The 121896-nt window shown below is 41.2% G+C and overlaps 1 protein-coding gene and 1 pseudogene across 1 annotated transcript; one reads left to right on the top strand and one right to left on the bottom strand.

Annotated features, from left to right (window-relative positions):
* Window positions 1-6425: 6425 nt before the first annotated feature.
* SLC15A5 (solute carrier family 15 member 5) lies at window positions 6426-72399 on the bottom strand. Its single transcript, XM_073329880.2, has 10 exons — window positions 72360-72399; window positions 70346-70708; window positions 67222-67444; window positions 55035-55204; window positions 48096-48316; window positions 44996-45182; window positions 29993-30181; window positions 24436-24567; window positions 11102-11210; window positions 6426-6573 (listed from the first exon to the last, which is right to left on the bottom strand). Exons 1-10 carry the CDS (start codon window positions 72397-72399, stop codon window positions 6426-6428), a joined length of 1782 nt encoding a protein of 593 aa, XP_073185981.2.
* Window positions 56269-56666, top strand: LOC140906255 (large ribosomal subunit protein eL33 pseudogene; annotated as a pseudogene).
* Window positions 72400-121896: the final 49497 nt, after the last annotated feature.

Below are 121896 nucleotides of genomic sequence, written 5' to 3'. Positions count from 1 at the left end.
AGCTGGAAAGAGCTTTTGGGCTAAGTGCTGCTTGGCTGGAAAGAGGCTTGGAGTTGTGAACTTCTGTGAGCAAAGAACTTGTCTCCTGTTTGATCCCTGCTGCATTCGGGGAAACAGGACTTGAGGTATATTCATGATAAGTAACAGGACTGAATCATAGAAACATCTGATTCCATCCTCCTAATGTAAAGAATCCACTAGAACACAAATTTTTATCACCACTTGGGCTAAGAAGGGGTAAAAAATACCTTACACCTATCCTACCTCTCCATCAGGTGCATGGCCACTGCCTTAAAGTCCTTCCTCTGGAGGGAGGGAACCTCTATTTTTTGGTAGTTTACTTCTTTAGCCCTCTAGCCAAAAGCAAATCTACTACTGCTGCCTACCCAATCCTAGAAACAGGGTCCTCTTCAGCCCAGGTTCAGGATGCAAGTGAGATTCTGCTGCGTGGAAAGGCATCTCCCAAAGCCCACACTCCTCCTTTCACATCCCCCCCTCAATGAGGTCGAGCTGCTTGCTCCTCCCTTCATGACTGAAAGCCTTCAATCTGTGGCAGCATTTCTTTCCTTTGCAGGGGATTAGTTAACTCTTTCTTCCCCTTCTGAGGGGAAGGGGATAAGGTACATCCACCATCACAGCAGATAGTTTGATATTTGTAGTTGGAACGCATTCTATACTGCCACCAGGTGTCAGACTTTTCCTTCTGATATGAACTGTTCTCATAAAGTTTGAAGCCCATCAGTATGGGTATATAAGAGACTGTAGATATATACGTACACAGCCATCGTGTTCATCAGAGGGAACTGAACCCAGGTCTCCACCCCTTGACCAAAAGGGAGATCACCTTAACCTATGGTAATAGAAAGCTGAATAGTTGCTGGGACCAGTCAATAGTGGGAAACAAAAAGAAAAGGAGGACTTGTGGCACCTTAGAGACTAACAAATTTATTTGAGCATAAGCTTTTGTGAGCTACAGCTCACTTCATCGGATGCATTCAGTGGAAAATACAGTGGGGAGATTTATATACATAGAGAACATGAAACAATGGGTGTTACCATACACACTGTAACCAGAGTGATCACTTAAGGTGAGCTACTACCAGCAGGAGAGCGGAGGAAAAAAACCCTTTTGTAGTGATAATTAAGGTAGGCCATTTCCAGCAGTTGACAAGAACTTCTGAGGAACAGTGGGGGGTAGGGGGAGGAAATAAACATGGGGAAATAGTTTTACTTTGTGTAATGACCCATCCACTCCCAGTCTTTATTCAAGCCTAAGTTAATTGTATCCAGTTTGCAAATTAATTCCAATTCAGCAGTCTCTCGTTGGAGTCTGTTTTTGAAGTTTTTTTGTTGAAGAATTGCCATTTTAGGTCTGTAATCGAGTGACCAGAGAGATTGAAGTGTTCTCCGACTGGTTTTTGAATGTTATAATTCTTGACGTCTGATTTGTGTCCATTTATTCTTTTACGTAGAGACTGTCCAGTTTGACCAGTGTACATGGCAGAGGGGCATTGCTGGCACATGATGGCATATATCACATTGGTAGAGGAACAGGTGAACGAGCCTCTGATAGTGTGGCTGATGTGATCAGGCCCTATGATGGTGTCCCCTGCATAGATATGTGGGCACAGTTGGCAACGGTAGGTTATCACTTTACAAGTAGAGCTAGGTGAACGTTTGTTCACTGAAAAATGCAGTTTTGGTTGACCTGAAACTATCTGCAAATTTGACCCAATAGTTTTGACTAGGAAAATTTTTTTCAGGAGTAACAAAGCATGCACAGTTGTTGGTGTGTAGGACTTTATAATCTTCAGCTCAGGAGTTAGGGCACTTACATAGAACGGGGAGATCCAAGGTTTAATGACTGTTCTGGCACAGGGACTTGAACTCAGATCTCTCCTGCATCCAGTGCCCCAACCACTAAGCTATAGGCTACTCTGAATAGAACTCAAGCTCATCTATTAAACTGTTACACTTTGTATAAATATCTAAATATTCATAGGTCAACAGAGAGAGAATGGCTCTGTAGCTGATGATTAAGGCACTTAGTTACGAGGTAGGAGAAGTGGATTCAAATTTTCTCTCTGCCTCATCCAGTGAATATTTAAGTATTTATACAAAACAGAACAGCTTCAACAGGAGAGACTGAGAGCAACCCACTCCAGCATAGACTGCAGGCTGGTGGTTGGGGGTGCATCGGGGGGAAGGGAGGAAAGGCGAGGGCTCAAGAGGGATATGAGGTCAAGTGCCCACTCCAGAGCTGGAATTCAAACCCAGCTCTCTCACATCCCAGGCAAATGCCCTAGCCACTGGACTAAGGATTATAAAGGGAGGGACGCACACAGTTTGCTGGCACAAAATAGATTTTTCCAATTGCTGACAAATGCTGAATATTTTTGGAAACAAACCAAATATTTCCTCTGATTTTTCAGTTTGCAGGCCAAACCAAGAAGATCAGTTAGTCACTCCATTCTAAATACAAGGCCAGGTTAATTTATTTTTCTTCCATTACATCATCAGAAGAGTCCATTTAGTACAGTAATCAGTCAATAAAAGTATTTGCATGTTATATCTTTCTAGGTAGAGCTGAGCAGATTTAAAAAATTGGAAAAAATTAGTTTTGGGTCAAATTAAATATTTCACTTATCTCAAAATTACCCATTTAATTTAGTTGCTGAGTGTTTTTAACCTTTAAAAATAAATCTAATGAAATGTATCAAAAGGAAAAGTCAGAAAGATTGTCCAAAAAAGTATTTTTTTTTTCACCAAAACTATTAGCTGAATTTGACCCAGGCTGGCAAATAGTTTTGGTTGATCTAAAACTGCATTTTCCAAAGAATAAACTATTCAGCTGAAAAATTTCATCCATCTTTATTTCTTTGAGTGACTCAAAAACTGTAGTACACAGGAAATAAATTGCATTGAATTAAAGGAAGTCTTGTGTTTTTGAAAGTTGTTTTCCAAGGCAATGGTTTCATTTTCCACAGAGAAATGTGGTGTCAAATGCCAGAGACTTTCAAGATTCATTTTCCCTTGAGATGTACAAAGACTATACTTTGCAATCTACATTCATTTTTCTATTTCCCTACCATCCATATTATGCTGATTTGGTATTACCAACCTCAACCTTTAAAAATTATGAGTCAGGCCACAAACATCATGAGATTTATGTAAATGCCATGAGATTAAAAAAAATACATTTTGGGGTCTCTGCTGCATGTTTTAATTTTTCAAGCTTCTCTCCGCAACCCTGAAGACTAGAAACTTACTTTTTAAAGAATGAAATTCTCTGAAAATTTCAGATAACAATTCCAGCAGCTGGTACCTTTGTAAAAACACCATGTGATGCTGTATGGAATATGGGAGATACTTTATGATATTGTTGAAACCAACATTGTAAAAGTGCAGTGAATCTTACCAAATATACCTTGTAAGGTATCAGTGGAGAAGTTCTAATTCACTCAATACGATAATCTTGTTTGTTTGTTTGTATCACCTTTGTATTGTGGGTAATAGATATGTAGGGAATATATATATTTACAAACGTGTGCTGCGTTTCTGGATAACACTCCAGATAGATCGGCATCAGCATTGCCTAGCCTGTTCGATGACCCATCAACTGTACAATAAACCCATTGAAAGACCAGGGACTACACCTTACGAGTCAGCAAGATATGTAGGGGTACGTCTATGGACAGAACTCTAAGGCATTTTCGTGCCAGGATTGCCATGTGCTGTGAAGCTTGTGTCTGGGACACAGGAAGTACCAATCACATGGCAAAAGAATGTAAAAGGCAGCTGCATCTTCTCCATTTTGTCTTCATTTCTGCTTCTGACCTCTGGAATAACTTTTCTACAACCTGAAGCTCTGAACAAAGGACTGAATGACCCAGTCAAGTTGTGGATATGTTGCAGAGGGACTTTCAAGCCAGCAAACTTACCAGTACTGCTAAGAACCTGATATATGGACTTTGTAGTCTCTGTATGTATCTGATTGCTTGACTATTTAACAGCTCTCTTCTTATTCTTTTTTCTTCACAATAAACCTTTAGTTTTAGACACTAAATGATTGGCTGGCAGAATGGTATTTTGGGTAAGATCCAACCTAATATTGACCTGGCAATATGACTGGCTCTTTGGGGTTCAGAAGAACATTTTGCAAATGTGAGCAGAGTTTTAAAATAACTTCTCACTGTACTGGGTCTAGGTACTGATTGGGACCCAGGGAACTGGAATGCAATAAGGGGGCTGTGTGATTTCTTTTTTCAACTTCTTGTAATTAGTGTGAGAAATCAGAAGTACAGTCTGTGGCAGGTTGGTGAGTTTCACAGATATTAAGGTCAGAAGGTACCATTATGATCATCTAGTCCGACCTCCTGCACTACGCAGGCCACAGAATCTCACACACCCACTCCTGCGTAAAACCTCTCACCTATGTCTGAGCTATTGAAGTCCTCAAATCGTGGTTTAAAGACTTCAAGGTGCAGAGAATCCTCCAGAAAGTTACCCATGCCCCATGCTACAGAGGAAGACGAAAAACCTCCAGGGCCTCTTCCAATCTGCCCTGGAGGAAAATTCCTTCCTGATCCCAAATATGGTGATCAGCTAAACCCTGAGCATATGGGCAAGATTCACCAGCCAGATATCCAGGAAAGAATTTTTTGTAGTAACTCAGATCCCACCCCATCTAGCATCCCATCACAGGCCATTGGGCCTATTTACCATGAATATTTAAAGATCAATTAATTGCCAAAATCATTTTATCCCATCATACTTCAGTGTTAGCCACCAGTTTTGGGAGTATCTGCTCTCCCTTTTGCAGCCTACCCTGACTTTGGCATTTTCACTGAGGGCTGCCCCAGGCACACCGGGTCACACACCAAATATGGTGACACTGCAATAAGCTCTTTGGGGCAGGGACTGTCTTTTTGTTCTTTTTCCCGAGCACAGTGGGGTCCTGGTGTGACTCCTAGGCTCTACTGCAATAGAAATACTACATAATAAGTCTTGAGAGTTGACAACACTGTAGATTTTCTGAGGGATTTAATCAGATCCCACAAGCTTAACAGTGACAGATCTAGTCAGTATTTGGATGGAAGCCCTATTGCAAAAGAACCTGTCACTTTTATAGACAGCAGTTCTCTTCCCTCCAAACCACTATGGGTACATACATCTACACAGCAAAAAATACTGCAACAGTGAGTCTCAGAGCTCGGGTCAACTGACTCAGGTTTGCGCCACGCAGCAAAACATAGCAGTGTAGATTTTCAGGAGTGGGCTGAAGCCTGGGCTCCAAGTCCTTCCCCCTCATGGGATTTCAGACTCCATCCCAAGCCTGAATGACTACATGGCTAATTTTATCTCTTATCACAGGCCTGAATTAGTTGACCGGGGCATCTCGGCCTCACTGCTGTGGTTTTTGTTTTGCTTTTTGCGTGTAGATGTACCCTGTACAGCAAATCCCCCAGCACACTGTTTAAGGGAAGAGAACTGTGAAGCTAACTGTTCCATGTTCCCAGTGAGACTTTAAAAGGACCTCACCTACTTGTACTCATTAAAATCCCATGACACTGCTGACAAGGGAAATAACTCCCTATTTTGGAATTTGACATGTTGACACTGGAGTTATGTCAACATGTCAAATGCCAAAATAGGAAGTTATTTCCCTATCTGTTGGGTATGTTTTGGATATTGTATTTTTGCCAGGTGAAGTTGTTAAAGAGCTGCTGTATTCCAGAGGTGATGAGTGAAGTGATTTCTGTAAATGCATTTGATGAGCAAAATAACTGGGTTATTTAAATAATTATAATAGTACTACCTAACTCTCTCACAGAGTGCTTTTCATTAGTAGCTCTTAAAGTGCTTTACAAAAGAGGTCAGTATTATCCCCATTTTACAGAGGGGGAAATCAAGGTCCAGAGAGGTGAAACGATGGCCCCAGGTCATCCAGCAGATGACCAGGAATAGAACACAAATCTCCTGAGTTCCAGTCCACTGTTCTGTCTACTAGGCAACTCTGTCTCCAAACAAGATATTTTAAAATTGTTTATATGTAAATGTGTGATGCAATGATTTGCTAAACAAATTTCTAAGCGACTTTATTAAGTTTAAGCCATAATTAAATACACGTTAACACCTTATACATTTCCCCTCACCATTTAAAAGGCTCTGCTCTGTAGCCATTTTGCTTGTGGAGCTCTCATTGACAGCAACTGGAATTATGCTGCTTGAGCAGCTACAGGGACAGACCCTAAGCTTGCAATTGTTTGTGGTACTTGGTAAAAAAAATATAACAACTCATTGGTATTATTGCTAAGGCCATTCATAAATACATATGAATTTCATTAAAATATGCCAGATGACTGACTGCAACAAAGCCTGTAGACTGTTCTCTGATGCCAGGTCTGTCAATTAAGGGTAAAATTTTATAGGGCTGTCTCCATAGGAGAGAAAGTGGAAGAATATTCTAGGACACTGTCATAAAACTTGGGAGACTTTTCATGCTGCAGAAGTTTCTTGTCAAGGATGCTTCCTCTGAACCCTTGGTCATATTCTTGATTCAGATTGCTGTATCTGCAAATGAAAACAAACAAACAAACAAAGCAATATGACCCTCCTTTTAAGGATTTGCTCTTCTGGGGTTTTGCTGTGTGACCTTGGGCTAGTCACTTCCCTCCCCGTGCCTCAGTTCTCCCCATCTGTAAAATGTGGATAATAGCATTTTGAGATCTACTGATGAAAGTGCTGTAGAAAAATTAGGTAGTAGTCTATAGTCGTGATAATTTAAAGGAACAGGCATGAAATAAATTAAAAATTAGGGAAATACAGTACTTTATGAATAATTCATACTTGCATTTTTCAGCAATGGGCCTCAAAGCACTTTACTGAACTTGTGGATAATGATATTCCACTTTATATGGGGGAAACTGAGATACACAGAGAAGAAATTGATCTATCCATTGAAAGAATCGGAGTCAAAAATATAGTCCAGAGCTAACCCTCTAGATTAGCAACTAGACATTGCTGCCTCCTGGTATAAATTCAGATTTGGATTAGGCATGGCATTTATGTGGTTGGCAAGATGCCTGCGTGGTCCTTGGTGTTGCCAAGTTAGGGAAATCTGTAATAAAACAAGTCAGATTTTTAATCAGGCCCTGTTACTAGAAGCACATTTCCCTCAGAGGTATTCACTTCAAGAACAACAAGGAGTCCAGTGGCACCTTATAAGACTAACAGATTTATTTGGGCATAAGCTTTCGTGGGGAAAAAACCACTTCTTCAGATGCATGGAGTGAAAATTACAGATGCAGGTACTATATATAATGACACACGAAGAGATGGGAGTTACCTCACAAGAGGAGAACCAGTGTTGATAGGGCCAGTTCGATCAAGGTGGACGTAGTACACTCCCAATAATAGATGCAGAGGTGTCAATTCCAGGAGAGGCAAAGCTGCTTTTGTAATGAGCCAGCCACTACCAGTCCCTATTCAAGAGCAAATTAATGATGTTAAATTTGCAAATGAATTTTAGTTCTGCTGTTTCTCTTTGAAGTCTGTTTCTGAAGTTTTTTTGTTCAAGTATAGCTACTTTTGAAAAGGACAGTAAACTGTCTAAACTCCTACACGCCATAGGGGGCTGCAGCAGGGGTACCCTCAACTCACCTAACAATATTGTTAATCTATCCAACCACATACTTAGCTCAGTGGAAGAATCTGTCCTATTTTGCGGACACTCTTTCTGCCCCACCACCCCCATGAACATGATACAGTTCTGTGGTGATCTGGAAGTCTACTCTCATCATCTCCCACTCAAGGAATATTTTCAACATACCACTGAACACTGCACTGATCCACAGGAACCCTCCTACCAACACTACAAGAAGAATGATTGTGTGTGGACTTCTCCTGATGGTCGAAATGACAGACTGGACTTCTACATAGAGTGCTTCCGCAGATGTGCACAGGCTGAAATTGTGAACAAACAGCATCAGTTGCCCCATAACCTCAGCCGTACAGAATGCAACGCCATCCACAGCTTCAGAAACAACTCTGACATTATAATCAAAGGGGCTGACAAAGGAGATGCTGTAGTCATAATGAACAGGTCAGATTATGAACAGGAGGCTGCCAGGCAACTCTCCAACACCACATTCTACAGGCCAATATCCTCTGATCCCACTGAGGAGTGCCAAAAGAAACAACACAAGCTACTCAAGAAACTTCCTGCTACAGCACAGGAACAAATCTACATGGACACACCCCCAGAGCCCCAAACAGGGGTATTCTATCTGCTACCCAAGATCCATAAACCTGGAAACCCTGGATGCCCCATCATCTCAGGCATCGGCACTCTTACAGCAGGATTATCTGGCTATTTGGACTCTCTCCTCAGACCCTATGCTACCAGCACTCCCAGCTATCTTCGAGACACCACCGACTTCCTGAGGAAACTACAATGCATTGGTGATCTTCCTGAAAACACCATCCTAGCCACTATGGATGTAGAAGCTCTTTACACCAGTATTCCACATGAGGATGGACTACAAGTGGTCAAGAACAGTACCCCTGACGAGGCCATGGCACACCTGGTGGCTGAGCTTTGTGACTTTGTCCTCACCCACAACCATTTCAGATTTGGGGACAACTTACACCTTCAAGTCAGTGGCACTGCTATGGGTACCCGCATGGCCCCACGGTATGCCAACATTTTTATGGCTGACTTAGAACAACGTTTCCTCAGCTCTCCTCCCCTAGCACCTCTCCTCTACTTGCGCTACATTGAGGACATCTTCATCATATGGACCCATGGAAAGGAGGCCCTTGAAGAATTCCACCTGGATTTCAACAATTTCCACCCCACCATCAACCTCAGCCTGGACCAGTCCACACAAGAGATCCACTTCCTGGACACTACAGTGCTAATAAGTGATGGTCACATAAACACCACCCTATACCGGAAACCTACTGACCGCTATACTTACTTACATGCCTCCAGCTTCCATCCAGGACACATCACACGATCCATTGTCTACAGCCAAGCCCTAAGATACAACTGAATTTGCTCCAATCCCTCAGACAGAGACAAACACCTACAAGATCTTTATCAAGCTTTCGTAAAACTACAATACCCACCTGGTGAAGTGAGGAAACAGACTGACAGAGAAAGACGGGTACCCAGGAATCACCTACTACAGGACAGGCCCAACAAGGAAAATAACAGAACACCACTGGCCATCATGTACAGCCCCCAGCTAAAACCTCTCCAGCACATTATCAATGATCTACAACCTATACTGGAAATTGATCCCTCTCTCTCACAGATCTTGGGAGGCAGGCCAATCCTTGCTTACAGACAGCCCCCCAACCTGAAGCAAATACTCACCAGTAACTACACACCACACCACAGAAACACTAACCGAGGAACCAATCCCCGTAGCAAACCTCGTTCCCTACTCTGTCCCCATGTCTACTCTAGCGGCACCATCAGAGGACCCAGCCACATCAGCCACACCATCAAAGGCTCATTCACCTGCACATCTACTAATGTTATATATGGCATCAGGTGCCAGCAATGCCCCTCTGCCATGTACATTGGCCAAACCGGACAGTCCCTCATAAAAGAATAAAAATGGACACAAATCAGACAACATACAAAAGCCGGTAGGAGAACACTTCAATCTTCCTGGACATTCTATAACAGATTTAAAAGTAGCTATACTTGAACAAAAAATCTTCAGAAACAGACTTCAAAGAGAAACAGCAGAACTAAAATTCATTGCAAACTTAACATCATTAATTTGGGCTTGAATAGGGACTGGGAGTGGCTGGCTCATTACAAAAGCAACTTTACCTCTCCTGGAATTGACACCTCTTTATCTATTATTGGGAGTGGACTACATCCACCCTGATCGAATTGGCCCTGTCAACACTGGTTCTCCACTTGTGACGTAACTCCCTTCTCTTTATGTGTCATTATATAATGCTTGCATCTGTAATTTTCACTTCATGCATCTGAAGAAGTGGTTTTTTACCTATGAAAGCTTATGCCCAAATAAATCTGTTAGTCTTTAAAGGTGCCACCGGACTCCTTGTTGTTTTTGGGGATACATACTGACACGGCTACCCCCAATACTTGACTTCAAGAATATTTAGTGCCCACATCAAGCTACCAGCCTTCCAGCAGAAGAATCATGATTTAGTTGCGGATTGGTCCTGCTCTGAGCAGGGGGTTGGACTAGATGACCTCCTGAGGTCCCTTCCAACCCTGATATTCTATGCTTCTATGAATCATAGAAATTAGAATTAGCAAAGTTCAATTAGCTTATCTCAAGGGTTCTCCATGTTTTTCATAGTGTGAATCACATTTTGATAGAGAGTTTATCTGTTGGACCCCTCCCTTCCCATTTGCAATGGTGTGGGCTGCTTGTCCTTGTGTCGGTGACTGAATAGCATCCCTATGGCAACTTGATTACAGGGGAAATATTAGTTATGTATTTAGTGTATTTTTGGATTTTAACGTGGTTCAGCAGCTGGAAACAAGGAGGTAGAGACAGCACTATGTCCCCAGACAGCTTTGCAGACATTATTGGTGGTCCTATTGGCCAGAGTTTGGGAACTCCCAGATTATACAATCTATGGCCTACTGGCAATATAGAATTTATGCATTTGAGTGCCTTGAGTCATTTCACCATCTCCAGCAGGGAGTCTAGCTAACATTAGTATATAGCTGAGAAGCAGGAAACATTCCCTATGCATTCCTTTGCTCTATTCCATCCTATTATACTTACATTCCCCGAAACAGTTCCCTTCCATCTTTAGTGTTTGCATTCTTCACAGAATTTTAGATTTTTAAGGTCACTTTAACAGCTGGGACAAAGGATGTATATTTTGTTTTTAATCTTATCCCAGTCAAAGTACTTTCAAGCCCCTTCTGTCCAAGGGGGAGAGAGACAATCCTGAACTCTGACCCTCTGCATGGTAATCCAATGAACTAGTGCTCATGAACAGTCAGCACTGTTTTGTTATAAGGTTTATTTGTAATTTTAATAACAAATCCTACACACACTAGTGAAGTGTCAGATTATCATTTTCTGGTACTTACCTATGTGAAATGGTCCAGAACCCCAAGGTGTTCACCACCATTAATGAAGCCAAGAAGAAGTAGAATCTCTCCAAGTTACCCTCATTTAGGAAGTTTGGGAACCAATTGCCTAGTGAAGCAAATATTTGAAGCAGTGTTAGTTTAGTCAGCTGGCTAAGAGGTAGGTCACATATAAGTTATTGAAATATAAGCTTTTGTAAGAGCACCCAGATCCTACAGTGATGAGTGATTTGAATTCTATCATAGATATTTATATAGTCCCATTACCTCAGTATCTGAGCACTTCACAATCTTTAACACATCTATTATACCCTTTTACGGATGGGTAATTTAGGCATAGGGAAACTAAATTACATATCCAAAGTCACAAAGGAATCTATGGTGGATCAAGGAATTGAACCTGGGTCTCTAGTTAGCACCCTAAACATTGGCCTATCCTTCCTCTCTGATCATCTTCTATATGCTTGTATTACACACACACAAATATACATTAAGAGAACATTATTAAAGTTGCAAAGTCAAGTATTCTAAAGTTGGGAAATGCAGAATTAAGGTTGCCCATACAACCTTAATTAAACCTCTTGTGCATATGCCTTATGATGCAGTCTTTAATTACATGCTCACATACTATTTTTTCCACAGGACACTCACTGAGTGCACAGAATGAATGGTGTTCACTTTGTGAGAAATTATTCAACATTTTGTTTTTTCCTCATTGAGCAATAGGTGCCCCCAGGCCTTATTTATGGCACCCTATTAAACCCTACTCTTGAGACATTAATAGTTTCTTCCACTTTCCACTCCTCAGATGTCTCATCCCAGTCCCACTTTCCTTGCCTAGCAAATCCTAGTCTCACCCCAGTCTCCTCCTAACTCCACTCCAGTCTCCTTGTCCAGCCAGTCTCAGATCCACACCTCCCACTTCCAGCTCCTCATCCAATCTGTCTCTTCCCTCACCCTGGCACCAAGCCACTCCCCCTTGCTCACATTCCTGTCGTAACTGGCTCCCAGTCCCAGTCTCTGTCCCTGAACTCTTCATTCAATCTCAGTGTGTTTCCTCCCCACCTGCTGCTCATTATCTCAGGCTCATTGTCCAGCAAGTCCCAGTTCTCCCCCCAACACCAATTCCTTGTCAGATGCGCCTCGGCTCCTTCCTCCCTTCTTTTCCCTCCACACGGGTTCCTAGTCCCCATCTCCTTGCCCAGCCAGTCCAAGTCTCCCTGTAGCTCCTCATGCAATCTCAGTCTCCCTCCCACCTACTGGCTCCCAGTCCCAGTCTGTTCACCCAGACATTTGCAGTCCCCCCAACACAGCACCCAGATCCAGTCTTCTTGTCCAGCAAGTCCCAGTCTCTTTCTCTCTGCACCCCCCACCATTTGGAACAAAACCACATTTTTCAAAATTTGCTGTGAATGGGAAATGTGCTAATGTATATCTGAGAAGGTAAAGTCAAAGTGCTTCAGGCCTTCCAGCAGCACCATCCACCAGTCACTGAAAAAACAGGAAGCTTTGCCTTTTTGTTGCTTAACATACTGGCCATGGATCTGCAACAGCTAGGACTTTCTGGTCCTCTTTATGCTGCACATCATAGCTATTTGTAAATGCGCTAAAAGCACAGACCCTTACCACTTGGCCTTTTGGTAGTATAGAGCCTATGACACATTTCAGCACTTCAAATTCCAGCAAGTAGGGGTCAATGGCACATATGCACATACCCCAAATTCTTGAGGTGTTTTGGACAGTAACTGTAATACTTTAAAAATTCCCCCCTGCCGGTCAGATATGCTGTGCACATCACAATTGCAGGAGCAGATTTGCTCTTGGTAACTGTAGAGATTGGGTTTCACAGAAGGAAGCCAGTCATTAGTTAGCCTGGATTTCCAGAAGTTGAGTTCATAGAATATCAGGGTTGGAAGGGACCTCAAGAGATCATCATATATTTCATCATCTTGAAGGATGATGAAATATAGTTAACACACAAAACCAAACTGAAACCACAGAGTGACAGAGGAGCTAAAATATCAGAACAAAACTCTACAAGGCAGTATCAAGCCCTTATTCTAACTGGGAACTCAGCCTGCTTATCACCAAGAAAAACAACAGCTTTCTTCACTCCCCCGTTTCCAGTGTGAAGTCCTCTAGCATTAGAAAGCAGCTTTTCCCCAGAAGGTTTTGCTAAAAGGGGAATAAGAAAAACATAGCTTTTCCTTTTGCAGTTGTGCCATTGGAAACTAATAGCCTTAATTGACGTAAGCTGTCTGATGGCATTCTTAGCTCAGTTTGCAAGAGCTACTTAACCTAATTAGAATGAGGAGAAGGAAACTACTTCAGTTTGAGAGAGTGACCAGTCAACGGACTGAAAAAAGGATCTCTGCTTTCCTCTTTTATCCTCATACACTTTCATCCGTACCTCAAAGTTGTAAACATCTCTTGGTCCACTAAGCAGTCCCCTTTAGATCTCCATGGATTAATAAGGATCAACTGTAATCAGTACAGTAGTTTTCCCTCCTCCTCCTCCAAACTTTGTTCTGCACAGTGATGCCTCTCCGCCTGTCAGAGAACAGCACCACCTCACCTCTGCATATGTGGTTCCCTTTGTGGTATTACCTCAGAACTAGTTTTAAAATGTATCATTTAACATTGTCAGTTGACTGAGCTCCCAGGTACCATAACTTCATTTTAGTATCATATAAACTTTTACTGTCATAATTCACAATCAGGCAGTTTTTCATTTTACATCCCCCAGTGGCCGATAGAAAAAGGAGGGAGAGTGAGTGTATCTGATGAAAGGAAAAGCAAGCATGGGGTTCTGTACTACAGCTTTTCAAAGCAGAGTTCACACTGTCTGTTGGATTATTTACATCTGTTGGTCTAACTACGTGAGCAGCAGGAGCTTCGTAATGGAACTGGGTTTACAAGGGAATCCAAATAGAAAATATGTCATTAAAATACCACTGAATTATAAGAAAAATGAATTTAGTTCCACGCCTGTGCTCTGTAGAGTTTGTGGCTTCCAAGAAAACGGACCCAAAACAGAGTCCCTGAGACTGAGTTTTCAATGCTGGTGAAGGACTCCAAATTAATAATGTTGGAAATGGAAGCCCTCTTTTCATCTGCAGAACAAGAAAAGTGATAAGCAGCATGATCTAGTCGATAGGACAGTGGACTAGGAATCAGGAGACCTGGATTCTACTTCATGCTGTGCCACTGACCTCCTGTGTGACCTTCAACAAATCACTTCTCTCTGGGTTTATTTTCACTCATGCTCTTTCTCTGCCTTGTGTTTGAACAGCGCCTAACCCAGTGGGGCCCAGATCTGAAGTGGGGTCTTTAGACAATAGTGTAATAGAAAATTGACAAGGAAAGCAACAATGCAAGCTCTCCCTCCTCTGAATCAGAAGGGATAGTTTTGGAGTGAGAAAGTTGTTCTGTCTTCAGGGCAGAGGTAAGACAATAGGCACACCGTGACAAGGCTCCACTTCCCACAGCCCTGTCCCTGTGTCATGCCCCCCACTGCACTCAAAGTGGGAGGCAGCACTGGGGCTTCCTTACCCCTCTCCCCCCCACTAGTTCTGGCAGCAGGGGCCATTCTCTCCCCAGTAATAGCAAAGATCCTCCTCCAGAGAGGCAGGGGTGGCAGCAGTACTGGGAGTCTTCTAAACACATACCTAGTACCCAGCATGTATTTGTATGGGAGGCCCAGGCCTGCTGCACAAGGAATGGTCCAAAATTTTCAGTCAAAACTGGTTTTCAACTGAACATTGGCCTTGTGTTTAAAAAAAAAGTTCCACAGAAAGTTGAGACTTTCTGGGGCCGGACGAGTTGCATCCGAGAGTGCTAAAGGAATTGGTGGCTGTGATTGCAGAGCCATTGGCCATTATCTTTGAAAACTTGTGGCGAACTGGGGAAGTCCCAGATGACTGGAAAAAGGCTAATGTAGTGCCAATCTTTAAAAAAGGGAAGAAGGAGGATCCTGGGAACTACAGGCCAGTCAGCCTCACCTCAGTCCCCGGAAAAATCATGGAGCAGGTCCTCAAAGAATCAATCCTGAAGCACTTACATGAGAGGAAAGTGATCAGGAACAGTCAGCATAGATTCACCAAGGGAAGGTCATGCCTGACTAATCTAATCGCCTTCTATGATGAGATTACCGGTTCTGTGGATGAAGGGAAAGCAGTGGATGTATTGTTTCTTGACTTTAGCAAAGCTTTTGACACGGTCTCCCACAGTATTCTTGTCAGCAAGTTAAAGACGTATGGACTGGATGAATGCACTATAAGGTGGTTAGAAAGTTGGCATGGGTAGTGATCAATGGCTCCATGTCTAGTTGGCAGCCAGTGTCAAGTGGAGTGCCCAGGGGTAGGTTCTGGGGCCAGTTTTGTTCAATATCTTCATAAATGATCTGGAGGATGGTGTGGATTGCACTCTCAGCAAATTTGCGGATGATACTAAACTAGGAGGAGTGGTAGATACACTGGAGGGCAGGGATAGGATATAGAGGGACCTAGACAAATTGGAGGATTGGGCCAAAAGAAATCTGATGAGGTTCAATAAGGATAAGTGCAGGGTCCTGCACTTAGGACAGAAGAAACCAATGCACCGCTACAGACTAGGGACCGAATGGCTAGGCAGCAGTTCTGCGGAAAAGGACCTAGGGGTGACAGTGGACAAGAAGCTGGATAGGAGTCAGCAGTGTGCCCTTGTTGCCAAGAAGGCCAATGGCATTTTGGGTTGTATGAGTAGGGGCATAGTGAGCAGATCAAGGGACGTGATCGTCCCCCTCTATTCGGCATTGGTGAGGCCTCATCTGGAGTACTGTGTCCAGTTTTGGGCCCCAAACTACGAGAAGGATGTGGATAAATTGGAGAGAGTCCAGCGAAGGGCAACAAAAATGATTAGGGGTCTGGAACACATGACTTATGAGGAGAGGCTGACGGAACTGGGATTGTTTAGTCTGCAGAAGAGAAGGAGGGGGGATTTGATAGCTGCTTTCAACTACCTGAGAGGTGGTTCCAGAAAGGATGGTTCTAGACTATTCTCAGGGGTAGAAGAGGACAGGACAAGGAGTAGTGGTCTCAAGTTGCAGTGGGGGAGGTTTAGGTTGGATATTAGGAAAAACTTTTTCACCAGGAGGGTAGTGAAACACTGGAACGCGTTTCCTAGGGAGGTGGTAGAATCTCCTTCCTTAGAAGTTTTTAAGGTCAGGCTTGACAAAGCCTTGGCTGGGATGATTTAGTTGGGGATTGGTCCTGCTTTGAGCAGGGGGTTGGACTAGATGACCTCCTGAGGTCCCTTCCAACCCTGATATTCTATGATTTTCTTTTAAACAAAAAGTTGAAATTTTCCTTGGCGGGGGTTGGGGTGTGAAATCTGCCCAGCTCTATCCTGCACTCACACAGCGTCATCTACTGGGGTGGCCTCCACAAAGCTGTAGGGCTTGAAGTTAAAATTCCATTGAGACACATGGGGGAGCTCATCTCTGCTAGGTGAGACACATGGGGGAGCTCATCTCTGCTAGGAGCTATTGCTTCGGGATGTCTGAAGACTCAAAGCCTCCCTGCATGGATTAAAGTCTGTTCATGTTTTCAAGTTTTTCTTCTACACAATGAGACACAGAACTTTACTTGGTCTGTTTTGATTGTTCATTGTCTTAAATGGAAGCTGAGACTCTATTGTAATCACAGAAATCCAGGAGCTGGTGTCTCAGACACTGACTTGTAGTGTCTATGCTTTTAATTGGCAGCATCTCTACACCCCGGGTCAAGTCCTTGGCTTTTCTACTGAGATTGCCAACAAAAGTCCCAGTTGTGGGGATGGTTTGTCATGTGGATACTGGCTCACTGGGAATTAGACTTGCACAACAGTTCCCCTATTTCCAAGTTTATTCCAACATGAAAATTCTCATTGTTGATTCATGCTGTTAAATGTTATCAGCTACTTCTAAGCACGGATAGATTGAGATCCTTTTCCTTTTGGGTGTCAATGAATTGTGTGTGTTCCATGAGTGATTGGAAGAGCTACTTAACCTAATTAGAGCCATTGCAATCAATTTTACACAGAAGATTCTCATATACTACAGTGATGGGTGGCAATATAAAATGCCTCACAGCCTTAGTGGGGCTCAAGCTAGCATGCTAAAAATGGCGATACGGGCATTCTGGCTCAGGCTGGAGCTTGGGCGGGTTTCAGAGCCAGAGCCTGAGCCACTATGTCCACATGTCTATTTTTATCACTCTTTCTTGAGCCGTGTTAGCAAATCTCTGTCTACCTAGGCTGGGAGGCTTGCTCCCAGCTGCAATGTAGACCTAGCCTAAGACAGATGGTGTCTGGCTTGCACATGTATACAAAGAAAGAGGTAGTGGGTTGGGTTTTGCTCCATGCAAAGCCTGGCCTAATATGGGGAATGCAAGGACCACACTATGCCAGGTTTGGATGGAGCGCAAAGCATATGCATGAGGCTAGTGCTGTTGCAGGCACTAGCCTCTCCAAAGCTGGAAGGGAAAGGCAAGGCTGTAAAATCACCATTTGTCCAAACAAGTTAGCAGGTCCACCTGGATACAGAGAAAAATGGATGCTGCATCTTCAGGGCTGTGCCTGGAGCTCTAGCTACACCACCTCCCTTGCAGGGCTGTATCTTGAAGGCACAGCAGAGCCCCAGGCTGGATGAGTAGTGTAGTTTGTTTACTGTCATATAGATAATGCCATAAACTCATAGTTAAAGGGTACAGATAGAACACAGTGAATACATCCCACCGACCAGTCTATCCTGAATAAATCCCAGATACTTACCTTTAACCCACTACTGAGACTTGGAGTAAAAAAAAACAAACCCCACTTAAATTCAAATCTTTCAAGAGCCTCATATATCCCTCAATCAATCAATCAAGTGATGGGATATAGTTAATGCTTATCACTCCCAAGTCTAAGTCCATGCTGTCTCTCATCCTTATCGGTTAAACAGGTATCAGTGGACACTGCCATCTGGACGGTAAAACATCTTTTGGCAGTATCATATTTTGGTGATAATCACACAGGTAAATTAAGAATATTGGTACCAGAGATCTTAACAGAAAGAGGCAATCTGGACTAATTTCCTCCCCTTTGACCCCCCCCCCCTTTACATACTTGCATTACTACTTTTAGATACATTTTTTCTGAAATGATTAGCAAAGGAGGACAGGTTTAGTTTTGCATCTCTTCCATTAAAACGTCAGGAGAGGTAAAAGATGCGAAAGAGATCAGTTTCCCAGCTTGTACTGAAAATATCACTGTCACCCGTCATCTGTTTGCACTCATCAGATTTCAAGAAGTCTTATTTTATCATATTCACACCATCCTCCTTAGAGGAGTTAAAATGTGATTAATGCAGCCTAGACTCTGTGTGACTGATAGCTGATCAACTGTGCCAATAAAAAATACCCTAAGCTAGCGATATGGAGCATGATCCAAAAAAGGTTTAAGTTGTTTAATCAACACCTTTCATGCTCAGCGGTGTAATTCACAAATTTTATCCTTTCACTGACTAATTCAGTATGTTCTGAACAGCTTCCCCAAGAGCATGGGTACCACTGAACTAGGGGTGGGAGAATGCAAAATAGTTTAAGCTCTTGTTCCAGTAAACCTGAATCATGGGACAATGCACAACACACCTTGTTGCATTTAGCTCCACAACAGCACAATTCATGTGTCATCCTGCTTCACTGTCACAGAAGGAGGCCTGGACTTCAGAACCTAATCCAGGTTCAGCTGGCTTAAAAGCAACCGATTGAAGTTGGTTTGCCTTCCTCCTGCACCATGAGTTGTTCAGATATTGATTATTTTTTTCAGAGTAGCAGCCGTGTTAGTCTGTATCAGCAAAAAGAATAGAATAGGAGGACTTGTGGCACCTTAGAGACTAACAAAGTTATTTGAGTATAAGCTTTCGTGAGCTACAGCTCACTTCATCGGATGAAGTGCATCTGATGAAGTGGGCTGTAGCTCACGAAAGCTTATGCTCAAATAAATTTGTTAGTCTCTAAGGTGCCACAAGTCCTCCTGTTCTTTTTGATTATTTTTAGCACTCTTTATCATGGAACTTAGCTTTCTGAGGGATTGGGGTGTAGCTGATGTCAGTATTGGCTAATTGGTACTGGCCCTTAGTGTCATTCTCAGAAGTGTTGCCTTTGAGGAGAATAAGTACAGTAAAGTGGTTCCCTGCATTGTTCATACCTTCAATCTTACATCATGGAGACCAGTGACGGGGTCCACTCACCTCCCGTGAATGCCCTCTATCAGCTATGTGTGTGCCTGTTCTCTTTCATCTCTGCACTGCTCATTGTGCCTTCCACTGGCATAGTACCTTCCACTTGCCTGAAGCCCCAGCACCTTCACTCCAAGGCTGAAGTTCTGCTTGTGTCTCTTCAGCCAGCCAGGAGCGCCTTCCTTGCTCCCCTAGTTCCTGCCAGCAACTGAATCAACTTTGACCAGCAGCTCCTTGGCAGCTTGGAGGACTTATCCCTACTGCTTTTTCCTGGGGTGGGGTGTGGTCAGACCATGAGAACTCCAACAGGCGTCCCCCAAGTCTACTATACCTCATCACAAGACTATTAAAAACAAAGATGGAAGGAAAAGTGAGTGAAGAGTTGGTCCTGATTCAGTTTACAAAGTCTCAGGGACCCAACAAACCCTGAAATTAGGGAACTAGACTGGATCTTTTATACCCCTTCTTTATGTAACTATTTGAATCCACAACCATATTTGATCATATTCCATGACCATAACAAGATTAATACCTATCCATTATCCATATGTGGCATTGCGGACTTCATTAATTAATCTTCTACTCTTTAATATTAATATATTGTGTCAATCATTTCTTAGTTCCTGTAAATCACTGGGGTCAAACTGCCTAGTTAACATATTGCAGAAGGCCCCCAAGTCCCCTCTAATTTGCGTAACTTGCAGTCACCTGTTTACCTGCACAGCAAGAGAAGGCATAAGTGGTTACCTGGGTATGTCCTCAGGCCTATATAATTTTAACAAAAAACCCCTGCCTTTGCCTGATTAGAACCTAGACTCTCATGCTCAGCCTCATACCAATAAAACGGGCCACTAACGATAATAAAAGCACACTAACACAATTATTTATATTCACCTACTTCCTATTACAGCTTCAATAACTTCCATTATTATTTCTGTAAGCATGCTTACCAGATATATGATATTTTACCCCAAAACTATAGACCCTCCATGATCAGGTCAGAGGTCAACAGTCAACAATAAGGTTTTTAAAGCAACAAGAACTACTTTACTCATACCACTTGTAGCAATACAACACAAGCACCAAGAAAGGTAATCAAGAATGACATGAGAGTAACAGCCTAATACAGACACTTTAATCATGCAAAAATAATGGAATAATTTGGAAAAGGGCATCATGTCTGACACTATTTCCAGAAAGGGCATCAAAACATAGATGGAGCAGCAGTGAATTCTTGCATTCCTTTGGAAATGAGGCAAGAAAACCTCTGCTGGTTTCATTATAATTTAAACTCAGCTCAAAAGGTCTGAATTTTTACAAACAAGCCTAGCTTAATTCATGGTTCAGAATCAAAAGTTGACAGAAGTAAGTACCAAGTATTACAATATTCATAAAGTCTCCCATTTAAGAGGTTATACAATAGAGATACAGAAATATTTACATTATATTTAAAGGTTGTGTGTCTGTCAGAGATGCTAGTGAGTGGCCACCCATGAGGACTATTGTGAGGGGCAGTCCAAGTCTCTGGATCCCCTGAGGAATGTTAAGCCCCTGCAGCCTGAACAGAGTTCACCCACTACTCCAAATTCAGGGTCCCCTAGGCAAACTCTCAGACCTTCTAGCTGGCACCCCCTTCTGAGAGTTGGAACTCCTGTCCATCCACCTGGGCACACTGCTGACCCTTGAGACTCCCCAGTACTTAAACACAGTCCTTTACCAAAAGTTCACCCTAAAGGTGTGAAGCTTCTGCTTTATTACTTGTCATGCAGTAGTTGCCAAACAGTCAACACACACACTTCACATAGTCTAACACCTTTATGCTCTTTTGCACTTAGTCATGTACAGCACAGGAGAGTACAGAACAAATAACACAAACATATTAAACCTCAATGTCCCTTACTCTCAAGCTCACCATCCCCTTGTGAGTCTGTGGGGAATTAACTGGGTTCCAGCAGGCATTGTGTCCCTACCTCATGAGGTGTTACATGCTAGGTTGCTTCTTCTTCATGGACAGGAGAAAAAGGACCCCTGAGCAGTACAGCTTCTGTCCTTTTAAAATCTCCAGTCCCACTGTGTCAGGTGATACCCTTGCCAGCCTCCCCACATGAGCACAGACCCTTGCCAAGTGACTTCATTGCAACCTTCTCACTGCTTAACTAGTTTTTCTTGACCGGGACTAGTCTTGTCTACAGTGAAATGAGCTCCAAGGATAGGGTACTTAAGAGTCAGCTACCCTCTTCTGTTATTCTTTTGCCACCATCCTTTGGAATTTCAATCCAACAGAGGTAAAGAGACCATGCAGAAGGCAAAAAGCTGCACATTCAAAATGGTGTTTGCAGCCTGACACAGACACATAAGGTTCATAATCTCACACAGAATTCATAAATTGTACAGTCATATTCCCAAATCACAGTATAATTCCAGGAATGGTTGCTAGGAATAGGTGAACTGGTTCTGGTGAGGGTCGAGGCAAAAGAACCTCAGAGGAATCTCCACCCATTTTTAGAATGGAACTTCTGAGGCCCTAAAAATATATCAATCACATGAGAATGAAAAAGAGTAATATAAGTGTTCTCACTGGAAGAACAGTAGGACACCATTTAAGAACAATATTCCACTTGATTCTCATTATAGGTTTGCAGACTCACAAGGTGTGAATAAGAATCAGTCTTTTGAGGGGCTTATCCAGGCCAAACCCCAAACCTTATGAGTTCAGACAACCACTGAACCACCTCAGAAATAATCCCCCTCAGTGGAAAGTTGCTTTCAGTAGCTGTCTTCAGTTCTGTGTTCACTCACAGGAAGGCAGTAATGCAGATAAAGATGTGGGTTGAGATTTTGCAAAGATGACTATGGGATTTAGTCACACAACTCCCATAAAAATGTAAGAGGTGAATGGCTAAATCAGCCAGTTGCCTTTGAAAATCTCAGCGACAGCTGGTTGAAACTCAAAATTTCCTTTCCATGGGAAATTCTGACAATTTTAAATATTTTTGTTCTGAATTGGAACAAAAAGTTGATACTGCAAAATTGCTTGCGAATCAAAAATTGCTAAAAAAAAAGTTCTTTTGGATCAAAGTGTTTTGTTCTCCTGCCAAAAGAATTGTTTCAGTTTTGACTTTTGTTTGATTTTATATTTTTTTAAATCAGTAATTTCCTATTATAATTGGTATAACAAAAAATATAAAATGACATCATGTTGTGACATGACATGAGTCTAAACATTTTGACTTTTATAACATCATATACATTGTTATATTTAATTATAACAAACATCAAAATGATAGTTAAAATAAAACTTTTTTCCTCAACAAAACAAAATATTTCAACTTTTTAAAAAAAATCATTTTTATAATTTTATCACTGAAAATTTTGACAAAGTTGATACATTCTGGGAAAATGCTGATTTAATGAAATCAACATTTTAAAAGGAAATGTGCTTTATTGGAAAATTTTTGACCAGCTGTAACCTCAACTATTAGGCCTGTTGGCCCTTCTGCTTGAAGACTTGTAGGTGACTTGTTGAGCTAGGCATTTTAATATCCATTTTCATTTCTAGACGGAACTCATGGCTTGAAATAAAATTCTATCTAGTTGAAGTGTTAACTTAAGCAAATATAAGAGAAACTTCATTACAGAAGTGAAACAGATTAAGATACCAACTACTTGTACATCCAGATCTTGGAAGCATGGATTAATATTTTCTGACACATACTTTTTCAATGCTTCACAATCTTTTTAACTGCACTGTTCCCCAGGATAATGTCTCTTGGAGACATAGGTTCAACCCGAGTCGCTCTGAAAATTGGCAGCTGTTTGTACTACAGCCAGCAACAGTAGCATGTTAAAAGGGTGCTTCTTGAAATGTGGTAATGATCAAATTTATGGATGTCAAGCAATCAGCAAAACTGGTACCAAAATATGATACCTATTTTGGGCATATAAACAAAGACCCTATCCTTTTGTTCTAAGTACTTCCTTGCGTTTTAAAGGTAATTATAAAATAGATAACTCCAACATCCTAACTGCATCTAACAAAGGTTCATCAACAAAAATGGTATTTTTAAGAACGGTGTGCCAGATTCCTACCATGACCAATTCAGAAGAGTAACCAGGTCAGATTTATAATAAATGCTGTCAGTTGGTTGAATGTATGGAATTGGCTTAGAAATGCCATGAGAATGAGTTTTCTGGGAATGCTAGCTCTTTTCTAAGTGGGACAGAAATACTGTGAAAATATCTTGTCACAACATTTTCTTATTTTTGGGTTCTGGCAGCACCTGGGCATGTGTGAAAAATGAAAGAACAAGGAAATATTTAACTTCAAAAGAAAGGTTCAGTTAGAGCTTGGTTTCAGCTCTGGGATGAGGTTCAACTTCACCCTTATTTTGCTGGCTGTATGAAATTTGAGGTTGAGCTTTTCATAGCTGACTAAGCATCAGACTGTGCCACCTTTACTCACACCGAGTAGTACCTTATGCCATTGATGCTCCCATTAAGGTCAATGACTATTTGCAGAGTAAGATACTACCCTGTGGGAGATAGGGTGGCAAAATATGGCCCTGGAGGGAGTTAGCCACATATTTCTTGTTATTTCAATAGGAGCTGTCTCTCTAAATCTCCCTGTCAGTTTTGCAAATCTCCACCCATTTTTCTTGTCCTTACACTCAGGACCCTGGTACAATGTACCTACAATATATTCTACTATTCCACCTTTTGTAAAGCACTGAACACACATTCTGGTGGCTCAGATGATCCCCAAGTAAATGTGGCTGGGGATGCACATGTGCTGAGGGTGCTGGAGGATGAAGGGTGCTTGATAGCCAATTTATTGCCCATGATTTCAGAATAGAAAGCACGGGGCTCCTCACAGATGCCATTCTCTAATTACACCACCTATCAAAAGTAAGAGGACTCATTAAAATTTGATGAATATAGCTGCAAGTCTATTTCCTATCTTAATTCTATCTTAATTGTGAAAGTAAATCAATAAACTTTGGCAGCCACTCTTATGCTGTTACATGCTTCTCCAAATCAATAGCCAATAGGATTAGAAAACTCATCTCTCAAACATACAGCATGAGCACATTCTTACCTTGAGAGCCTACGTATGTTGTCTGAACAATAAAGGCTCCCATAAAACAAGCAGCTCCATTGAAGATGGTCAAAAAGTGCATGGCGATCCCTCGAATTCTGCCCGGCACAAGCCTGAATGTTAGTAAGGAACCTTTGCAAGGAAGCAGAAGATAGTTACAAGTTACACAAGGAAATAACCTTTCAGGGATGGTGAGGTGAATGATACAATTATTAGAAATCCAATGAATTTAAAAAAGAAAAGAGCACAGAGTCTACTGCAACAGGATACACCATGAAGCTTATATTCCACTGCTTTTTAAATATACAGTGAAACCGGCTCATTTTGTAAAGGCAACCACAACTGATAGAATGTGACACTTCAATAGGTTAAGTTAAGCCTGCTTAAAATGATCATACAGTTGACCATCCCAAATCAGTCATCTAGTAATACTGCTACTTTGCATGTGTGTATTCCTTTCCATCCAATGATCACAGTGCCTTTTACAATTCCTTAATTTAGCCTCAAGTGGGAAAGTTCTCGTTTCTCCATTTTATACAAGAGGAAGCAGGTTGTGAGATGCTGTATCTGACCTCAGGCAAGTCACTATAAGTGGTGGAGCTAGGAATAGAACCCAGATTTTCAAGAATGACTAGTGATTTTGGGGGCCCAACTTGAGAAACCTTGAAGAGGCTTGGATTTTCAGAGCATGGAAGATCAGTACCTCTGAAATTCATACTGCCAATTTAAGGTATTTGATGCCAGGTACCAAAAAACATAAGGACCTCTCCTCCACAAAGTGACTAGTCAGTTTTGAGAAATCTTGCCTCTCCATCCCAACTTTCAGCCCATGTCGTAACCAAAAGTCTGACCATCTCTAGTTGAGGGATCTTACTAACAAAACAAAAACAGCAGACGCTACATGTGGTAGCTTGGGGAGGCTTTAGAGAGATTAGAGGTGTTTCTTAATGCACTACATTGCTTTATCTACACAAAAGTTTTCCACCGTTACTAACAGCAATTGCACTAGTGCTTCCAACAATTGGGGGTGCTAGTGGAGACAAGGCTGCCATGGTTATCAGTGTTTTTAGATGGTGTCATTTAGATTTGTTTTGAGCAGCATTTAATGACATATTAACAATGCTAGTGGCTTCAGCAGCTTTGCTACATTCATGCTCCCCACCTGATGGGTGGAGATGCATCAGTAGGCGATTTTTGCACCTTTCCCAAAAAAAGTTTAGTGTACAGCCTAATGCTACAGTGATGTTCAAGCATTTCAGAAATGGTGCAGGGGAATTTAATCATCACCCTGTTCCTTTGCAATGGCTTTGCTCAGTGGCCAGAAGAGTCAGTAGAAAATAAAAATAATCAATAAAAGACCATTTTTTTTCATTTAAGTAGAACAATATTTTTGTGCAATGCTATTAAAGCAAACTATGTGGCTCTAGAGATCAAAACTAGAATGTGGAATAGAGCCTTTAACCTTTAGGTGACCTATGTAAATGCAGTCCTGGATGGCAGTGACCTACACTCCTTACTATCCAAAGACTCTTTGCTTATACGAAGAGAGACCAGCCTGGAGACCACTGTTGGCAGGGAACCTTGTGACAGCCTTGGAGAGACCCCAAACCAAGTATTGAAACAATCTTGTATCTCTAAGGAGGAGCCTCCTCTCTCATGGAGTAGGCTTGATTCACCTCTCTGTGCTATACCTCTTCTGTGGAACAAATAGAGAACTCAGTCTCTGTGGTTGTCAATGCCGCACCTTAAACAAGCAGTAAATTCCCACTGGTAACTCGTCATTTGCCACGTATTCACTCCTTCACAGTGATATTTAGGTAGTTGCACCTTTAGTACAAAACTAGCAATTACTTAAAAAAGAGTGAAGCAAACTAGTTGGTTGCCTTTAGCCTAATTACAAATGAGTTATTAAACTAGATTATTAGGGAGGTACAGAAGGAGTCTCTATGTGAACAAGCCAAATTGAACAAGGAACTTGCCTCCTCCTGGGTTTCAATTTTTAAGCATATCAGAGAAAAAACAGTTGATAATGAGCAGAACTGCTTCTTTCATCATGAAAAGTGACCCATCAAGACTATTTGCCAATTATTAACTATGGACTTCTGCCTCAGTAGAATTTCTGCTGTGATTCACAAATGTTTTCTGCCCAGTTTTTTGCACAGTTGTTTGTTCTCTTTGGTATCAGCTTCAGCCATTGCCAAAGTCTCTAGTCTTCATAATCTCACTTTTGGAGCTCCTGCTACATCTACTCCCATCAACTCCAATCCTCCATCTCCTCTCCCTTTCCCCCTCCTTAGTGGATATTGCAGCAACGTTCATGGAAAGAATTCACAATGCGAAGACTGTCGATAGGAGATCCCAGTTCCACATTTGGATGCTTGAATCATCACGGAGTATAACTGACACAATACAATCACTGTCCCCATCCTTGATTTTCAAGTCCAAATGAAGGATTTGGAAATCTTATTAAGAATTTAGGTTTTGAACCAGATTTCAGTAAGTGGTGCTCTTAGCTCACTCAGTAGTGCAACCAGAATTTGTGGGGAAGGGGAAGGTGACCATATGGCGTGCTGTGTGTATGACAGTACAGTCTATGGCCTTGTCTTCACTGCTGAAAAAAAGGTGTAGTTTTTTTAAATGAGGGGTAACTAATGGAAGGGCTATTGGATTGTTTAATTGTATCATGAGATAAACCATGAGATAAATGTCCCTATACCCACTCCAGGGGTTGGACATTGGTGAGTTTACCTCATGGTAAAACTGAAGTTCCTGGTCTTCACTGTGTGTTTTTTAACCTCAGGATAGCTTGCACACATTAGTTACCCCAAGATAAAAAAAAAGACACTTATTTTAGCAGGGAAGACAAAGCCTAAGAAGTTGTAAAACCAATATCCAGACCACTTGTAATCATTAAGTGCAGATGGAGCTTTCTTTTTGCAAGACTAGGGGTGTAAAGCACACGTCCTGGCCAAATTCAGCTCTGATAATTGCATTCTGCTTACCTAAATTACTCCTGATGTTTCAATTGCACTCTGTATTCTTCACTTCTCCCACAGTGTTTCTGTGAGCTATTAAACAGCTGCTGCATTCTACCCTAGAGAGACTATTCCGTTTCAGTGGTGGGCGAAGTGATCCCCTATATATTCCTTAACTAAGAGACTGTTTGTTATGAGACTCAGCATTCACAAAGTACTTTGAGACACTTGGACTAGAAATGCAGATATTTTTGCAATGCATCAGACATAGCAGATGTGGTAACCCTTTGTTTGACAAAACAATCACAGTATATAAATTCTCTATTGGCAGATTAACATAGCTAGTGTGAACTAGTTCAGGTTGTTCATTTAGCTCTATTGTATCCTTGCTCTCTCTTTTGTTGACTTTTTGCTCCCAGACTGTGTGTGTCTTTAGCCATAACTACCAATCAACATATTTGAAACATGCTTTAAATTTAGCACATTGTAAAAGATGAAAGTACTGTAAGTACTGTAAGAAGAACTAAATACTCCTTAATAAAGAACAGGTATACTTTTTGGGCTTGAAACCACCCCACAAAACCCCTTGGAGATACTGAGTGCTCCTACAAGAAATTATGATAGGAGTCCTATCTTTCAACTCTCTGTAGATTTTTTTAAAGGAACAGCATTAAGAGTTTTTGAGGAATAAAGCCATAGGCAGCCATGGATTTGTTGCAGAAATTTAGTTCCTCCTGAACAGGTTCAGGATTTGCTTTGGCCTGGTAACAGGAGGGTAGCTGCTTCAACTAGCAGCCTACATCCAGGTCACATATGAGCAAAGTTCCTCTGTTTAGTTGTAGGGGTGAGCCAAATACTTGGAACCACAGGGATAAATTTAAAATTTTCAACTGGATCTTAAGTTTAATGCAACCATAATAATATGTTTGTAACTTTAACAGAACAGAAATTACCTGAGGAATTCACCAGTTTTGTCTGTACTCTGCAGTGGTGCGGTGAGAGTGGCAAACAGCAGAACTCCATGGGCTGCACTTTATTCATGCTTGGCTTAGAAATATCCAGAGAAGTAGAAGAATCTCTTAGAAAACTGATGGAAGAAGTGGATAACAGCCTAACACTACCAGTTATTCCATTAGCTTAAGTGGCATATGTCTGTGCAGTGGATCTAAAGATCCTTAACCCAGCTGATGACTCATGGCAGGGTGTGTCGTGCATATGTGCGTGTTGTTCCACACGATGGAATTTGTTTATTCAGGTTACTTTTTTAAAAAGCTTAGGAAATTACACTGTAAAAGAACAGCTATAAAGAATATGACGGTTGCAAAATCAAGCTTTCAAGAGCCTTGGCAACCCTACGAACAGGATGCACCAGCAATCTTAATTCCACCATTTCCTATCTTTTCAGAATTTGACCTCCCGAATATCACAAGCCATAAAATGCTACCAGGCAGTTCCTGCATCAAATCCATCACTCCTAGTTGAGCTAGAGCATATTTTATAGAAAGCCATCCACTCTTGATTTAAAGACTGAGTATTGGAGAACCCACTACATCCCTAGGTAAGTTGCTCCAATGGTTAATTACCTTTATTTTTAGGAACTTGTGCCTTATTTCTAGTTGGAATTTATCTAGTTTAATCTTCTAGCCATTGGACCTTGTTATGCCTTTGTCTGCTAGATTAAAGAGCCCTCTACTATCAAAAATCTTCTCCTCATACAGATACTTATAGACCATGATCAAGTCACCTCTTAACCCTTTCTTTTTTAAGCTAAATAATGAAGGTCACAATTTTCTGATAGCCTTAGCCTGTAACTTAGAGACCACATACACCTGCCTCAGTGAAGTGCTTGAGATATAGGGATGAAGAGGCATTATGTATGTGCTAAGCATTAAATCCAGGAAAAATTATCCTTTGGGTGAGACCATGACCCTCAGTTCCGAGAAATCTAAGAGTATAAGAATGAAAATTCAAATGCTCAAAATATTCAAGCTATTTCCTACCCCTATGTAAAATCTGAACACTTCTGAAATTGTTTTAGAACAACAACAAGAAGAAGAGAAATATACACAATATATTATTCTTTCTGTGGAATTCACCACTTGAGAAGGTCATTTAGTCAACTACTGTAAGTGTAAAACAACTGTTTTAAAAGAGCTCTGAATACCTTTTGAAGGCTAACAACATTTGTAGTTATGCAAGCTAAAATAAGGGTAATCAAATCTCTTGCTTCTCACTATAAATTAACAACTTGCAGAGGGTAGAAAGTCAACATACAAGTGGGAAAGGATGGAGTTTGCCTACTGTAGTTATTGGCTCCACTGCTCATGGGTGGATTACAAGATTTAATGGTCCAATGGTCTGACCAGGACTGACAAATTCTAAAATCCTCCTAATCTCAGAGAACATTATTGTTCACTGTGCAGTACAGCAAAGAACAGAAATTAAGCTCCTTCAGTGCAGGTGATGAATAAGCCTATTCAGAAAGCCCGTGGAAGAGAGCCAGGGGTGAGAAATCAGATGACAGTCATTTTAATTCTTGTGAAGTTAATTTAATTCCCTGTTAGTTGATAAAATGTACTTACAGGTGGGAGTTACCAAAGCTTCAGCCACTCCAAGTAAAATGTACTGAGGAGCCAGATGAAAACAAGGCATGGAGGAAACTGGAAGCACCTTGCCTGACAGAGTCTGTTCCACCTGAGGGAAGCGTTTCCTGTGTATTTCAGAAAAGCCAGCGACCATCACAGACAGAGCCGCAGAGAGATGACCTACAACTGGGTAAATGGAGCAAATAGGGAGAGAGGCTTTTTGACAAGAATGAAGTTATAGGATTCCAGTATATTCAAGTGACGTATGATTTTAATGTATTCTTTTAAAAAACATGGTAACAAAATATAGTTCAGTGGGTTCTTAATTATCCATGCATACAGCATAACACATTTGCACAGCACTTCAGAACATAGATAAGAAGTGTTCTCTGCCCACAGGAGCTTACAGTCTAAACAAGATATGGCAAAGGGTGACAGCTGAGCACAGGGAGTTCAGCTTTGGAGGTCCCCAACTGTGAGAAAAGAGGAGGCATTTTTTAAAGAAGCATTTTAAAGGAGAGAGAAGGTGGTAAGTGGAGGAGGAAAAGGAGACTTTTGAAGGTATAAGGGATCACATGAGTGAAGGCATAAGGCAGGAGGAGAAGAGGGTGGGAGTAAGGTGAGAAGGCTACAAAGAGCATGGATACACTTTACACTGCCAGTGTACAAGGGATGTACCCATATGACCTGTGTCTTGTCAGCCCATTCATCAGATGTGGAAGAGCACAAGACCCACTTAGGACCACTCAGAGCTTTTTGAGGCTCTTATTAGACAGGTATAATTAGCGGCTCCATAGTTAAGGTTGCATTTAATTTAATTTGTAAAGGTGGTTTTAACCTCCTTTTACCCTGATTCTGAACTGCAATATACACTGTCAGACCCCTGGCATCCTCATGGAGCCCCCTCAACTTCAGTAAGGCTCCACATGGGTGCAGAAAATCTATTTAGTAGCTTATGAAGGAGGATATTATTTGGTCACACGGGTCACACAGGTTCTGTGACTTTAACAGGTCTCTGTGACTTCTTCAGCTTCAGTTTTAGCCCCAGGCAGCTGAGCTCTGGCTGTCAGCCCTGGGTGGCCAGGCTCTGGCTTCAGCTTGAGCCCCACCATGACCACACTCTGATTTTGTACCTTTTCCCCCATAACAGTTCCATGAATTTTGCTTAGTTTTACCCCAACAAAATTGTATTCATACTTATGAGTTAAGAGTTAAAATATCTTATTTAACATTACAGGACATAACTTTTTTGGGGGGGGGAGGGGGCGGCTTTAACTAGTTCACCCTTTTCACACTGTCCAAATACATATTAATGGAGCTTGGCTTGATCTGGGTGAATTCTACTGACCTAATCTTTTGAAAATACATTTATTAGAGATACACCTTTTTGCTATATTGTTTAACATTTTAAGATAAGGTGAGGCTGCAGTACTGGAAAAGAAAAGTAATCTCATTCTTAAATAACTGTATTTATTTTTGTTATAGTGAAGCAGAAGTTTTCATCTGAACCCAGATCCAGGCAATCCCCTTAAGTTTGGTTCTGAACAGAGAGGAAATGGCATAAAAACTATAATATGGATTTGAAAGTTCACAGCTCTCTAGTTTCCACTCATATCTCAAAGATCTTGATCACAAGAGATCACATGACTACAGCTGCCTCTGAGCATCCAATAGTGTCACTGGATGACTCATGAACCACTGTTAAATGCTGTCGTACTAGTGATTAAAAGTGGGGTCTGCTTCTCTACTCACCTTCCCCACCAGTGCAAGATAAGTGCAAAGTAGCTATAAAACACTATCCTTCTGACCTGGTGGTATTTGAAATGCTATGGACTACAACATAAGTGTGAGGGATGGTACTAGCAACAGTACTTATGCCACCCATTTATACTATTGGGTATCTATTGTGTAGACAGAAAGAAACTGTTGTAACTCCATAAATCTATATTGAGGCCCAAATTTTCAGAAGTGACCTCTAATTTTAGGTGCCCAATTTGGGACACCTGCATTTCACAGGTCCTGGGCACCTGCAACTCCAACTGACTTCATCTAGAATTGTGAAATTTCAATATCCCTGAGAATCAAGCCCTAAAATACCGGAGCTGGCTGCAAAAAATTTTATCGGCTTAGAATCATAACTTTTGACAGTTCAGGCCGAAATACCTGAGCTGTGTGCTAAGTTTTGCCTTGGTTTATGAAGCTTCATGCTGTTCTCTGTCCCAAAATTGTTCACCTTCTGCAGTACAATATTCAAAGGATGGTTGTTTCTGAGACTGTTTAAATTATACCAAAGTCAAGATTATACCGAAGTTGAGACAAAAAGAGATAGAACATTGAAGGTTTTGGTATCCACATGACCCAAAAAGTCAAGTCCTTGTGTGGTCTCCTTTCCCCCAGCAAAACTCCTTTCTAACCCCTGCCATCAGTCTGAAATTTTCCTGCATTTCTAGAACTCATAATACACATTTTTAAAAACAAAAACTGCATTCTGGGAAGATTTTATCATTGATTAAGGCCCCTTTAGTGTTTATTAGGAACCTGGATGAATTATTGCTTGAAAATCAATGACAGGAGAGCATTTTATAGCAGATGCATCATGTCAAGGATAGGTATAAAGCCCTCAAGGAGCTTCTTGCAATCTATTATGTCAAAAGTTCCCCAAATAAAAAGCTATGTTAGTGTTGGGCAAGCCACAGAGGATTCAGACAGACAAATATTACTACTTGGTATTTTATATATAGTGTTTTTCACCCTAGGTCTCAAACTACTTCATAAATACTTATTTAATACCTGAATACCCTACTATGTTAGGTATTCCAGGAAGACTGAAGTTAAGAGACTTGCCCAGGATCACAAATCTGATAGAGCCAGGAACAGAGAAACCAAGAGAGACCCAGCTTCCACTCATCTCTTCTAGCCACTGGACCTCATTCCCATATCTAACTCCCCCCCCACCACACACACACAAAGAAGAGGTTTTGGATACTTATCCAAAACTTGGATTTAATACTTATGACAGCAGGTTGTCTTGAACCCTTCAATCATTCTTATGATTTTTGTCTGAACCCTCTCCAATTTTTCAAAGTACTTCTTGAATTGTTGACACCAAAAATGGGCACTATATTCCAGTGCCTAATAAAGAGAGAATATAACCACCTTACTCCTACGCCATATTCCCCTGTTTATACATCCACAGAACTCATTAATCTTTTTGGCTACAGTGTAGCACAGAGAGCTAATGTTCAGCTGATTGTCCACCATGACCCCAACTCCTTTTTAAAGTTACTGCTTTCCAGGATACAGTTTCCATCCAGTAAGTATGGGTAATGTTCTTTGTTCTTAGATGTACAATAGTACATTCGTTAGTATTAAAACACATAGTATTTGCTTGCACTCAAATTACCAAGTGATTGATACAGCTCTATATCAGTAACCCATCCTCTTCACTATTTACCACTCCCCCAATCTTTCTGTCATCTGCAAATGTTCAGTGATGACGTTTTGTTTCCTTCTAGGTCATTGATAAAAATATTAAATAGCATAGTGCCAAGAACCAATCCCTGAGGGACACCACTACAAACACATCTAGTTCCTGAAGATTCTGCATTTATGATTATATTTTGACCTTTGAATTAGCCAGTTTTTAATCCATTTGCTGTGTGCCATCATTCTAATTTCTGAATCAAAATATCATGCGGTTCAGGTCAAATGTCTTACAAAGCCTAAGTACAACACATCAACACCATAACCTTTATCAACCAAACTTGTAATCATATTTTTAAAAAAATATATCAAGTTAGTTTGACAGGATCTGTTTTCCATAAACCCATCTTGACTAGCATTAATGTTACCTTCCTTTAATTATTTATTAATGAACTCCTGTATCAACTGTTCCATTAATTTGCCTGGGTTCGATGCCATGCTGACAGGCCTACTGTTATCTGGGTCATTCCATTTACCCTTTTTAATTATTAGAACATTAGCTTTCTTTCAATCCTCTGGAACTTTTATAGTGTTCCAAAAGTTATAGAAAATTATCGCTAATAGTTCAGAGAGCTCCTCAGCCAGCTCTTTTAAAATTCCTGGAAGCAAGTTATCTTGATCTGCTGATATAAAAATGTTTAGCATTAGCAGCAGCTGTTTTACATCCTCCTTAGTTACTGATGGAATGGAAAGTAATAAACCATCTGGCTTTTCCCCAAATATAAAACAAATATTTATTGAACACTTCTGCTTTTCTGCATTATTATTGACAATTCTACCTTTTTCATCTAGAAATGGACCTGTACCATGGTTAGAATTTCTCTTATTCCTAATATACTTAAAAATAAAATAATGTCCTTACTCTGCTAGCCAGAGAGTTTGCCTTGTGTCCTTTTGCTTCCCTTGGCAATTTTCTATAATTCCTAACTTCTGGTTTATAGTCATTACTATCAATGCTTCTTCCATTTGTTATATGTTGTTCTTATTATAACTGCTTTCCCTTTCCCTTTAAGCCATTTTTTAAAAGTATGGCCTTTTTGCTTGATTGTGACTTTTTGGATATCTAGTAAAATGTTCTTAAACAATCCCCAATTATCATTTACATTTTTCTGTTTAAATTATTTCTCCCAATTGATTTAACTCATAGTTCGTTTTAGATTTATGAAATTTGACCTTTTAAAGCACCAAGTATATTTATTAATTGTTTGGACTTGATTAAATTTATGTGCAAGCAGAATAAAGTCATGATCACTAGTACCCTAAGCTACCACTAATATTTAGTTCTGTGATCAATTCCTCTTTATTTATCAAGACAAAGTCTAATATAAAATTCCCTCTGTGCTGGATGCAACACTTCTTGAGTTAGGAAATTGTCATCTATAATTACTTAGAAATTCCAAAGGTGTTTTCATAGTGGCAGGCTGAGACCTCCTTCAAACATCACTCAAGGACTGGCTACATGGTAGGGTAGTGCACACAAGCTTGCTAAGCAGAAACAACCTGCATAGACACTGCTACAGTGCAGTGAAAGCCACGGAGATAAACTGGCCACCAGGAAATTTAGACTAGAAATTAGACGAAGGTTTCTAATCATCAGAGGATTGAAGTTTTGGAACAGCCTTCCAAGGGAAGCAGTGGGGGCAAAAGATCTATCTGGCTTTAAGATTAAACTCGATAAGTTTATGGAGGAGATGGTATGATGGGATAACATGGTTTTGGTAATTAAATATTCATGGTAAATAGGCCCGATGGTATATTAGATGGGGTGGGATCTAAGTTACCCAGGAAAGAATTTTCTGTGTATCTGGCTGATGAATCCTGCCCATATGCTCAGGGTTTAGCTGATTGCCATATTTGGGGTCGGGAAGGAATTTTCCTCCTGGGCAGATTGGAAGAGGCCCTGGAGGTTTCTTGCCTTCCTCTGTAGCATGGGGCACGGGTCACTTGCTGGAGCATTCTCTGCTCCTTGAAGTCTTTAAACCACGATTTGAGGACTTCAATAGCACAGACATAGGTGAGAGGTTTTTTGCAGGAGTGGTGGGTAAAATTCTGTGGCCTGTTGTGCAGGAGGTCAGACTAGATGATCATAATGGTCCCTTCTGACCTAAATATCTATGAATCTATGAGCGTGGCTTAGCATACTGCTCTTTCATGGACAGCTGGAGAGGATGCTTCTGAAAAATGACCCAACTGGTCAGGGAAATGTTGTGCTCCTACTATGAGGCCAGGGGTTAGCTGTGGGTAATAAATGCATTGTTACCAAGAAGACTACTAAAATATGTTTGTGTATTGAGTTTTATGAGGAATTTACATGGGGAGCTGTTCCTCAATGAAAATTTTTAGTCAGTTTTACCAAAAAAATTTATTGAGGTAACAAATAACATAGGTAACAAATTATATTAATTGAACAACAACAATTAAACATGAACACAGTACAAATTTAAGACCAACGGAACTATAACATTGCCAAACTATGGAGTGCTCACAATCTCCTGTAAGCGATGATGTGTTTGAAAGTGTTCTTCTCCATCTCCAGGAAGTTGGTGGGGTGGTATTAGTAGCCAACATTTAGTGTGACCACTAGGGGGCATAGAACAAGGAGGTAAGACTGTGTAGGAAATAAAGTCAGTCTTCTTTTGCATTCACTCCAACTACGGGTGAGTCTCTAATCTCTACCTCGTGTCAGAGTGGGATTAAATAAACATCCATAAGATCACAGAACACCCCTACGAAAAGCGGGGGAAAGGAAACAGAGAAACATGCCCTCCAGACAAGCCAGAACAGGCAAAAAACTGCACAGAGCTGGGAGAAAAGGCAAAGAAGCCTGAAAACACAAAACCTAGAGAAACCTGTTACAGTGAGTCCAGGCTGCAACAGTAAGTGAGGGTCAGAACATGAAGCTAAAGCTAGGGACACAGCAACAACTCCCTTAAAGGGCCACATCACCTCAATCCACAGAGGCAAGAATAAAGGGGGCGGGGGTGGAAACACACGATAGTCTGGTAAAGTAATAGAAGTGGCTACATTTTACCCAGCATTTTTTAAAATCCCACCCCCAGCAGAATTTGATTTTCATTACCCTGAAGGATGGCCACTTTGGATAAGCAGATTCCAGACGTTTGGTCAGAATTCCAGTTTACATCAGCAATTAGAGGAGAAACAAGTTAATACCCTGCTGTATACAATGGGATCTGTAGACGAGAATATTATCTTTCCCAGGAGCCTCACAGCAGCTCAGTTGAAGTAGTTCAATACAGTTGAACAACTGGAGAAGTATTTCTTGCCACACCACAATGTAATTTTGAGCAGGCACCATTTCACTTATACAAGCAAGAGAAGGGGGAGTCAGTGAATGATTTCATAAACAGCCCTGCACAACTTAATCCAGTGCTGTGGCTATGGGGAGATGAGTGAAGAATTTATCAGAGACAGGCTTATTCAAGGGCTGAGGGACAGCCAACTATCAGAAACACTTCAAAATGATCCTAACCTCATACTAGAAAAAGTCAAGAACATAGTCCTGCAAAGTCAATACATAAAGAAGCAAGAGATTCTTCTCAGGAGTAACTTTGAGGAAGAATGCACCGTAGATACCACAGACATTGGGAGGAAAATATCTCAGGATGCCCAGAAACCTAACTTACCCAGACCAGTACAAATACAAAGGGACCCAGAGAGAGCGATTGCTAACATGGAGTAAAGAAAAGGAATACAGCAAGAGCATGAAAGAATGCCCATGGTGTGGCAAACCACCGCACAGCAAACAGCTTTGACCAGCAAGAACACCACATGCAGGAAAGGTCTTTTAAAAAGGGACATTTATGCAGCAGTCTGCCAGTCTAAACATATGGTTACACCTGTCTTTCAAGAACATGACTCAGAAGACACTCCTACTTTGGAGCCATAGGAGATGACCAAAAAGAACCACAATTGATCATCAGGAATTGCCTTGGGAAAATATAAAGCAAACTCCAAAATAGACAGGAGTTGATGTAAGTGATTCCAGAATCGTTTTTTCAGTAGGATGAAACCATGAACATGTCAAGAACTAACAAAAAGATATTGAAAGTCCTAGGTCAGTCCCCATTAAATGTGAAAGGAAAATTTTTGACCACTGAAACTCAGAAAGAAAGAAGACTATATCCAAAGAGGTCTACATTGTAGATGGCCTATGCACTGTGCTACTAGCCACCTACCAATCATAGCCCTAGAACCTGAGATCAGGAAGAGGTTCCCAAAATTATTCCAAGAACTGGGGGAAATGGAGGGAGAAACCACATTAAACTTATACCATTTGCTCTGTCAACATCTAGTAGAGTCCCCCTCCCATTACTGCCCAGGGTGAAAGAAGAGTTCAGCTGCATAGATCAGATGGGTGTAATTTCCAGAATAGACACTCCACCTGAATGGTGTGCTGGCATGGTAGTGGTCCCAAAGCCAAATGACAAAGAGTGGGATCTGTGTAAACCTTACCAAGATCAATAAGAATATCTGCAGAGAGCAACATGTACTCCTATATGTTGAACACAGTCTTGGATAACTTACTGAAACAGATGTCTTAAAATTGGATACTCCATCTGGGTTTTGGCAGATACCACTTGCTGCAGAATCTGCAATGCTAATGATCTTCATGATACCTTTTGGAAAGTTTTGTTTCAATAGGCTACCATTTGGAATACCATCTGCTCCTGAACACTTCCAGAGGACAATGTCAACTCCTGGAAGGGGCTTTCTGCCAAATGGATCCTTATCTTGTTATTTACTGATCGACCCTACATGACCAACATCTGTTTGCAGTCCTGGAAAAACTGGAGAAAGCAGGACTAACACTTAATGACAAATGCAAATTGTAAAAAGACAGAATCTCATTTCTAGGCCACATCATTGATGGGCAAGGATCAGATCAGATCCAGAGAAAGTGCTTTACACAGGTAAAGGAGCCTCAAAGTGTCAGTGAAGTTTGTTGATTCCTGGGTATGGTGACACTCCTCGGAAAATTTCTACTTCACCTGGTGGTGAGTTTGAAGCCATTATAAGATCTCATGAATTCACAAAATGCTTGGTATTGGGGAACTAAACAGAGTCAGACATTCAGAGAAACAAAGCAAGACCTGAACAATACATGAGTTTGGGTCCTATGTTGTCAAGGTTCCTCCCCCACTCTGAACTGTAGGGTACAGATGTGGGGACCTGCACGAAAAACCTCCTAAGCTTATCTTTACCAGCTTAGGTCAAAACTTCCCCAAGGTACAAAATATTCCACCCATTGTCCTTGGACTGGCCGCTACCACCACCAAACTAATACTGGTTACTGGGGAAGAGCTGTTTGGACGCATCTTTCCCCCCAAAATACTTCCCAAAACCTTGCACCCCACTTCCTGGACAAGGTTTGGTAAAAAAGCCTCACCAATTTGCCTAGGTGACTACAGACCCAGACCCTTGGATCTTAAGAACAATGAACAATCCTCCCAACACTTGCACCCCCCCTTTCCTGGGAAATGTTGGATAAAAAGCCTCACCAATTTGCATAGGTGACCACAGACCCAAACCCTTGGATCTGAGAACAATGAAAAAGCATTCAGTTTTCTTACAAGAAGACTTTTAATAAAAATAGAAGTAAATAGAAATAAAGAAATCCCCCCTGTAAAATCAGGATGGTAGATACCTTACAGGGTAATTAGATTCAAAAACATAGAGAACCCCTCTAGGCAAAACCTTAAGTTACAAAAAAGATACACAGACAGAAATAGTTATTCTATTCAGCACAGTTCTTTTCTCAGCCATTTAAAGAATTTCATAATCTAACATGTACCTAGCTAGATTACTTACTAAAAGTTCTAAGACTCCATTCCTGGTCTATCCCCGACAAAGACAGAATATAGACAGACTCACAGACCCTTTGTTTCTCTCCCTCCTCCCAGCTTTTGAAAGTATCTTGTCTCCTCATTGGTCATTTTGGTCAGGTGCCAGCAAGGTTACCTTTAGCTTCTTAACCCTTTACAGGTGAGAGGAGCTTTCCCCTGGCCAGGAGAGATTTCAAAGGGGTTTACCCTTCCCTTTATATTTATGACATATGTAAGCCAAATAAAACCACCACAGTTTCAGCTGATGCCTCATCTTATGGGATGGGGCAGTCCTCCTTCAGGAACAATCACCACTGTGGGGTGCCCAGAAGCATGTGTCTCATGAGCACTAACCAATACAGAGCAGCACTGCACAAACAGAAAAAGCAGCCCTAGCCACTGCATAAGCTTGTGAACATCTCTGACCATAATCCTCAGTTTTCCTCTCGGATCCTTGAGGGTCTACATAGCTCACAGAAGCGAGCTTCCCAGCCTGGGTCAATAGACTTGGGTTTGCAGGGCTTGTGCTCTAAAAACAGCTGTGTAGACAGCGCTTTGAAGTTGTGGCTCAGGCTGGAGCTTGGCTCTGAAGCGTGGGGGTCAGGACGTGGTCTTGACCTTTGTAACAAAAGGTGCTCCATCACAGCTGTTTGCCTCTGCATTGTGTCCTTTTCTAGGGTCAACTACTCCATTTTGAGCCTTTATAATTGCTCCAGGAAACCTTTTCTCCACACTTCCCCCTTTGCAGTCCCTCATTTCTTGAGCATATCCTTGTGTCCTTTCCCCCCCTCCCCTCAGAGGTTTGTCAGCCTCTCAGCAGGTGAGAAGTCCCCTGTATGCATGGAGCAGCGTGTTACGGGTGCTAAGGGAAGTCAGAAAAAGCACAAGTACGTACTGTAGCACCCCTAGTCTCCAGGCTGACAATGATAAAATGTTGTTTTGCCTCGCAATTTTGGAATGTGGAATTCTCTTCCCACTCTGGCTCATTTTGAGATGGTAAGACATTTTCCAAATTACTTCCCTCTTGTATAGGACCCCTTTAAAAATGCTGGGTGGGTGAAGGGGTCAGCAAGGGCTGGATTGTTAATTACAAGTGCACCTCTGCTGGCTGTCCTTCTGTTGGTGGATGTTACCCTCAGGCAGGTCCCCAGGAGACATAGAAGAGACTTGTTCAGAAAGGCAATGGGCAAACCCAGAAGATATGCAGTGCTGCTCTTGACCAGGAAGATATCCCTCCCAGCTGGTGCAAGAGTAGAAGGGAAACACTAGTTGTATAAGCAGTCTTGAGAGAACTACTTTGCCTTGCAATGTGCATGCCAAAATAGGGCTTTGGCTTTGACTTAAATTCTCTTTTATGACACTCACCAGTCAGCATAAAGTATACTGCAAAATAAATAGAAACCAGCAATAATTGCTCTAATTCCAAGGAGTTCTGATAACCATGAATGCCTTAAAACTCCCCATGCATTTACCTCAAAATTTCAAGTTCGCTAAAAGCTGAGGGCATTAATGACAGTGTGAGCCAAGCACAAGGGATGCTGCTGTGGATGATGGGGGAGGAAAGGAGAACATCTCAGGAAGGGGGAAAATGAAGCAGCAAGTGTTGCTGATGGTTGTGGGATTTAATACTCCAAGGAAATAAAAAACTCTCTCTTTAAATCTGTGGCACAAATGCCATTGAGCAAGCTGCAGCTTGAAGGGGTTAAAAATCCAGCAGAAAGAGAAAGGCTACTGTTGTTACCTGACATGGCAATGGATAGCTGGTACCCAGAAAAAAAGTTGTTTGAATTCCTCTGTATTGTTGTGCTATAATACAGCACACAATAATTAGTGGTACAACTCTCATCCACTGCATTTTCAGGTTGGCTGCTGGTAGAGCTCTCTCTTCAACAGCAGTTTCAGTATGGCTAGCCACATGGAGTTCTTGTATAATCTCTGAATCTGCTGTGTCGTACTGTTCTTGGGTGCCCAGAAAAATCTCTTCCTGATCAGACCTCCTCCTACACATGGGGTCAAGGGCCCTTTCCATATAGTCTTCGACACTTTGTGGAAAACTATCTGCCATATCATTCTTGGGAGTGCTGGTAGCATTGCTTGTAAAAATGCCAGCCAGGTCATTGTAGTATGGGCGGGTAGTGGGAGCATTACCGGAGGCCCCACTCTTGTTTCTTGCTTTCGGGTACCTCTGCTGGAGCTGCTTTGCTTTGACTTGGCACTGAAACCAGCCTTGGGAGCATGCTGGTCTTCATTTGGTCTGACTGTGTCCTGAAGAGGTTTGCATTCCGGTAACTTTGTCGAATGGGACTAGCTCTCTGAAAAGGTCAATCAAGTCCAGGAGCTCTGCAGCGGTCTGTAGGGAAGCATGGGTGCTTTAATGGGTTTGTGACCTTACCACTACCTGGTATTGGGACAGGACACTTCTGACTGCATGCCATCATTTAAAGGCAGAGAGGACATCTGGCCAAGATGACCCCGAAGCAGTGGCTGGTATAGAAAGAGGCCAATCCAGGTGTGGGATAGCAGTTGGAGTACTGCCAGAAATGGAGTAGTTAGACAAATTCAGACTGGAACAGTGAGGGTAACAAGGTATTGGGACAACTTACCAAGGGTTGTGGGGGATTGTTCATGACTGGCAATTTTAAAATCAAAATTAGTAGGTTTTTTCCCTAAAAGATCTGTTCTAGTTCAAAGAGAAATTCATTCAGGGCAGTCCTATGTTATGTAGGAGGTCAGACTAGATGATCACTGTGGTCCCTTCTGGCCTTAGAATTGATGAATGTGTAGCATGAACCATGATGCTAACAAACACACTCTGAAGTGGAGTTACTCCTGTTCCAAAGGGGATTAATTACTGTGAACTAAAATGCTGAATAATTCACTTTAAAAAAAATGCTGTGTGTGGACACAAGGCACTTGAAGGTGAATAAACTGAAATTAATGTGATGTGTGATCCCTGTGTAGCCACGCCCTTAGGGACAGAAGAGCAGGGCTTTAGCTGAGGTTTTTCCAAGAGAAAGACACCTGAGTGCAGTTTGTGATCTTTGTTCAAAGGAAAAGAACTTGTGCACATCCTGTAAACAAATTGCACTAATATCTTGATTCTGCCTTACCTATTTTCCGGTGGGAAAACTTTTGCCTGCAAAATTAAAGAATCCTCTAACAAAAATCTCTAAGAGCCCTAAAGTATGTTATTACCTGGCAAAGAGACAACATTTCCTACCTCTAGTTGAGTCTGTAATGCATTAAATATCAACCTAATCTAAGAATTACTATGTAGTCCATCTAATCCAGTCTTATCTGCAACATCAGCCAATTCCAGTTGCTTCAGAGGAAGATGCATGAAATCCTACAGTAAGCAATTATGGAATAGAGAAAGTTTATTCCTAACTCCCCTTTAAATCCTGCAGCAGAAGGATTAATATCACTTTTTTTAAAAAAATCCTTATTGTACATCTGGATATTATCATTATCCACATATATGGCCAATTCTTTTTTGAATCCTTGTCACTTTATTGAATCAAGAAATATAAGAATTCCACATATATGAGAAATAATCTTAAAGAAATTGGCTGAATACGTACACGTCTCAGAGAGAGGTTCAGGTTCACAATAAGTTTGGGGCTAAGATTTAGGGCCACTAATTTTTCATATCAGTTCATTCATCCCTAATTTATAAAAAAAAACAATGTTTTTGGAAGATCTAATATAGTCTGTTGAGTAAATAGAATTTTTAAACATTCTGCATATAAGGATTTACATGACAAACCACAATAGTTCCAAAGGTAATGTTACTGTCGGATTAATAATGCATAGTTTATATTATTTATGCAGTTACATCTTTAAAGATTTTTAGTCTTTAGCCAGGTTCTTTGATATTAACCTGATCACGAATAAGTAATATATAATGTACTAGGTTAATGTTTTATTGTAACTTTGTCAATTTTTTTTTAAAGTTTCTTTAATATCGCTGTTATTGGGTTTCTTTTCTGTTATGAAATTTGCATTTGAATGCATTAGGACCTGGCTTAAAACCAAAAGCCTATTTACACTTTCAATTTTGCTCCTGCAAATAATTGTGAACCTAATTAACTTTTGGCACAAAATGCTGGCACTTACAGCTCTAGCAGATTTGCAGGTGCAATCATGAGTTAGATATCTAACAGACATTGCTTGCACCCACAGTTAATTGCACCTCAAGTTATTTGTGGGCACAAAACGGGAGGCTATTTTTAAAAATGGAACCATTAAGAATAAGCTACCTCATGTATTCTGCAGCAGGAAAGCACAATAGGATAGTACCCTAGCACACATTTGGAATTTCCATGGTTTTAAGGAAACCATTATTATCTGAATGTACTTTTTGTGGTTTAATGTAGATTTTTTTTAAAACCAGGGTTAATTGCGACCTGCTGGGTTATACGCTTCTAGTTTGTGTAAGACTTAATAACAGCCTTAATTGGTCTAACTTTAGTCAGATTAATACTTCTGCGTTTCAGCACTGACTGTGTTCCATGCCACAGGGCACTGCATTAATACAGAAGAGGAAATACTGGTTTATGAACAGTTTTGTCTGAAAAGTTTATATTGCAGGGTGGATGATAAACCAAACAGGAATAGAGTTCGCTTTGTCTGGAAATCCTTCTGACTGAAGACAGATTTAAATAATGGGTGAACACTGTTCTTCTCAGATATGAACTGACAAGGGATGAGTCCCAAAATTGCAAAATTTGTCTCTAGTTGTGAAATGCCCCAACATTTAGGGAGAGATTTAGAATCATAGTTATTGCTTGACCTCTTACAGAAATAGAGCCTATTGGGAAATTCATATTTTGATCCAGATTTAGACTGGAGAAGGTAGCCGAGACACTAGGCCTGACGAGCTCTGACTCTCAATTGGACTGCCCCATCGACCCAAACAAGAATGGCTTTTGCTCACTTTGAACTGTAACTGTTATAGCCTCTGTACCTAGACCAGCTGCAAACTTTTCCTTTCCTATCAGCCCCATTAAAATACCCTTTCACTTAGGCATTTGTCTGAGTGGTTATTGGTCCCCACCAGGGCTATTGCCTACAAGGGCTAGCGGCTGAAGCACCTACATTGGTTGCCTCTGAGTTATGTACCCCAAGCACACAACTGGCACCCGAGGACTTTGTTGTATTCTAGCACTCAGCAGCCACAACCATTACAAATTTGTAAATGTTTCATGGTTATATTTACAGAGGGTAAGACAAGACAACTTTTCATACTTGGAAAACCAGGCAATATAGAAATCAAACTGGAACTAGCAGAAACCTTTTAGGTGGTAAGCAAATTCTCACCCAGGGACTCAGGAGTGTCCCTCTAGTACATCTTTGAGTGCTTTGTCTCAAAACTTTGTCAGTTTTTAGTGGCTCAAGGCAAAATGATTTTCCCCAACCTATCTCTAAATGGAGGTGGAGATGTTTTCTTAATTACCAGCATGTTTTCTTGGCTCAGTTACAGCCAATCACTTCAAGCGGTATCCACCTTGGGGACAACCTCAGAACAGTTGGCTTTCCATCTCTGTGTTCATAATTCCAAATACACTGATCACGTCATCCAGCAAGTGCACACTTCTTATCCATCAGCTAGTTTACTATTTCAATCAGGAATGAAATGCAGATGAAGACCATATACATATGTATTCATACTCACTAATGTAAACTGTTGGAAAGCGTCTGCCTCTCTTGGAACTCAATAGATGAGTATTGATGCATTCCAAAACAGGAGCAAGAATTAATAAGGGTATGATGCTTATCACATTCATTGCTGCAATTGGCAAGAGAAATCCATTCAAATTCAAGTTGGAATTCATGGTCTGGAGATAATATCCTGAAGGAATCTGCATTGGGGAAAAACCCTGTTTATTAGTATACTACTTTTAGGCTTTTTTGCAGGGACAAAATTCTAATATATTTGAAAACCTCTTCCAGATGGATCTTTTTCCATCTTCTCTTCTCCAAGTTGAAATGACAGTAAACCAAATATTTGCAGACCTGTTACTAGACTCTCAAAGGGAAGGCCCAACCATAACAAAATTAATCAATTATCTGCCTGTTGTTGTGATGCCATCATTGTGATCCTCTGCTGAGAGCAAAATTTTTACCTCTGTTTCAATTGCCCCTCAGAATAACAGGATCAGCAAATATGACCATTGCATATCAGCTTCTTTGTCTATGCCTCGTTAAAGCGATTGATTGAACTCGTAGCAGTAACTCTGTGAAAGAAGTTTTAATTGTTCCTTATACTGAAGCAAAACAATTTTTTAATAGAATTGATCAGCCACAAACCTCTCATAGGAACATGAGATATGAAATTATTTTACAGAAAAACACAAACAGGAATAGATCATTATAAAAACAGCAGTAATTTTTTAGATATCCTTGTTAGTAAGTTGTATCTAACAGATGCACCAATACGATGTACAGGATGAATACTTGGCCATGCTCTTTAGAACCAGACTAAAACTTGATCGATAAGTATAACAGAATAAACAACATTTCTCTGTATTTCTAGTTCAGTAAATGAAGAGAGAAACTGATAATTGGAGGGGGAGAGAGGGCCACTAGTGCCATTCCCCTAAGGCCAGTGAAATCAAAGTAGGTTTATAGGACGCGATAGGTGTATCCCACAGCAACAGGGGACAGTTTGTATTTCTTTTGTATCTTACAATGAAGGTCTATCTAGATTTTTACAAAGTCACTCATCATCATGGTATCAGAGCAGTTCCCACCAAAATTAAGAAACAAGTCTCTTTCTTTTCTAGACTCAGACTTTACAAACAATGATGAATTAAGCCTCACAATCCCTATGTGCAGAAGGGAAGTATGATTATACAGACTGATAGGGAGAGAGAGAGAGATAGGGGACTTACCCAGGTCACACAGAACAGTTGGATATAGAACCCAGATCTCTTGACGCCTACCCCTGCATCTTTACCACAAGTCTATGCCTTCTAATCCTGCTAATTCTCCAGAAGATGAATCTCTCAGTAAACCCAGTTATCTGCTGATAAACCCAATGTAAATCAATTCAATTAAATGCATTTGAGCAATAATCTCTGATTTGACAAATGTATGAAACTAATGTTATTTACATTAGCTTTGTTTTCCATAATTCGTTCAGAAGAGACATACAACTGAGGTCTGGAGCACTTACACAGAGGACCCCATGGTGTTTCCCATAAGATCATCATGTTAATCTTAGTTTCCTGGGGAGATTCCAGCTCTGATAATTACTTTCCAATTACTTAAGACTCTTGCTGCTTCAGTTAGAGCTAGTATTCAATTGCTGTCCTACATTGTTGCTCAGTGTTGTTAGGCATTCCTAAAACAATTGCCATGTTTTCACCTTTGGGGTGTCTGCAAGTCAGTGGCGGACAAAATGATTCCAGTGTGTTCAGTACTTTTAGGGTTATTCAGAACGTTAAATCTTTAAAAAAAAAAAAAAAAAAAAAGATTTTCCATTGCTCACCTCCACAGGAGGATATAAACTATGCAAAAACTTAAGGTGAACAAAGAAACGGTGGCTGAACTCTGAAGGGCTGCCGCACAACTTATAGACCTCTGATTTCTGTTACCAATTGCCCATGAAAATCGATGTTATTAATAGGAATAACATTACCAGCAGGAATCATGGGCACTCAAATCTGTTCGTAATATAGAGAGTGTGCTATTCATCTTTACAGAAGCAATATTAATCTATCGCCTAATCAAAGAAAAGGCTCAAGCCTTGAAATCCTTGCTTCCTCTGCCTCAAGTACAAAAATCCCCTTCAAAATTTGACTCCCTTTTCAAATACATGCCTGAATATTCTGACTATAATCAGTGTCAATAGAGGTTCATCGTTGACATTACTAGCCACTACAAGGTAAGTGTCAACATCAACTTTTTTATTTTTAGGAAAAGGCTGTCTCAGGAATGACTGTCAATAATAGCAGTATAATTAAGATATGGTATTTTAAGATTTTTTTCCTCCAGCAGCCTGGCACTATGCACTAATTTTAGCACCAATCAGTGGAAGTGAAACTCAAAGCCTGCTCAGTAACATACGGCTCAGCAGGTTGCCACAGGGTAAACTACCTTGAAAACTTCTGCTTAACCTGGAACATCCAGTCAAAAAATCATGTCTACCTAAGTAGATCTGCATGACACTTTCACATTTATTCAGCACCTCTTCCCTAGAAGCAGAGAAACCCATACACAGGCCGTGAAAGGACCACATTGTCCACCACTGAAATACACCCACCTCTGGGGTGGGCCATACCAGAAACACATCCCCTCCAGCGCAGTATAAAGAACATACCATTAGGACTACAGAGAAAGTCTGTGGTGGAAAAATCAAATGAGTTACCATTTGTTGAGGAAATTGGAGATAATGGTATTTCTAACAAGCACGGGTACTCTGTCTTTCATAACCACAAGTGTGTAGGTCCTCACCTGAAACACAGCAACTCCAGCAGCAGAGCTCCCTAGCACTGGGCTCTAGAACAATAATGATGCAAAGAAAAAAGTAGCACATACTGGTCTTCCTGCATCACCCGAGGCTCTCTCCCAAGTGCTGATCGAGCCAATCATCCTTAGTTTATGAGAGTCAATGGGACCACAGCCTGGTTAGTTTTAGTAAATCCAGACTACTGTACTGGTAAAACAGCTGTTGAGGACCACACCAAGAAACTAGATATACAATTGTATTAAATATATTTCATCAGATTTTAATAATCATGGGAATTTAGGATTAAAAGCTTTTTACTCACCTGCATGATGCACATTCTATATAGAATTTGAAAGGCAAAGAGTGGAAAGAGCCTGACAAGCAACTTCGTGCTTTCCACATGAGTCTCACTGTACCAGCCACCATAGCTTTCCTTGGCATGATCTAACCAGCTTGTCACATCTCCACTAAGGTGGCGGTATCTTACACAGCACATTTTCAGTGCATTAGCAACTACCCCAAAGGTGGTCAGCTGGGAACTACCTGTGAATGATCAGAGACATCATGCATCAGTACGTTTTACTTGCTGCCAAACTGAAGACAAGCCAAGTCACTTTCGTAGCAAAATACAACTTGATATGATTTACCTTGGTCATTTCCAAAGGGTAGAGAAGACCAGATTTGTTCCAATGCATTCATCTTTACAAGACAAGACAACTTAAACATATAGGGCCAAGTTTGGTGGCAGCATCCACCCTAAACTGCCCTACTGAAGGTACGCAGGTAAAGGCCTTTGTCTTCAGTAGGAAGAATGATATTATTATACTTGTTAACACTTTGGAATGATTTATTGTTATGGCTGAGCAGATACTGTATTAATATTTTCCTTTGAATGTGTTTTTTATTGATTTGATCTGGGTCATTTTCCATGCAAGCCAGTAGTGAGCTATTGTATGCCAGCCAACAATACTGTCAATAAAAGAGAGGGAGGCACTGGTGAATTGAGGTAAGGCCCGGGGGAATGCTAATGGGATAGAGAACTTGTCATGGTCATGTTTCATGGTCAGGTTGGTCATTATTAAAAATATTACCTTCTGATGGCCATGTGATAGGCTGTCTGAAATAAATTTGGGGTTCTCAATCTAGTTCCTAGCAAAACAACAAAAACCTCAACTGCAACTACCATTCTTGTTGTCAGTCTCAGAGAAACCAGCAATGGTACAAGTATAGAAACTTAGACAGGAAGGATGGTTCAGTCATTCGGACCTAGCATAGGGCTTGGGAGTCTTGGGGTCACATTCCTACTCTGCCTGTGAGACCTCAGGCAAGTCACTTACTCTCTGTCCCTCAGTTCCCAAACGTCAAATGGGGTAATAGCACTTCTCTACCTCACAGGGGTGTTTGAGTCACTTGGATACTACAGAAAAGGAGGGATAATATGAGTATGATAGATAGATAGATGATTAGATAAAATAGATAGATTAGATCGATATATCGATCTTAAATGCCTTTATCCCACAAAGGTCGTCCCAGGGTTGAGACATACTGACAGGGAGGTCTGAGGTAAATTTGCACTGCTGCTGCCTGGGGACTATTTCTTTTATTGATGGTAGAGTTCATCTCCTGATTTGGCACCTATCACAAACACTGTATTTATTCACTTAATGTCAGGAAAGAACTAAGAAAGCAATGGCTATTGGCTAATCAAGATTAAATCCACTCTCTGGCTGCTTAGTATCCACAGCTGGACTGTTGGCATTGATAAATAAGATCTCCCTAACAGAGAGGAAAATATAGAATATGGATCCAAGTTAGCAAATATCAAATCTTCTGGCCTATGTACTCTTTTTTTAAAAAAAGTTTTGAGGTCCAAAAACATAACCAAGAAGAAAAAGCAACCTTTATAGTAGTGTTCAAATTAAGATAAACTGATCAGAAAAAAAGGAAGAGGGTATAGATTCTGGATCCTCTGGTCAGCATGAAGAGGGTTTTTAGAAGTGAAAGTGGACACTAGAGAACTAGTGTAAGGGCATAGTTTGTACCAGCCTTTGTGGTTCGGGGCTGTAGCTAGCTATTTGATGTTAACACACCAGGGCTGATCTCTAACTTTTTGCCCCCCAGTTGACATTGTGTCATTACAAAGAATGCACTCATCTACAGCAGGTGCAGTTACAGCCTAGTCCTGTGAGAAGTCAGGAACCCTAGACTCCTCTTGAAATCCATCCTTTTGGGAGATTAAGGTATTAGACAGCTTTACCCACTTATTAAATAGGTGGACAGGATGAATAAAGAAAAATGTTACACCTTAAGAAATGTTTGTGCTGCAGCATATCCAATTTATTGCAGATTACACCCAAGATCATTTTTATTCCTTGGAAACCACAACCATTAAAGAAATTAGACTTATGTTCCATTATTCACATTGGAAGGAAGATTTAACATGGATGGCAGGTTATTGTCAAGCCCTGACATGTCAATACATTTCTTATTAGACCAATTTCCCTCCTCTCATAATACAATCTAGAATCAACAGCCTATGAAAATCTAGAAAATATTTTGTTCTGCACAAGAGTAAGAATGCAATGATATATTTACTTGCAATATACTAGTTAGCTACTAGATATTTCTGAACAACGTGTAGAGTTCCAGACAGGTTTTGGTTCCTCCCAGGTAAACAAGACAGACAAATCGGGAACTCAACCTGTGTATGAAGCTTGTTTATCTGTAGTTGCACTTTTGTTTAAATGAACAAGTTGCATGAAATTCTGACCTCAGTGATGTCAATAAAAGCTTTGCCACAGATATTAGTAGTGCCAAGAATTCACCCCTCCTTTTTAAGGAGGAGTGTAATTTCAGAGAAATACACTGTTCGAATTTTGACATTAATTGAAGCAGTAATTCAGGAAAGTATGGGGTAAGAAGGGCAAAGGGAGACGGTACAGAAATCGTATGATGTGCAGCACTATCGTTGCAACAGATATATCGGTTCTACAGACATAACCGTGTACCTCAGCATATATCAACATTATCCATTTCATGTTTATACATGTTGAGATTTTTAATGTTTCCTTGGAAATATTAATCTGTTTAGACACTAAAATAAAAACTTTTATAAAGCAATCTTTCCCCTTCTTTATACTTAACAGCCTTTGGCTCTGATGTTCTGCTACTCTGACCTTGATCTAATCATGAATATCTATGCTACTTAATTATAATAAAAAGCCTACATTGTACTCTAGATGGTAGACACACATTTTTTCCCATCTTTGGTCACCTGCCAGTTCTTAAAATTATAGCAGTGGGAAGCAATGCAAATGAAGTCAGTGCCTGACCGCTAAACATAATGGAATGCATGGTCCACATTGGAAAAGTTACCTTAAAATAAAAGGGAGCATATATAAAAATCATTTATTTGAGGTCACCTCTGGATTTGAATTATGGCTCTAAAGAATTTCGAATGTAATCATTTTATTGGACGGAGCCAAAATAAGGATTCAAAGCCATCAGAATATTACTCAAAAAATGATCAGTTCTGTTGAGACTTGCAAAATATTAATTAAACCAAACAGCATTTGTTCAGAAAAACATTGAGCAATGATATTCAAACTAGTGCTGCCTGTGCTGACTTTGTAGGGCAATTAACATTTTTGTAAGGCCACTTTTGTTACCAAAAAGTTCTTGGTATCACTTGTTTTCTTTGCTGTGACCATAAGTAAACCTTGCCAGTGACCTTGGTGCTATAATTTTTCCATAACAGACAGGCTGGCTCAAGCTGCAAAGTTCAGATACAAATTTCCTAATGCTAAGTACATTCAGATCCACGGCTTTCATTCAGATATGTCCTTGGTGTCAACGTGTGATAAGCCAGAATCTCCACTGTCTTCAGTTTCTTGCAGGAATTTTAAAAAGAGTCCATTGAAAAAAATCAATGGGATTTGGGTGCCTAACTTCCTGAGGCTCCTCTGAAAATCCCATCCTCTCTTCTTTGCACCTGTACACATTATGTGCAACACTACCAATGTAATTTGATAGGGCTTATACTTGTGCAAAATGGGAGTAAAATACTATCCACAGTGCAAAATAGTAGAGACTCAGAAGAGGTGTGTGATTTGCTGACTCGTTTCAGGTGACATTATCCCACCTAGAATTTAGGGCAAGGGAATGTTTCTCAGAGGAATTCAGCATGGGGGCTGAGCAGCCCTGGCAGTAGCCAGACTTGTGGGGAAGACTAGTTTTATTCACAAATGGAACTCAAAAGGAAATAGCACAAAGCCCAGGGAAGCAGTAAGCTTTATCTTGTTTCAGCTTAGGTAAATTGTATTTGAAGCAGGTAGGAGAAGCCACCTGATCACAGCATTATGGGGTTGAATCTTAATCTCACCTTGGAACTCAAAGATGCTTCATATATGTGAGTAATTAATGTGTCTGAAAATTCCAGAAACAATAGCCATCATTCAAAAGTAAGAGACACAAGGTGAGTGAGGTAATAGCTTTTATTGGACCAACTTCTGTTGGGGGATGGGACAAAGTTTTGAGCTTCACCAAGGTCTTTCTCAGCTCTGTAAAACCTGAAAGCTTGTCCCTTCCACTAACAGAAGTTGGTCCAATAAAAGATATCACCTCACCCACTCTCTCTCTTATCCTGGGACCAACATGGCTACAACATGTTGTACAACATGTGGCGAATGGGGGAAGTCCCGGATGACTGGAAAAAGGCTAATGTAGTGCCCATCTTTAAAAAAGGGAAGAAGGAGGATCCTGGGAACTACAGGCCAGTCAGCCTCACCTCAGTCCCTGGAAAAATCATGGAGCAGGTCCTCAAAGAATCAATCCTGAAGCACTTACATGAGAGGAAAGTGATCAGGAACAGCCAGCATGGATTCACCAAGGGAAGGTCATGCCTGACTAATCTAATCGCCTTTTATGATGAGATTACGGGTTCTGTGGATGAAGGGAAAGCAGTGGATGTATTGTTTCTTGACTTTAGCAAAGCTTTTGACACGGTCTCCCACAGTATTCTTGTCAGCAAGTTAAGGAAGTATGGGCTGGATGAATGCACTATAAGGTGGGTAGAAAGCTGGCTAGATTGTCGGGCTCAACGGGTAGTGATCAATGGCTCCATGTCTAGTTGGCAGCCGGTATCAAGTGGAGTGCCCCAAGGGTCGGTCCTGGGGCCGGTTTTTTTCAATATCTTCAAAAATGATCTGGAGGATGGTGTGGATTGCACTCTCAGCAAATTTGCGGATGATACTAAACTGGGAGGAGTGGTAGATACGCTGGAGGGGAGGGATAGGATACAGAAGGACCTAGACAAATTGGAGGATTGGGCCAAAAGAAATCTGATGAGGTTCAATAAGGATAAGTGCAGGGTCCTGCACTTAGGATGGAAGAATCCAATGCACCGCTACAGACTAGGGACCGAATGGCTAGGCAGCAGTTCTGCGGAAAAGGACCTAGGGGTGACAGTGGACAAGAAGCTGGATATGAGTCAGCAGTGTGCCCTTGTTGCCAAGAAGGCCAATGGCATTTTGGGATGTATAAGTAGGGGCATAGCGAGCAGATCGAGGGACGTGATCGTTCCCCTCTATTCGACATTGGTGAGGCCTCATCTGGAGTACTGTGTCCAGTTTTGGGCCCCACACTACAAGAAGGATGTGGAAAAATTGGAGAGAGTCCAGCGAAGGGCAACAAAAATGATTAGGGGTCTAGAACACATGACTTATGAGGAGAGGCTGAGGGAGCTGGGATTGTTTAGCCTGCAGAAGAGAAGAATGAGGGGGGATTTGATAGGTGCTTTCAACTACTTGAAAGGGGGTTCCAAAGAGGATGGCTCTAGACTGTTCTCAATGGTAGCAGATGACAGAACGAGGAGTAATGGTCTCAAGTTGCAGTGGGGGAGGTTTAGATTGGATATTAGGAAAAACTTTTTCACTAAGAGGGTGGTGAAACACTGGAATGCGTTACCTAGGGAGGTGGTAGAATCTCCTTCCTTAAAGGTTTTTAAGGTCAGGCTTGACAAAGCCCTGGCTGGGATGATTTAACTGGGAATTGGTCCTGCTTCAAGCAGGGGGTTGGACTAGATGACCTTCTGGGGTCCCTTCCAACCCTGATATTCTATGATTCTATGAACAAAACTGCCAACATCCATCTAACATGTGTTTCTGTTAACTATATTTTTCCACGGATTAAACTATCAGGGTTTATTTTAACTTTAAGCTTCTATTCTCTCTTTTGGTAGGGTCCCCCTCCTCCTACTGCATACAAATTGCATTTTACAAGTTATAAAGCAGAATCAAAATACTTTAAAGTGAGTTGCTATATGTTAAAATGTTGCAACAAGCTGGGAGATGCAGTAAAAACCTCTGTGTACAAGTACATCTGTCGTAAAGTACTCAAAGCTAAAACTCCACCTACCTAAACACTGCACGTTAGAAACGGTTGAACATGTCTAATATTTAGTTTTACGGATACAGTAGACCTTCAGAGTTATGAACACCAGAGTTATGAACTGATCAGTCAACCACACACCTTATTTGGAACCAGAAGTGCACAATCAGGCAGCAGCAGAGGCAAAAAACCAAAAACCGTAAACTACTAGAAAAATAAAGGGAAAGTTAAAAAAAATTGACAAGGTAAGGAAACTGTTTCTGTGCTTGTTTCATTTAAATGAAGATGGTTAAAAGCAGAATTTTTCTTCTGCATCGTAAAGTTTCAAAGCTGTGTTAAGTCAATGTTCAGTTGTAAACTTTTGAAAGAACCATACCGTTTTCTTCAGAGTTACGAACATTTCAGAAAAAAGAAAAGGAGTACTTGTGGCACCTTAGAGACTAACCAATTTATTTGAGCATGAGCTTTCGTGAGCTACAGCTCACTTCATCGGATGCATACCATGGAAACTGCAGCAGACATTATACATTTCAGAGTTACAAACAACCTCCATTCCCACAGTGTTTGGAGCTCTGAAGTTCTATTGTAGTAGCTTACATTGCAGTAATGATAGCTTTAAAATAGAAAATCAGCATCAGATCTCCCATGATGCAGCCACCTCCCGGTAAGGCCCACTTTAACTGGTTGTGTGTGGACCTGATTCTGCAAAGTACTGAAGTTAATGGCAGTAGAAGATGCTCAGCCCTTCACAGGAGGCACTCAGCAGGATTAAGTCCAAAATGAGTGCAAACAGAACAGATGTAGCTTTGGGGAAAGAACAATTTTTTTAAGTCACCTTTAAAACATTTCTAAGAGACAGATATTTACATCTTACCTTTTTTGGGCTGGTAAATCATTTCACTGCGCACCATGTGAATTGTGATCAGGGCCATAAGCACAGACACAAATGGGATAAGAAAACCAAGGTTCTTGGCCACAGATTGCTGGATATAAGAAATGCTAACAAAGACAACTGCTGAATTTAAGTTAATCAGCCAATAAAACCTATGGTAAACAGACAAAAGTTATTCTAAGAGGGATACCAGTGAAGAGATGCAAGTAATTAAGAATGCAATTATGTTGCAAAAAGTACAGTTTTAAGCATTCTGAAGTTAAAAGGTTTACTTACTTTGCCAACAGTGAGTGGGGTATACTTACACCCATGTGGTATGCCCCAGGATCCTTCATAGCCTGACAGTCTACAACATGAACTTTCACTTGATTATGGGAGAGTCTCAGCATTCACTTATAAAAAAAGAGACCAAGTTTCTAGCCCTCATGGTTGTAGAAAAAATACTGAAGTCTAAAGGCTCAAAAGCAAGAAGACAAAAAGTACCCCATTTTTTTAAACTCATGATTTTTAAGTCAATCTCTTGGTTTATGGATGCCTGACTAAGGTTTGTGAATGTGTGGGGTTGGCGACACAATTTCAAAGGAAGATGAAAAAACCCATAATCCCCTATGCCAGATGTATAATTCTATACACAAGGAGAAAGTGTTTCCTTTCTGACTCTAGCACAGTGGTGGGCAACCTGTGGGCCGCATATGGCTGGCTGTGAGACATTTTGCAGACATTGGCGGTTCACGTGCATGGTCCCCCGCAGCTCCCAATGGCTGCAGTTCTCTGTTCCTGGCCAATGGGAACTGTGGGAAGTGGCGGGATGCAGGGACGTCAGACATCGCAAAATGTCTCGCAGCTTGCAATCAGCTTACCCTGATGGGCTTCATGGGCCGCAGGTTGCCCCCCACTGATCTGATCTGACTTCCTGCATAACACAGGACAAACAAATCTCACCCAGTAATCTCTGTATCAAACTTGAGACACATTATTTTCAGAGAGTGGATGCTCAGCATGAAAATGATAAAAATCAGGCCCCTTTAAAATGGGTCTCAAACTTCTGAAAGGGTTTAAAAAGCTAATGCTTATATTCTTTAAAATAGCAAGAGCTCAACAATCTACAGAGCACATTGCTTAGATTTCTTTTGTAAGTAGTTTTAGTATTAAAACCACAGTTGTCACCCTTGCTGAGAGCCACAGTACTGAGAGCAAGGACTGACTGAGCACTTGGGTCGGAGGCGCAGGGGCCTGCTGGGAGCAGGACTTCAGGACGACACCATGTCTGGGAGACTGTGGTCCAAAGCCATTTTTGCTGGCTATAAGCATGGCCTCCGAAACCAGAGGGAGCACACTGCCCTTCTGAAAATTGATGGAGTTTATGCCCGTGATGAGACTGAATTGTACTTGGGCAAGAGATGTACCTATGTATACAAAGCTAAAAACAACACCGTGACTTCTGGTGGGAAGCCCAACAGAACACAAGTGATCTGGGGGACAGTAACACGTGCCCATGGAAACAGTGGCATGGTTCGTGCCAAGTTCCAGTCCACCCTTCCTGCCAAGGCCATTGGGCACTGCATCAGAGTGATGCTGTATCCATCTCGGATCTAAATTTTTACTAAAAATAAAATTCATAAACTGTTAAAAGAAAAAAAAATAGAAATAACTGATTTCCCACACCCCCTCCCCACACACAAAGATGGACTCTGTGTACTGAGATGGAGGCACACTGAGGAAGCCTGGAGGAGCTCGTATTGCTATTGCCTTGGGTTCTACCTGTCCTGCGGACAATGAGCAAAGAACTTGAGTCTTTTGCGCTGTCAATCTAGCATGAATCATTAGTCTTGAATTCACTTAAAATAAACAAGCAGGAGAGATGACCTTAGCTATTCTTGCTCACCTCACCCTTATTGGCTCTACAACTTTTTATCTTAAGCACGAGTGGGCAGGGCATACTATCAGCTAAGCTGGAGCTGCAAATCTGTCTAGTATCACTGGCCTCTACATAAGAGAACATGTATTAAAGATCAGCTCAATGTTTTGGCTGTGAACCTTGGGGGGGGGGGCAGTTGCTATTAAACACCAAAGGTCCATCTGCATTGACTCGGCTTCTTCCCTTTAAAAGGCTCCTTGCTAGTCTGTTGTAATGGCCCAGAAAAAACTGCAGTGGCATCACTGTAAGTTACAGTGTTGGGTTCATTACCGTCGTGCTTCTGACCACTCTGTCATTGACCTAGGTAGCTGGAACCAAGAAGAAAAGCCTTGATAATGTTGAAGACGTGGAGGAGTGACAATACCCAAGTTTGTTCAGCTCAAAACAAAATACTCTCTCTTGCCTTGTTAGAGAAGAAGAGAATCTGGCAGTGGCTTAGAGCAGCAGCGGGCAGGAGAGCAGCAAGCCTAGTGGAATACAGGCAGCGGGGCCAAAGAAAGAATAATGACAAATCCAATTTGGATGAACTCAGTGCTGCTGAGAAGCATTTGGCAGCTGTCAGGAGTACAAGGAATACTATGTATGCTGGGAAACAGGGACTTCCAGGCTTAAACCATCCTCCAAAGCATCTGAAAAAGTCCCTGAGAATTTCAACTTTAATTCTTTTTAGCTAGTGCCGTGTCTTTTAAACCATTTCTGTCATGAGCTACGATACCACTAGAGGGATTTTTTATTTAAATGTAAAGCAGTTGTCTGGGGTTTGGTCTTAACCACTTTGGAGAAAAGATATTAAAAGTTATGGAAGCGTTTTGCATACAGATGCTTTGGCCCTCCTTTGGCAATTTTGTTTTTAAGTTGAAAATTGCATGATAGGGACAAACAGCTCCAAAAGCTGTCCAGGTTCAAGATTTCAATCCTTGTCTCCAGAGCCCGCTATGAGATCAGTCCAGGCTGTCTCACTCTAGATGACTATAATGTCAATTGTGTTTCACTGGAAATGGCAGCGTAAAGAATGAAACCCATATGTGCAGGAGATGGACTTTTTTTCAGCAACTGGAACTCATTCTCAGAAGAAATTAGGATCTCCATAAATCTTGGTGCCCTGAGATCAAAATTTAAAACACACTTCCTTGATCTAGCTTTCTCACAGTACTGCCACCAAAATAAGTAAAGAAAAAATATCCAGTCTTTGATGACTAGAGGGAAGAGAGAAAGAGAAATGTATCTTGATGTGCACATTTCAAAATTCTGAGACGTGCTCATGTCATAGACCAGAAGGGACCAACATGATCATCATGTCACAGTGATGGGTTACATACAAGAACCTTGACAGACAGACATGACCCTATGGCTTGTTTCTGATTTTGATGCCCCACCTCCTTTCCTGACATTCCACTGCATTCTTCAGAGCACCTGGGAGACCACTTCGGGATAGAGACAGGCAGGATCCTTGAGATTCAAGCCCTGGATCCAGCAGCCCTGGATTACAGGCACCAGTGCAGCAAACTGACTGTTGGAGACCATACATCTGCCGGGGTTGGCTGGGGCTGTGTTTGAAAGGCTCAAAACTCTAATAATTTAGTGCTCCCTCACATTTCAAACATTGTTATTGTGTTGGTGGAATAGCTCCCCCGCTGAGGATGATTATAATGGAGCTGTAGGGCAAGTGGTCAGGATAGTAGTGACAGAAACAAGCAAACAAAAAGTCACCGTGCAAGACCTTGAACAGTTGACATAAATTCTATGACAAGGCCCCAGATTGTGTGGCACTCTGATGCAGCAGACTGGAAGTTCTATGGTAGCGTCATGAACTAGCTATGAACAACCCACCAACTATGGATTATGCTGCCTTGGCAATGAGTGATGAGGAATCACCCCCAAAAGGTGGATGAGGAGAAGCTCAGTACCCCAAGGCTGGGAGTATCATAGCTACTACTCCCAAAAGGAAAGATAGGGTAGTGGTTTCGGTGACTCCCTTCTGAACTGCTGTTGGCCTGACACGGTATCTCATGAGGTATGCTGCCAGGGGCCGGTATCCGAGATGTTACTGAGTGATTGTCGAGGATCATCCAGACCTCTGACTACTATCCCATGCTACTCATCTGTGTGGGCACTAATGATACTGCAAGGTATGACCCTGAGCAGATCAGAAGTGACTACAGGGATGAAGGGCCTGGAGGTGCAGGTAGTGTTCTCTTTAATCCTTCTGATTAAAGATAGAGGTCCAGGCAGAGACAGATGCAGCCTAGATGTGAATGCCTGGCTATGCAGATGGAGTCGCCAAGAGGACTTCAGCTTTTTTGACCATGGGATGCTATTCTGGGAAGGTCTGCTGAGCAGAAAAAGGGTCCATATATTAAGGAAGGGGAAGAGTATCTCTGGATGCAGACTGGCTAACCTAGTGAGGAGGGCTCTAAACTAGGTTGGATGGGGGCAGGTGACAAAAGCCCATGGGTAAGTCAAAAACATGGAGACCTGGGAGAACGGTCAGAATCTGTCTGGAGCATGGGCCATTATAGCAGGGGCAATGGAGAGACAAGAGGGAAAATAGAGGGGAAATCAAATCAGTATCTTAGATGCCTGTGTACTAATGCAAGAAGGATGGGGAAAAACAGGAAGTACTAAAAATGCTAGTGAATAAACACAACTATGACATAGTTGGTGTCACAGAGACTTGGTGGGATAATCATAGAACTAGAAGAGACCTTGAGAGGTCATCTAGTCCAGTCCTCTGCACTTGTGGCAGGATTAATTATCTAGACCATTCCTGACAGGTGTTTGTCTAACCTGCTCTTAAAAATCGCGAGTGATGGAGATTCCACACCCTTCTTAGGCAATTTATTCCAGAGCTTAACCACCCTGACAGTTAGGAAATTTTTCCTAATGTACAACCTAAGCCTTGTTTGCTGCAGTTTAAGCCCATTGCTTCTTGTCCTATCTTCAGAGATTAAGAAAAACAATTTTTATTTCTTCCCTCTTGTGACAACCTTTTACGTACTTGAAAACAGTTATGTTCCCTCTTAGTCTTCTCTTTTCCAGACTAAAGAGACCCAATTTTTTCAATTTTCTCTCAGAGGTCATGTTTTCTAGATCTTTAATCATTTTTGTTACTCATCTCTGGACTCTCTCCAATTTGTCCACATCCTTCCTGAAATGGGACGCCCAGAACTGGACACAAGTCCAGTTGAGGCCTAATAAGAGCAGAGTAGAGTGGAAGAATTACTTCTTGCTTACAACACTCCTAATACATCCCTGAATGGTGGTCACTTATTTTGCAACAGCATGACACTATTGACTCATAGTTAGCTTGTGGTCCACTATGACCTCCAGATCCCTTTCTGCAGTACCCCTTCCTAGGCAGTCATTTCCCATTTTGTACGTGTGCAACTGATTGTTTCTTCCTAAATGGAGTGCTTTGCATTTGTCCTTATTGAATTTCATCCTATTTACTTCAGAGCATTTCTCCAGTTTGTCCAAATTATTTTGAATTTTAATCCTATCCTCCAAAACACTTGCAACTCCTCCCAGCTTGGTATCATCCACAAACTTTATAAGTGTACTCTCTCTGCCAGGGGTGGGCAAACTTTTGGGTCCACTGCCACATCTGGGTATGAAACTTGTATGGCGGGCCATGAATGCTCATGGTTCCCGGCGAATGGGAGTTGTGAGGGCAGCACTTTGGGCAGGGGCAGCTTGGGGAGCCCTTTGGCTGCCCCTGTGCATAGGAGCCAGAGGGGGGACATGCCGCTGCTTCCGGGAGCTGCACAGAGCCCTGGCACGTGCAGAGCAGGGCAAGCCCCAAACCCCGCTCCCCGTTGGGAGCTCGAGGGTCAGATTAAAACCTCTGAAGGGCTGGATGTAGCCCCCAGGCCGTAGTTTGTCCACCCCTGCTCTATGCCGTTATCTAAATCATCGATGAAGACCTTGAAAAGAACTGACCCAGAACTGATCCCTGCGGGACCCCACTCGTTCTGGCCTTCCAGCATGACTATGAACCACTGATAACTCTCTGGGAAACGGTTTTCAAACCAGTTTTGCACCCACCTTATAGTAGCTTCATCTAGGTTGCATTTCCCTAGTTTGTTTATGAGAAGGCTATGAGAGACAGTATCAAAAGCCTTACTAAAGTGAAGATATACCATGTCTACCACTCCCCCCGCATCCACAAGGCTTGTTACCCTGTCAAAGAAAGCTATCAGGTTGGTTTGACACAATTTGTTTTTGACAAATCCATGCTGACTGTTACTTATTATCATATTATCTTCTAGATATTTGCAAACTGATTGCTTAATTATTTGCTCCATTATCTTGCTGGGTACAGAAGTTAAGCTGCCTGTGTTTATAATTTCCTGGATTGTCCTTATTTCCATTTTTATAGAGCAAATAAATCAATTTTCAAACACCTAGAAAATAATAAGGTGATAAATAACTGTCAGCATGGATTTGTCAAGAACAAATCATGTCAAATCAAACTAATAGCTTTCTTTGACAAGGTAACAAGCCCTGTGGATGTGGGGGAAGCAGTAGATATAGTAGATCTAGATTTTAGTAAGTCTTTTGATATTGTCTCACATAACCTTCTCATAAACAAACTAGAAAATTACAGCCTAGATGGAACTACTATAAGGTGGGTGCATAACAGGTGGGAAAATTGTTCCCTGAGAGTAGTTATCAGTGGTTCATAGTCAAGCTGCAAGGGCATATCAAATGGGGTCCCACAGGGATCAGTCCTGATTCTGGTCCTGTCCTATATCTTCATTGGTGATTTAGATAATGGTATAGAGAGTACATTTATAAAGTTTGAAGAAGTGGGTTTTTTACCCATGAAAGCTAATGCTCAAATAAATCTGTTAGTCTTTAAGGTTCCACTGGACTTCTTGTTGTTTTTGTGGATACAGACTAACACGGCTACCCCGGGATACTTATAAAGTTTGTGCATGATACCAAGCTGAGAGGGGTTGCAAATGCTTTGAAAGATAGGATTAAAATTCAAAATAAACTAGAGAAATGGTCTGAAGTAATCAGATAAAATTCAACAAGGACAAATGCAAAGTAATCCATTTAGGAAGGAACAATCGGTTGCACACATATAAAATGGGAAATGACTGCCTAGGAAGGAGTAGTGCAGAAAGGGATCTAGGAGTTACAGTGGATTGCAAGCTAAATATGAGTCAATGGTATAACGCTGTTGCAAAAAAAAAGCAAACACCATTCTTAATGTATTAGCAGGAGTGTTGTAAACCAGACACAAATAATTCTTCTGGTCTACTCTGCACTGAGAAGGCCTCAGCTGGAGTATTGTGTCCTGTTTTTGGAGCCACATTTCAGGAAACATGTGAACAAATTGGAGAGCAACAAAAATGATTAAATGTCTAGAAAAGATGGCTATAAGAAATGATTGAAAAAATTGAGTTTGTTTATTCTGGAGAAGAGAAGACAGGGGGGGATGGACATGATAACAGCATTCAAGTACATAAAAGGTTATTACAAGGTGGAGGATGAAAAATTGTTCTTGATAACCTCTGAGAATATGACAAGAAGCAATGGGCTTAAATTGCAGGAAGGAAGGTTTAGGCTGGATATTAGGAAAAACTTCCTAACTGTCAGGGTAGTTAAGCACTGGAACAAATTGCCTAGGGAGGTTGTGGAATCTCCGTTATTGGGGGGGGGGGGGGGGGTTTAAGAACAGGTTAGACAAACACCTGTCAGGAATGGTCTAATTATTATGTACTCCTTCCTTGAGTGAGGGGATTAGATGACCTCTCGAGGTCCCTTCCAGTTCTACACTGCTATGATTATTACATTGTATAAAGGAGATTTTAAATGAAGTGGATCTGAATATTAATATAATTAGCTGCTTATTTTACTGATTCTCATTTGATCCGAAACAGTTGACATTTAAATCATATTTAGTTTTCAGAGTTAATCACTGAAAAGAATGGATTCATTCAACTCTTCAAGTATTGTTTCAGACTACCTGCAGATTCAGGAAGACATCTTTGCATTGATTTGTACTATCTTCACAACCCTGAAAACTAGAAATATATAGGTATATAGAAGAGAAAGCATTCCTGCTAGAGTATTATTCTATAGCAAAGCATGGGTTCAAGAGCCACCTAATCCAAAGGCCCCTGGCTCTACAAAAATGACCATCAATACAATCAACCTATAACCCAAGAGATCCTGCTAAGCCTTTAGGGAGAATTATGAAATTCTTCAAGGCCAAGTGGGGAGGTGAGACATCTCCACTAGCATCTTCCAAACAACCTAAATTTGCTTCCTTTATTAGTAGTTCTTCCCATACAATATGCTGGGTAAAAAGGGCTATCTGGCAGGTGGGGCTAGTCTGACGCAGCATGATTCATGTGATTGGTGATGGAAGGTGGGGAGGGGAAAAAACTGGTTGGAATGTTACACTGGCACTTTGCTGCTGGCCCCACCAGTTTGTGTTTTCAGTTTTAAGCGAGGCTGTAGGTCTATTGTGAAGAGCACCATCCAAATTTGAATAGCTACCACAATGTCCAATAAAGTCCACAGACATCAAGAAAGACAACCTCTTTCTGATGAGAACTACCCTATTAATCTCAGTTGGGTGTTAGCTTAGAAGCTTTATAATTACAGTTTAAATGTCAGCATCTTAAGTATTTCACTTCAAATAATTATACCGGGAATAGCCAGATATTTTATGCTGGCATTTGAGTGGAGTAAGAAAATGTTAACCCCATTCTGCTCAGCCTTTGATCACAATACTTGCTTCTGCAACTTCTTACTCTGAAGCAGTTTGGCCATTTACTAGTTGCTTTAGCATTTCTCATGCACCAAGTATTACAGGATTTCCAGTGATATTTTGGTGGTACACATTCAGGTCAGATAAATCAGTCCTGGCGTGTTAAGCTTTAATCCTTTAACAAAGATATTCCAGTAGTCTCAGGAGTCTGAACCTCAGGTTTGCTTATACTCCCTGAGATCACAGGTTCACATTCCAGCAGTGACGACTCCAGCCTTCATACTTGCCAGGTAACAGCTTGATTTCCATTCCGAGATATACAAAGTTTTATTGGAGAAAAGGGGTTGGTGGCCACTTTTTAAAAAATGAAGTAGCACAGATTCTGCCCCAAGGTTCTGTCTAGAAGTGATGGGAAATTTGACAAAAATCAAAAAGTTTCACAGGACCATACCACTTAGGCCAACATTTTCAATAAATTAGCCAAATGTTTTGTTTTGACTTTTATGTATATATTATATTCTATAGGGTCAAAGTGATGTGCTTTGGAATGTTTCAGTTCTTGAAAAATTCTGAGTTTGACTTTTGATCCTGAAACAGGTTGAAACAAAATTTCAGTCTCAATTTTCTGTAGAATAGAAATTCTGTTTTTCGACCAGCTCTGTTTCTGACAAAGTTAGATTAGGAGAGACAGTGTTGCCTAATGGATACAGCACTGAACTGGGACTTAGGAGACCGGCATTCTATTCCTGACTCTGCCATGATCTGCTGGGTGACCTTGGCCCACCCCATGCATCAGTTACCCCGTCTGTAAAATGGAGATAATGATACTGACCTCCTTTGTAAAGTGTTTTGATATCTACCGATGAAGAATGTTATACAAAAGCTAGGCTAGCTATAGGCAATGGAGTTTGGACTAATATCCACCCAAGTACCAGATAATGGTTCATTTCCAAACCTATGCAGAAACATTTGTTTACCATACTTCTCTTCATTTGACAATGAGGCTTTGCAGAAAGGGAAGCCATTCTGACATCTTGCAGGGTATAACTATTCAAGGGCCATGGTAGCGAACGTGGGGAGAAAGGAACAAAGAGATAAATATAAAATAGGAGTGATGAAAATAATTGAGAGATTGAGTTGAGGCAAACAAAAAAGGAAAGAAAATATTAGTAGAAGGAAAAGAGAAACACCAAGCAAGATGGAGAAGGAATAGAAGACAAGGACAGATATAGAAGTGGTCCTATACAATCCACAATTTTCCAACATCTCAATGCAATTTCGTTTTACTAGCTCAGTTGTTGGTGAGGATTTAAGGACCATATTCTGTCCCCAGCCCTTTTGCTCAGCTCCCATTCATAGCAATGGGAGTTCTCATGCATCAAGAAGTAGTACCAGTCTATGGTCTTAACTTATTGCCCCAGGCTTCAGACTCTCAGGGCCCAGTTCTCCTCTTTTTAGTTTAACATTGGTGAAATTTCATTTATTTCAATGATTTTACACCTAGTTTGTTCCAGAGAATGGATTCAGGCCCTAGAAGGGTGATGCAGCCCTCACCACACACTAGGGTTAAGATGATAGTTATTCACTCCTTTGCAAGAAGTCTGATTTTTTTAAAAGCTGTTAGGCCTGATTTCTGAAGTAAAGCAGGTTGGATAAGAATCTAGATTTTGCTAAAAAGCAACAGTGTGCAACTGTCTCATTAAATATATATATGTATTTTAAACATTTATTCTCGTGATAAAGAATCTACCAAGAAGAGAAAATAGCGTATGATTATATACTTATGAGGTTGTAATGAGACTAGGCAACGTGAAGAAGTAAACCCCATTTTGTTAGTTTTAAGATTGCAAATCATATGGTTCCTGCTTCAGATGCCAGACAACTGTAGAAATTAGTTTCTAATCACACACACCTTTCCTGATACTTCCAAAGCCCCAAAAACTGACCCGTTTGGATTCCCCCAAGGAAATACTTTATTCATTCTGTCGTTATGTCTCCTTTGTAATCAACACTGAGAAATGTCACTTTGATTAAACACAACTCTGTATGACTAAAACCACAGTACAATAAATTCTCCAGAGCTATCTTTCAGAACAACTGATTGCTCTCCAGTCTTAATCCTCCAGAGTCTTATTTAATCAAAATGATGTTGCTAATTAAGGATTAAAACTCAGAATAGAATCGAAAAGGAGGATTTTTTCTCTCTCCTTTGGGCAGGTCAAGGAGGCAGAATCTGTTTTAAGGAACCAAACAGTCTTTTCCACCTTTGTAAAGCTACACTATTCACTAAAGTTTGGATTTAGTCCAAAGATCTGCATTATTAACATAACTGGGGGGAAGGGAATAGCCCTGAAAGCCACCCCCATATGAACAGAAATATGACCTAATAAATTCATTGATTCATCAGTGATGCATTATCAATCTTCAGATTTCATCAGTTTCAGTTCATAATAGATACACTTTGATTTATTGTTGGTACTACCAACAATGCTTTGCACATATATAGCACCTCTCAATCAAGAATTTCTGGATAATTGGCAAACATTAAGTATCACAAAACTCCCTCTGAGGTAGGTAAATATTTGTGTGTATCTAATAAAGGAATTTCTGTCCCAAGGGAAATTCCAGTAGATCATAATTTTGTCCCAAATCAGAAGAAAAATGTTGAACTGTTGAAACTTTGTGGAATAAAGTGTCCAGAAAAAAATCTGTAAATGTCAAAGTGTTCCATTTCAGTTTTTTAACCAAAAGAAAACAGTTCACTTTGGGATGACAAAATGTTACATGTCAATTTTTCCAAGGAAAATTCTTTTCCTGTACAAAATTGTGATTTTGGTGAAGCCCCATTTTCCAGCCAGCCCTGGTAACTATATAGATCTTTAAATTGAAGAACAGAAGTCAAGTGACTTACCTGATGTCCTAACCTGTCAGTCACAGCTGGAAAGAGAATCTATGAGGCCTATCTTTCTATCACCACTACTCACATGAGGAAGACTACCACCTCTTGAAGTAAATGACAGTTCCAAATGTGATGTTTTGATTTTTTTATTTTAGTGCTGGTACTTATATGTGTTCAAGGAACTTTGCCATCTCTACAGAGTCTACTCAACTTAGAGCAAAGGATTGAGACCCAGCAAGCAACTTCACCACATCCCTGCCAGGCCTTTCGGTACCATAGTGTAAGAACCTAAATAGAATAGCTTGGTTCTACACAGCAACTAGCTCATTAATTCTGTGTCAAGTTGAGCAAATCACTTGACCTTGATTCACCCTGGGTGAAAGTCCCTGGCTTGTGTTATGCAGGAAGTCAGACTAGATGATCAGAGTGGTTCCTTCTGGCCTTAAGATTTATGAATCTATGTGCCTGGAAGGAAATTTAGGTAGTCCATTTGAAAACTAATTTTTACAGCTAAAAATGAGATTTCCTATATAAATTTGTTTTTAAAAAATTGAGATGCACTTGAGTTTTTAATTAAGCTCCATCATCTCACACAGTTGTGCTATTGCAATATTAAGAAACTCACCAATTGAAAAAAGAAAGAAGTTCCTTTGGTTCATAATCCTCAAGGTTGTATGCACTCAGTGGACAAACTACAGCTCTTATGCCTCCTGATCCAAAGCAGGCTGTTAATAGCCCAAAGTAGAAGAGTATTTTCTGCTCCTTTTTGGCTAGTGGGTGAAGGATATAGCGTCTGTCTATATAAAAATCTTCAAAGGGGAAGGCAACAAGAGGTAGCAGGGCCGTACCTGGAATGGGGAAGAAAATGGACATATATAACTGGTTAAAATGATGAAGCACTGAATCCAGTATTTATTTTCTAGATTAACAGCTATATTGGAATGATAGTCTCTGAATTAGTAAAAAAATCCACATGCACAATGAGAAAGAAAATTATTCATTCCTTTAGAGCGAGATGTGGGTACAACTACAAGTCCAGAACTTTTCTGAATACTACTATTAGGCAAGAATATTGACTACATATGGCAGAAGTACTTGAACTTCGCTGCTTTCAGGGCTGGCCTGGGGCTAGAGGGCTGCAGTTAAGTGGCACAGAAGTTCTCTTACAAATAAAGAAAGATTACCATAATTTCTGCTACTCTTTTAACTATCAAGATGGATTAATAGAAATTGCTTGCTTGAACTCAAAAGCTGTAGTTTATCACTATATCAGATAATTTGGCAAATGTTATGATGTATTCTCAGATATGCTAATTGGTTATTTTTACTTATTGTATCAGTTTTACTCTTCCCTTTGCAGCTTCAGAAAAAGTTAGCCCCAGAACACATTTTAGGACTCTGCAGTCAAGATTTGGCACCTCCAATCTACGGCATTGTTCCTATAAGCAAAGTGAGGCTCCCATATTTGATGAGTTACATAGCCTTCTAAGTGCATTTTGAGAGAGATTGAAAAATACATCATATACATAATATTTGCACACACATCTGCTTCGAGCATGGCAACAGGGACCAGGATTGTGATACTAAACATCAAAATCTGAAACCCCAGCCCCAGGATGATGGATGAAGCAAAATTTGTAATAAGCTCCCACGATAAAGAGTCACATCCCATGCATCGTACATACACTAACAAGTCTAGTACCAAATCATCATCCCTGACTAATATTTTATATTTATTTACAAGAAACTTTCCCTTGCTATAGTGACATTTGTTCCTCTTTGGAAAATGCTTTGTACTACCTCTGACAGTTGTCAGTGGAGGGCTAAGTGGTCAGATGCAATATATTCAGTATACAGTTCAACGATTTATCCTCGTTTTATCATTAGAGTCAATTTGTCCCACTTTGATGTCTTATTTTTTTTTTTTTGTAATCTAGACTCAAAGGGCAAGGGGATTCCAAACAGGAAGTTTATGGAGTAAGGAAGGGGATCTGAAGGAGGTCATCTTCTCAGGTAGTTCGTTCAGTGCCTTGGACCCCTTCTTTCTTTTTTCCACAGACCCACTTGATCCTCTGTCGTTTTTTTCTTCTAAATTCTTGTGACAATTTCTCTTCAGTCATCCACAGCAGGTGCTTTCAATCCAGAATTATTTGCTGCTGCAGCAGCATTCTAAAGGAGGCGCTAGAGTTTCCAGTGCAAAGGTGTCTGAAACATGACCTCGGGGCACCTGCTGCGCACAACTGAATTCAAACCCGCACTTCTGGATCGAGGTCAAGAGGACAGAAATGTTGCCTCGAGAGACCCATTCAGAAATTCTCTCAATTACTCCAATGCTATTCTGATGCCTAGCTAAATAACAGCTTATTTGCCTGCATGCAAAAAAACACTTGGGATGAGTAAATGTGAATAAGCTTGTGTGTCCGCTATACATGAAGTGGCTATGCAATTGATATATATTTTAGTATAGAGTTATGGGAATTTCCAATGTCTACGTAATGTGGCCCTGGAGCGGCAATAATTTGTTCTGCCCTCATCTTCTGCCTGTTCTGGTCACTTCAAAGTTGGTGATTTTATTAAGTTAATCTGGTAGTTGTGCAGTTTAAAGGACAGGCTGCAGCATCAGTGGTGACTGTTACTGTCTAGTTGTACCTGCCTGATCTGAGCAGCAGTCTTAAGGTCCCTGCTTCATCTCAACCCTGACCTAGAGACAAAAGATAATTCAGTTTTTATATCAGCTCAGCTTAGGCTGAGAAAGCAATGGTCAGCTGTGACATTTACTAAATTCCACATGACAGTTGTACAAAGTGAGCAGAGACTTGCAAACTCAGTTTGTCTAGGAAGGGGAGTGGCTCCACCCCCTATTCCACCCAATCTCCTTCACAACCCATACTAATAGCTTTGCAGATCTAAAGTTTCAGATTGTCCCCCATTCCAGCCACTATGTGGAAGATTATTAGGAGGTGTCCATACATTACATTCCTGTGTATTGAGGGGACTTCAAATGTACAGAAGATCATAGGTCAGTAAAATTTACACATGTAAGTTACCTAGAAAAATATTTAAAGAAGTTTATCTTCAAAGATTTTAGCCCATTTGGTGGGGGAAGGAATCAGATAGTGCTAATATGAGTCAGGCCCTAAAGGTAAGCATCAAAGTTTGGCTTCTGAGTTCAAAGTTTGTCGAGGCAACATGTACGTCTTATTAACAACCATGTAGCTTTTAAATACAGCAGAACCCCATAAATTTGCACCAACTGGAGAAATGCATTGCAAATTATGGACATTAACGAGTGGATAGATCATGGAATTTCCCAGAAGTGACTAGTGATTGCGGGTGCCCAACTGGATACCTTAAAGGGGCACAGTTTCAGAAAATGCTGAGCGCCTGCTTTCTAAAAAAAAGTCAAGTCACTTTAAGGGGTCACAGTTTAGGCTCTCATCAGACTGCAGCACCCAAAATCCCTAGTCATCTTTGAAAATTTAGATCTTATTTTACAAACATTATGTAGTGGTGTTCAAAATAATGCTTCATTAAAGTATATTAGCACATATACTCCAGACTAAAGAAAAGCTAAGTCCTTTGCTATTAGAGAAGTTTGATGAGGCCACCACGTTGGAGACAATCATTGGATTTGCATATATGTGAGGAATAGTATGTTTCTATGATACTTTTAAAAAAATTGACTTATTAGAGCAGAATTGCATACAAAAAGCACATTGTAGATGAAATAATCATGGCATAGCACCTACCTAGAAAGTGGAGAAACATACAGATATACACCAGCTTGATTCTCCCCACCAGATGTTCAGCAAGCCAGCCCATGAACACAGGTGCTAACATGGAGGCACCTACAAAGCACATGTTTATGATGGCTGCCTGGTAGTTGGGATAGCCAAGTTTGATAGTGCAAAAGAGAATCATGTTGCAGACAATGCCAAAGAAAGTGAACCTCTCACACAGCTCCATCAACAGCAGGCAAATGGCCACCTGAAGTTTCTTCTGAGACTTGAACCCAGATGAGTTTCCAACATGCTTGCCTTCCTCGGGGAATTTCCTTTTCTCCCTCTCAGCAGTGTGGTTCAGAAGTTGTTTTTCTTGTAAGTCTCTAAGGTCTGTAACAGGCATACTTAGCTGTTCTGAGCAAGACTAAATTGAGTGGGTTAGGTTGTATGTACACTTCTGTTATCCTCCGCTATAATTAACAAACTGGTAAGACCCTTGCTTTGAATTCCACACCTTACTACCACAATTCCTCAGGATACCTATCACTTTAGTGCTGTTACATTCAAGATCAAGGAGCATGGGGGACACCAGTATTTAAACTTCTCTGAGTGCACAAAGCTGCTGAATCCAATCTGTTTATTTAATTAGTTTGTCTGGTTGTGAACAAGACTCCCCCCCCCGCAAATAATATTACCCATTAAATTATGTGAATCCAATACAATATATGCCAAATTGTATCTGCATGTTACAGATAAAGGTTTAAATACTGAGAGAGGCTAAATTGTTTCAGCAGAATTCAAGTACTAGATCAAGAAAATAATTTGGGGCTAATATTATGATACCTTAATTAAGCAATAAGTGAGAAACTGCAAGCAAAGAGATAAAGATAGAAAGAATGCATGTTTTTAGGTGAACAATATCTTATCATTATTACAATTCTTGTTATTTTTGGTTGAAATTCAGATAAGAAAGTTAATTAGAAAAGTAAGAAATGCTAGTAAATTTAAGTACAATAAGCAGGTTTTACAAGAAAGTAATTCTGGAGTATTAATGAAGAGAAAAAGCAATAAAAAAGCACCCAAAACCAGCACAGCTTCTTTAGCCTGACCTTGTACCACAGCTACAACATGTCATAGGGAATCAGAATGGCTTTGGTTCCTGGGTATTAATTAGAAACTATATAGTCAACTTAAAGAGAAATTAGGAAGGTTCTACAAGTCTACAATATCCCTGGTGGGCAATCCACTAAGAAGTTTACAGAAAATGTGTCCAACCTCCTAGACATAATTCTCCACTACTATGTATAGCCATTTATACCTGTCCCAAATGGTAGTGTTCTGCATCCACTTTGCACAAGTGTAAATGACTACACATGGTTAAAGGCAATGGTGAATCATACCCACTGTTTCTAAATAGAACTATCAAGTCCTCACTTTGTAGGCTGTGGGAACAGAGACTCTTTTTTAGTTTTACCTAACTATACAGATACTTACATGCACACATGCTCCCTACCCTTTAGCAGCTCTTATACCTACCTATTATTAAGTAATAGAGATGCAAGATAGTATATAAATGACATGCATAGGCCCAAGTCAGAATCCCAGATCCAAAATTAACTGAACTTTGGTATCAGGTGTAAAGGTTACTGCCCTAACTTTTTTCTGTAATGGCCTATAAATAACAAATCCAGAAGCCCTGAAACACAGATCCAAGCATCCATAGAGCCCCTTTCTTAACCAGTGTTTTTAATTCAAAAGGGGTTCTAAAGCCAGAACTTGGCTAGAGGTATCACAGAATTTGCTTAGCTCTGGGTAAGACTGTAGAGGATGAGAGAACTTTGTATTATACCAATATCTATGTCTGCCACCTTCTCTAAAAGAGACTAGGCTGAGTTTCATTCATGTTTGATGGCTAGAGAAAAACAAGCTACAGAGATCACCTGCAGCCCCAGCTGGTTTCTGTTTCATAGTTTAACAAACCTTGTCCCAAACCAAGCCACAGGGAAGGAGAAAGTACTGTGACCAAAGAGTGCACACCTACCCTGTTCTGGGGAGTACCTCTTACCTAGCTGCTGGTGCATTAGGGTGCCCTTTCTTTACTGTACTGGAAGATATAACTGTAGTATAAAACCAGATTGAAAACACTATAGTAAATACACTCTGCTTCCTACACACAATTTAATAGGGAATATTCCCAACTCCAGTGTAGATTTGGGGTGGGGTAGGGGCACCTGTTTCTCAGGTGTTGCTGATTGAGCTCAAATGAGATCATGGGAAGAGGGGTAGAGCTAGAAGGTTTGCTAATTGGGTTAGATGACAACAATTCCTTATTTGATGTTAGTTTGCCTTATCTTGGGGTCGGGCAGGGAGAACAACTGACTGCTTGGTTGGTTAACCCCCATAAACACCTCAAGGTAGGCTGAAACAGGTGTGTGAGAGCGGGTTTCTATTTATGTGATTGTTTCAGAAATGGGTCTGGCTCATTTGATTGACATGTTTGATACTCTGAGTATATATATATATATATATATATATATCTTCTAATAATGGTGGCGTGCTTTGCTGATGAGAGCCTAGGGAATATGTGCTCTATACCTAGTGCTGACCTGCTGTATGGTCTTGATGAAAACCTTTAGTCAATCTGCTCACTGGTTTACCCCTTAATATAGTACTCAGATTGCTTACTGAAAAGTGCTTGAGGAAAGGTGGTGGTAGACCTAATAATATATTTAGGGTTACACCAGTTTTGAAGCAGGTGAGATTTTTAAGTGGAAACCAACAGCACCAGCTCAGGACTGAAGTGGGCTCAAAGAGGAGTCCTGCTTCCGACAAATCACCTTGGCCCGCAGCAAAAGGCTTTGGGTCAGATTGACAAAGGGACCTAGGACTACTAGCTTATGGGATATTCTATTGAAGTTGTTCCAATTTACTGAACTGAATAACTCAATATTAATTGGGCCACTGAGACTCACCCTACAGCCCAGGGTGGCGGACACTCACCTGAGAGTTAGTAGATCCCCGTTCCAAGGTGGTATCCTTAGCAGGTAGAATAGGGACTTGAACTGAGGGTTTTTCACATCCTAGGTAAGCACCCTAACCACTGGATTGGAGGTTAGCCTAGTCTTACCCTCCTCTGCCTTGGCTGTTTTATGTGGCCTCTGAGCACACCTACTGGATCAGGCCCTGCACATGACTCAGGAAGAGAAGTGCCTATTTTCCCACAGTTCGTAAATTGAACTGGGGCTTATATGTGAGATGAGCATGTGTACTTCCAGAGGGAGGCAGCAATGTGCATGCCCCCACCCAGAAACGTAGGCACTGGGGGAACTTTTACTGCACAAACTTAGGCACTGAGTGAGTTAAGGCCCCTTCAGGGTTCGATGGCAGACAAGTGGGAGTTTTGTGGATCACAGTGATGTATAAGTTTGAGGCTTAGGTGCCTGAGTACCTTTGTGGATCTGGATCTTGAAATCCTTGAAAGTATCTTCTGTGAAGATGGGACAAGTAGTTCTTGCAGTGGGGTTTGCTATAAAAGCACTTGTTCTTTCCAGGGCTCCTAGTGGTCACAGTCTCTGTAACAGAGGGCTGACTGTCTGTAGAAGTTGTATTTTGGCAGGCCATCTGTCAAATGAATAGGCCAACAACAGAAAGGAAATCTCTTGGTTCTAGAGTCCATTTAAAATAGTAAAATCTGGCCAGGAAGTAGCTGAGGCACTTGTGTTTGGCTCAACTCCAGCTAGTACTAACCTACCACCTGCTTTGACTTGGTTGAGTACTGGTTGCCTATGTGGTTCTATGGCTAAAGGGCAAATGATCTAAACTTCTCTTCATGTGCTGGAAAAGTCAAATTAGCTCTTGCCACGTTTCTTGAGGGGAAAACTTCATGGACATTTCACTGACTTCTTTGGCAGTACAAGTGTAATTTTTTTTTTAACACAGGTCCAGATTTTTAAAAGTACTTAGGCGTTGCTCTGCTCAGTGTTGCCAGTCCTAGCTAACTTAGGTTTCTCAGTGGCATTTTCAAAAGTGATGTAAGCCCAGATCCTCAAAGATATTTAGGTGCCTAACTTCCACTGATTTTTTCAATGGAAATTAAGCACCTAAAGACCTTTGAGGCACTTAGGCATCTAAATCCTATTGACTTTCACTGAGACTTAGGAGCTGAAGTGTCTAAGTAATTTTTGAAACTTAGACATAGAGTCCTATGTCAGTGAGGCTTTGCAACACTGAGCAGAGCAACACCTAAATACCTTTAAAACTCTGGACCACAATGGTTAAAGCAGAAATATTCTATGGCTGAAACACTAGCCATCTTTGAAGTCAATGCCAGAATTCCAGTTGACTTCTGTGGGATAAGGGTTTGGTCCTGTGTATACTGATCCAGAGACTGCAATGTAATTAAAAGGGTGACCACTTCAGTGACGGGAAACAGAGATGTGATACCGGAGGCAAAGACTAGAATCTTCTGTTTTTGAAAATTACCACTTTAATCTTTCTTGTGTGTGTGAGAATTGTTTAACTTAATGTAGGTAGTAGTTGTGACTAATTCATCTCCCTGCCAATGAAGCATTGTTCCCTACAAGATGTTTTCTAGTAAGAATAGCTGAATAGACAGGCACCGTTGCTAGATGCTAGACAGGCACTGTTCATAACTACTTTGTTTTAGGGGAGTGCACAGTGTCTATTTCCACACCTCAAAGAAAGGGTCACTCTTCCAATTTTTATGTGAATCCTCCTCTTGTTCTCTCTGCAGTTGATTCCCTGATAGGAAAGGAAAAAGTAGAATAACTTTCAGTCTGTCTGAGACACAAAAATAATTATTGGAAGCAATGGTCTTTGACAGTCTGAAGATAACCTGCTACTTATGTAGTTGTTTCAGAAGACTCCGAAGTGGCTCTGAAAATAAAATAAATTAAAAGGCATGATAGGATAGCCATGTGGTTAAAGCACAGACTGGGAAACCGAAGAATTGGGTTTGAGTCCAGCTTTGACTCAAGCTTGTGGCGTGACCTCAGGCAAGGTCTCATAAGCTCAGTTTTCTCCATCTGGAAAACAGGGATGATAACACCTCCTGCGAGTGAGGTAAGATTCCATAAAATGTGTGATTGTTGTAAAAGCCTCTGAGGAAAGGCTATATGTAGGTTAAAAAAAATTATAATCTTCCACTTAACATATCCATTTATGAGATTTCTGTGTTGCTCATCCCCATGGTATTTAGGCACTGTAGTCTATAAGCACAGAACTTTGAATCTGGATTTGAATAATTGGAATAAATCATAATACACAACAGTGCTTTTTTGGTATTCCTTGTATTTAATATGTATATCTGATGCTGCTGATAAATCTTGTCGGCAGCAATGAATAATGTTGAATAATGTCCATAGGACTATGAACAATACGTCGCAGAAGAGCAAACACATATCAAAACCAGAATGCTTTGCAAATAGTGTTAAAGACCAATTAAAACCCTGAAATACAATTATCAAGGAGTTGAGAAAGCATATTTGTGAAAGTGGGAAAACCAACACATCTATTCAAAGTTCTCTAAGCTATAAACAACTATTAAATGTGATAAAAGTACACTTTGAAAGCTGGAAGATAACAGCTATGAAATCACCAGTTTATTAAGACTATTGATTATAAGAGAACTGCTCTGTGAAAACCCTCAGAAGTTATATGGTTATGCTACTAAATAACATTTGCATAGTTTTATTCATTCTTTGGTAAGTGTATTCTTGAAAAACTTTCAACTTCTTAGAGGAAATGGAGAACCCAAGGCCTGAATTTTCCCTCCCCCTCCCCACTGCAGGATATGAATAACTCATTTTTCAAAGACAGTAGCAAAGACTGCCCTCAGAAGTGCAGCACCAGTAAAAGGTACTTGATTTAAGTCAGGGGCAGGGTAATATATATCAAAAATGTTTGTTTATTTTTTCGCTTTCCAGCAGAATTAAATTGGGACTTTTGGGGAAGCCCTTGCAATTCTTGCTTATTCTGCTAGAAGGAAACACTACAACAGATGGAACCAAATCCCTGAAGTGAGCTTTCCTCCAGACCAACAGTGAAGTGTGCAGACAGGACCAGTTTCATATTAACTCTCAAATGAGAATAATCTGTAGCATTCCTATGGGGGTTAGACATCGTATCACCCACTTTTTGAGTGGAGTCTGGATAATGTTGAGATATTTTTATGATTGCTTCAAATATTAGATCCCAAATCTGAAAATATATGAAGTGAACTTTCATAAGGTAGCAATAAATTTACTTGTCTTCCTTTCCCCTTGTGTTCTACACTTTTCTTTCCAAAGAGTACTGTGTCCCTTTGCCCTCAGAATATTTTTTGATCATTTTAAAATGCCCCAGTTTATATTTTTCCCTCCTAAAACTAAGGACCCAATCCTGTGTCTCCTAACTGTCATGTGAGTCAATGGAATTTGAAGGTTCCTGTCACCTTGTAAAGTCAGGCCCTAAATAACAAAGAGTCAGGAGACCAGACTTCTATCATGATTCTTCTGCAAACGTCTTGTGTGACCATGGGCAGGTCATATTTACCTCATCTGGGCCTTACTTTCTCCATCTTCAGAATTGGGATAATATTTAGCTACCTCACCGTAGTGGTATGTGGCTAAGTTCACTAAAATTTGTACAATGCTTTGAGATCCGAGATGAAAGGAGCTTGGGAAGTACAAAGTATTATAAATAACCTGAATGTTTTCTATTGCCATCCTTACAGGCCAATCCAGCAGGTACTTCAGAACATGTGTAATCTTAAGTGCGAGCAGTCCTACAGACGTGAATGTGACTACTCACTGCTTACAGTTATATAGGTACTCTACCTTGCTGAAATGGAACTATTGAGAGAAAGCAAAGGAGGGGAGAACATAGCTACTGGTTCTGCTGCCGAGTACATGGTTTATAACTATCAGAGAGAAAAGGCAAAGTTAGTTGACTTTTCTCTATAAAGTCCTCTGTAGGGAGCTGATTTTAAAATTGCTGATCCAAAACCCATTGCTATAATAAGAATGATTTTGGCATAATTACACTGTTCCTTCAAGCAGCAGAGGTTTTATTTCTTGAGATTTTGTTCAAACATATATAATTATCTATGCTGAACAGTTTTTCATATGTTCTCAGGCTCTTGTCTTACTGCACCTATTTGATGTTTTTATAATTCCGGAGTAATTGTATTGCAATTGTTTTTCATGATGCATGGTGCAGTTTTAAATCACATTGCTGGCAGATATTCTTTATGATGACATTTGTTCTAATGGGAAGATTAGAACCAGTTCTATCATATAGAAAGATGGCTTTTTTTTATGTCACGCTATAGTTTGTAGATGGCACTTAGGATATTCTTTTCTGACATAGATTTTTAGGTAGAGATTGGAAATAGCTTCTAAGGCTGTGTCTACTACTGAGACAATATTATCTGTGAATCCGAGATGGTTCCTACTGTTCTCAGAAAATAATAGGTCCTTTTATGTCCCAGCTGTGTGGCTTGGAAGAACCCCAGTCTGGAGGGAAAGAAGCATGGATCTCTACCCAAGAGAGGTAACAGCTGAGAGCCAGGAGCCTGGAGTGGGTACCCTTGCTGAACTATGGAGGGGAAATACAGGCACAGTTGCTCTGAACTGTGACACCCACAAAGTAGACTGCTAACTGCAGAGCTAATCTTACTCAAACCTGCAACCTTTCCGTTATCTTTTTCTAGTTCAAACCCAGATAGCTTGCAATAGTATGGATTTGTGTGTGTGGTTCCCCTCCTCCTCCTCCTTCTTTTTTGTACAGTTCTAGTCAATAGCTTCTGTCTTTTTTTTTTTTTTTAATTGGGCTATAATATGCAGTAACACTTAAACTGAGATAATTAACATTGACCTTTTGCCCAGACAGTAAAATCAATTGTGTCGGGTGCCCAAAGATCTGTGTGCTTGGATCCCTGCTTTTAATCTGTGTATGCACATCACTGTCAGTAATTGAATGAATCAATGTGGATTTGAAATTTCATTCCTATTCTAATGATACATATGATAGGGTGAATTTTAAAATAGTTCTAATATTTCTCACATCTTTGTGCTGTTTGCTTGGCTATCCAATATAAAGGCTTAAATGTCTAGAGCTTTAATTCAATTCAGCCAAACCAGAGCTGTTGCTTGTCCAGTCAAGATACTGGCTTCCATCTTCTTTGTTTGTTTTGTTTGTTTGTTTTTGTAACTGTCTAATGAAGTTCCTTCTAGAGATAGTCCTGAATCAGAATCATGGATCACCCTTGAACTTTGGGAAAGTTTGGATCTCAATAGGAACTTCCAGGCTCCAGCACATCTTTATTCTCTTCTTAGGCTTTGAAGCTTAACATATGAATTATATATCTCTGCTAGAGTGAAAATATCCCTCTACTGCCTTAGGAATAGTTCTTGATTGCTAATGCACGGAACCATGTTTAGGCCTCTATTTTATCTCCTTTAGACTGTGGTAATGGCCTTTTGGCTGATCTCCCAGCACACACAATTAACAGACTTCAGCTGGTACAAAATACTGCTGCTAGGATCCTATCCAGCTCAAGGAAGAGTGAGCACCACGTAAGTGAAGGTCTGTCTTAATACACAGAAATCAGAAAGTAAAAGACTACTTAGGATGCTCCCCACAACCTAATTCAGGATTGTTCCCAATAGTATTTTCTTCAGGGCTGTGTGAAGGCAATCTTAAAGTAAACTTGGGCCTGAACCAAAATGCTAAATCCAAATACTCCCAAACTGAAGCACGAGTGTTAGGAGTCTGGCCCATCTCTAGTTTTAAATGTCTCATGCAAGGTGGCTTTAAGACGTCTGTGTGCCCTAGGATTCCAGAGAGGCCCCTCGCATAAATTTGAGCACCTAGAGACTGGTCTAGTTGATAGTTGCCTCTTATGGGTTACCATTGGGCTCATCCACAGCATGGTACAGCCCAGAATTCTTAAAGTGGCATGGCTGTGGAGACTCCCCTAGTGCTCCAAATATGTATCCTTCCACTCCTGGCATTTCATCTGTGCCAGGGCTTATGTGAGGGCCTGTGCAGGGCCTGCACTGGAGGAATTCTTCCTAACTGACTAAGGGGCTTTTACAGCTGCTCTATGCTAGTACCAGTGTCTTAGTGAAGGGGAGAATCCCTCCCTTTATCCATACCCAGGAACCAAAATAAGAATGACCTGACTTTTTTTTCAGAAGTAGTAAGTACCTGCAATTCTTACTGATGCCCAGGGCAGTTGTGGCTGCTCACAGTACTGACAATAGGGAGGGAAAGTGGGGACAATTGTACGGGGGCTCAGCGCATCTGTATTGTCTGAGTAAATAGAGTGAAATGGGAGGGGTGGGGCCCCAGTGAACATAATGTACTGGGGCCTCAAATCTCTCTGACTGGGCCTGCTGCTCAGCACCTCTGAAAATCAGGCCACCTATTTAGATACCTAACTTTTGCCATCCGCACTTAACTCCTACTGAATTGCAATTTTTATGTGTTATTGGCTTGTGTGCCTTGCTACTAACATAATGAAATGCTGTCACTGGCTCCATTTAGTAGCTTCTCTCTGGAGCCTGCTAAGCAGATGTGAAAGGGATACTGATTCCCCTGCACTTATTTAAAAACTGAACAAAACCCAAGACACACTTGTTTTCTTTCTGGCTTTGACTTGTTAGTGTGGCACTGAAGAATGCATCATTAAACCATTGCAAAGCTTTTTATAAAGCACCTTGGGATGTCTCTCAGCATGATAAGTCACAATACAAGTTGTTGTTTTAATTCCAGAGGCCAGTTAGATCAGTGCCTGTCACATGTTTCAAATGCTTAGGCCAGTTTAATCTTTGTTCCATCATTGCTATCAGCTTCTTCTTAAAAAAATAAGAATAATGATCATCTCCTTATTTGAAATCACTGAAAAAAGGGTCAGATGTCAAGTTAGCAGTTAAGAGAGTGAAAGTAGGATGTTAGGCACCTAAAACACCTTTTTAAAATCTGGCCCCTGAAGAATGATTTAAAAGTCTAAAAGACCCTGATCATGTCAGGTGCTAAGTACTCCAGGTTAGATGCCAGGTGATCTCAACATCTATTGACACTGACAGAAGTTGGGAGTGCTCTGTTTACAGCTCAAGATATGCACAGCACTCTATAATTACTCTTGAGTTTAAAAAAATTAATCCTATTCAATTTATATCTAACTACCCTAAATGTATTTCCACTTAACAATGTAGGTGGAAAAACTGACCAAAGTTTGTATACCAAAACACAATGGATTCCCCCTGTTCCCCCCCACCAGATAGTTTATAGATTACCTTTGTCTGTATGAATTTCTTGAAGGTTTTTTTCAGCTCTCTTTTTTTTTTTTTTTTTTTTAAAAACACTGTAGCTACACAGTCTCGGTCTAACTCTCATAAGCTAAGCAAGGTCTGGCCAAGTATCTGGATGCACAATGGCCAAAGAAAAGTCAGGGTGCTGCAGGAAGTGATGATGAAGATTCAACAGCTAGCAGATCAGTTGGTGTTACATCAATAACTAAGGTACTGAGATAGATACTGATCTAATGCTTCAGGTCCCTGACCATTCATGGTTATTTAAAGATCCCACAGAATTTCTGAAAGGTTAGGTGGTATTACTTTGCTACCCTGACCAAATTCCAATCGGGGTGATTACATTTTTACCGATCTAAAAGTTTCCCCTGTATTCACTTGGAAGAAGATATTCTTCACTTTCCATTTTCAAATTGCCAACGATTGTTGGTGCAAAATACATGTTGTGTTCTATTCAAGAAATGTGGGTGAGCAATCCCTACATATACAATCTATAAAGCCTTTTTGGATCTTTCTGGAGAAGGTGCATACAATTTCAAGATTATTTCTCTTCCCCATGTCTGCAATATCCTTAAATGAAGGATAAAATCAGTGAACTTTAAATCCCACTCTTAATTGCTGGGAGCTGGGATTGATGTCAGAAATACCATTGCTTATTCAAAATTATACAGTACTGTATTTGGGAAAAAAATCAAGACATTTCAAGAAATACTACATTTTGAAACAGATTTACTTTTCAAAAACATACACAAACTTGAATATGTAGTTCCAAAATCATATAATCAAACTAAATGGCTTAATCATAGATAATATATGATAGCAATTCAAAGCTTTTAATGCAAATGCATTACAAATGGTTATACACTTAGCAATTCTCTGTTGGTTCTAAGAATGTACATTTCTGTTTACAGACTGCCACAACAGGTAAAAGAATAAAAAATTCTTTTGACTGGTTAGCAGAGGAAGAGTTAGTATTGAAACAGAGAGGACAAAGGACTCCTGATAGCAGAGAGATTAGGTAGGATACAGTACGGTGTCAAAACATAATTGATAATGGCATAAGAAGCAGGACTGGTATGAATAAATGGAGACGAGAAGACAACTGGAAAGAGTAAAGGATAAAAATCTGCTGGTACAAGATGCTTACACTGTATAACTATACAAATGTTTGTGCAGTCGCAAAACCTTTGTCACTTTCACAGCAGAGGTGGACCCAAAGCCTGGATCTGAGCAAGTCTGCATCTGGATTCACACTCTGAGCTTTGCTGTTCATTGCTGTCTCGGGAATGGACCTGGCCAAGATCCCAAATCTGAACTGGCCAACTGAGAGCCATTTCTAGCATGGAAAATAGATGGCAGGCTTTGAGTATCATTTCAGCGGTATGCGGGAAACACAAGAATGTGCCATAGAAAAGCCCAGGAGGAAATTAATAGTTCCATTTTCAGAGCAAGGTTTGAAAGGTGTGCAGTAAATAAGTCCTGGGGCCACACTTGAACAACAAGGTGAAAACAATATTGAATAGGTGCTCATTAAGTGAGCATTGTCCACCCTGTGCACCGAATGAGGGAGGGGTCCTGTGGGAAAATATAGCGTGTGATCATGTAATTATAGACTATCATAATACATACAGACAACAGGGACAAATTAAGGTTGCACAGGAAACCTTTATTCGAACATTTCCTAATTTTGGAGTGTTTGATTTTGCAAACATGGTGTTCTTTTCATGTAGTTTATTGTGTAATACTACATATGTTTGATTTTTTTGGTAGTAATCCAGCTTCTATAAAATGCTAGGTCTTTAATATTGTCACCTGTTCTGAAGTGAGTGGATACCCAAAGTCTGGGGTCTTGTGGCTTGGCCTCATTAGAAGGAGAAATTGATGATGCGGTTGGTATTTCTTTGATGCAATTATATTTATTGACAAAGAATGTACATAAAGTTCTGTTTACCATAACACAGGAGGAATCAAATAGGAGAGAGTTTCTTTGCTCACAGCTCCAAACTCCTTTTAGCCAGCACTGGGCCAAAAAAGCTCTCTCTAGGCTTTTCTCAGAGCATGGACCCAGTGCTTGTTCAGGCTGTGTTTGGTGCTGAGAAAGAAGGCAGCAAGGAAGCTTCTCTGCCATTTCTCCTCCTCTTTCACAGGCACAAGAACCTTCACAAAACAAGAGCCTGCAAAACCCCTCTGCTTGCATGTGCCTTTTATTTTGGGTGGAGGCTACTCTTGTTTCAGCTATCTGGTTCCATAAAGGAGCTTAATGGTATCTTACAACTATCTTAAATGAAAGCCAGCACACCCCTCAGTTTCAAAGAGGTTTAACCAACCCAGAACAATATAAACATTATGAACCTGATTCTTCCTTCCATAAATGTTACCAGTGTAATCTCTTGTAGTCCCACAGAGTTGCTTAATTATTTACACCAGTGTAAATGCAAGAAAAATCAGATCCAACTTGTCTACCCATAGCAAGAGCATCTGAAGCAAATATCATGAATTAACCCTGTGATGTTCCAGTTCTGAGATCAAAATGTGTCTGGCAGATTACAGTAGGAACATTTTTTTAAAACAAAACGTGGATTTTTATCACAATGTTGGTGAAACACTGGAATGCGTTACCTAGGGAGATGGTGGAATGATTTAGTTGGGGATTGGTCCTGCTTTGAGCAGGGGGTTGCACTAGCTGACCTCCTGAGGTCCCTTCCAACTCTGATATTCTATGATTCTACGATTCAAAGAAGACTGAGTGCCAGGCACCTGGTGGTGATGGGACTGATGCTGAGCCAGGACATGACAAATACAGGGATGGCTGCTGGTGTAGGACAGATTCTGAAGCACTCGGAATGCTAATGCTATTCAGAATTAGAGGACAATAAACGAAGCTCAACAGGAGCAACATCGCTACAAGCCCCTTCATATTAGGAGATTTCCTCCACAGGGAATGAAGCTGAGCCCTACAATTATAGAATGAGTGATCACTATCTGAAAGAAGAAAAGGGAGACTACAAACCTAGTGGAATCTCAGAGATGATTGTGTGTGCAACGAAGGTGACAGAGGACAGATGGGAAAACTCAGGGACATTTTCTGCTGCCCTGTTCAAGACAGCAGGGATTGTGGAAGTGCCTTACAAAGCAGGGGAGTAAAATATGGCCTAACGCTGGGAGAAAGAAAAGATCGTAAGGAGAGCACTTCAGCTGTACACTGTGATGTCATCCTATCAAAGTCAGTGCAAACCCCAGAACAGTGAAGTCAGTACTGAGGTAAGCACACCACCTGGGTGAGAGATGACACCTGGTGTGCCTTTCTAGAAGAGACTCAGGAGCAGCTGAATGGAGTGGGAGCACAGTGATTTGATGCAGTCACACATTGGGGAAGTTAAAGAAGGAGGAAAGAAACTAAAACGTATAAAGAAGTGATTTAGCAGGCAACATGGGAGAAAAAGGAAGAGGAAGCCAGAGAAACACTTATAGATAGGTACAGATATGTTCATTGTGTTAAGAACATGGGTGTGTTTGTGTGTGTATGTGTAGGACACAAATGAAATTTTTTTCCTGAGTAGTATATTTACCAAAAAATGCAGTTTTGGTCAACCCAAAGCTATTCTCAAATGTTTGGACTAATGTTGTTAGTTGTGTCCTCTTTATAACTTTTAGCGCAGTAGTTAGGGCCCTCACCTGGGATGTGGGAGACCCTGAATCAATCCCCTCTGCCTGATGAGTAGAAAGGACTTGAACTTAACTACCCTAGTCCTTGGGAAAGCTCCACCCCAGCATACCCCAAAGCCCAATCTCTCCAGGTGAAGCTGCTCCACTTTGTATAACTAATTAATCATTGGGCAAGGACATGAACTGGGGTCTCCCACATCTCAGTTAAGTACCCTAATCACCAGGCTACAGAGTCCTCTCTCCCTGTCCCTAGGCCCCCATGACTTAACCATTGGAACAATTTACCAAGGGTCATGGTGGATTCTTCATTGCTGGTGATTTTAAAATCCAGACTGGATGTTTTTCTAAAAGATGTGTTTGAGGAATTAGTTTAAGGAAGTTCTGTGGCCTGTGTCATACAGGAGGTCAGACCAAATGATCACAATGGTCCCTTCTAACCTTGAAGTCTGTGGCTCACACTTGGGGTAGATTCCTAGGACATCAGTTCCAACTCCGAGTAGGTCACCTCCATCCCCTTCTGTTCCTGTTCCCTGTCCCCCTGCAGCTCTTGCCCGTGTCCCCTTCCCTGTTGCTACCTCTTTGCCAGTTCCTGCCTGTACCCTCACTGGCCAATTACTGCTGCCCCTGCTCCTTACTGCTCTCTTCCTTCTAGCTCCACCCTTGACCCTATCCTACCCCCCTTGGATCCTGACCGTGTCCCCAATTTCTGCCTTTTTTTACCTCTCCCCATTCTGCTCTGATGTTCCCCCATGCCATGTGTTCCTCCACCCCTTTGTTCCTATTCCCCCATCTTCTACCACCTCTGCTTCTGCTCTTGTTCTCCCTCCGAGCTCCTGCACCTAACACCTACCCCATCCCAGGTTCTTATCACTCCCCCCCCCCCCCGGCCCCTTTGCATCTGTCAGGCTGTCTGGTGTGGCTCATGACCTTGAGTGCCAACCTCAGGGCTGATTGTCAAGAAGCAGGGCACAACCCCCAAATTCTATGTTCTATACTTAGATTTCACCAACCCAGTAACAAGTGTGAACTCCTAAAGCACTATTTCAGCCTTACCATGGAGTCACAGACAGTCCCCTCGGGCACTTGGGTCTATCATGCCACCCAGGCAAGCCTGCCTTGGTGATAGATGGTCCCTTAGAACAAACATCACAACAATATTCAGGTTACACCCAGTCCCAAGGCACCAGTAACTTACCCCCACTCAATTGTACCTCAGATCTCAAACTGAAGACAACACTTGTAGCCAATCCTATAATACTAACTACAGACTTATTAACTAAGAAGAATGAGTTATTTACCAGGTTAAAGCGTGTAAACATACACAAATAAGACACAGTCTTACGTTCCAAAAGGTAACAGTAGCTGCTATAATATGCAAGCGCTACCTGTCCTTTAGGGCTAACCTAATCGAAGCAGCTTGGGGGATCTCTTGTTTATGCTTAGAAATATTGCCCTCCCTGAATTCCAAGCAGCACAGGAATAGCATTTTTTTTTCTTGACAGGGCTTTTTATCCCCTTCCCCCAGAGCTCACGCTGTTGTGGTATCCTCTTGCACTGAGGATACCTCTCTGGGGGAGGGAACTCCAGTTATTAGGAAGAGGCAGGTATTAGTAATGGGTGTGTCAATCGTTAGAAACATAGATAGCTGGGTTTGCGACAACTGGGAGAACTGCATGGTGACTTGCCTGTCTGGTGCGAAGGTTGCAGATCTCTTGAGATATCTAGATAGATTTGCATGTAGTGCTGGGGAGAAGCCGGTGGTCGTGGTACATGTAGGTACCAGTGACATAGGGAAGGATAGGAGAGAGGTCTTGGAGGCCAAATTTAGGCTGCTAGGTAAGAGATTGAAGTCCAGGACCGCCATGGTAGCATTCTCGGAAATGCTACCAGTTTCACATGCAGGGCCAGTTAGACAGACAGAACTGCAGGGTCTCAATGCATGGATGAGATGATGCTATAGAAGGAGGGGTTTAGATTTATTAGGAACTGGGGAAACTTTTGGGAAAGGGGGAGCCTAAACAGGAAGGATGGGCTCCACCTAAACCAAAATGGAACCAGATTGCTGGCACTTAACCTTAAAAAGGTCATAGAGCAGTTTTTAAACTAAGAGATAGGGGAAAGCCAGTAGGTGTAGAGAAGCATGTGGTTCAGACAGAGACATCCCTTAGGGGAGGACCTATTAATGGAGATTCTCTATGTCCTAGTAAGGAGGAAAGGATGGAACATGATAAAATACAGGTAGGTTCTGATGAGAACAGTCAAATGAAACAAAGTCCCATTCAATTACATCATGTAATGACAGACAGCTAAAAAGTGACAAGTTTTTAAAGTGCTTATATACCAAGTCTAAATAATAAGATGGGTGAACTAGAGTGCCTCATATTAAATGAGGATATTGATATAATAGGCATCACAGAATCTTGGTGGAATGAGGATAATCAATGGGACACAGTAATACAAGGATACAAAATATATCGGAAGGAGAGAACAGGTCATGTTGGTGGGGGAGTGGCACTTTATGTGAAAGAAAGCGTAGACTCAAATGAAGCAAAAATTTTAAATGAACCAAATTTTAAATTCTATGTATCATAGAATCTCTTTAGATAGTAAGTCCATGCTCTAATAAAAAGAATTTAGCAGTAGGGATATATTACCGACCCTCTGACCAGGATGGTGATAGTGACTATGAAATGCTCAGGGAGATTAGAAAGGTTATTAAAATAAGAAACTCAATAATAATGGGGGATTTAAACTACCCCCATGTTGCCTGGGTACATGTCACCTCAGATCGGGATGCAGAGATAAAGTTTCTTAAATGGCTTCTTCTTGGAGCAGCTAGTTCTGAACCCACAGGAGGAGAACAATTCTTGATTTAGTCCTAAGTGGAGCACAGGATCTGGTCCAAGAGGTGAATATAGCTGGACCACTTGGTAAATAGTGACCATAATATAATTAAATTTATCATCCCTGTGGCGGGGAAAACACCACAGCAGCTCAACACTGTAGCATTTAATTTCAGAAAGGGGGACTATACAAAAATGAGGAAGCTAGTTAAACAGAAATTAAAAGGTACAACACAAAAAGTTCATGCAAGTGGCATGGAAACTTTTTAAAGACACCATACTAGAGGCTCAACTTAAATGTATACCCCAAATTAAAAAACATAGTAAGAGAACCAGAAAAGTGCCACTGTGGCTAAACAACAAAGTAAAAGAAGCAATGGGAGGCAAAAAGGCATCCTTTAAAAAGTGGAAGTTAAATCCTAGTGAGGAAAATAGAAAGGAGCATAAACTCTGGCTAATGAAGTGTAAAAATATAATTAGGAAGGTCAAAAATAATTTGAAGAACAGCTAGCCAAAGACTCAAAAAGTAATAGAAAAAATTTTTTTTAAGTACATCAGAAGTAGGAAGCCTGCTAAACAACTAGTGGGGCTGCTAGATGATTGAGAGGCTGAAGGAGCACGCAAGGACAATAAAGCCATTGCAGAGAAACTAAACCTGTGGTTCTCAAACTTTTGTACTGGTGACCCCTTTTACACAGCAAGCCTCTGAGTACAACCCTCCCCCCCCCTTGTAAATTAAAAACACTTTTTTATATATTTAACACCATTATAAATGCTGGAGGCAAAGCGGCGTTTGGGTGGAGGCTGACAGCTTGCAACCCCCCATGAAATAACCTCCTGACCCCCTGAGGGTCCTGGCCCCCAGTTTGAGAACCCCCGAACTAAATGAATTCTTGGCATCGGTCTTCATGGCTGAGGATTTGAGGGAGATTCCCAAACCTGAGCCATTCTTTTTAGGTGACAAATCTGATGAACTGTCCCAGATTGAGGTTTTGGAACAAATTGATAAACTAGACAGTAATAAGTCACCAGGACCAGACGGTGTTCATCCAAGAGTTCTGAAGAAACTCAAATGTAAAATTGCAGAACTACTAACCTCGGTCTATAACCTATCATTTAAATCAGCTTCTGTACCAAATGATTGGAAGATAGGTAATGTGATGCCAATTTTTAAAAAGGGCTCCAGAGGTGATCCTGGAAATTACAGGCTGGTACGCCTGACTTCAGTGCCGGACAAACTGGTTAAAACTATAATAAAAAACAAAATTGTCAGACACATTGATGAACATAATTTGTTGGGGGAAGAGTCAACATGGTTTTTGTAAAGGGAAATCATGCCTCACCAATCTACTAGAATTCTTTGAGGGGGGTCAACAATATGTGGACAAGGGGGATTCAGTGGATACAGAGTTCTTAGATTTTCAGAAAACCTTTGACAAGGTCCCTCACCAAAGGCTCTTAAGCAAAGTAAGCTGTCATGGGATAAGGGGGAAGGTCCTCTCATGGATTGATAACTTGTTAAAAGACAGGAAACAAAGGGTAGGAATAAATGGTCAGTTTTCAGAATGGAGAGAGGTAAATAGTGGTGTCCGCTAGGAGTCTGTACTGGGCCCAGTCCTATTCACCATATTCATAAATGATCTGGAAAAAGGGGTAAACAGTGAGGTGGCAAAATTTGCAGATGATATAAAACTACTAAAGATAGTTAAGTCCCAGGCAGACTGTAAAGAGCTCCAAAAGGATCTCACAAAACAGGGTGACTGGGCAACAAAAGGGGCAGATGAAATTCAATGTTGATAAATGTAAAGTAATGCACATTGGAAAACATAATCCCAAATATACATCTAAAATGATGGGGTCTAAATTAGCTGTTACCACTCAAGAAAGAGCTCTTGGAGTCATTGTGGATAGTTCTCTGAAAACATCCACTCAATGTGCAGCGGCAGTCAAAAAAGCGAACAGAATGTTAGGAATCATTAAGAAAGGTATAGATAATAAGACAGAGGCAATATGATATTTTCTATATAAATTAATGGTATGCCCACATGCAGATGTGATCGCCCCATCTCAAAAAAGATATTAGAATTGGAAAAGGTTCAGAAAAGGGCAACAAAAACTATTAGGGGTATGGAACAGCTGTCATATGAGGAGAGATTAATATGATTGGGACTTTTCAGCTTGGAAAAGAGACGACTAAAGGGGGATATGATAGAGGTCTGTAAAATCATGACTGGTATGGAGAAAGCAAAGAAGGGAGTGTTTTTACTCCTTCTCATAACACAAGAACTAGGGTTCACCAAATGAAATTAATAAGCAGCAGGTTTAAACAAAAGGAAGTATTTCCTCACAAAATGCACTGTGGATGGAACGCCTTGCCAGAGGATGTTGTGAAGGCCAAGATTATAACATGGTTCAAAAAATAACTAGAAAAGTTCATGCCAGGATGGACAGGGATGGTGTCCCTAGCCTGTGTTTGCCAGAAGCTGGGAATGGGTGACAGGGGATGGATCACTTGATGATTACCTGTTCTGTTCATATCCTCTATGGCACCTGGCATTGGAGATTGTCAGAAGACAGGATACTGGGTGAGATGGACCCTTGGTCTGACCCAGTATGGCCGTTCTTATGTTTTTATGATCAGATGAGGGTTTGTCCACATCTCCACTTCATGGGTGTGAGGAGAGCAATCTACAATGTTGTTGTTTTGTCCATTGATATTCCACAATAGCTAGTCTGATGTCTATTTGGCCTTCTTTTCTTGGGGAGAAGATGACATCTCTTGTGGTAAACTAGTATTTCTCACTTGCTAATGCTTCTTCCCTGAGCGGGGAGGTTTACAGTCTTAGCAAACATTTTTAGAGTTACAAAACAAACAGATATTTCCTTATAATATAGGGTACAGATATTATTAGTGAGATTAATGCATGCAGCAACTAACCAGTATTTCATAAAGCCTAACCACTAAACACATTCTTATAACTGAACATTTATAATAACAATGCGAACACACAGGTGAGTCAGACTGGTTTCCAGCTATGAATTTTTTAATGGTGAGTGAGACATAGGGGCCTTTGCATGAGTTGGCACCTGGTCAGCCAGCATCTCTTCCTCTTTTCCCTATCGTCCTCATCCTTTTTATGTTTGTCAGGATTTTTTCTTCTTCTCCAGTACAGCTAGTTGAAAAAATTCCAATAATTCTTTGGTCAGATTTTGTCAGTTTGTTGAACTTTGAACCATTTCACAGAGACAGTTTGATTTCAACAAAGATCTGACGGATCTCAGGCAGGTTTGCATCAGAAATCTGCTTGGTTCCTGCCAGCCCTCGACAACCCTCTGTAGGGCTACCTTTGGATCAGGGATCCCAGGGCTTCTAGGGTCCACATACCTGAGGCAGCCTGCCATGATGACTGTCTCAGAGCAGGGGCTCCATTCCGATACATGGAAAATTTTTGGTTTTCATTTCAAACTCTGATGAAACAAAATTTTGAAATATCAAAATCCTCTCCAAAATGGAATTACCTTTGTCCTCCCAGCTCTACTCTCCGTGCTGCTTGTGTGGAGGAACAAGAGCCCAGGATGGACGGTCTCCATGCTCTTCATTGCAGTGCCCAGAGACACAGTGCTTGGAAAGAGCCAGGCAATCTTAAACACAGGAATCACAAACTGGACCAGCTCTACTAGAGAGAAAACATTTTAACCTCCCCACCCTCACAAAAATAACCCTGAGAAGGCTAATATAGTTCTTGGGTGCATTAACAGGAGTGACCTATGCAAGACATGGGAGATAACTGTCCTGCTCTACTTGGCACTGGTGAGACCTCAACTGGAGTACGGTGTCCAGTTCTGGGTGCCATACTTTAGCGAAGATATGGATAAATTGGAGAGTCCAGAAGAGAGCTGCACTGATAAAAGGTTTAGAAAACCTGATGTATGAGGAAAGGTTAAAAAAAACTTGGTATGTTTAACCTGGAGAAAAGAAGACTGAGTGGGCACTTAGTAACAGTCTTCAAATATGTTAAGGGCTGTTATGAAGAGGATAGCGGTCAATTGTTCATGTCCACTGAGGGTAAGACAAGAAGTAATGGGCTTAATCAGCAGCAAGGGTGATTTATGTTAAATATTAGCAAACTTTCTAACCATAAGGGCAGTTAAGTTCTGGAGCAGGCTTCCAAAGGCGGCTGTGGAATACTTGAAGGTTTTTAAAAACAGGTTGGACAAACACCTGTCATGAATGGTCTGTTTATTGGGTCCTGCCTCTGCACAGGGGGCTGGACCTGATGACTTCAAGGTCACTTCAAGCCCTCCATTTCTATGATTAAAATCCTAAACCCAAGTCTTATGTGACAAATCCACCCTGAGCATCCTATCTAGTGGGCTAGTTCTGTTCTTCTGTGGTTCAGCATGGACAGCAGCAGAGAATGTTTTCTTTTAGCACATTTTAAACTACCCATTCTCTACAAATGTGGCAGATCAGAGATATCTTGAATTGAGAGTGACTCTGTGTTATAGCACAGAGAGAAGGAAACATTCTGAGGACTTACTCACATTTCATAGCTGTTAGGTCACCATTGGGTTGTCTGCATGGTGCACCCTGCTTGACAGTAAAGGGAGTTTGACTGCAGGTAACCATCACGCTTATCACTGTACGAAAGCATCCTCGCTCCCTGAGCTCCTATGTAAAAGCCTGCTGTGATTTGACCCAGTGAACCCAGTAACAATATGGTTTTGGTGGTGCTTGTAAGGACGCACCCAATCAGGTAAAAAAGGAGTAACAGCTGCAGTTTGTTGACCAAGCAACATGTAAGATTTTTCTAGACCTTTTCACACCTTTACGATTGACTTTCTTAGAAGTAGATCAGAAAGCTTCTGTTGCCTACTGTAACTGTTATTGGTATTGTGAACAGGGGTTCACTTTCAAGCATATTTACATTGCAAGTTCCTTGGAGAATGGGATCCTGATCTTGTTTTGTGACTGTCAGAACTACCGGTATATAAATATTAAATAATGATAATAAACATGATTTGGGACAGATGTAACTTATCAGGCCCATCTGAACACCTGAAATTTCTTCTCCCCAAGTCATGTTATTTTCTTTAAGATTGCATATATTTGTCTGATTTTTAATTTGGAAGAAAACTTGGTCAACTATTGAGTACAACCAGGGCCCTTAGAATTCAGGACACTGAAATACTAATTTCTGCAGAAAGGGAGAAATTTCAGAGGCACTTTTTAAAGACTTTATTGACTAGATCCATTGCCTGGCTCTGTTCACTGGTATGCTCTCCAAGCCAAAGAAATTCTTATTTCTCTATTTCATTTAACTACTTTTCCATTTAAAAAAAGAGGGAGAGTAAAATGCAATTCCCTTCTCAACCACCTCACCCCTGGCCAAAAGACAAAACAAAAACAGAAAAATGTGAATGCAAGGTTGAAGGTCAAACACTAAAAAGTTGTGACGTTTCAAAATAAGGTTGCCCCATATTGTTACACAGCCACATTGCCCCAAGTAATATGTTTTCTGTTTTCTAAATCTAATCCTTAAGATATTATGGTTTGTTATGAATGTATTTCCATGACATAATATAGGAGGTGTGATACAGCCAAGCGAACATGGTAGAAGCCACTGTAGCTTTTACAATCTCTTCACTTTTGTGCTCATGATTTCAAAATGAACATGTATTAATGCTTGAATGTTACATTGTATTTTAATAATAATTAATATATTCCATGATGTTATTTGGCTCCTTCCAAGGAAAGGATGAAATAAGCTACTAGATGGCAAGAAGCCGAAGAGAGATGTTTTTAATTCAGTTACAAGATCTATTAATATGCAGACAACTGATAAGAAAAAATTAGTAGTTTATGTAGGTCCACTGGGGAGATGTTAGATTTTAACTCAGCCTCTAACAAACTTGTGTTTATTCACACACTTCAGTGGAATTTTGTCCAGTCATTCAAAAAGAATTTACACTGCAGCGCTGAATTGATGCCAGTCAAAACTGGGTCAGCAAGCAAGAGATCCATAATGAAAGCTAAGCCCTGTATCATTCATGTGTGCTGTGCAAGTAAGTTCTGGCAGTTTTGTGATGACACGATGATGTATGGCATTTTGCAATTAAAACCACTTGCCTTTGGCAGTCACGTACCGTACTTTCACGAGATTGCCATATCCTGAGGGGAACTGTGATCAAATTGAGTTTCCCTAAACTGATCTCTTCTCACAATCTGTGGTTTGTTTCTTCTATGGATCTTGCAGGTTGCTCTGGGTGGGTTTGGCAGATTTTCCCCATCTCCCTCTCCCCGCCAACAATGAGGAAGATGGAATAAAACTCCCAAAACTAATTAGGGTTGTAAATCTTAGATGTTGAATTGGGTGAGAGGGATGAAGGGAGGGAGATTTCCATTTCAGAACTTCTTTATACCAAAGTGATGATAAATAATATAAAATGATGGGTAACTTCCTCCTTCTCAAATATTATAGCTTTGTCCTTACATATAGAAACTCTTACCGAAGGGTCTTAAAAATATTTTATGACCATATATGCCTAAATTTTTTTAAAGTGAGAAGTGATTTTGGGTGCCTCTGTATTTGGGGTGCCCACCTTGAGAGACCTTAAAGGGGCCTGATTTTCAGAGGGTCTCTCAAGTTGAACATCCAAAATCACTATAGTCATTTTTGAAACTTTAGTCCTCTGCTAATTAAGGCTAGAAAATTCCTGACCGGTAAGTAAGTAAGTAGTAGTATTTCCCCATTTTATAGATGGGTAAACTATGGTGCAGGGAAGTTATGGAAATTACCTAAGGTCACATAGTCTAAGTTATAGAGCCAAAAATATAAATAAAGAGCCCTGATCCCAAACCTCTGATTTGAAGTTTTCTCCAATAGTGATTTAAGACTGGGACAGGAGAGAGGGGGAAATACTGTGCACCAGCCTGCAAAGTACTTAATGCCTTTCAAAAGGTGCTGATCACACCAATTCCCACTGAATTCTCAGGAGCTGCTCTAGAACATTATTGGAAGTTATCAGATGCTGTTATTGGAAAAGGTCTCCCTAATTCTGTTAATCTGGATGAATAGCACTTAGATCTCGGGGAAATGCTTCTCTGCTATGGTTCATTTCTTTCAGCTGCTGCTGCTATTACCATAAAAATCTGTTCTCCCTGCCTGAATCTATTTTGCCTTACTATATCATTCATGATTTATGTATTTATTTTACAGTAGAACCTATAATGTGCTAGACACTATCTATGGTTTCTGCCCTAAGAAGCTCACAATCTTTGATTTAGGTCTACACATAAAAGTTCTACTGGTATAAGCATTTTGGTTAAGAGTGTAATTTTTTTTTAAATGATATAGGAATGCCAGTAAAAGTCTTAGTGTGGACACAGTGGATAAAGGTGACATATCAGTATGTTTAGTCTTCTTCCCATCCATGGATAACTATAATAGTAAAAAAACTCTTATACCAATAAAACTGCATCCACACTAGAGGGCTGGACCACTTACTTAAAGCAATACAAATTCTATGTGTAGTCAAGGCCTTATTTACCACTCTGCGCAGCTGCCATTGAAGGGTTATACCCCACAAACACATGAACCATTACCTGATGCCAAAGCACTGCTTGCTCACCACCTCATTCTGCCAGCCCCTATATCTATAGGGATCCAACAAAGCTTCACAGGGCTGACAGTGAGATAAGTGCACAGAGCAGCTGCTTTTCTACATTGTTCTAAGTGCTTCTATACCAAGTTTAGAGTGAATTTATAATCTAATTTAGAGACAACCTGCTTCAATACAGAAATAAAAACCCCTCTGACTGCATACCCCAGTTGTCACCTACCACCCCATACTGGGACTCATACAGGGGATCATTAAACAGCTAAAACCCAACTCGATGGAGACCTCCATCCTGAAAGAATTTTTTCCTGAATTCCCACTTCTGGCCTACAAAGAACCACCCAAACTCTCCAAGCTCATCATCAGAAGCAAGCTCCCCCACAGACAAGGGCACATCAACTCAAAAAGGCACCAGACCCTGTCAGGACAATAGATGCAAAACCTCCAGACATATCTCTACTGCTACGAAGATCAACACAACACACCTTTCAAGATCCATAGCTCCTACACACACCTATCACAACATGTGCTGTACCTTGTCCAGTGCACTAAATGCCCCAAGAGCTAGTTATGAGGGCGAAGCCAGACAATCACTATGCTCTCAGAAGAACTCAGGAAAATGATAAAAGACAAACACCCTATCTCCTGTGGGTGAGCACTTTTCACAAAGTGATCACTCTATATCTGACCTCTCAGTCCTCATCCTCAAAGGAAACCTGCACAACACTTTCAAAACACAAGCCTGGGAGCTTAAATTCATAACTCTGCTAGCCACTAAAAATCATGGACTGAATAGAGACACTGGATATATAGCTTATTACGATCTGTAACCCAATCCCCTTCCACCCCTCTTTTTTTTGCCCTATGACCACAGCAGTGTTAATGGGCCACTCCCTGAATGATCCCGTAGAATGTATGCTAACTACCTGTGCAAAAATTCCATCTAGTATTTAACTGTAATCATCAGAGTATCTTTCCCAGACCTGAAGAAGAGCTCTGTGTAGCTCGAAAGCTTGTGTCTCTCACCCCAACAGAAGTTGGTTCAATAAAAGATATTACCTTGTGTCTCTAATATTGGCTACAACAACACTGCATACAAGTTTAGAGTTCAGTATTTAGTGTAGCGATGGGTGGATTTATTTTATTTTATTTATTTATTTAGGCAAAACAAAAGTCTGCTTCAAAAAGGAAACAAAAAACTTTGCCAGAATTGTTGTCTTCCTCCCCATTTTCCAACCAGCTCTACTATACAAGTCTTGACACTGGAAGACTTCAAACCAAATTTTTAGTGAGCATGGTTCATAAGAAACTATTCTTGAAAGGGACACTGGGCTGTATTCTCTGCACCCATTCACTGGGTGCAGCAGGGGAGGGGGCCACAAAGAAGCTGGTGGCTTCTCCCTGATCTAGAGTCAGGTTCTATGGCCAGTCTGGTTCCAGAGTTGGTTAAAGGAGCCTCTGCCAAGAGACCATCTGTTGGGAATTGGTGAAGTATAATAGGCTTTGGTCATACTCCTATGTTCACAGGATCGTGTAGGAGCCTTCTGAAAATCCAACCTCTTTGTGGAATCTGGCCATTATCTGGATATTTTGGTTATCCATCAGATCAGTTAATATTTAGGCTTAAGAAAATAGAGACAGGACTAAATTTTGCCCTGCAATATGAACATGTGACTCCCACTTGAGTCAATGACAGACATCATGTGCATCTAAGAGCCAAATTTTGTCCATCACAGGTTTAGATTAAATATGGGGATTGCATTATGTGATCATTCTCTTGTGAGGCTAGTAATGCCTGTTTCTCTTTAGCCTTTTCCGCTGAGGGGATTATGGTTGTGTTAGAGAACATTATTATTTCACTGTATTTGTGTTGTGATTATTTCTAAAAACCTAAATCAGACTTGGACCCCACTGAGATAGAATCTGAACAAAAAGATGGCCCCTGCCCTAAAGATTTCATAATCTATTTTCTGTATTGATCATCAACATATACTATCCAACAGCTTTTCATATTCATTCATGCTCATTTTAAAAAAAACTTTTAGAATGGTTAGAGTTGGTTCCCTCCTTCTCAATATATGCAAAAAATGCTATAGAAATAAATATAAAAAGCTTTATACTGGTTTGAGTAAAATACCAGTAAAGATCTGTAATCTAAAGCAGAGTGCTGTGACACAAAATCTAGCTCTGAAAGACCTCCTATAAAAATGTCTGTTTTACTCCCAAACACAAGTTGAACAACCTAATAACAGTAAAGCAGAAACTCTAGTTACTTAACATGTATTAAGGCCCCCATTCAACATGATACGTAAACATGTGCTTAACTTTAACCACCTGATTAATCCTATTGACTTCAGTGATTCATATGCTTAAAATACACATACTTCGGTATCTTGTTGAATTGGAGGGTGGGGGTGAGGGGGACCTTGAGTGACTTTATTGAATTATATGGGGCTACTTGGGATTTGTACCAGAATAACTGAGAGTAGAGTTTGGTCCAGGATGTTTTTAAAAGAATACAGTGGACCAAACTCTACTCTTGGCAACACCAGGGCAAACTTCAGTGGTGCGTCACTGGTATAACAGAACAGAATTTGGCCTGATCACTAAAGCTCCCTTTTTAAAACTCTGTCTCCAGCCCTTCTAAGACTTATTTTGGAGGAGGGGACCAGCACTGAATAAATGAGTTTCATGAAAGACCACTGGAACGTTTCATAGATTCTTCCAGGCATCCAGAGGAGGCCAATAAAATACTCACATTTTTACTAGCCTAGTGCTTTGACATCAGGTGCATCCTTAGAAAAATCAGACTAGTAACTATATAGTATTTAGTACAAACTATTTTAAAACTGTTAAGTTTATTTTCCACACACTAGATAGTTTCTAAGACAGCTGATGGTGAAGATTTAGTGCAACCCTTAGCCTTGGGACAGAAAAAAAGTCAGACCAACAGTAAAAAGCTATCAGCCTCAGCAAACCTGCAGATATCATGGTTCACTGAATACCTAAATTGCATTCATGCAGTTTGGCATAGCTATGATCAGGAGAAATGTGTCATCTAAGTTCAGGGGCAGGTTAACCTGCCACTGATTTATAAACTTTACTAGTAACCGACTTCCTGCCTGAAACTTTTCCTGGAAAAGATTTTTTTAAATTATTATTATTATTTATTAAAAGCATTTCTGAAATGAGTTAAGTGCTAGTGAAAGCAGCTGGATGGCTAGCAAAAAAGTCCTTTGTTTTTAAACTGAACAAGAAGCAACAATACAAGCTCTCTCTTGCAGCCCTGGCTAGTGCACCTCAACCCTAGGTAGGAGAGACTCCTCTCTAGGGGTATGTCTATACTGCAATTTAAAACTTGTGGCTGGTGTTTAATTGCAGTGTAGACGTTCGGGCTTGGGATGCTGTGAGGTGGGAGATTCCCAGAGCTCGGACTCCAGCCCAAGCCCAAACCTTTATACCACAATTAAACAGCCACTTAGTCTGAGTCTCGAGAGCTTGAGTCAGCTGGCACAGGCCAGCCACAGTCTAATTACAGCATAGACATACTCTAAGATAGTGATACTCAGGGCTTTTCTACACTACTGCTTAAGTCCCATGTAACTTACATCACTCGGGGTGTGAAAAAGTCACCCCCCTGAGCGATGCAAGTTACATCGACCTAAGCACTATCCACACCAGCACTAAATCGGCAGGAGACACTCTCCCGCCGGCATAGCTTCTGCCTCGTGTTGAGGTGGATTAATTATGCCAACAGGAGAGCGCTCTACCGGCAGCATAATGTGTCTTCACCAGATGCGCTACAGCAGTGCAGCTGCACCAATGGAGCTGCGTCGATGTAGCGCAGTAGTGTAGACTAGCCCTCAGACCTCAGTCATTCAGGAATGAAATTAGCAATCAACATTGCCCAAAAGAGTCACCGTAGTGTGAAGTCGTTGTTTCATTTACAATGTTGATATAATTCTCCCAGAAAAATGATTGACCAAGTGTTATTATTTTATCAGCTACAATTGGTTAATAACATAGTAAAAGCATCCTAATTGGCTAATAATTAAATCACATAGTGTTTTAATTTTGTGCTGCAAAGAGCTGCAGGAGATACATTAAAGGGCCACTTGCCTCAGTCTGAGTATTACTGTCCAAAGAGGTAAAGGGTAGTTTAATCTCCATACCCCTTTCAGTCTTTGGCCTCTTGGCTGAAACTGCCAACCAGGGGTCAATTAGCACCAATTGTGATAGTGTGTTTTATAATGCTGAAGGACCGCAGGGCACAAAAAGTGGGCTGGGAAAAATGCCTACAAACCCCACACAGGGTTGCACAAGGAATGCAGAAGCAAACTCTAATTTTGTGAAATATCTACCCGCTGAGAAATAAGAAATATTGTAAACCTCCTTGGGAAAATTCAGTTTTTGTCTCTTTCTCTTGTTTTATATAGAGTGCAGACAATGAACACACACACTGTAATATTCTTATTTTAAGGGTTCTGCTTTTTTCAGCCTCTCTACCTCAGACTTGAACTTTAAACTTATGACAGCATTGCATTCATTAGAATAAGAATTACTTGCTATTTCCATTACAAAGCATCTTTCTCCCCACAGAGGTTATCTTAGCTATTTTATGAATCACATTAGGAGGAAAGTTGGCACAACAGTTGACAGCCCACCACAGTTACTCATTCTCCCCCTTAAGTGCCTTAAAAAAGGAGAAAGGTACTTGTAGAGTCTCGGGGGTTTCTGGAGGTCAAGTGTCCGTGTCCACATCCACTACATCAATTCAGCCATGAGTAATGAGGGCTTCATTCTACTCCCACTGAAGTTAATGGCTTGGCTCCCATTGACTTCAGCTGTGCCAGATCAAGCCCTAATTTAGCACCTTTTTGGCAGTGGCAAAGCCCCAATGAGCCATGAGGGTAAGTTACCCCATCTTCTCCCCCTTAGAGAAGGGCAGTCACTGCTGTACTTATTCTGTTGATGAAGAGAATTTGTTTAGTGTCTAGGATGTGGAGGCCCCAGTCAAGGACAATAATACAAACAGTAATAAATCAAAGACTTGGTGCTGTGGTTATAGTGTGTGAGTACATTTAGTCTATTTTTTTTAGTGAATTTATTTGAAATATTTACTTAAGTCACACTCAGTAGCTAAGTTCCATAATAATTGTATCTTCATCAAGATCAATGTAGAGAGCATGTTAAAAATGCACTGTGGCTTTCCTGTTGACTTCCATGGTGCGTGTGCTGGATCCAGACTTGTGAATCTCATTGCATGTCAGTGGAAGTGCCTCATATTTACAAGGGCATGGACTGTAGTGGTTCTATCGACACTGTAGTAAATTCTGTGGTTTCCAGAGATACTGTGTCATGATGAATGAGCCATTTACAGTATCAATGGGTGACCTGTGATGGGCTCTACTTTGCTTAATTGTGGCAAAAGATCCAGTTTTGAGACAAAATGATGAAAGGTGTTTTATTTAGATGCAGATAATGCTTCACAAGCACTTGTCAGTTCACAACATTGAATATAAGCAACATATTAAAATTGTACTTATTCACAAGATGCTGCGTATTGTGAAAGTAGAATGAATTATATTGAAATTATTCATTAAAGAAATGCTGCTTGAAGAGTTTGTTTAAATATAGTTGTCAGGAAGAGAAACATTAAGAGTGTGAGACAATGGGTCCTCAAACTAATTAACTTAGAGCTCCTACTGAGCTAGGAGATTGGTAAACGTTAGTATGCAAATAAGATAGGTATGTATATTTGTCAGTTTCTGCTTCCTTTTGTCTCCTATGTTAAATTGGCTTTGGCTTATCTGTATAAATAAGTTAGCTTGAGCTTTTGCAGGAGGCTCACATATATCTGGGTGCATTGGCAAAGCGCTTTGCTAATAAACAGAGTGGTCTGACAAATTCAGTGAGTCTTGAATCTGACTTTGACAGTATAAAAGGAGGGAGTGCCTCAGTCAAATCCTCTGTCCCAAGCGCAACCACTAATTACCCAGCCTCACATACCCCTTCCACAAGCATCTATCAACTGAACCTCATAATGTCTCTGTGAGGTAGGGATTATCTTCATTTTAGACACAGGGAAATAAGACACAGAGGGGTGGGTAAAAGCCAACATTTCAAAAGCTGCACTTAACTTTAGTGCTTCCATTTTTGTGTGTGCCCAAACTGGGATGCTACTTGAGCATGATTTTTTTTTTCACCAGGTGCTGAGTGCTGGCAGCTGCCACAGAGTCCACCTGGGACCAATACAGCTACAACACTGCAAACATCAGGTATGTACTGACAGTTAAAAGTCGCACGTCCTAAGTCTCCCTAAAGTGGAAGCTGTTATGGGGTACACGGCTTATTCCTGACCCCTTAATGGTACATGACCACCAGGGCCTGATTCAAAGCTCACTGGAGTCAATGGGAGTCTTTCCATTGACTTCCTGGACTTTGGGGTGAGGTCTCAATAGAGATGGAGTGAGGCCAGGCAGAGGTCATAGATGGCACTCATGTGGTAATATCTTACAGCTAGTAAGAGGGAGAAAAATAGGTGACATCAAAACAAAATTGGGGGGCAGTTGATCTAGTAACCACTTCATCTGGTGTAGAAATGGTCTTGGATAAGGATAATAAGACTGTCTTAAATAAAATGGATAGTCTTGAATAGTGTGGAATGTAGAGTTTTCTTCTCCCTGATTCCTAACCAAACAAAAAGGACATTCAATGAACTTAAGAGGTAGCAAATTCAAAACCAATGAAAGGAAATACTTTTTCAAACAACACATAATTAGACTGTGTAGCTCATTGCGACAAGAAGGCATTGAGGCCAACAACTTAGCAAGATTCAAAAAGGGATTGGATTCTTATATGGCTAACAAGAATATCCAGAGTTATCAGAGTGATTGCTAACAAAAATGTTTGCAAGGGATGTAAACCTCATGCTTTAGGCCTTAGGCCAATCTCTGTTAGAGATTAGATGTGATCTAGGTTGTGGGGGCAAATTGTCCCATTTCTGCTTCCTGTGTAGTGGGGATCTTATAACTTCCTCTGAAACAACATGTATTGGCCACTGCCAGATGCTGGACTAGACTGACCTAGAGTCTCATCAAGCATGGCAATTCCTATGCACCCATTTACTGGGAGGCTGAGGATTAAATGAGCCTGTAGATTGAAGTGCCCTGCTTCCTCAAGAGGAGGCCCACTCAGATCAGGTTGAAGACACAGCAGCAAACTGGAGGGTTGGCTGGGAAGCTTTTGCTGCCACTCCCTGTTCCATGGATAACAGAGATCTCCAATCCTTGGGTCCGCCAGGCCACCTCTCAGGAACCCTTAATCCACATGGAAATATGCAAGAGATCAATTTTAAGACCATGATTCCTAGGCTGGTGAGACCCAAGAGAAAAAAAGACACTGAAGAGTGTCTACCAATACTTTTCCTTTGCTAAAGGACATGAGGAAGGTTAGTTATTACCAGTAGGAGAGATGGGTGTATGCTTAGCAGCATGAAGGTGCTATTCCCAGCTACCACAATAGCCCTCTCACTGGGTTAAATGTTGAAAACAGACTACCAGGTAAATACAAAATCAATATTGAGTTTGCTGTAAAGTGACAAAACCAAAGAAATTCAGAGCTAAAGCTGCTACTGTGTCTTCAGGAGAGCCCATTGTTCCTAGGTGTTGTAATAAGCATAGGGTGAAATTCTGGCCCCATTGAAGTCAGTGGGATTTTTGCAATTGACATCAGTGAGGCCAGGATTTCACCCATGGTGTGAAATCACCACTGTTCTGACAACCATGAGATAGTTAAAGATCATGACCTTGCATTTACGTAGTTCCTTTTATTCCAAAGTGTTGCACTAATTGTTAAACTACCGTATATACTCCAGGCTCCACTAAATGCAGCCACCTCTGAAATGAAGCTAAACAGCAATCAACAGCCTAGGACTGGAAGTGATTAATATAATTTCCAGTGAAACTGAGGTAAGAATGTAAGTAGGCAGAATTGGCCATGGTCTTCACTTAGGCAGAGCCCCTTTGACTTCAGTGGGAATCTGCCTAAATAAGAGCTAAAGAAATATTAATTGAAACAAAACCTCAGGATAGGGCCTAAGGTAGTTACCATGGATTGGGCTGAACTGTGCTCTTATGACATTGATATTGCTTCAGTGGCAGCTTCTGGACACAGTGTATGAGACAGTCACAATGGGACCAATTCACGGTTGCCCTGTAATGTGTGTAGTCCATATATCTCCATGCAAAATCTTCCTATCACAGTGGTAGCATTGTATATCCTCTTTGCGCTGACGTAAATGACTGTGCAAGGCACAGAGTGACAATGAACCTGGCCCAGTGTCTCCAAGAGCACAAGTAAAGCAGAGCATCAGCATCACCCTTGGACAGAGTGTAGTGTCCCCCCTCCAACTGGGATGCCAGCTCCTCTGTGCCCCACTGGACTGTGTTTGTGCTAACATTTGCTCAGAAGTCAGAGGGTTGGGGTGTATTCCCACTCTCTCTTGTACACTTTGTAATAGATTGATTCTGCCTGCAGTGTCATTTGGAAAATATATTTGTCACTTCCTGTCTTAAACTGTTGTTTGGGACAGAAAGTGTACAAGGGAAGAAAAGGAGACAAGCTCTTGCCCATTTCTCTTCTAGGTAAAATAGCAACAAATTGTTATGAGTAGGGTTAAACCTTGTTATGAGTTAAAAGTTAAACTTCATTAAAACTGACCCTTCACTTCAGAAGGTTGTGAGACGGTCAAGGGTCCACACCTAAAACAAGGCCTAATAAAGCCTACCCAGAAACTAGCACCATGTGGCGGAGGGTTCCACTATAGTCTTCTGACCACGTGCATGCCTGTGGGGGGGGGGGTAAAAAAAAAAAAAGGACAAGCTCAGGTACAGATACAGAAACAAGAGAGAAACCCAAGCAACAGCTTGTGAGCATGATGTATGCCTGTGGCAAAAACTAGAGAATGCGTTTTTTGGGTCTGGGGTTGGCTAAAGAGCTAAATTGCCTGGGGCTGCAATCTAAGAAACTATTGTTTCTGGTTCCTCCGGCATTTGGAGAAGCAAGGTCTTGTACATTCTTTGTGAATAAGACTGCATCAAAGAAAATGCTAGACTCCATCATCAATTTCTACCCCAATTGCAACAGTCCAGATCCCAAATTTTTACTACCCACTCGGGTTGAAAAAGCCCAGTGATACCATGTGCAAAGCCAGACACACTTGAGGTCTTAGACTTGAGCTACAACAACCGGACTACAACCATTACTCTTACAAAGAGAACCATAGATTACACAGAACACACCATATCACTGGAACCCTGATAGTACATTGCAGTGTTTTGAGCACAATGGAATGAGGTGAAAATACTGCTTTGCTTCTCCAGTTTACGCTAAACTCTTAACGCTAGTTTCACATAGTCTTTTTGCATTTCACTACTGTAGACTTCTTGCAGCTATAACTACACTTTCCCCATTGTATTAGCCTGAATTTAATAAAAGAAATGAAACTTTATTAGTTGATATTATATTGAATTTCATTGTTTCTCAAATACAGAGAGTTCAGGAAGGTTTCCTACCTGCATATTCTCTGCCTGAGGGCTCTGAGTCATCTTTGTTTTGAAAGAGGCAGCACTTAAGGACTGTCAGTCAACTCAGTTGTTAGACACACACAGCACTTTAAGAATTACTCTGCCTCCTCCTCCCTAAATATAGCTACCTGGTGTGTGAGTCTAAGTGAGCTAGCGAACCTGGGTAAAGGTCTCTTTCCAAATAATCAATTAAAAATCGATCATATTTAAAATTATATGGGCCTTGGGCCAAATCCATCCCTGGTGTAACACCATTGACTGTTGGCTATGCCTGTTAATTATTTGTATTACAACTGCACGGAAAGGCTACAGCTGAGATCAGAGCCCCAGGGTGCTAAGTGGTGTACAGTCACAGTTACAAAGCCCTGCCCCAAAGAGTCTAAGTAGACAAGAGACAAAAATCCTGGGAGAAAGGAAATATCATTATCTCCATTTTACAGATGGGCACATTTTACTGTGAGGTACAGAGAGATTAAGTGATTTGCCCAAGGTCACATAGGAAAAGTGTGGCAAAGCTGAGATTCAAACTCTGCTCATGATTCCCCGTCCAACGCCTTCACCAGAAGACTCTCTATCCATCATTTAACACATAATAAAATGCCATAGAACTCTTATGTTGTTGAAAGCTATGAATTGCTCCAAGGACCACAGGCCTGACCCTGAGGTGCTTATCACCCTCATCTTCCAATGTTACTGATTACGTGCATTGAAGGCAGTCAGCCCTGCCTGGAGACATTCAGCACTTTTCAGGATCTGGCTCCATAGGCCTGGCTGTTTTTTAATACTCTTTTAAATCACTAACCTAGAACTTAGGGATGGTCCATTTAGTTCAAATAAAATAAAAACCAGTCCAGACATTTGCCAAACCTGTTACCCACCCCCAAAGCAAAGTGATTTTGTTTCAGAAAAGAATGATTATTTTAAAAAATCATGGACTGTGGATCCTCAGATTGCTTATAAATCATGATTATTTTTAAGGAAAAAATAAATTGGGATTCTTCCTGTGCCTTCTACCTTTTCTCCACAACCTCAAGGGCTATAAATTTTATTTTTAATGGAAGAGGAGATTTATATAATCACCTGACTTTCAGGGTGGGGCTTTAACAGTAACACCAAATATCATGAGACTCATGACAATTGCAAGAACTGGCAACTCTTAATGTTTCTTTACCTTCTATAAATTATTCAAGCTACATACTATGGAAAAAATTCCCCCTGCACTGTTGCCATAAGACCTCTTCAAGGAATTCTCCCTGCTTGTCTGGCAGGTACACAGCCAGTTTCTCTCCCTAAACTGAGCCAAGGAAGGGCAGGGTGTAGATGGGGAGTTGCTATGCCCTAGCCCCAGCACCATTGGTGCCAGATCAATCAATAGTGGCTGTAGCAGTGGGGGTGCAGGCTAGGGTGAGCCCCTGAGCGGGCCTCTGGCAAACCCTCTCAGCCCCTATAGCCCTGTAATTGGATAAAAATAGATTAAAGATGAGTCTTGACTGAATCCTGATAACCAAATACCCCCAGAGTTTGCAAGAACTTCTGATCTTAACTGTTCAGCTCAGGCCCATCTCTACTTCGGGTAAAGTATCAGCCTAGTGTTATTATTTATTGCAATAATTCTCAGAGGTCCCAGTCAGGATTGCGATCGCTTTGTACTAGGTGCCGTACAAACATATGTGAAGGTGTGGGGTGACATCTTCAAAAGGCCCTAAGTGACACTGGAGCCTAAATTCCATTTTCAAATTGAAAGCCAGTGAACTTTAGCTCCTAAGTCACTTGGGTGCTTTGGAAAATTTTACCTACAGCCCCTGCCTTGAAAAGCTAGATGTCTGTCAAACGTCTTGTATCCAAGGGTCTGATACCTTGTAAGTGTCTCTCACAAATAAAATCTGTTTTAAAAAGTCTATATGTACATATAACCCCCCATCCTTTTAATGCAATCTGAAAGCGTGCTGTGCATTGTATATCCTATGCATCAGCACGGTCTTGTCCCCATGACCCTTGTCCCCGTTCCCTCCTCTCCACTCATCTTTTTTTGTTAAACCCACTCATTGCCTCTTGCAGTTAACTTAGGCCCAAATCCTGCAACGACTTATGCATGTGCCTAATTTCATGCACAGCGAGCAGACCCATTGATATAAACGATGTGTAACAGTAAGCAAGTGTGTAAATCTTAGGAGGATCAGGGTCTTAGATTTCAAGCTGTTTGGGGCAAGTGATTATCTTTTATTCTGTTTGTATAGAACCTAGTACAATCCTTAACTGGAGCCTCTGGGTGTTATGCCAATTAAAATAGCAAACAATAATATCCATGTGGTTCCTATTTCAGCTTGCTATTTTTACAGCATTGATACAGCACCAAAGCTCCAGAAATGAAGCACCTTTCACTGAAAAATCCAGGCTTGATCTTGCAGTATCTTACACAAGAATAGCCCTTACTCATGTTCCTAATACTTAATCAGATAGGTAAGAGGGAAAAATATTAGGAGACATTAGTTGGAAGGACTCTAATAAGCTTGTTTGTTCTTAATACATTTTATACCTTTCATGCTATTTGTTCTCCTGTAAAACAATAGGTTTCAGAGTAACAGCGGTGTTAGTCTGTATTCGCAAAAAGAAAAGGAGCACTTGTGGCACCTTAGAGACTAACCAATTTATTTGAGCATGAGCTTTCGTGAGCTACAGCTCACTTCATCGGATGCATACCGTGGAAACTGCAGCAGACTTTATATACACACAGAGAATATGAAACAATACCTCCTCCCACCCCACTGTCCTGCTGGTAATAGCTTATCTAAAGTGATCATCAAGTTGGGCCATTTCCAGCACAAATCCAGGTTTTCTCAGCCTCCACCCCCCCACACAAATTCACTCTCCTGCTGGTGATAGCCCATCCAAAGTGACAACTCTCTACACAATGTGCATGATAATCAAGTTGGGCCATTTCCTGCACAAATCCAGGTTCTCTCACCCCCTCACCTCCCTCCCAAAAACCACACACACAAACTCACTATCCTGCTGGTAATAGCTCATCCAAAGTGACCACTCTCCCTACAATGTGCATGATAATCAAGGTGGGCCATTTCCAGCACAAATCCAGGTTTTCTCACCCCCCCACCCCATACACACACAAACTCACTCTCCTGCTGGTAATAGCTCATCCAAACTGACCACTCTCCAAGTTTAAATCCAAGTTAAACCAGAACATCTTGGGGGGGGGGGTAGGAAAAAACAAGGGGAAATAGGCTACCTTGCATAATGACTTAGCCACTCCCAGTCTCTATTTAAGCCTAAATTAATAGTATCCAATTTGCAAATGAATTCCAATTCAGCAGTTTCTCGCTGGAGTCTGGATTTGAAGTTTTTTTGTGGTTAGTCTCTAAGGTGCCACAAGTACTCCTTTTCTTTTTGCGAATACAGACTAACACAGCTGTTACTCTGAAACTTACCTACAACAGTGGCTCTTACACAAAGGTGCAAAAGCTGAACATAAGTTTGCTGTTTTGACCGAAAGGCTGCGGTGAACTCGATCTTTGACTGGTATGAGTGGACTAACTAGAACTTTGTCCCTCTAGTGTTTATTCTGATAACGTTAATAATCTGATAATCTCTGACTGTTGTAGGGTAAAGTTACCTGAGCTAATGTAGGTAACTGTTGTCATTGCTCTGCGGTTGTGTAATACTACAGAAAGGCCTGTCATGCACCTGAGCTGCAATCCCATGTGTGAACTCTCTTGAACCTGGGGAAGGTTCACAGCTAAAGGCCACTCATTGGCTGTGGTCAGCCCTCTAGAGCATGTGTGTAACTTCCATTGAAATCAATGGGACTTACATTGGGGATGATCCAAAGCCCACTGAAGTCAGTGGAAAACTCCCATTGACTTCAATGGGCTTTGGATTTGGCCCATTGTAGTGGGGGAGAATTGGGCCCAATGTGTGTCTGAGATGCCCATTGTCATCAAGGGAAGCTGCTGACATGGATCAAGGACAGCGTATAGCTTCAACTGTGCCTCTGGGAAGCTATGCATTGTTCTGCACTTCCTCTTGAAAGATTCTCCTGACAGAATGTGCTACATGCAGCGTGGTAGGGAAGTGAGGTTGATACCATTGGCACGAGGCTGGAGACTGTAGAGGTAAGATAAGACTATTTCTGGTAGCTGCCCAACACTTTAAAAACAAAAGAGCTACGGAAGTTGAAAACCAGGCATGGTGCTGATCCATGGGAGAATATTTTACCCCACCCCTTTCTCCCAAGATACCCATGATAACAATAGCAATAACACAGCACCTTTCTCTCCAGCTGGTCCAACATGTTTTATAAAATGTTCAGGGTTCACTAACCCTTCACTGTAATGCAGCCTCCTCTGGAGTGGACTACAGTACTCTTGCTGCTGCTGCACCAGCAAAATTTCTAAAGGGCTCAAACCACAAAATTCAGAGTTGGACCTGGAGTTAGAATCCCGCCACCCTAACATTTGACAACATTAGTGTTAGGGGGCGTATTCCTTCACCCACTTCCTTCCCTGGTCCTTCTCGCATGAACAGAGAGCAATAATACCCAAAGTCCAAAGGTGCAAACAATTCGATGTTTATTGGGGTGAACTTCCAGCAAGCATGATTCCAGTTTCCTTCCTTAGTGTCCCCCTGCCCAGCTCTGACACCCCAGAGCCTTACCTGTGACCCTGTTCCCATTTCTCCCTTAGCAAAACATGATTCCCATTTCCCCACCCCTGTTCCCATTCCCCCCCGCCCACTTCCTGATTGACAGCAGACTATATAGTAAACTTGAGTTCTGCTTAGCTATACCTTAACCAATCATTTTACTGAAATTTAACTACCAATCCTAACATATTGTAACATGATTATTTAACCAATTATATCCCACCACCTTAATTAGTTTACACCCAGCAAAATTAATTATACAGCAGACAGAAACAATCACAGAACAGAGATTATACAGACAAACAATAGGGAAATGGGGACTACAATGACAGAACAACACAGAAACAAGGATTTCACATCCAAGCTATTGATAAGTGAGTTCTTGCCAGACAGGATGCTATCAAACTAAGTTTCCTTTTACTTCTTCTAGGCACTTCCCTTTCTCTGGAGGGGATAGGCATTATCAGGACAGGACTGTATTCCTAACAGTCCAATAGCACCTTCTTTCAATGTGACTCGTTTGGAATGTGAGGATGTGACTGTTCGCTTCCCAGCTTATGGCTGCCTCTGTTGCTTAGCCAAAGGCCTTAGCCTAAGAACAGGGCCTCAGACTGTCACAGTAAGAGAAGGACCTTACACCAGCAGACAGTGATTTTGATTCTTTCTTTTATACCTCTATAACTATCTAAGTGATAAGAATACACCTAAATTCTTAGAGTATAGGCCTTTACAGACAGGCCTGAATATCTATATCCTAACAATTAGGATCCAGGCTTTGGTCTGGCGCTTTGTAGAAACAGAAGTCAGATGCAAAATTCAGACACAAAACTGGACTGGGATTCCAAATGTCCATAAAGTTCCAGGGGATTGGTGGAAAGGGGGGTGGGGTGGTTGAGCATATCACTAAATGCTGCTGAGAAGGGAGTTCTTTGGTTGGGGACTGTTTTTTGGTCTTTGTTCAACACCTAACACAATAGAGTCCTGGTTCATGATGGGAGCTCCTAGGTGCGTCTACAATACAAATAATAATTAATAATAAAATGGTAACATTTCTGATTGAACCTATATATAGAATTTTACTAATTTAGCTACAGCAAAATATTTTCTGAATATTTTCTACCAAAAAAGTTCTCCTATGTTGGAATATATGACTACATTGTCTTATTATACACAGGGATAACTTGTTGTCAAAGAATTAAGAACAATAAAATACAGGCTGCATTTCATCTTTTTTTCATGATTTGAAGTGCTGGGAAAAAATGGATTCCCTGGGGAAATTTGCTTCGGTTTAAATTATTCCACTTTGCCAGTCAAAATATTTTTTGCGAACATTCTCAAGCTACTGTCATTAATAGGCTGCTACAATCACCATTCAGAAAGCATTACTCATGCTAAACTTAGTGCACACGGTTCTTTAATACTTTTACACCTTTTATAGAAGGGGGAGGTTTTGTTAGTGCTTAAGAATGTAGGAGACTGGTAACTTAGGTAAAATAAGAAGACACCTGAAACTCAAAACAAACCTTTTTTTTAAGGTTTAGAAAAGTTCTGTCAACTTATTTATTTTCGTTATTATGAGCATCTGTACTTCCAGTTCAGATTTGAAAATTGTAGTGTTGAATTGCCAAAACAGGGAGAAGTGATCCCAAGCTGTAGAATTCATGTCCAGATCTGAACATTCCCAGGTGTTCAGATCTATGTTTTCAGTTCAAACTGTTCAAGAGTTGTCTACACAGGGAAGTAGCCCAGAATAGCTATTGTAGAATAGCTCTTCCACACTAGCTCCCCATCTGGACACTCTTGTTTCACACCCAGGACTTGTGTACACAGTGAGTTAGGGTGTGGCAAGCCAAGGTGTGAATCTACAGCACAGTAGCTTGCCACACACTAAGTCGGTATGTGGGCCCTGTTACTGCGCAGTAAAAGTTCAAACAGCAGTAGGTCAAAGTGCAGCACAGAAATGAGACGTCAAAATACACAGTGGAATTTTTAGGGCACTGTAGGAGTGTCCGCATGGGACTTTCCTGCACAGAAAGCCCTCTAGATTCACACCCTGGCTTTCTGTGCACTAACATCTCTGTAGACAAGCCCCAAAAATCCTTTCATGGGGAGTCAGTGTGAAATAGCTATTGGTCTTTAAATTCACACCCTAACTTATTTTTCATTAACCTCCCTGTGTAAACAAGCTCATAGAGTTTAGACAGCAGAGGGGAAATCCTGATTTCATGAGAGTGAATGGAAGTTTTGCCCTTGATTTCACTGGGGTCATAATTTCATCCCAGTATCAAATTCACATCCGAACCTGAATTCAGATTGCAAAACCTTTGGGGTTATGTAGTTCAAGCCCAACTCTGATCACCCCATTTTAATCAATGTTTGATTAGACTGGATATTTTGTCATTATGTAAGCGGGGGAATAGTCCCGCTATTGTGAGGAACCTTCCTGGCTTCTGCACTACCCCGGTGAGGTGGGCTAGTGAAAGGATCTGAGTCCTTGCTCCCACTTCCTTTACGCAGTGGCCTCCCTGCCCTTGAGGACTCTCCTTCCACTCTCCTGTCTGGCAGAGTCCTTGTAACCCCAACAAGGCTGGACCCAGGATTCCTAGGGGGCTCAACCCCCAACCCTGCTGTGGTCACCTAGGACAGGGGCTAGGGTGTCCCCACTCCGGGGTACTCTCTCCGCACTGGGCACTTCTCTGACCCAGTGACCATTACATACAAGTTAGAGCAAATGCAAGTTATTTAATCAACAATTAATTTTAAAAAGAATAAGGAAAAATGGGAACGGTTAAAGGAAACACATCACCCCGCTCTGTGGCAGGGAACATCACAAGCAGTATCTCTGGAATGTCAGGGCAGTTCACAGTCTGTTCCTTGTAAGTCCCAGACCTTCTTCTTGCTGCAGGGATGCTGTGGGTTGGACACTTGCTCTGGTGGTGGCCACACGCTCTCAGGCTCTAAGTGCTGGGACCCTTCTTCCCAGTTTCGCCCCCGCCCTGTCGGGGTTACGATCCAAGCTGGCCTGCAGAGCCTCTTGGCTGAGGTGTCTCCCTGTGCTGGGCCTGCTGCCCAGGGTCCCCCTCGCTTTCCCCAGCTGCTCACCGCACCCAGCTCCAGACTGCTCCAGCCCCAGCTCCACCACTCGGTCTCAGCACTGCTGCTGCTGCTCTGCCTCCAGCTCCCGGGGCTGCTTCTTTGGCCCCTCTGGCTCCGGTTGCTGCAGCTCTGCTCCCAGGACAGGTCTGCTCTGCAGGCTGCTTCTGTCACTCTGCTCCCAGCACTGACCTGCTTCCTGGGCTGCTTTTCTGGCCCCTCTGCCTCTGGTTGCTGCAGCTCTGCTCCCAGGGCAAGTCTGCTCTCTCTGGGCTGTGCCTCTGGCTTTGGGCTGCAGCTCTGCTCCCAGGACAGGGACTGCTCTCTCTGGCTCTGGCACAGCTCTGCTCCCCAGCTTCGCTGGGGCCCCTGCTTTCTCCTTAGCTCGGCCCCACACTGTCTGACCCAGGCAATTCCAGCTCACATGGAGAACGGACCTTTCTGGCCTCCTGCCTCCCTGATTGGCCTGCCCGCCCTGTCATTCAGGCTGCCCTGAAGCATTGGCCTCCCCCATTGTTCCTGGGGGCTGGCAGTCTCAGGGTCCTGATTCCCCATCGACCCTTCCCCCATTTTAGTACTGGGAGCTAGCAACTAAAACACGTCCACTGAATGTAAGTAAGGGGGCAACAGTCCCCTTACAATTAGATATAGCATCTATTACCAGGTTACCTACATGCTATCAAAGTAGAAAGGTTTAAATCCATAAGTTATATAAGCCACCTTTAGATAATTACTGCATATAAATATGATTTAAAATATAAACCAACATGATAAATAAATAAAAGATTAAAAAAGCCAGGTGGTGTTCACAGGTGTGTGTGTATATACAGTACATCTTCATTATGAAAAACTTTCATTATGATTTTAGCCCCAAAATTGGATAGCAATTTGTTCACACACATCAGAGTGATCATTAATTTCATCAAAGTATTTATCTTTATTATATGATTTAATGGTCTTCATTCCATACAACTTGCCTCAGAAAAATCCTCCGTATCTTTTGGCCCAGAACAATCTCAAACCAAGATCTATTGACACATTGCAGCCGAGAGATCTAAGCACCATCATTGCCAGGAAGCATTGGAGATGGATTGGTCATGTGCTTTGGATGGAAACTGATTCTATCACCAGAGTAGCAATAAGATGGACACCTGAAGGCAAGCGAAAACGAGGCTGCCCGAAAACAACATGGCGAAGAGCTGAAAAACCTGGGGCACAGCTGGGGAACCACTGAAAGGCTTGCCAGAAACAGACAGGAGTGGAGGAGCTTCATCACTGCCCTAAACGCCAGAGGCATAATAGGAACATGATGATGATGATTTATTACTAGTAAGTACTTACATGAAGTTAAATTCATCCCTGCAGAGGGCTTGCTCAATGCTTATTAAATCCTAGCTAAACCCTATGGCTTATGAATAATAGATAAATAATATCCAGCCTGTGAGTTGTTCATTGATAGATTACCTTACTTCAGGTATAATTTCTGAACAGAATAATTTGTGCTCAAATTTGAGAAACATCCAGGATCTGTGAATATTTTCATGATTTCCAAGCAGTTGCATGAAAACTCACAAATCAAATGAATAATTCCAAAAAGCATAACAAACCTGAGGTTGATGCTTCTATACTGGGGTTTTCAAAAGTACCTCAGGACCTGGGGTAAACATTTCAAAAGCAACCAAGTGACTTAGGAGCCTAATTCCCATTTTCAAAAGTGACTTAGGCTCTTTGGTGTAGACCTGTACAGGTTTCCATTTCACAGGCTATTACATGATATTGAAATTTGTTTTTGTTTTGAGTCAGAAGGAAAACAAAGGATTTTGAATTTTCCCACTAAATACAATGTTAGAAAAAAATAGAGTCCATTGAAATGTTTTATGTATAGGGCTGGTCTACACTACAAAGTTAGGTCATCTTAACTACATTGCTCAGAGCTGTGAAAAATTTCACACCCTATGTGATGTAATTAGGCCACCTGAAGACTCACTAGGTCAACGTTGACCTAGCTACTAGCTAATAACATGGTGGATTTTCTATAGCAATGGAAGATCCCCTTCCATTGCTGTAGAAAGTGTCTATTACGGTGGTGCCACCGTAGTGTTTCTGGTGTAGATATATCCTTAGATTAAGAGGCTGATTCTCATTTAAACAAAGGCCACTTTACACCACTCTAGCAGTGCAAAAAGGCTTTAAAGTGGGTGTAAATGTAATTTATTCTCACGTGAAGACTGCTTTATGCTGCAAGAATAGTGTATAGTGGCCTTAGCATAATAAAGCTCAGGCTTCAAAAATCCTAGTCACTACTGACTGAGGTTTTGTCTACACAGGAAAGTTTTACCAGTATAATTATACCTGTATAGTAAAATCAATGTAATTATACCGGTAAAACTCCCCGTATGGACACTCTTATTTCAATACATGGGCTTAGCTACTGGTAAAATAATACCAGTATAAGCTAAAGTGTGAATTCAATGCAATATAGTTATACTGGTATAATCCTCCATATGTGCATGCTTATTCTGGTATAGACTAAACCAAAAAAGGACAGTTTATGTTGCTTGAGAAAGGGTTTAAGCTAAACTGAGAAGATCCACTCTTACTCTAGAATGAGTGTGTCCATATGGGGAGTTACACTGATATCATTTTAACAGTGTAACTATACGGGTATAATTGGTACGAGTTTCCCATGCAGATAGCCCCTAAGTGTTTTTTTCCCCTCAGTTTAGTTTAGCCCTCTCCCTAAGTGATGAACTAAACTGAAGAAAGCACTCTACTGGAATAAGAATGTCAACATTGTGAGTTATACCACTAGAACTATAACAGTTTAAATTCACACCTTATGTACACAGCTATAACTTTTCCATGTGGACAAGCCCTGAAACTAGCTACCATCTGATAGCTGTTCTGTGGTCTTTGTGAAGTGACATGATGGCCTGAATTCAGATCCTATTAGACACATTTCCACCATTGACAACAAGTACAAATTGTATCAGTCTTAGTCAAGAGGCTTGAATAGACACAGATTGAACTGACCTCCCATCCTTTGTGGACTGAGGCATCAGGACCGAGGCACCTTTTTGGGCCCATGTGGATGAAACTGAACTGCTGCTGTAGTCGCTGTAACTGTTCTGTAGCTAAACAGAGGCATTCACTCTCCTTCCAGGACCTTTAACAAACTCCAAATTCATTTAAAATTGAAAAGAAAGGCAAGGAGATCTTAGGAGACAACTAGTTTTTCAGACACATTTGGATCTTATCTTTTAAATGTACAAATGACTTCAGCGTTTGTGTGAGTTGGAAAGGTTTAGTTTGCCCATCCCTAAAGGATTTGTCTACACGTGGAGTTGTTCCTGATTAACTCCATGCATGGACAGTCTTATTAGGGACAAGAGTGCCTTGTTTCTGGTCAGTTTAATGAATTTTGATGCATTCAATTTTACTTAGTTAAAGGCTTAGGGCCTAATTCTCATATATCCTAAGGGCCATTCACACTGCTCTGGCAATGTGGTGGGGCCTTGAAGTGGGTTTAATTTGTAGCTGAAGTTACACTAACAGTCATTAAAAGGCCCCTTTACCCTGCCAGATTAATATAAAAAGGCTTTGCCTATTTAGCATTAGCTATCTTAAATATTTCTGAATTTCTAGTTTCCTACAGGCTTCTGAAGATTTCTAAGTAAATAAAACTTTCATTGGTGTTTATGGTCAAATGGAACGTCCAGAGTGCTTTATAAGACATTTCATGGCAGATCAGTAGCACAGGGATTGTATACAGGCAAATCAGGCAAGCGTAATGTGCCCTTGACCTCCCTTATGTAGCATTAATCCCAATTTATCTGCAGTGCCATTGCAGAATGGGACACAGGCATGATATCATCTCTGAACTGTCCTGAAAACCAATGGGGGTATAATATAAATCAAACACAGTGCAACTGAAAATTCAGTATTAAATGACTGAGGTAACTTCATGAAAGATTTTTAAAAATAAACAGGAAAAGTAATAGTGAATATATAAATATACAGAGCTAGATTGTGCCCTTGCTTTGAGGGGATTTGCAGGGGTCTAAGGGTGCCCTAATGAGTTGTCACATTAGCCTTGACCAGACAGTTGTTCCAAGTGCAGGAGGGAGAGCAGTGACCAAGTACAACATACTCACACCTCATGAGCAAGTGGACAGAGAATGGGGGTAAACAAGGGGAAGAAAATGGGTTACTCCTGAGGAAATTCTGCACCACTGCACAATGCAGAATTTTGCAGAAATTAATTTTGTGTGCACAGAATTTCCTTTCCCCCACAGAAATGGGCTGCAGAGCTGCTGGCCACCACTAGGGAGCACTAGACCTGGCAGAGCCCAGCTCCCAAATAGAAGATACTGCCCAGGGGAGGGGGAAGAGAGCTAGAGGGTTCCCAGCAGATTCAGTTTCTCGCATGCCCTGTGAGAAGGAGAAGGTTATTCACGTAGCTGAAGTTGCGTAACTTAGATTGACACCTCCCCCCCTCCTCGCCGTGTAGACCAGGGCTAGGTGTGTGGGGAGCGGGTTTACTCCCCACCAACAAAGGGATAAAGTAACTTACTTCTTTTGTTAGTCAGACAAGTGAGGGGCAAATCCTGAAGTCCTTTCTCAGGCAAAACAGACATCGGCTTCAGTTAAAGTAGTGCCTGATTGAGGGCTGTGGGATTTGTCCCAATGCCTTTTGGCTCAAATCAAGTGTAGGATCATTATCTATGTCCTCTGCAAGGGACTGCACTTGCAGTGGAATGGGCTTGATGATCTAATAGGATTTTCCATCTCTAATGTCTTTGAACATATAGATCTCTGCAAGGTCTAGTGTGAAATAATATAGTATGTTTCAAAAGAGTAGCACAACTGAAACAGTTGGGAGTTTTAACCTGATTTGTAAGTCACTGAACACCAGACTACACATTGTGTGTTGATGGGAAGAAACTGAATGAATAATGGATTTCAAATTTAGTTGGTCTATTGAGATGCTGAACTTTTGGGGAAGAGGCAAATAGATGCTTAAGCTTCGTTACTATACAAGTGCTAACTTAACCAATCTTTCTATTCACTCAGTGGGCTTTGGGATCAAAACAAATGCACAGTGCTACAAATGCAAAATCAAAACAGATAAAGGAGACTTTTGGAAAAGTTCTGTCAAGAAAGATCTATTTGCCAGGCGACTTCTCTGAGCCCGGAGCAGGCTATAAAGATTCAGGGAGAAAATGTGTAAAAGGAATTAACATAAGTGACTCAAAAGAAGTGTTTGATAATTGTTCTCAGTAAACTGATCTGATGCAATATAAACAAATGAGATTCTTTGACAAAGCATTAGCACATGCAGTTGCACACATATGCCTAACTGCTTTTTGTTGCTCAAAGCACTGTGTGTTTTTAATTACACTTCCACCAATGTTAAGGGCACATACACAAAGATTGTCTTACCTGGCCAGAAAATGGAAAATTAAATGCACCCCAAATAAATAACCCCTTTAGAGGGAATATTAAGGGTAGGATTAAAAAAATCCTCACAAAACCCAGGGATTTAATTCTGAGTTCAGACTGCATAGATATCCTCATCTCCATTGTGTTGTGTTGTGTTTGTGCATTACAATATATATTGGTCCAAATATTGTTCAGTGGCATTTGTGTTATCCCATGGAAGTCAATAGGCAACATTTATTTTTATTTTTTCTCCTTCTTTCAGTCCCAGAGCCCCAAAAGATATATTCTCAGTAATAATATTTGGAAGGTAGAATATTTTGTGTACAGACACTCCTCAGTACAATGTATATTCAGCTCAGTTTTCCTAAAACACTTTGGGACAGATCCTCAGCTGGTGTAAGTGGATGCAACCCCATTGACTTCCATGGAGCTACACTGATTTCCAGCAGCTGAGGATACAGCTCATTATGCCGCTGGTATAGGACGCCCCCTCCCCCCCCCCATACAATACACCTTGCAATAGGATGGAGTGTGTTTCAAATTCTCTCTCTGGCCGCTCTATTTAAGATTCAGCCAGATCAGTATTCAGAAGCAGTTTTGCCCCCTGTTCAGCTATGTATGAGCCAGTCATTCACAGCCTTTGCTCACTATGCAGTAAAACCCCCTCCCTTAATCTGGGCATGGACAAGCAATAGAGTGCAACTCCAGCTGTGGGGACTCCAGTAGAGGCTACTGACCTGATACTCCCCTCTGCAAGCAATTGGTACGGGAGGTGTTGGAGATGGACAAGGAGTAGAAGGAGCCCTGGCCCTGGCCCTGGCCCTAGCCCCTTTGCTTGCCAGTCAGAGCAGCTGGCTGAGTGCACAGGGGAAATAAAGTGCTCCACAAAAAGGGACAAAGACACATCCTCTCCCAGAGCAAGTGGGCAGCACTGTGAATTTTAGTCAGCTAAGAACATTTCATTGACTCACCTATTCTATCTCCTAGCCATTGTTGTCTATAACCCTTAGAAGCGGGTCTATTCCTCCAGTCACTCTGCATGTTTCCTAATCTGTGTATGTATGATTCTGAAAGGTCATTGTGCCTCTCAGCCCCAAATATACCCCATGCAAGAGTTTACAGTAAAATGTATTAGCCATTAAGGAGACTGATAGAGAGCTCAATAACCTGCTGCTGAAAAGGGGAGAGTTTTTTCACTTTGCAGTCTGCCCTGAGTGAAGGACAGCAGGGAGCCATACTGCACCAGGAGTGGACCAGGGAAGGAATCGTGACTTTGCTGTAGGGCAAAAATTAATCTGCTACTGGTACATGATCTATTCCAATAGCAGATTGCTCCCAGTTCTACATTGGTTCAGCTGCACTAGCCAGTCTGTTGGGGGCAGAGCCAAGGCCTTGCACATTGCTCATCTGCATGATAGAGGAATTTACAGCCCTGTGAAGAATGCTCTTCTCATTGTGGAGGGGTCTGTTGGGTGCATAGCCCCCTCTCCCCCCCCCAGCAGTAGAAGGGGTCACTGTGTCCCTCTTACTGTCCTGCTCAAGTGCACAGGCCACAGGACAATCCTGCCCTAAATAGGAAAAGAAAAGTTATAGCAGAAATGACTTAACAACTGCACTATTGCAAAAACTATATCGTCAGCTGGCTAGTGAAATAAAAGTTTTGAAACAATTTGGCAATTCCAACAAAGGCAGCATCTTTGTAACCTTCTCAAAATGCTATTCTCTCCTGAGGATTGTTATCCTGCTACTGTGCAGTCCAGGGTTTTTGAGATGTCTAACTAGCACTGAACAACCTGAATTTTGGCTAACTGCTTAGGTCAATAAGGGATAATACACCCAATCCTACTCCCCTTGGATTGAGACTCAGGATGAAAAGCTCTCTATATAAAGTACCAAGTAATATTTTATTAATTAAGCCTCTTGAGGTTTGCCCAATGCTAACATAGCCTCTTATATGGGGGACTTTTGATGCATAATGTCAAAGCTCCAGCCTGTCTTACATGGTAATGAATCAATAATGACTTCAGTGAAGTTACTGGAATGTATATCAGTAGAAAATGGATATGTCGCAGGGCATTCTTCTCACCACTAGGGGGTGCCTTCTTGTGGCCATGTCAGGGGATTAGTTCCACTCAGGTCTGACAACCACTTCTGCTACATGCCTTGCCATCGCTCTCTTTCTCACTCTTAGTATAGTCTTCCCCTTCCAGGGTATCAAAGTCCTTCAACACCAATGCTTTGAGGCAGTCTTCTCATCACTGTCCTGATGGTTCCACTTTCCCAGTGGTTGGTAGGCACACCCACTACTCTGAATTCCAGTGCAGGGATCCTATACCTAGCAACTGTGGTCTGGTTCTCTCAGACCCTGTTGCTCCTTCCCTGGACTGCTTCCCCCACTCTGGGTGTACCATCTCAGACTCCATTGTCCCAGGGAGTAAATGCTGACTACTGAACTTGGTGGCCTTAAACACACCTCCCTACTCCTAGAGAGTGGCTACAGACTACTGCTCTGCAGCTCCTTTCTATTGCCAGCTTCCTGTCTTTATAAACCCAGCCCAGCTACTCCCCCAGCTGGATTTCATCAGCAAATTAGGCCTTAGCATTTCCTGGCTTTTCTCCAGGTGTAGCCTATAGGTTAATTGGCCAAATTTATCCCTTCAGGCTTTGGCCTGTTGGGTGGATACCCCATCACAAAGTGAGATCAGTAACAAGTCACTAAATTACTGTCCTGGCATGGACTGGGTTTAATATAAAATTTCAATCCAGATTGTCTTCTCCTGCAGACAATCCAGTGAGAGGACCATCAGTTCCTCAGGGCACACACTGTGTGGTGCAAGTTGTCCTATTAAGATGTGTAGAGGTGGAGAGAGGGGATGGGGGTTAGGCCTACTACCCCATAGATCTTGGGAATCTGTAGGGAAGAATACACACAGACCCATAGAAGCAAGAACCATTCAGCTGGAGGACTTCTTCCTCTGCTCTGTATTTTCATCCTCCAACTAGGTATGGACTTGGGAGAAAACTATTACAGTAGTACCAGTTGCTCAGTCAGAATTGGGGTCCTGTGGTCCCAAGAAAATATTCCCTGCCCCAAGAATATGGCTTAAATAATCTGCATGGCTCTAGTTTCTTCTCCCTCTAAAAAGAAAGATAGCATGAGCTGCAGTCCCCTTTCTTGCTGCTGCTCCTGCTTTCTTGGTTTGTTTGCTGTATTATCCATCTGAGAGCATTTGGGAATGCATCTTTGGTAAGTATTTCTGCAGCTGTTTGGAAGTGATTTGAAGACACAATGCTGTATCTGAAAAATTGTCCCAGGTGACTATTAAAGTCTAGGCTTGCACCATAAAACCACTAGGAGTAATCCTACGCCACAGCAGAAAATCCTTCCCCAAGAGCTGATCCTGCAGAGCAGTGGTTCTCAACCAGGGGTCTAGGGCCCCCCGGGTGGGGGCATGAGCAGTTTTCAGGGGGTTGGCCAAGCAGGACCAGAGTTCGGCTTTCTGCCCTGGGCCCCAGCAAGTCTAAGTCCCACTGCATGAGGCTGAAGTCTGCGGCCCTGAGAAACTTAGCTACACAGTGCCCCCAGTGGCATGGGGCCCTGGGCAATTGCCCTGCTATACCACCTCTTAATGCCAGCTCTGGCTTTTATATGCAGAAAACCAGTTATTGTGGCACAGGTGGGCTATGGAGTTTTTATAGCATGTTTGGGGGGCCTCAGAAAGAAAAAGGTTGAGAACCCCTGCTCCAGAGTATCATCCCCTTTAGCAGAGAGCTGCTTCAAGCCAGCAGAAGGTTCTGAATTACAGGAAGGAAGGTGAGAGCTCAGATGTTAAACTGTTTCTCTCTTTGTTACCTAAGCAACATCCACTGATTGTAAAGTCAAGAGAGTTACTCCAGGGACAACTTCAGCCAATTATGTATGTCTGCAATGTTTCTTCTTCCTTTTTTTCTTTCTTCATAGGTCCATACACACGGTGTTAGAGGAGCTCCTTTAAAACACAAACCATGCTAATCATGGTTTGTTGGGCCATTAAGGACAAGACGTAATAGTTCAAAGTCCTAATTCATTGCTGCACCCAAGTTCTGCTCAGCACAAAGGGTTTGGGGCAGAGGTGGCTTTCTGCAAGCTCTGTGTTTCCTGGGAAATTTCCCTATGCCAGGGTATTCCCTGCTGGCTATAGTCACCAGTGCCAAAGGGCTGTATGGTTCTGATCAAGCAGGCCCTATATTTATAAATTATGTTCTACAATAGAACAGGATTTCTAAACAGCTATGATTGGTCCATAATGGCTATACACATTCTATTTTAACTCTTACAGTGGGCATTATTTGCATTGTTTATTTGCCAGGGTAGA

The sequence above is a fragment of the Lepidochelys kempii genome, chromosome 1 (assembly GCF_965140285.1).
Source record: "Lepidochelys kempii isolate rLepKem1 chromosome 1, rLepKem1.hap1, whole genome shotgun sequence".
Classification (NCBI taxonomy): domain Eukaryota; kingdom Metazoa; phylum Chordata; order Testudines; family Cheloniidae; genus Lepidochelys; species Lepidochelys kempii.
This window is presented reverse-complemented; position numbering and strand designations above follow the sequence as displayed.

What these genes read in the sequence shown, in the direction of transcription:
- SLC15A5 (XM_073329880.2), bottom strand. Translation starts at nt 72,399, where the DNA reads ATGCACCAGCAGCTAGGTAAGAGGTACTCCCCAGAACAGG. An exon ending in AACATACGTAGGCTCTCAAG is followed by an intron (nt 11,211 to 24,435) that starts GTAAGAATGTGC and finishes TTGCTTCACTAG; the next exon opens with GCAATTGGTTCCCAAACTTC. An exon ending in TTCTGGACCATTTCACATAG is followed by an intron (nt 6,574 to 11,101) that starts GTAAGTACCAGA and finishes TTTCATTTGCAG; the next exon opens with ATACAGCAATCTGAATCAAG.